The 138689-nt window shown below is 45.1% G+C and overlaps 11 protein-coding genes and 1 long non-coding RNA gene across 23 annotated transcripts; 5 read left to right on the forward strand and 7 right to left on the reverse strand.

Annotated features, from left to right (window-relative positions):
- Window positions 1-7060: 7060 nt before the first annotated feature.
- Window positions 7061-11465, forward strand: rdh12l (retinol dehydrogenase 12, like). Its single transcript, XM_076158046.1, has 7 exons — window positions 7061-7216; window positions 7390-7505; window positions 7909-8064; window positions 8152-8256; window positions 9256-9465; window positions 10218-10410; window positions 10866-11465. Exons 1-7 carry the CDS (start codon window positions 7200-7202, stop codon window positions 10966-10968), a joined length of 900 nt encoding a protein of 299 aa, XP_076014161.1. The 5' UTR covers window positions 7061-7199; the 3' UTR covers window positions 10969-11465.
- Window positions 11466-11561: 96 nt separating this feature from the next.
- Window positions 11562-20527, forward strand: LOC143006767 (phthioceranic/hydroxyphthioceranic acid synthase-like). Its single transcript, XM_076158045.1, has 7 exons — window positions 11562-12450; window positions 12564-12646; window positions 12742-12895; window positions 13013-13173; window positions 13327-13533; window positions 13632-13813; window positions 14442-20527. The coding sequence occupies exons 2-7, from the start codon at window positions 12589-12591 to the stop codon at window positions 19944-19946; spliced, it is 6267 nt and encodes a 2088-aa protein (XP_076014160.1). The 5' UTR covers window positions 11562-12450; window positions 12564-12588; the 3' UTR covers window positions 19947-20527.
- A 566-nt stretch (window positions 20528-21093) lies between these two features.
- pks1 (polyketide synthase 1) lies at window positions 21094-28035 on the reverse strand. Its single transcript, XM_076157905.1, has 6 exons — window positions 27978-28035; window positions 27742-27895; window positions 27499-27659; window positions 27220-27423; window positions 26935-27116; window positions 21094-26749 (listed from the first exon to the last, which is right to left on the reverse strand). The coding sequence occupies exons 1-6, from the start codon at window positions 28033-28035 to the stop codon at window positions 21275-21277; spliced, it is 6234 nt and encodes a 2077-aa protein (XP_076014020.1). The 3' UTR covers window positions 21094-21274.
- LOC143006668 (uncharacterized) lies at window positions 26960-31763 on the forward strand. Its single transcript, XR_012964328.1, has 3 exons — window positions 26960-27046; window positions 28877-28950; window positions 31584-31763. It is a non-coding gene; the product is annotated as an uncharacterized LOC143006668 (long non-coding RNA).
- On the reverse strand, window positions 29257-34376 carry mastl (microtubule associated serine/threonine kinase-like). 2 transcript variants are annotated; one of them, XM_076157906.1, is made up of 13 exons: window positions 34087-34376; window positions 33859-33996; window positions 33627-33766; window positions 33448-33536; window positions 33255-33361; window positions 33004-33163; window positions 32763-32887; window positions 31577-32671; window positions 31323-31464; window positions 31213-31233; window positions 30486-30599; window positions 30260-30361; window positions 29257-30071 (listed from the first exon to the last, which is right to left on the reverse strand). In XM_076157906.1, the coding sequence occupies exons 1-13, from the start codon at window positions 34252-34254 to the stop codon at window positions 29914-29916; spliced, it is 2559 nt and encodes an 852-aa protein (XP_076014021.1). In that variant the 5' UTR covers window positions 34255-34376; the 3' UTR covers window positions 29257-29913. The 2 variants fall into 2 exon arrangements, with proteins under 2 accessions (XP_076014021.1, XP_076014022.1); XM_076157907.1 differs by lacking the exon at window positions 31213-31233 and having other exon boundaries at window positions 34087-34375.
- Window positions 34377-34956: 580 nt separating this feature from the next.
- LOC143006895 (ATP-dependent zinc metalloprotease YME1L1-like) lies at window positions 34957-41996 on the forward strand. Of its 2 annotated transcripts, none has more exons than XM_076158240.1 (18): window positions 34957-35169; window positions 36045-36164; window positions 36293-36461; window positions 36609-36710; window positions 36839-36951; window positions 37068-37218; window positions 37351-37458; window positions 37837-38010; window positions 38103-38255; window positions 38384-38516; window positions 38622-38684; window positions 38802-38914; window positions 39201-39356; window positions 39462-39613; window positions 39710-39836; window positions 39988-40061; window positions 41004-41090; window positions 41183-41996. In XM_076158240.1, the coding sequence occupies exons 1-18, from the start codon at window positions 35134-35136 to the stop codon at window positions 41333-41335; spliced, it is 2184 nt and encodes a 727-aa protein (XP_076014355.1). In that variant the 5' UTR covers window positions 34957-35133; the 3' UTR covers window positions 41336-41996. The 2 variants fall into 2 exon arrangements, with proteins under 2 accessions (XP_076014355.1, XP_076014356.1); XM_076158241.1 differs by having other exon boundaries at window positions 37351-37434.
- Window positions 41997-42533: 537 nt separating this feature from the next.
- acbd5a (acyl-CoA binding domain containing 5a) lies at window positions 42534-49219 on the reverse strand. Its single transcript, XM_076158153.1, has 13 exons — window positions 49111-49219; window positions 48719-48832; window positions 47533-47653; window positions 46721-46793; window positions 46510-46627; window positions 45894-46124; window positions 45618-45806; window positions 45170-45264; window positions 44853-45069; window positions 44565-44767; window positions 44313-44372; window positions 43953-44062; window positions 42534-43853 (listed from the first exon to the last, which is right to left on the reverse strand). Exons 2-13 carry the CDS (start codon window positions 48813-48815, stop codon window positions 43841-43843), a joined length of 1527 nt encoding a protein of 508 aa, XP_076014268.1. The 5' UTR covers window positions 48816-48832; window positions 49111-49219; the 3' UTR covers window positions 42534-43840.
- A 746-nt stretch (window positions 49220-49965) lies between these two features.
- abi1a (abl-interactor 1a) lies at window positions 49966-88120 on the forward strand. Of its 7 annotated transcripts, XM_076158126.1 has the most exons (12): window positions 49966-50164; window positions 59937-60104; window positions 72453-72629; window positions 75592-75606; window positions 76346-76452; window positions 76922-77071; window positions 79742-79842; window positions 80851-80949; window positions 82841-83134; window positions 84317-84403; window positions 85089-85274; window positions 85866-88120. In XM_076158126.1, exons 1-12 carry the CDS (start codon window positions 50048-50050, stop codon window positions 86039-86041), a joined length of 1677 nt encoding a protein of 558 aa, XP_076014241.1. In that variant the 5' UTR covers window positions 49966-50047; the 3' UTR covers window positions 86042-88120. The 7 variants fall into 7 exon arrangements, with proteins under 7 accessions (XP_076014241.1, XP_076014242.1, XP_076014239.1 ...); XM_076158124.1 differs by lacking the exon at window positions 84317-84403 and having other exon boundaries at window positions 49974-50164; XM_076158125.1 differs by lacking the exon at window positions 80851-80949 and having other exon boundaries at window positions 49974-50164.
- A 516-nt stretch (window positions 88121-88636) lies between these two features.
- Window positions 88637-92698, reverse strand: pdss1 (prenyl (decaprenyl) diphosphate synthase, subunit 1). 3 transcript variants are annotated; one of them, XM_076158133.1, is made up of 11 exons: window positions 92504-92698; window positions 91589-91647; window positions 91182-91314; window positions 90952-91082; window positions 90618-90759; window positions 90184-90295; window positions 89987-90096; window positions 89820-89900; window positions 89598-89711; window positions 89423-89503; window positions 88637-89270 (listed from the first exon to the last, which is right to left on the reverse strand). In XM_076158133.1, the coding sequence occupies exons 1-11, from the start codon at window positions 92657-92659 to the stop codon at window positions 89130-89132; spliced, it is 1260 nt and encodes a 419-aa protein (XP_076014248.1). In that variant the 5' UTR covers window positions 92660-92698; the 3' UTR covers window positions 88637-89129. The 3 variants fall into 3 exon arrangements, with proteins under 3 accessions (XP_076014248.1, XP_076014246.1, XP_076014247.1); XM_076158131.1 differs by having other exon boundaries at window positions 91589-91671; XM_076158132.1 differs by having other exon boundaries at window positions 90952-91079; window positions 91589-91671; window positions 92504-92697.
- Window positions 92699-93498: 800 nt separating this feature from the next.
- On the reverse strand, window positions 93499-102244 carry gyg1b (glycogenin 1b). 2 transcript variants are annotated; one of them, XM_076158053.1, is made up of 8 exons: window positions 102095-102244; window positions 100498-100633; window positions 100179-100353; window positions 99924-100086; window positions 96410-96536; window positions 95532-95748; window positions 94626-94676; window positions 93499-94335 (listed from the first exon to the last, which is right to left on the reverse strand). In XM_076158053.1, the coding sequence occupies exons 1-8, from the start codon at window positions 102099-102101 to the stop codon at window positions 94183-94185; spliced, it is 1029 nt and encodes a 342-aa protein (XP_076014168.1). In that variant the 5' UTR covers window positions 102102-102244; the 3' UTR covers window positions 93499-94182. The 2 variants fall into 2 exon arrangements, with proteins under 2 accessions (XP_076014168.1, XP_076014169.1); XM_076158054.1 differs by lacking the exon at window positions 94626-94676.
- A 1232-nt stretch (window positions 102245-103476) lies between these two features.
- Window positions 103477-107251, reverse strand: cpb1 (carboxypeptidase B1 (tissue)). Its single transcript, XM_076158396.1, has 11 exons — window positions 107177-107251; window positions 106797-106872; window positions 106362-106486; window positions 106171-106267; window positions 105989-106090; window positions 105788-105892; window positions 105581-105691; window positions 105390-105480; window positions 105063-105265; window positions 103984-104068; window positions 103477-103832 (listed from the first exon to the last, which is right to left on the reverse strand). Exons 1-11 carry the CDS (start codon window positions 107239-107241, stop codon window positions 103645-103647), a joined length of 1248 nt encoding a protein of 415 aa, XP_076014511.1. The 5' UTR covers window positions 107242-107251; the 3' UTR covers window positions 103477-103644.
- A 265-nt stretch (window positions 107252-107516) lies between these two features.
- Window positions 107517-113947, reverse strand: agtr1b (angiotensin II receptor, type 1b). Its single transcript, XM_076158397.1, has 2 exons — window positions 113604-113947; window positions 107517-109472 (listed from the first exon to the last, which is right to left on the reverse strand). The coding sequence occupies exon 2, from the start codon at window positions 109356-109358 to the stop codon at window positions 108270-108272; it is 1089 nt and encodes a 362-aa protein (XP_076014512.1). The 5' UTR covers window positions 109359-109472; window positions 113604-113947; the 3' UTR covers window positions 107517-108269.
- Window positions 113948-138689: the final 24742 nt, after the last annotated feature.

Below are 138689 nucleotides of genomic sequence, written 5' to 3' on the forward strand. Positions count from 1 at the left end.
GTGAGGGAGTGAAAGCGCAGAGACAACCCGGCAGTGACACACACACAGACACACAGACACACACACATGTTTTTAGGCCGCCAAAATAGTCTGTAGCCGTGCGTAAACATTATTATTACGACAAAAAAAAAATCTGCTGAGGGGAAAGCGAAAGCAGAAAAAGCTCTGGAGGCAGCGGAACTGTCTGACCTTGAAGCCTAGTTAGATATGAAGTGAAATAGTAAAATTCGAGGTAAAGGAGGAGGAGGAGGAGGAGGAGGAGTATCTTTTCACCTTTTATCTCATGTGAGGAGTTCAAGTCTTGAACTGTGCCAAAACAGCACAACAAACAGAAAGCCTAGTAAACAGCCGATGGCCAAAACAAAACCACGAAAACCTATTTGCACCGTTCTGCTTTTACAGCTTACGTGATAACAAGACGCAACTATGTGAAGCAGCCGCCCAGAGCCTCATTAGGACGGACCGGGGAGTGGCAGAAACAATTTAGCACCCTTTTGCTATTTGGCTTGCTAATAACGTCCTTCCCTCTTTTTATCACTTTGAGCTCAAATGATGTTTCGCTGAATATTCAATGCCTCACACCTCCAGTACAGATATTGACATGTACAGCACTGATAGCAGGCAGAAGGGTTTGGAATTGATCCAAACTCTCCATTTATCATTTGCCCCGTGGCACCGTGGGGTTTTAGAACGTCGGGTTGAAGACGAACATATTGATTTTCCACCATCACCACCTGTGATGAACACCGAGGCGCTTATTCTTCATTATTATTATCATATCAAAGGGGTTTCGGGACCACGCTGGCTTCTGTCTGCTGACGGTGAGTGCAGATACAGTCGTTTCCTTGGTGATGAGCACAGGGGCACATTTATGACCTCAATTTCCAACCAGCCAAAGCACTCAAGGACATGAGAGGAATATCAATGCATCATGGCTGGACGGCTCCTCTCACAGCTGGAATCCAATGTTCTTCTCTCTCATTCAGATGCATATGAACCCTGCACATTCCCCCCTCTTTCTCTCTCCCCCTCTCTCTCTCTCTCTCTCTCTCTCTCTCTCTCCCTCCCACTCTCAGCGTTGCCCCCCCGAGTCACGTTTCTTTGAACAGACTCCGTTCTCTTTCTATTCGGCTCTGCAGCTCATTTGGTCTGAATGGCTCCAGTGAAAAGCGTAGAAGAGTTTGCAGAGAGTGACGTGCTCGGCGTGGTAATGCTGAGGGACAAGAGTCTCTTCACACTGCAGCTACTCTTCATCTTTCTGCACACTGGGGGTGGAGAGCTTGTTTTATTATTAGAAAAAGAAGGAAAGCCCGCTCACTTTTTGAAAGGGTTTTTGTGAGCCTCTGATTGATAAGTTCTGAGCCCAAATAGTACAGCTTCATTCATTTGAGCTTGATTATAACTTACAGAAATTCCAAAGAGACATGTGACGATGCAGTAAACATTATGTTAAAGCAAATTATGTCTAATAATGCGCCTCCACCTTCCCCATAGAGCCTGAGAGGTGAGTGGAGTCAATGCAGCGGAACAAAATGGCAAATTTCCAAGGACAAACAAAGCTGCAGTCAGCCAGACTCTCAAGGTTCTCACATGTGTCCATTAAGACAAATTCAACTAAGCTGGGAAGATGCACTTACAGCTCTACTCCCTGAGAATCCTACTAATCCATTTGATTAGCGCTGAAATCTAGTTTATATTCAATTAGCGATGATGCAATTTCTTACATGATCTAATCTAAAGGGAACCACAAATCAAAGCTGTGTCCTAGGCGAGTCCACTGGTATTCGTTGAACTCACGCAGAGGAAAAATCCACTGTGATTTACATCACACACACACACTGTGCAGAGGTGTAAATCTGCCAGCTCTCCTCCGGGTTTCAAACCTGCGCTTTATGCTGTGTTAGAGCTGCAGACGACTCGTTCCTGGATGTCATACTGCAGAAAACCAAACCAATATTTATCCGTCTATACTTAGGATCGCTGCTTGCAACGTTATCCGTCAATCATTCCACATCGGACCCAAATTACAGACAATCTCAGAATCCTGTTGGGCATAGAAAAGGTCAGAACCTCTGCACCAGTATTGTTCACGTGTCCTGCTTTGTTTCGTAACCCATCATCCTCCCTTTTCTCTCCTAAACATCGCCTCTGTTTCCTCATACGTGGCTGCAGAATGAACCTTTTCCCAGGAACACAAGCAACAAATCATGCAGCCTAATCTGAAGCAGGTGGAGTAGGTGGGCAATAACTTAGAGATATGAAAGGAAACATTGTGAAGTAATTATTACTTCAGTCTATCGCTTTATTAGACCGTCTATCTTCTGTCTATTTTTTTCGCACAAACATTAAATGCCATGTAATGTGTGTGAGTGGCCTGGGAACAGTTGAGGGAACAAGCTGCTTGAGAAATTGTAGATTTTTCATATCGCAAACTCCAAACAATATACAATACGTACATATCTGATGCCAAAGTCTGGTTGTCAGGCCTTGGTGGAGGGATCCCAGTCTATTCATCTTTCATATTTCCACTGGGTATTAATATTAAGACACTGATATTCACACACACATAGCCTGAAAAGGTCATCAGTCATGGGGATCAAATGTAGCCAAGCGGGTGTGTGAGCAGACACCAGTTGGCCATCTGCTGAATGATCAGGCATGATGAATCGTTCTCACTCAGCGCTGGATAAAGTCCATGTAGTTGGCGAAGCCGCACCTCATCGCCGCATGAAGAGGAAGCACACACTGGATTCAGATCTGAGTGTGTGTACAGTGTGTTAAACTTTGACACTATGACATCATTCTAGAAGCAATAAAAGTACAAGAATGTAGTGATGCGTAATGAATGACTTGGGTTCTCATGGTGGAACGATATTAGGAAGGGGACGCACCCTTGTACAGCTTCTAGAAAACGGTGGCAGAAAGAGGAACTGTAATGTTGAGAAGGGAGACGTAAAGATAGCACAGATCAGTAATTAACTCATAAATCGCTGCTAACATGAGCCAAAATGTCTGAGTGACTGTGTGAAAGCCATAAAGTAATCACAGGTCTTTGAATGCATCATGTGTTTTTACTGCCACATCAAACCTGTGTGTTTGCGGAAGGTTGGAGATAAACAGACTTGCAGAAAATTGTTTTTTGTTAAGTTGCTGTCATTTGTGGTTTGCAAAAAGAACCAAACTTCGGCATGTTTACTTCTCTTCTCCTCTCTTCTCCCCCACTTCTCCCATTCAAAAGCCAAATTCCAAGGCCAAAGACCTCCAGAAAACAACACGAAACATACAAACAACAAATTCAGCCCCCTGGTTCAGACGTAAAGAACCCCAAGATTGTGAAGTGCTGTGAAATGTCTGGAGGATCACTTTAAGATGACCTTTAGGAGACCTTAGCTGTGTCTGTGCAACGCTCTTATTCACCAATAGAGGTCAGTAAACATCACTGTTGAGTTACTCCCTTCACCTCATCTGGCCCTGCGTCTTTAAAGGCACTTGAAATGCTCTTATTGCCACAATGTTATCATGAATCATCGTTTCTCACGCTGAAATGCGACACTGCTTCTCATGCTACTATAAATGTCATGCAGCAGCCAGGAAAACAGACCGCAGTCGTATACAACACTGACCTACTATGTGGCCTCCTGCAGGCGCCTCTAAAAATAGCCCAGGGAGCCGCACTGCTGCAGGGCCGTAACAACTGTCTGCTCACCTTCAAGCAGCAGCAGAGCCTCACCGTGGCAGAACACATTAATGATTTTACATTAGAAACACACACACACACACACACAGACACACACACACACCATTGTGCTCCTGTGATGCCTTTTATCCCTATCTTCTATCTCTGACAGAGGGCTCTCTGCTGATCAAACGATGGAGATGAAAAGGTGGAAGGAGCTTTTCTTAGGGGGCTGAAAATGGATTACATACTGTCTCTGGTACATTTGAGCATAGTGCCCCCTCTGGTGTGTGTCAGAGGGGCAATTACATCGGAGGTAAAAAAAAAAGCAGAAAGCACTGCGGCCAGTACAGGGAGAACGCTTTCACTGGCTGGATTCTGGTCTGATGAAGGAAAGAATGAACATTCATCAGGAGCTGAGACAGAATTCTTTGATCTATAGTCTCCTTTTGGGACCATGTACATTACAAAGGAGAGATTCATCTTGTTGCAGCTGTGTTCTGCAAAATGAAGACAGACTGTAGAAAGTAGCCAAGTACATTTCAGACCGGCACTGCGCTTAAAAACTGCACTATGTATGTGTGTATGTATGTAAGTATGTATGTATGTATGTATGTATGTATGTATGTATGTATGTATGTATGTATGTATGTATGTATGTATTACTTTTTACATTCAGACTAAACATTCCATATGAGTCTCCTTTGTAGTAATGGAACTTGAGCACTTCATTACCTCTGTCTACGTCATTAAAAACAGAAAGTACATTTAAGGCCACATGGGGGAAGTGTTGTATAACTTGCATGATTAAGGTTCGTCTCTCTGGGACCAAAGTTAGGAACGCCGTCATCCCTCAGTGATTAACTCTGGACTGTGTCAACAACAGGACAAACCATTTCTCATGAAAGTTGTGTTGGTATCTCAGGAGAGGGTGAACCAGAGGTGACCCAGATGTGTGTTACATGAGCGAAATGAACCCCGAAAACCTGTGAGGGGAAAAAAGGCTTGGGCTTCATTATGGAGGGTCGCTGAGTTAAACGCTACAGTGTGTTTGTGTTTGTGCAAACAGGAGGAAGGGTGCTTGTCATCTGGTGTATAACTGGATTTAAACTGGACGTAATTACCACAGTATAGATTGAGATCTCTGGGAAATGGTTGAAAGGGTCCGGGAAAGGCCTGAGATGAGATCAGCAAGGGTCAACAGCATTAGCCAAATGAATGTGAGCATTGATGTGTTATGTAACAGCTATAAGAGGGTGAGAAACTGTACAGAGCCATACAGATGCAAACACAAAGAGCCAGACTAAACAACATGTGAGGGACAGCAGAGCAGCACAGGTGATAGGGAGGAGAGGAGGTTGCTGGGAGATGTTTATCGATGCTGAGATTTTGTAAATGAGAGCTTAGTGCACAAAGCAGACTGAGAGACGCCTGCGTGTGAGGCCAAGGGCAGTGAAGGTGGTGGCCTTGGAAAGCAGTACAAGAAGCTTGAAAGCTTTGATTCTGTCCCTGTGACGATAAAGCCAACAGGATGTATGAGGTTGGACAAGCTCAGTGAGAAGTTTTATCTGTTTATTTGATTTCATATGCTACAAAAGCACGATGTTCCCGTTATGACTAATGGATTCTCATAGTTTATTCAGTGGCCCCGAATGGTGAATCCTCTTTCCTTCTCCAGTGTCTTTAGACTGGGAAGCTGCTAATGTGACACCAGGAGAATCTCATAGTAAAGTGATACGACTGATTGATATTTGTTCTCTATTCTGGACTGCCTGGTATTTATATTATATTATGACGTCACTCCAAGTGTTTTATACACTGCTACTGTCACATAATGTGATTCAATGAGAAGAGCCCACAGTAAATCTAATTGTTATGAGTGAAAAATGAATCCGTGGCCACTTACCACCGCTTGTTGCTTCAATAAACATGGAAGAGGAAGTTGATAGGGGGAGGTGGAAGTGGGGGAAGGGGAGGGGGGCCTCTGGGTGCAACACGATCAAGATAAAGTGCACACAGATATAATCAAGCCTCAATCTGTCTGATTGGTAAACAGTGAAGATCTAATTATGGCCTTAATCCATACAATCAAACACTTCTTTGTGTTATTTATCCCCCTCCCCCCATTCTTTACACACACACACACACACACACACACACACACACACACACACACACACACACACACAGAGAGAGAGACATACACACAGTCATACAATCCCGTGGTGATTGATCGAGCAGTGCAAAGGGAAGGAAATGTTTGCTGACACACAATCAGCTGATGGACGTCACTGTGCTTCCTGTTCTAATGACCTTGTGTCCACTGGATTTAAGAATGAAAGAGTGAAGAGTAATCCTACTGTAGAGCGCCATACAGTTTCTACCATATCACTGATCTATTTATGGTGTTTAAGTAAAATGTGAGGAAAACACGAGCGTGGTTTTACCGCGGAATTATTTGCACAGTAAGATCTCAGCCAAGGACACAGTTTGCCCCATCTCACACATGGCAATCTGTGTACAGACACAACACAGGCTTTAATGTCAAACCAACTAAATGCAATCATGCCGACAGTTCAGGTGGTCTGCTGCTGGCACCTAGCGGACAGAGTTTGAAGTGTAGTGGAGAACATGACATCAGTAGGCAGAAGAGACGCTTTCGGATTTAAAAGATATTACAGTTTATACTACGGATGGGGTTTAATCCTCCAGTCGACAGTAAATCTGCTTGTTTAAAGAAGAAGCAATTCACAATTAAATAAATACCTACATTGACACACAAATGTAACGAATAAAGACATGTATTATAATTATTGTTGTTGTTTTGTTGTCATTGTAGTAAGTAAATAAGTAAGTCACAGTAGTAGTAATGTGCCATTTGAGACCGCATGATAGTAGTCATTCGTAGTATATGTAGTATAAATAATTGCCGTGTAAATAAAATTCCATTTAAAATTCTCCTTTAAAACATCGCATTTGGATGCATCACTTTTAAAACAAGCGCATGTACAGTATGTCATATTATGTCCGGTGCGCCCCGTGTGCATAATCAAACATACACCACATGAGGGCGTTCTCTAGCTAATGCTGCGTTCAATAAACACTGGAAGACACCTAAAGACGGCTGTAAAAAGGAGACACGCCCTGAAGTAATTATGTGTATTTCCGTCTATAAAATAACTTAAGCAGCGTTAAGGTCTTCTGCACCTCCATGTTTGTATATCGTGCGTTGGTTTTTTCTTTGGAGAAACACTCAAACTCACTGAAGTCTTGGTTACTCCTTAGATATATGGTCTGTACCACAATCCGACGAGTACTCGAACGCATCAAGCTTAACCATGACAATCGGCGTTGGGAAACAAGCGGGCATTTGATTGGCTGATTGTCACAGCCTTTCAGACGGCATCTATGTTGCTCATTTGTTGCTTTTTTCAAGGCGTAAACGCGTTCGGTGAGCTCTGTGGGATTGTTCTGTCTATAAACCTCAGCCCTGATATTAACTTCCGGGAGATACTGAGCTGAGATGCAAGCCACATGCAGGTGAGGCGCCAGTGTGAAGACTAATAACAACGATTATAAGTTTTCCTTAGTGGTAAACAAACTAACTATGGCTGGTTTATATCATCGACGGAGAGAGTTTTGCTTCCGTAACACTTTGCCGATCACGCCCATGATCCGATTGCACAAGTTTCACCGATTTCTCAACATTCCAGAACCATCTTCGGGAGGTCCTGGTCCTCTACAGCGAGGCTGGATGGCAAAACCGTGCTGATCACTGGTGCCAACACGGGGATTGGCAAAGAAACAGCCATAGACCTGGCAAAGAGAGGTGCACTGTTCTTACAATTCATCCTTAATTTACAGAACACGAACGTTTCGGACACACATCCACCATCATTGGTTGTAATCTAAACAGTTGACACCTTTGCTTTATTGATGGCTGCCATCTTCTGGATTCAGTTTACATTACACAAGGTTGTAAAAACGTCAATCAATCCATCCAGTCAATCCGTCAATCCATCAAATGTGGAACTTTTCATACAAGATTGCATCATTAAGTACTTCACTCTGAGAGGGAATGTATCAGTTAAAGAGATGAGAACACAGAAACTATCAATTATTTGTACAAATGGCAATAGTTGCATTGGAAGTGAGATCAAATGTTTTATGTATTATATATCTTATTTAAAGTGGTTTGGCCTATTTCTTGCAATGTAATCTGTGTTTGTTAGGGTCGAGGATCATCATGGCGTGCAGAGATATGGAAAAAGCACAGACCGCCTTGAAAGAAGTCATCGAACTCTCCGGCAATGAAAACATTGTGTGCATGAAACTGGACTTGTCGGACACCAAGTCGATTAAAGAGTTCGCCGAAGCCATCAATAAAGGTATGAAGCTGGAATTACATCTGAGAGGAGAATGTGTGTTCTGCTGTAAAATCACATTTTGTTATTTATCATTTTCTCTTTCTGCAGGAGAAGAAAAACTCAACATCCTCATCAACAACGCTGGAGTGATGGCCTGTCCGTACGGGAAAACAGTAGACGGATTCGAGACACAGATTGGGGTCAATCACTTTGGTAACTAAAACCTTTTAAAGTCCAACCAGAGCTGCAATCAAAGAATGAAAATGAAACATATACATACATGTAGGAGTAAATATCAATATTCTGACTTAGAACATTCTACAATGTAGCATTAGCACCATTGTAAAAAAGGAGAGTTTAAGGAAAAAGTTGAAATATTACAAGCAAATAAAGTCAGAATATTCAGTCTTATACACAGAATTTGGGGAGGCAGTGGCTCAGTGGGTAGTGCTTCCGCTTGGGAACTGGAGGGTCGCCGGTTCAAGTCCCTGCCGAGGTGCCCCTGAGCAAGGCACCGAACCCTCAATTGCTCCCCCCTCTGCGTAGGGTGGTAATGTAATGTAAGTCGCTTTGGATAAAAGCGCCTGCCAAATGCTTGTAATGTAATGTAATTCCAACTTTTTTCTCAGGAATTATTACAACATTATTTTGTAAATCTCTTTCGTTTTTTTCCCCCCACGCTGGCCCTCACACTCTGTTGTAGCATTTGCGTTATCTTATCGTGGTACAGTTCACATCCAAGGACTGATTGATCTAGACACTTACTGTAACATTGCTCAGGCACACATGAGGGTTTGTTTTGTTTCTCTGCCAAGCTGGCAGCTGCATCTTCATAGCCGCCAAGAAAATGACATCAGTGCGTCTCTCAGAATAGAATCATTTTAACAAAATGCATGTTTCTATTTAATGAACTCTGCTTGACACTGGGCTTTATTGTCTAGCAGGTCCTGTTTCATTATTACTCCCCGATGTTTGATAAGACTGAGCTCTCGGGAAGATAGCGAGGATAGGGTTCAGTTTATCAGGTGTACATATTATCCCCTGCAGAGGTTTATAGCTAAACCACAAGGACAGTGCCATTCCCTGCAACAAAAATAATCAATATTGTTGCGTGGATCAGCTCTGACATCATTAGTTTGACCATCACAAAGACGACTCACCTTTAAATCAGACATTACAAACTGGAGATGTTTCCCTTCTTCGTTTCTCCAGGTCACTTCCTGTTGGCGCACTTGCTCATCGACCTGATCAAGCGGTCGGCGCCGGCCCGGATCGTCACCGTGTCGTCGATGGCTCACAGCTGGGGTTCCATCAACCTGGAGGACATCAACAGTGAGAAGGGTTACAACACCAGAACAGCCTACGCCCAGAGCAAGCTGGCCAATGTCCTCTTCACTCACTCACTGGCAAAGAGACTGCAAGGTGTGTCATCCCCCCTCCCCTCTGCCACACACAGACACACAGACACAAACACACACGCACACACTTGGAAGTCATTATAGATCACCGTACATCTTAAATTGTCTTTATTCCCTTTTTAAAATGATCAAAGGTGCAGCAATTTTCTTCCATAAAAGAGGAAGAATACCAATCAGAGTTTTTATTTCCTCCTATTTGTCCACAGCGATCACAAGACTACATAACCAATAAGTTGCGTTGCTTTCGTTATGTAAAAGGGACATAAATTCGGTCAAAGTGCGTTATTTGGATTTTTAGAATACTTGTGCTGTGAATCTTTAGAAAATGATCAGCAGAAGAGGAAATTAACTTCATTTTCATGCCTACTTTAGGATCATTTGTCTATTCTCTTTCAAATTCTGGGTTGGTAACTGTTCAAAGCTCCAATCATTCATTTTTATCTCCTCTGTCAAGTTGACACACCTGAAAAGATGGGTCAACCCTTTCCAAAGAAGTCCTCGCTTGCTTAGGAAACAAGTTCTCCACGTCCTCCTCATTATCAATTATTATCTGAGGCTACATGGCTTCCATTTAAATCATTTCCCTGTTTGGGGAGAGATGAAAGTCTAAGTTGGCAAACGCCCTGGATGGCAACCAGTTATCACCCCACACTTACCTGGTTCACCTACGGCTCACAGCCCTGGAGGCGTTGAGGTCAGACCTTATCAGTCCATTAGTTTTTAATCATTCTTCTGTGGTATTTATTTATCACATAGGCACAGGCGTCACCGCGTACAGTCTCCACCCAGGAGTGGTCCAGACTGACTTGTGGCGTCATCTGAACGGCTTCCAGCAGTTTATGATGAAGATGGTCAGCCCCTTCACCAAGAACTCAGCCCAGGGGGCCCAGACCACCATTTACTGTGCGGTGGAACCAACGCTAGAGAAGGAGAGCGGCGGTTACTACAGGTAATGCTGAGTGTTAGAAAAGCTGAAAAAGCAACAAGAAGCAACTTGGAAACATTTGCAGAAGTTGGTTGGGAAACATTTCGTAACGGTGATGTCTTAATGTTTCAGCACAAAACATGGAGGTGGAAAGTGAAACGCTTCAGATTTCATACAGCTGCTTTGACTTTTAAATGAGAGTTAAAAGAGTTTCTGCTCTTTCTGTCCAGTCCCTATTTAACAATGTTAAAAGCTTAGTGATTGCCAAGCCAGGGTTATGCTTAAGTCAACACAGGCATTCCATTTGGCATTAAGTTTGCCACATTTTCGGCTTTGCAGCTTTGTATCCGATTGAGCCAGAGAGGAACAGAGCTGCTTTGTTTGATTCACAGTGCAGCAGTGAATGTTTGAACATGAAAACAAAATGACCCTGACAGTTTGTGAGTGTCTCATGCTGTCCTGCGCGCCTCTGTTTGCAGCGACTGCGCTCCAGCTTCCTGCTCGGCTGCAGGCAAAGACGACAAAGTGGCGGAGAAGCTGTGGGACCTGAGCTGTCAGATGCTTTCTGTAACCTGGGAGTGACTCAAATGAAAAAATCTACCGCGTTTGCAATCCACAGTGGTCCGACACTATTAGTGCGACTCAAATAAATACACATTACAGTAATGGATGTGTTTTCTCACATCTTCAGTATATTTATAAAGCTTTATTTGAGCCTCTAGCTGCTTTTCTACGAAGTACACAAGTGCACTATTTATAACTAAGAAAATATTATTGAGATTTAATATAAAATGCATTAAACATTTTAGAGGTTATTAATATAGGAACAATGTGATGTAATAAGACAGGTGTGCTGTGTGTGCAGCCGTAGAGAACACATGCACATCTTCAGTCTGAATAGACAAAGCATATAATGTTTCTAGTCATTACTCAAATGATCTATAAATATTCCTTGCATATTTTGGACTTCTAATATTAACAAAGGACTATTTGATATAGGTAGAACTGAAATGTTGTTGACAAGTCTTTATGTATTTTTCTCTGTGCTATTTGACATTAAACTCAGTTTTACACCATGACCTTTTTATCCCTCTTTGCATACTGTATGTTCTATATTGTAATCAGTCGGCAACAGGCATTTCTGGATAGTAACAAGTTTCTGGCAAATACATCTCTTCAGTACATTTTGTACTGTACAAGTATAGTTGTGACTGTAATTGAGGCTATTGTTGGAGGACAGCCCAAGTGATGATGATATTCTCAAAATTCATTCTCTTCTTCCTTGAGGGTCCAGGTTCAGCTTGCACCATTTTCTGCAGTAGTAAGCAACCAGGAAAGAAGTTACAAACATTTATCTCCCTGCAGAATGAGGGCATATAAAAGATGCAATAAAACAGAGATAACATCAAAATATTGACGTCTCCAAATGACCAGAATGGCCATCTGAAATGGTATCTTTGAAACTGAAGATGTAAATAGTTCTTAAACTAGCTTAATCGTCTAAATATCTTTATAATACATTATATATTGAATACAACTGTATCACTATCACTGTTTCTCCATTTTCTGCTGCTTTAATCTCTTATCTACTCTCTAATCTGTCTTGACCTACAGAAAATATTCCAAACATAGCTGATTGTATATACTTTACACACTTGCTCTACAAACAGATCATTTATTGACCTTTTGACATTATCGTCCACATTTCTATCTTAAAAAGGAACTAAGTGTGAAAGTGGATGTGTTAACAGAATGACAAACTTTTACAGGCTTAGTTGAGAGTTACCAGGAAAAAAATTCAGATCCAATTTCCTTGTTTGGATGATCGTTACTCACGGGGATAAGTGCCAAACGAAACCTGCCAATGTTGGATAACATTTTGACCCCCTCATTAAACATGGTCTAATCATTCGTGAGGCACCATAAATGTGTGCACTGAACTCCTTCATCTCCATGGCCACGTATACAGTCAATCATTAATGTTTTATAAGGAATAGAAGGTGGCTAAAAGAATAAAGTCGGAGTGATACCATCTCCACATGAAAAGGCTCATGGTATGGTGAGGTGAGGGATGCATGGCACAAACGGATTAATAACAAAGAGGTTTACAGAACTCTTTCACTTCTGGATTTGCGGTTGCCTTGATGCAGGGCAATGATTTTCAATCTTTTCTGCAGTTTTTCCAGGTGATGTCAAGACAGAATGGACGAAGCCGAAGATGGTATTGCCGTCGTGGGCATGGGATGCAATTTTCCAGGCGGTATGCATCCTTAAATTTGGAAAGATTTTTGAACTCTGGCCAAAATATTTATTTAATTTATAAAACTTCACTTTGTGTTTTTTTTTTTCGAACAGGAGAAGGGCTTGAGAATTTCTGGAAGGTTCTTGTTGAAGGGAGGAACTGCGCCGTTCCAATTCCCAAGGACAGATTTGACTTATCCAACTGGTATGACTCAGATGAAAACAAACCGGGTAAATCTCGCACGGCCAAGGCTTCCCTCATTGACGGGTAAGGTCTTTAAACATGTGGATGAATGAATATTGAGTAGAGAATAATGACAGTGAAGAACATGAGGAAATCTTGCAAATGTACTAAATCTGATATTCTGTTTGTGAATGTCCTCAGATTCAATGAATTTGACCACAAGTTCTTTGGTATCAGTGACAGTGAAGTCGAACAAATGGACCCTCAACAGAAGCAGCTTCTTCAGTGTGTGTACAGGGCTTTAGAAAATGCTGGAATGCCCATGGAGAAGGCAAATGGGACCAGGACGGGAGTGTTTTTCGGTCAGATGCTTAAAATGTTTTCAACATTTATTGTAACTTTCATAATAATGTTAAATGCATTTGCTAGTAGAAAATGTTTTTCCTGCAAAGATCCATGCTTAACTCAAACCTTTTCACTAATTGATTCACTCTTTTATGAACTTTTTATCATAGGCCTCATGAACAGAGATTATGAGACAAATGCTGCACATGTGCACCCGAGTGTGATCAACCACTGGACAGGCACAGGGCTCGCTATGAGCATATCAGCCAACCGAGTCTCCTACATCTTCAACTTCACTGGACCCTCACTCTCCATAGACTGTGCCTGCTCCTCATCACTTGTGGCTCTTCATCTTGCCTGTCAAGCCATTAAACAAGGTCTATATGTAACAAGCAGACAACTCTGATAGGATTAGTTGTATAAGTGCTTTTTTAGATTTGTACATGTATAAATACTGTTTTTTTTAAATCATCAGGAGACTGTGAGATGGCAGTATGTGGAGGGGTCAACTGTATCATAGAGCCGAGAGTGTTTGTTGCTCTCAGCAAGGCAAAGATGATCTCACCTGAGGGCACCAGCAAACCTTTCTCCAGCCGAGCAGACGGTTATGGCAGAGGGGAGGGCTGCGGGGTCGTTCTCCTCAAGCCACTGAAAAAGGTCAGAATATGGACAAATAATAACAATAATTGTATTTAATAATAATAAGCAATATTGCCATGATGATCTTTAATGTAATAACATTCACCAATTCTTTAAGTGTTTCCTACAACATGATATTATGCTAATTTGTATTGTTGTTTTCTAAGCAAGGACAATCGTCCTCTTCTAATAACTAAGCTATTTGGACTTTATTCATGCATGTTATAGTAAGCAATAATGATTTACTCCAACGATACTTTGGACCAGAATGATAACTGATATAACAATATGTATTCCCCATATCATCACTGGGAACATTCTGATGAGCGTCGGTAGAAAATAATTAATCTTTGTGGAAAATTGCCAACACTGGTTTAAAATAAGGAGCTTGTTATGTTTTGATTCCTCTCCTCTTTTCAATGGTTTCTGTTTGTGGACACACATTCTGAGCTGCTTCTAACACAAGCTGGCTGCTTTATCTGTTATCTATTTTGAACAGTGTTAGGGAAACAAATATTTTCCATTCAACAGTAAACTAAATCTGTAAAACAATGAATATAAGCTGATCTTCTTTTGAAAATAAACGTAATTCTAATATGCTCTATAACTCACTCAATAATTCTCAACTGCTTTACATGTGAAACAGGCTATACAGGACAATGACCATATATGGGGTGTCATCAAAAAAACAGCAGTCAACCAAGATGGTCACACAGTCGCGCCAATGACCAAGCCTTCCACGTTTCAACAAGAGGATCTACTGCGGAGAATCTACTCGGGGTCTGACCTCCTAAATGTCCAGTATGTGGAGGCCCATGGGACTGGAACGCCTGTCGGAGATCCAACAGAGGCGGGGAGCATCTCAAACGTCATCGCCAAACCCAGACCTCCTGGTTCAAATACCCTCATTATCGGATCTGTGAAGAGCAACATCGGACACACTGAATCTGCAGCAGGAGTTGCAGGACTCATTAAGGTACTCTTAATGATGAAACATGAAACAATTGTGCCCTCTGTTTTCTATTCTGAAGACAATTCAAGTGTTGATGCCAAAGCGCTGAACATAAAAGTTCCTACAAAGACAGAAAGATGGAACACCACAGGCGGAAGAATTGCAGGAGTGAATAACTTTGGCTTCGGGGGAACAAATGCACATGCCATAGTCGAACAACACAAACAGACACACACTGGGCGACAGAATGAAGGGAAACAGATGAAGTACTTTGTGTTGTCAGCAAATTCACAGAAATCTCTGACTCTGACAGTAGACGACATCATCAAACAGCTAGATGCACACAGACACATTGATCTAGATGCTCTGGTGTACACATCAGCCTGCAGGAGGAGCCATCAGAAGCACAGATACAGAAAGGCCATCTTGGTTTCATCTGTAGTTGATCTCAAAGAGAAAATCAAATCTGCAGTAGACAAAAACATTACACCCTCCACTGTAGATCCTAGGTTGATCTTTGTTTTCTGTGGTAATGGTGTCACGTACCATGGCATGTGTAAGCAGCTACTAAAACAGGAGCCTGTTTTCAGAGACAAAATCAAAGAAATTGGACAGATTTTTCAAAGATTTTGTTCCCTTGACATTGTCGCCACACTTGAGAGTGAGTTTGAGAGTAGTGACTTCAAACGAACAGACGTTGTCCAGCCCCTCCTCTTTGCTATTCAGGTTAGCATTGTTGCCCTGCTCAGGCACTGGGGTGTCAAGCCCGATGCAATACTTGGGCATTCAGTTGGCGAGGTTGCAGCTGCTCACTGCGCTGGCCTCTTGTCTCTTGAGGATGCGGTTAAAGTCATTTATTTACGCAGCCTTCTCCAGAGCAAGGCCACAGGGGGGAAGATGCTTGTGATTAGCAACATAGCTGTATCAGAGGTATCTGCCCTTCTCCCTCGTTATTCTGGGAAAATTTGCCTGGCTGCTTACAACAGCCCTCAGTCCTGCACCCTGTCAGGTGATGCAGATGCAATAGAGAAACTCCATGATGAGCTAAGCACCTCAAACAAGAGTAAGAATCTGTTTCTGCGCATCCTAGATGTCCCTGCTGCTTACCATAGCCACATGATGGACCCAATTTTGCCTGAAATAGAGAAGAGCATTGGCTCCTTAAAGGTGAATGATTTGGACACAGAGTTGTTCTCTACAGTGACAGGCAAGGAGGTAGAGCAGGGTGATTTCTGCAATGGTAAATACTGGGCGAGAAACATTCGCAAGCCGGTGTCATTTGAGCAGGCGGTAAAGTCATCAGCTAAAGGGAAGAAGAACGTAATCTATGTTGAGATAGGTCCAAGACGAGCCCTGCAAAGAAACATCATTGAATCGCTGGGAAACAATGCCCCTGTTCTTGTTGCCGTTCAGCCAGAAAAAGATCATGAAACATTGTTGTCTGTTGTATCCAAGCTGTTTGAGCTGGGCGTTCAGGTAGATTGGAACATGTTCTACAGAGGATTTGAGACAGTGCCACTGCCGTTCCCGAGGTACCAGTTTGATAGCTCCAATAGGGATGTTATCATTGGAGCAGCACAGAAAAGTACTGCGAGTAACCACCCCGTGCTGTGCCAGACAGGCAGTGACAGCAATGTTTTCAGCTGTGATCTTGCCTCTGATTCGTCGTTCTACCTGTTAGAGCACAAACACAATGGTATACCCATCATCCCTGGAGCTTTCTATGCCGATTTGGGTTTAGCCGCATACATGGCCGCTGCCAAACCAAAGGTACCCCTGAGTTCACTTCAGCTCAGTGTCAATTTCCACAGTCCATTTGTTTTAAGCCCAAATACACCTGAAATGAAAGTGCAGCTAGAGCAAACAGAGACGGGAACAATTTTCACTGTCTTATCTCCATCTGCAGTATATGCGTCAGGCACAGTGGTTTCCAAAAAAGAGAGGCAGATTGAGGAGCAACAGCTGGCTTTAAACTCCATCTACAAAAGATGCAAATCTGTGGTGAGTGCTGATGAGTTCTATTGGTATCTCTCTCAAGGAGGCTTTCAGTATGGGGATGTTTTTCAGAATAAGGGGGATGTGCACTTTGGAGTTGAACTCAAGGAGGCTTACACAGTCATCACAGTTCCAGAAAGATTACGGCCACAGTTGCATGACTCTTGTATTCATCCTGTCATACTGGACTACATGATGCAACTCCTCCCAGTTAGTGTAGGGCATATATTTGCTGGAAGGCCAGGGTTTCCTGCCAAAATAGGAAGTTTGACAGTGTACGAACCCTTGCAAGATGAGATGATTATCTACCTGAGAGCAGTTGATGTGGGTCTTGATGACTTTCAAGTTTGTGGCTGCTTCGCAGATAAAGAAGGCAGAGTGTTGGTTGAGGTCAAGCAGGCCCAAATCAAATACCTCGGCAGCCGCTCTCACGTTGTTGAGGAATACTTCTACCACAATGAGTACAATGTGATTCAGGAAGACACCACATCTGTTCATCTTCCCAAAGCCTTGGTCTTCTGTGACCGTATTGGGATCTCTAACATCCTGCAACAACACTTGGACTTAAGATCAAAATACGTCACCTTCAAACAAGCAAAAGACATCTTGAGGAACGGTTTTCCATCTCTGCTTGCAAATCTCAATATCACTAATATTGAGAAAAACTTTGATGAGGTCTTGTTTTTGGGGGGGCAAGAAGACCTCTCTTCAATGGAACCTGATGTGGTCCTGCAGAATTTGGCGAGCTCTTGTGAAACTTTACGGCAAATAGTCCTTGAACTCAAGCGAATACGGTTTCCAAACTCTATCAGAACAGTAACCTACTGTTCTTCTGACATCACACTTGACTATTTGAGTCCAGGTTATGCTCTTGTGGGTATGACCAGATCCTTTGCAGCAGAGCTACCCGATCTTTTATTTCAACTCATTGACATAAGCACTGACTCTGAGCAGGATGTTGCAGCTTTGTCTCATGTCCTGAGATCCTGTCCTTGCACCAAGTACCCAGAGCTGGTAGTGAAAGATGGGCTGATTTGGCAGCCCTCCATTGTTCGTACCAAACCCCAAACCACTGCCAGTTCAGAGGAATGCTTTTCCCCTTCATTGTCTGAGCTCTGCACCTTACAAACAGCTGATTCACACAGGATGATTAAACTTACTGCCACGTTTTTGGGTGATGGTGATCAGCCAATCAGTGACAGATCAGTTGAAATTCGGCCAAGGAAGATCGCTGTTCATTCATCTGATTACTTCCCTGTCAGTGCTTCACATCTGGAATATGGCGAGACACTTTACTGGAACAAACATTCATCTCAGAACCACAAGCTTCTTGCTCTTGATTTCTGTGGTACGATTACAGCAGTCGGGAAAAATGTCAGAAAACTTAAAGTGGGAGACCATGTTGCTTCCTGTTACCCGGTTGTGGCAGCAAACAAGGTCAAAGTTCCAGAGGATGTGTGCTACAGCACCAAACGCTTCCCATTCCTGCAAAAGACACCCTGTCTCTCTTACTTTGTTCTTGCATGGGAGATCTTGCATCGAGCCTTGCCCAAAGCCAAACAACATCTCGGAATCATTTCATCTGTTCCAGACTCCGCTCTGGAGAAGGTTTTGTCTCTCACATCTCACAAATCAGGTTGGAACGTGACTGTTGGCACACAATGCAACGGATCCTTTGTGAATGTTAATCAAATGGATGCGTTTGTCCTCCTGCCTCCATTTGACGAATCCCTGATTGCTAACACTTGCAGCTTTTCCGGGGTCCAAAATGTTGTCATTGTCTGTGAATCTCAGATTCAGAGTTTGCAGGTTCAAGATGTGTTCAAGGGTGTGAAGGACAATGTTCACGTGCAGATGATTCATATGCCAGCCATTTTGCAAAAGGGATCCTTGAGTGCACAGAGGCCACACATTTATTCCTGGCTCAAGTCTTTGAACTTGAGCAGGAAATTCACACTTGACAGCTTTAATCTGCAGACTGAAGGCATTGACATCCTTCCTTTGGAGAACCCGGCTTCATACTTCAGCTCAAAAAAACTGCCAGTTGTAGCTCTGGAAAAAGAGATTGGTAGCAAGCTGTCTAACATTCCGCTGCTGCCAAGAAAGAAGCAGCTTTTCCAGAAGAGAGCTGTATACATTGTGGCTGGTGGTCTCTCTGGTCTTGGTTTTGAAACTGTCAAGTTCATCTCACAAAAAGGGGGTGAACAAATCATCATACTCTCCAGGAGCAAGCCCACACCAGATGTACAAAAAGAGATAAACAATGTGGAGAAACAATGTGGGTCTAGCATCACCAGTATGGAGTGTGACATATCCGTCTCTGAGCAGGTGCGCAGGGTTATTTCCGCCATTGACCAGAAATACCCTCCAATCAGAGGAGTGTTTCACAGTGCAGTTGTCTTGCATGATGGTCTCATTGAGACCCTTGATAAATCTCTGTATGAGAAGGTTCTCAAACCCAAAGTCAATGGTGCCCTCAATTTGCACCATGCAACACAGCACTGCAAGTTAGATTACTTTGTGTGTTACTCCTCGATCTCAGCTTTTCTGGGAAATGCATCACAAACAAACTATGCAGCAGCCAATACCTTCCTTGACTTGTTCTGTCAGTACAGACGCTCACTTGGGCTCCCTGGACAGTCTATCAGCTGGGGAGCTCTGAACCTTGGTCTCCTCTTGAACAAAGAGCATTTCCAGCGTTTTTTGGAAGCAAAGGGGATGATGGTGTTAGAAGTAGCTGAGATTCATAAAAGTCTGGAACAGAGCCTTGTGCTAAATAGACCCCAACAGGCTGTGTGCAGGTTTCACTTCAGAAATATCAGGTTCAACATCCTGTCTCAGAATATTGCCTTGACCAATCGTCTGTCTGCTTTGGTAAATGAGGCTTTCCATAAGTCAAATGAGACAGATTCACAAAGTCAGCAAAGAGATTCTGTCTCACCAAAAGAGTATGTGGTATCTTTGATCAGTGAGACCATTGGGATGGACAAGAGTGAGCTGAGTGATGGCGAATTACCTCTTTCATCCTTAGGCATTGACTCAATGCAGGCTATGACTCTGCAGAATCTGATCTTTCAAGAAAGAGGTGTGAATGTGCCTTTGGTTACTTTGCTGGATCCTAATGCCACACTGTCAACTGTGGTTGCTGCACTTGGTGAGGGAGGTGGAGAGGTGGAGATCATTGATGATTCGACCAGACTCTAAAAATCTTGAGTGCAGATTGTTAATCAATGCTAGTTGTCGGGACATCGCCATACTGGACTAATTGAAGATTTTGTCTGTAATAATAAGCTAGCAATTGCCATTTAACATTCCTGTTTTGATTTCATGTGTTTGTATTGAGTTTTGCGTCACCTTTTAAGTTTTGTAAATGTTTTGTCATGCCTATATTATTTTTGGTATGTTTTAACCACACACCATCTGTTTTTACTTAATGAGTATACACTGAGTATTATTACTAATTGCATCATTATTGCTCTGCTGAGGATAATAGATTTTATAATACTGAACAATGTATGTCATTTAGGGGAAATACTTTTGAAATAATTTTAGTCTTTAACTTGTTTTATCTCTAGGTGTCTTCATCTGCCTTTTGTTTTTCATTCATATATATTCATTCACCTCTATCTCATGTTGACGAAGATGATAACAATGATTATGATGGAACATAAACTTCTGTGCTACATTATGGCATCTGTGATAAAAGTTCAATAGTGGACATGTATTTAGGATTACTGAGCCTTTTGCAGTTTGAACACACAAGTAACACACAAGTAAAGATTCAGTATAAAGATTCAGTATAAAATAATCTTTGCAATTTTGACATTCCACCTCGACCCTGAATTAGATTGAAACTGCTTAAATATGAACATGTCAGTCACTGAGTGTCACTTTATGTACATATAAACTACTTACTTGTGTTTTATGTTATTTGCACCCCACCGCATTGTCAAACTTAATTACCAAATAATAAATGAAATACATTCACATGAAAGTTATTTTGCTTTATTTAGTGGGGCTCTACTAACTCATGAATCATTTACAGACACAGTTCACAGAAGTGATTCTTTATAACCACACAGACCTTCAGCCTCATGCTAATAATGTAGTCAAAGAATATGATGCATCACTGTTGTGTAACTGTTTGTCCTACTACTGTTGACTTAATTCTTTTTATTTGACGATTCATAATGCAAACTATAAAATTCACAAATACAAAGACTCTGTCAAAATGTGTCATGTGCTATTTTCTTTACAATATGTCCAATAATACATTCTTAGAAATATGTGTAAAAACAACAACCAAGTCTTACAAGGTTAAAGGTCAAGGACAAAGGCATGAGTACAGAATGGCACATCACTCTATATTCAAAGTTCAGTGGAATAATTCTTAAATATAGATGGACAAAGTAAAACGTAATGTTAATAATCATAGTATTTTAAAAGTGTAAGCTTAGTACAGACGACAGTTGAGAACTCAAGTGAAACAGAAGCATTTCTTACATGTCCTGTATTTCATATATCACATAACACTACCCACCATTCATGACAAAAGTAACCAAGGTTGCCAGAGTACTGTTGGGGTCCAGTATTCTAACCAAAGGTACATTTACACCCGTCTCTTGGAAAATCCTGTTCTGCAGGGTCATGGCCAGCATGGAATCAATGCCCAGTGCACACAGAGCTGAGTCATCATCCAGCTCATCTACACCAACATTGCTTATGTCACTGACAATTGTTCTCAATCTTTCATGTGTGGAGAACAAAGACTGAGCCTTGGTTTCATTACTTATAGGATCTTTTAGTTGCATCTCTACCAAACCTGACAGACGTTCTCTGAGAGAAGCATTTTGCGAAAGAACATGAGTGTTTAGATTTTTGAAGTTAAACTTGCATATGACTTGTTGTGGTCTGTTCACCCACAAACACATTTCAAGAGCCTTGTGAACCTCACAAGCATCCATTGTCATCATCCCTTTTGCCTCCAGGAACTTTTGGACATCCTCTTTGTTCAACAGGAGTCCGAGATTCAAAGGACCCCAGTTGATCGACTGTCCAGCAAGTCCAAGGTTTCTCCGATAATAACAGAAGGTGTCGAGGAAAGAATTGGCTGCTGCATAGTTACACTGTGAAGCATTACCAATGAATGAAGAGATGGAGGAATAACACACAAAGAAATCAAGTTTCTTATGCAGTGTTGCAAAGTGAAGATTCAGAACACCGCTCACTTTGGGCCGCAACACCTTCTGGAAGAGGGAATGATCGAGGTTTTCAATCAATGCATCATGTAACACTGCCGCACTATGAAAGACTCCTTTGATTGTACAAGAAGGAAACCTTCGCTCAATCTTCAAGAGTACCTCCACGACTTGCATCGACACAGAAACGTCACACTGGACATTCATAACAGCCACCCCATATCGTTTCTGGAGTAGTTCCATTTCAAATTGCACCTCTTCAGACACAATACTTCTGGAGAGCGTTACAATACAACCGCCTCCATTATGAGCAATGAACTTTACTGTCTCAAGTCCCAAACCACTGAGTCCTCCAGTTACAATATAAACGCAGCTGTCTTTGAAGAGTTGTCTTTGCCTTAGCACAGTGATATCAGATGCTGGACAATCGGATTGTTCACAGTCAAAAACCACTTGTTGCACTGTGTCTGTTGTGAAGTAAGACTTAGTATCTTCATCATTCTGAGCTTTTGTTGTCTTTGTTAATTGAAAAGTGTCCCCTCTCAGAGGTAGAGATGCCGTCTCAAAGCCTAATGACAATAACCAACAAAGGATGCGTCTTTTCTGTGCTTTCAGATTGTTTTTTCTGAGAACATTAGACACATCGAGTACATGCACACGATCTCTCTTTGATGCAATCGTGCTTACTACGTGTGAAGATGACATGTGATTACTACACACAACAATGGTGTGACTCTCAAGGTCACTCCTATCGTTTATGTCCCACCAAGAGCAATCAAATGGGGGCAGAAAAACAAATGCATGGAAGTGATCAACATTCAGCAGTTCTCCTCTGAACCCAGGATGAGAGCTGACATTCCAGCCACATCTGCTGGCTGTGAGAGCTAGAACTTTCATCAGAGCAGAGGCTGAGTTGGACGAGATAATTGCCAACTTTTTGTGTTGTTGTGTGACCTTCGGCATCATTCTCTGCAGGATCTCCCATGCCAATATGAAGTAAGACATACATGGAATCTCTCTCAAAAATGGTAATCTCTTTGTACTGTAGCACACATCTTCAGGAATTATAATCTTACTAGTTGCAGCTACTGGATAACAACAAACAATATGATCCTTCACTCTCAGATTATGAACATCTTTCCCAACAGCTGTGATAATGCCACTAAAATCCAAAGCCAGAAGTTTGTGGTTCTGAGATGTGTGCTTGTTCCAATACATTGTCTTGTCGTAATTCAAATGTGAAGTGCTGACCGGAAAGTAATCGGATGTATGCACACATACACTGGCGAGCTGAATCTCAACTGATTTCTCTTGGACATTTCCATTTATGTCACATGCGATGGCAGACAAGCTCACCATTCTGTACGGATCCTTTGTTTGTAGGACAAAGTTCCTCCAATACATTGAATGCAGGTCATCCTCACGTAAAGCCTTGTCTTTTATGGCCGTACGCACTATTCTTGTTGCTGATGCTTGCCCATTGCTGATTATGACCTCTTGTTGTTTGCAGGTTTTTATAACATGAACTAGTTTTTCAATGTCTTCACTAGTCACAGAGGCGAGGTCGATCAGCTGGAAAGAAAGACCTTCCATCTCGGCTGCACACGCCCTAATCATACCAGATAACACAAAAGCAGGACTGATGTGGTCCACGGTCTTTTCTGTTGATCTGTAGGTTATGACTCGTACAGTGCAGGAGCATTTGCTCTCTTTCAAGGCTAAAACAATCTGGCAAAATAACTCACAGGAAGTTACCAAGCACTCCAGTGTCTTCTCGGAGGACAGGTGACTGAGGTCCTGTACGCCCCAGATGAAGAGAATCTCCTTTACATCTACTTTAGTTTGAAGTGTGTAAAGCACCAGTTGCCGAAGTTGCTCTGCCGTCCAATCAGCTCCGTTCTTCACAAGAGTTGAATCTGTGTGTATATATTGTCTAAGTGCTTTAGCAATGCCCAATTCATCTTCAAAAACGATGGCGTTTATTTTGTAGTCTAAGTCTGTTTCATCAGGAATTGAGATGAGTTCATTGTGGAAGAACAGTGAGTGAGGAACGTTTGAGCGATGGCCCAGAAATGAGATCCTCACTTCCTTTAGTTCTACCAGCACCTGACCTTCTGCAGTGCAAAAGCAACCACATACTTCAAGGAAGTCAGGAGTCTCCTCAGTTGCTCGTAAATATATAATCATTTCCTCTTGTAGGGGCCCTGCTATGGCCACACTGCCTATAGCTGAGGGGAATCCCCGCTTGGCTGTTCGTTGATCAATAGCCACAACAGCAGTCATCTGCAGGACATAGTCCAGCAACACAGGGTGGATGAAATACTCGTGAAGGTGTTTTACAATTTCCCCTGGGACTTGGATTGCTGTCACTGCTTCCTTGAATTCATCACCAATATGTACACCAGTCAGCTGTCTGAACACAGACCCATATTCAAATCCTGCTTCAGAAAGAATCGAATAAATCTCTTTTTTCTCCATGACCTGTTTGCACCTTTGGGTAACGGTGTCCAAGCAAATGCTTTGTTCTTCAAATAATGGCTGTCTGTTTGTGAGCCTGTATGTGCCAGAGGCATGCATCGCAGCAGGAGACTGTATTTTAAATGTAGCCTTGTTTTCTGTGTGCTTCAGTGTTACTTTTAATAGTTGAGAGTTTGAACTGAGAGTGAACAGATTGTTGAATGTGACACTGAGCTCGATCGAGGAGATTGGCTTTTTTGGCCTTAAACTTGTCATGATTGAAGCAAAAGCTAGCTCAACATAGAATGCTCCTGGTACAATGGGCACGCCGTTGTGTTTGTGTTCCCAAAGATAGGGTGTTGTCTCTTGTGAGAGGATACACTCATACTCTGTATCATTCTGTTTTATTTGGGAGATCAGTGCATGGGGAGCAAAAACAGATGGTTCATTTCCCCTCCTCATAGCTTTAAAATGCAACTCTTTCTTCAGGTTATCAAACTGATAGACTGGAAGAACTGTCGGAAATGTCCTGCTATCACTGTAGAACTGATGCCAGTCAACATGGAAGCCCATGTCAAACAATTTAGCCACGGTAGACACAATTGTCTCACAAGCTTTCTCTGGCTGCACAGCAGAAAGTACTATGGTGTCATTTCCCAAAGTCTCGTGTATGTTCCTTTGGAGAGCCCTACGCGGTCCAATCTCCACAAAGACAAAATTCTTTCTTCTTGAGTGCCGTTCTGTGGTGGCAGCACATAGTGTTTGTTCAAATAAAACAGGCTCTCGCAGGTTCTTTGCCCAGTATCTGCCCGTGCAAAAGTCACCATCTGATTGACTTTCTCCAGTCACCGTTGAAAAAAGCGTACACTCCACGTTATTGACATCCAAAGAGTGAATACATTCCTCGAGGTCATCTAGTATAGGGTCCATCATATGGCTGTGGTATGCTGCTGGAACATTTAAAACATGCGTGAAGAGATTTCTTTCTGCAAACATGATCTTCAGCCTCTGATGGAGGGTGTCTATTGCATCTCCGTCCCCTGACACAGTGCAGGACTGAGGGCTGTTAAAGGCCGCTACACAAATCCTCCCAGCGAAGAAAGGAAGGAGTTTTGATACTTCTTTTACATCCACATTACTGACCACAAGCATTTTCCCTCCTGTGACCTTGTTCTGAAGACGACTACGATGGTGCAACACCTTCACCGCATCCTCAAGAGACAGTCGGCCAGAGCAGTGAGCCGCAGCAACCTCGCCAACGGAGTGTCCGAGAATGATATCGGGTTTGACACCCCAGTGCTTTAGAAGCGTGGCAATGCCGACCTGAATAGCAAACAGAAGAGGCTGGGCAACGTCTGGCTTGGTGAAATCTTCATTATCAGCAAGCATTTGGCTGATGCTGATGTTTTGGTACCTTTGATAGAGATTCTCGATTTCTTTGACTTTCTCCCTGAAAACGGGCGCCTCTCTCAGAAGCTGCTCACACATGTGTCTGTACGCAACCCCATTGCCACAAAACACAAAAACCAACTGGGAGTCTGACTTTATCGGTTCAACCTTTGCTTTTTGTGCTGAATTTAGTTGATGTTCTAAATTTGAGAGGGAAGATATTGCAAAGGCCTTCCTGTATTTGTGTTTGGAGTGGCTCCTCCCACATGCTGACGTATATGATACTGCCTGAATGTCAACTGTCTGATCTCTGCAAAGTCTTTGGCGAGTGTTGCTTATTGTCATTATGAGTGATTTCTCAGACGCTGCAGATATGACAAAGACCTCTGGATATTTGTTTGGGATCACTGTGCGATTGGTTGTCTGTTTGTGCTCTCTTACGATTGCATGCGCATTTGTGCCTCCGAACCCAAAGCTGTTGACCCCGGCTACCCTCTCTAATGACCCATTTGTCTTCCATCTCTCCGGTTTAGTCGGAATTTGGATCTTCAGAGCTTTTACGTCGACACTTGCGCTGTCCTCAGAGTAGAAAAGCGAAGGCACAATTGTTTCATATTTCATCATTAAGAGTACCTTGATGAGCCCAGCCACTCCTGCTGCAGATTCAGTGTGTCCGATGTTTCCCTTGACCGAGCCGATCCAAAGTGTATCCAAACCAGCAGGTCTGGCTTTAGCAATGACGTTTGAAATGCTTCCTGCCTCTGTTGGGTCTCCAACAGGGGTTCCAGTCCCATGAGCCTCAACGTACTGGACATTAAGGAGGTCCAACTCTGAGTAGATTCTCCGCAGTAGATCCTCTTGTTGAACCATGGAAGGCTTGGTCATCGGGGTGACTGTGTGGCCATCTTGGTTCACTGCTGTTTTGCTGATGATTCCCCAAATCTTGTTGTAGTCTCTTCTAGCCTTTGTATGGAAAGTCATAGCATTAGTACATTGGCTGGTCATCAGAATACGACCCTGGATAGCTACCTAAGAGAAACCTGTTTTTTTAATCTCAGTGATCATATGGATTTCAAGCTGTTGTCAGGTGAATGTAAAGTAATAACACAACATAAGCTTGACAACCTCTACACCATAATTGTACGTACTTTTTTCAGGGGCTTCAGGAGAACAACCCCGCAGCCCTCTCCTCTGCCATAACCATCTGCTCTGCTGGAGAAAGGTCTGCTGATCCCCTCTGGTGAGATCATCGTGGCTTTGGTGAGTGCAACAAACACTCTTGGCTCTATGATACAGCTGACCCCTCCACACAGAGCCATCTCACACTCTCCTGATTTAGAAGGAGGTTATGAAATTAAACATGTGTAGAGATCGTGCCACAATTCATCCGTTTTGTTACATTATTACCTTAGGGAAAAAGGCTGATTAAGTACCTTGCTTTATAGCCTGACAAGCTAAATGTAGAGCCACCAAAGATGAAGAGCAAGCACTGTCAATAGCAAGAGAAGGGCCAGTGAGATTAAAGATGAAAGAAATTCTGTTGGCAGCAACACTCATAGCTGTGCCCGTGCCGTTGTAGTGGGTTATCATGGTTGGACTGTCATTGCAGAGCATCTCGTAGTCCTTGTTCATGAGACCTGCAACATCATAATTGCTGCAATTACAATATTGCTCTAGAAACCTTGAATGCAGTAAACAGTAGCAGCGGTTACCTATATAGACTCCAGTTCTGCTTCCACTGATGCTCTCCATAGCAATTCCAGCATCTTCTAAAGCCCTGTATGTGCTCTGCAGAAGGAGCTTATGTTGAGGGTCCATGAAGTCGGCCTCAGCTTCAGCGATGCCAAAAAACTTGTGATCAAACTCATTAAACCTGGAAGAATTAGGAATCTTTTATCACCTGTGCCACAACCCAGAATACCTCAAATCAAATACAGCAATGGTTAGATCCTCACCCTTCGATGAGAGCAGCTTTGGCCGTGTGCGTCTTTCCAGGTTTGCTGCCATCAGGATCATACCAAACAGTGCTGTCGAACCGTTCGGCTGGAATATCTACAACACAGTTCTTTCCTTCCACCAGAACGCTCCAGAAATTCTCCAAACCCTCACCTAAATACAAATGTCCTTTGTTAGTTTTAATGTTTTCGGACAAATTAAATAATCCTGCTGTGGCAAGATATTTCAGTCTTACCTCCTGGGAAATTACATCCAATCCCAATTACAGCTATGTCATCTTCAGGGTCTTCCATTATTCCTTTGAGGCCAGGCTCTTAGATTCTACATGAGCAAATCCCCAAATTAATATTATCCATTACAAGCCGGATTGACCCTTAAAGCTTAGTCCTGGGTTGTGTCTTTGCTCAGAACGTGTGCTGCTCTACCTCTACGACCCTTTATAAACACTGTGCAGTGCCTCACCGCACAGGATCCAGGGGCCAAAACAAGAGGCCGACTTGTTACATCTACTGCTGACCTGGCTTCACCTGTAATTACATACGATAATAGGAGGTTAAGGTAATCAGTTGACAGCAGTAAATAGGCTTTTGTTCTGTTGAGGTGAGATGAGGACACACAGTGGACACATTGACAACTGCCAGTTTACTGAAAGAAACGTTAATAATTTACAAGGGCTTCAAGAAGTCAAATGTCTCAAATTGAAGACGAAACACAAATACTTACTTTTACAGTATATGACCTGCCAGTGTATTCCTGTCCTTATTGTCTTTTACCTGTGCAGATATTCTGTCATGTGATGCTCTGCTGCAGCTCACAGCTATTTACTGTGTGTACTCACCCATGAGGATTCTTGTCCATTGCAAAATCCAGCTGTGAACCTTTATTGTCACAGTCTCTTTCCTGTTCAACAGATCAATAGCATCTTTTATATCAGGAAAACAAGTAGTTCCTTATGTGCAGCATCCATTAGCACCAATCTCATACATTCAGAAACTTAATTATATCCAGTTTAGGGAGCCTGAGTTGATTTTAGTTTAGATTTGAGTTTTTGATTTGACACTCAAATCTGATTCTGGCTTCACCTTAAACTGCTTCAGTTTCATTCCTCTTATGTCACTTTTCCCCCAAACTTAGATCCCAGTGCAGAAGAGTCTGATCCCAGCTATCTGGCCAGTGACTAGTCTACGAGGATGGAGAGGACTAGTTCAGTAAGTCGCAAACAAAAACCTTTGAAATTATAAATGTCACATGATGCACAATCGCTCGGCAGCAAGGGGGCGTATATGTGCATTAAATGCATTTAAAGCGTTGCAAAGGTTTCAAAATACTCTACTTTGATACTGTACATTATTTTATATATTTAACAAATAGACATCAAATGTGTCACTAAAGGTAAATATAAGGTCATAGTAAGGTTTACCAGAAATCAAGCATGCACATGCATGATGTAGACAACTATACAGACCGCAACTCTGAGTTACTGGTTTATTTCACAAACAGGAATGGGAAGTTCATCATGTTAAAGATTTTATTTCTACTTTTTTGAGCATGAACAACATAAAATCTCAAGCAGCAGTAGGAGCCTAGTCAACAAATCTAAAAAAATAAGTAGTGTGGATAATGGACAAGAAATTAAAAGCAACTTAACAGTTGTTAGAATACATTCTTGTCTTTAAAACAATCATAACACTATCATAATTTGCACATAAAACACATCAAAAACAAATATATTAGCACATTTTTCTATAACAGGACTTAACTCCCAGTCCACTAACAGCTGGTGAACACTGCAAGTGCCATGTTTACTTCAACATAAATACACACTTATTTATTGTCTGATCAATATAACACCAACACAACACAACACCAGATCAATAATACAATAAAGACACAGCAAGAATAATTTGCATTTGGTAGAACCTAACCAGAGCCATAACCATATAATAAGGTAACATTAGACTGCAATATGAAAGGAAAATACTCTCAAGCATTTCAGCTTTTTTGCCTTTTTTTGGCTATAATTGCACATAGGTAAAATGTTTCAAATAAAATACAACCCTTAATGTTAGCGAAACATCTAGTCTGCATCACGGTAATGTTTGCATGAGTTATTGCCTGTTGCTCCAATAAAACACAGCCCCCGTCCCGTCTGTGCTCTCTACGTTGGAAGACTACAGACTGAAGCCTGACACGGCGATGTGCTGAGCGTTGTTTCTTGCATCAAAGTATGACGTGTCTGTCTCGTCCTCTGGCTGAGGTATGAAGGGCATGGTCTGGTTCTGCAGGTTGTCCCAGTCTAACCCTTCAAAAAGAGGGTGGTGTCTCAGTTCTGGTGAAGACAAAAACAATCAGAAGTTTAGATTAGTTTCGCCTGAGCATTTGGCCATTCTTATCCCTTTTAATCTCTAGTCTTGAATGTAACTGACAATCTCAATTAGTTCAGTTTTCCTGTATGTAGTTCCCTAATTTCCAAGCTTCTCAATTTAATAATAACTGTCATTGAGAAGTGATCCTCACCTTTGAGGCCAGCCCGCTTTCTCATGTCCATAGTCAGAAGGATCTCAATTGCATTCCTTGAATTGGGAGAAAGTTCCTCCCCTTCGTCAGGCCAGGGGATATCTGAGAAGAAAAGAATTTCATCAATGCTCTCATTCAGTGTGAAACTGGAAAACACACATAGCTTTAAACACGTTTAGCATAACAGTGAGGTTTGGTTGTTGGCGTAACGCGAAACCCAACCCACCTCTGTTGAGGATATTCTGGAAGACCAGCTGAGGCGTCTCGTCGTTGAAAGGCGGGACACCTGTGAGGAACTCGAAAAGACACACTCCTAGCGCCCACCAATCCACCATGCAGTCTGGATGGGGGGGCAAACAAAAGTCACTTTTTGTCCAACTGCTGGATTCACACGTCAGCAGAATTCTGTTAGACATTTCATTAATGGTGCTGCGTTAGCTTGATTTACAAGGTGAAGGATTACATTTCTGGGTATGAATGAAACAATGAACACTGGAGGGGAAATCCTCTGAATCGTTAATACTTCTGTTTGATGCTATATTTATACTCTAGATTTAGCAGTTTTAAAAAAATACACCAATATCCTGAATTATTCTGAATATTCCTGGTCAATCTCAATTCCTTGTTCTCATCCCTTATCCAGATAAGAAGCAGATGAACACAAAGTGCCAATCCACTTATTTAAAAGCAGAAAATCCCAATTTGAAGTTTAAAGCATGTCAGTCTCAGTAAATCAGTTGCCCCAGCTGTAGAACAATGGAGTTAGTGTAATTCAATAAGACCCCATCTTCCATCTTTGCAATCACATGCTTGAGCCACAGCCCCTTTCCCCCCACTTTTGTTCACCAATCCAAAGGGGAAGAAGCAATGGGGGAGAGAGAGAAATCAGCTGATTTCCTCTGGTGTATAAGCAGGCTGGACCAACATGCAAGCAAATACAGTTACAAACTCACCGCACTGACCACTTCCTGAAACTTAAAGAGAAGGCCTGTCACAAGGGCTACAAATGTGATTGAAAAGCACCAAAGTGGCGTCGTCGTCCATTAAGGGTTTCCTCTCTTACCGTGTGGTTTTCCTAAGAGAAGCTCTGGAGCCAAATAGTCAGGTGTTCCTAAAATGGGTGCACCCTCAGCAGGCAGCACACCCCTTCGAACACTTTTCGGGGTTCTGAATGGGGTATGGGAGGTCGTCGTGGGCTGAGGAGTCTGAAGTAAAGATATGGAGACAAATACAACATAAGAACAAAGCCTTATTCCTTAACATGTGACTCTACATAAAGAGAAGAATTCTGTTTCAAACCTCTCATTTGTTGCTTACCTGGCAGAGGGAGCTGTGTCTTTTCTGCACTGGCGTGGCCGTGCAAGATGCAGAGAAGTGAGAACCTGCTGTAGACACATCCATGCTCTCCACCGAGCCGACGCTGAAGCGAGACGCCCCGGACATGTTGGAACGGTTGATGGAGCTGCAGTAGCTGCGGAAAGCTACAACATTTCGTGGCCTGAGGAAGGAGGGGGACTGAGCCATGCTGCTGGCCGGATCCGAGAGCCGGTGGAGAAAGGAAAACCGAGATTCATCCCTCCGGCTAAATTGACCCAATTTTGGTGTATCAGTGGCAACAGCAGCAGGAGTCAAACATGATTCTCTGTTTTTCTCTTGCTCCTCAGATGATGGTGTATTGCGGTTCCTGTGACATTTGCGTGGCTTGGTGGACACCTGGCTGTCAGAAGTGATGGATGTTTCATGCATGGACCCATCGGAGTCTAAGCTCAAGCTCCTGCAAACCTCACGGTCAGACGCACTTAAGGGCGATGTAAAACTTGAAGGGGGTGAGTTCTTTGTGCCGTCTTCAAATACGTCCTCTACTCCGTCCTCCAGTTCACAAAAGAGGCTTTTGGCAACGTTGATAGGACTGGAGCGATTTGGGATTCGTCCTTGAGCGAACCGGTTCCCTTCAGCTGACAAGAAGTCAGCAATATGGATGCCAGAAAACGTTCCGGTCAGGCCTGTGTGATACCTTGTGCTCTCTTCTGGGATCTCATAGCATCTCTTATAGTCGGCATTATGCTTCTTGGTTTGGATCGCACACAACTCTGGACTTCTTTCTACATCAGAAAATGTCCTCTTGACGGATTTGGGTGCTGCAGTTTGATTGCAGTCTTTCATCGATTGGAGCGTGGAGTTCAGTGTGTCGGTGTGAGGCAACTGTCCTGCAAGATGGTCTGGGTTTGACTGCATGGACAGTTTGTCAGGAGAGTCATTGTCCTTTGTAATGAGACCAACATCACCCGGTGCTGTAGGTGTAGATTCACATTCCGATTCTGACATTTGGGACTCGGAGTCTGTTTGACCTCCCTTTGTTTCACAAGACAACTGGCATCGCTCTTTATCTTCAGCAATGTATCTATTTTCTTTCTGGGGAAGCAAAAGATACAAACAAAATGAAGACATCCCTAATTACCACAGTATTTACCTGAACAGGTTGAAGATACTGTAGATTACTGACCTCCTCACACTCCCACAGTGGACTGACTCCACCTTCCGTGTCAGTGGTGCTGCCTCCGCTCATTGTCTCAAACCTCCTTCTGGTATTCAGCAGTGTGGCAGTCAGATTTTTGGCCAAGTTTGGTTCTATGGAAAGAATGCAGTAAAAGTCGAAACATTTTAATCATTTAACATTAGGCACTCATTTCTCAAGGTTTAAAGTTATATACGTCAATGATTCTGTGAGCTCGAACATGACGTACTCTTTTTCCAAGCAAAACCAAGTGGGGAGGAGAGGCTGTCGTTCTTCTTCGTCAAGAGTGAGTCAAGAGAGTTCTCCTTGAATTTGATTTTGCCACAGGACATGGGGCTGTGTACGGCAGAAGCGCTGCAGTGACGCTTGTTCTCAGCTGCAGGCATGTTCTATTTGAAATAAATGGGAGTCTCATCACTCAAAACAACATATGAAAAAGATTGGATATTTATCAGTGCCAAATAGGATTCATTTACTCACAAATCCGAGGGAGGTGATTAAGGAGAGGACTTGGCCGGGGGTACGGAAGTAATCTTGTTTTGGTTTTGCCAAAGAAGGGGTTGTGAGGATATCTGAAAGGCTCAATTCTGAAAAAGGGAACATAAAGAAAATAATGAAAAGTCACCCTCAAATCATATATCAAGTCATATATCAAACTGATAAGATGTCGTACCTCTATCAAGCTTGACTTTGGAAAGGCCAAAGTCTGTGAGTTTGATGTGGCCTTCATTGGATATAAGCATGTTGTCTGGCTTCAAGTCCCTAAAAAAGTTATAAATCAGACATTAAACCATACACACATAAGACAAAATGAGTCATTGTTACACTCGTTTAATAACACTTCCAAATTACCTGTGAATGATACCATGACGGTGAAGGTAATCTAGAGCCAGCGTGACCTCTGAAATGTATTTGACAGCCATATCCAGATCAAAATATCCATAGATGTGAAGGAGAGATTTCACATCTCCGCCAATGAGGTATTCCATCACCTTTGGGCAAGAGGTCATAATAAATAACTACTAACAATTGAGCAGGTGATTCATTTATGCTTCCTGGAGATGTAATGTCTTCCAATCGTTACCAGATAGATCTTGGTGACGGTCTGAAGGGAGTAAAACAGGTGAACCACGAACGGGCTTTTGCTCAGAGCCAGCGCGTCTCTCTCTGCCTTCATCTGCCCCGTCATGTTTTTATCAACCATATCAGCTTTCTTCATCACCTGGCGAAAAGCAAATTGCGTTGTTGTAGTTGTGCATTTTATTAATTCTCACCTTTTACGTGCTGCCAAAGTAAATAACTTAAGACTTACCTTGATGGCATACAGCCGCGAATTACACTTCTTTCGTGCTAGGTAAACTTTGCCAAAAGCACCGCGGCTAATAGGCTTTAAAATGATAAAATCCTCGATTGGAGGCGGCTTCAGAACATCCGCTGGTTTACCATTTGAACGGGGGCCGTGCGTTTCGTCCGCGTCCATTTTAATACTGCTTTTAAACTGTATCTAAAACTACTAGTTACCCCTACGTAAACATTAGCATGCTAGCACGTCAACCCCCTGGTTTGTTTTGAAATTTTGAATTGCGCTGCTCTGTGGTGGGGTCCTGCGACGTCACTTTTGGTTCGCAACTAGATGCCTGGTTGAAAAGCTTTAATTACATGACGTTATCGCGGTGTTTCTTTGGATTATGGTAGATTACGTGGGATTCACCTTTATTGTCAATGTACATATGCAGAGCGAATGAAACGCAGTTAGTGATAAACACCAAATCTTAATATATAAATATATACTGTATGTAAAGAATATCAATAAGATGGAAATAATTGCGTTAGTTATTGTTTATGAATATGAATATTTGTTACAATAATTCAAACGAAACTGAGCTAGCTGAATTATATTTTATTTCATATGGTTCGATTTTAATCAGGCAACAAACAGCAGTCACCTTTGTGTACGTGCACTTGTCCCTGTCAACCTTTGTGCTGATGAAATTGTTTGAAATTGTTTGACATGTGAAATACATTTATGGTTTTGGAACATTATTATTTTTAATAAAATACATACATAAATAAAATGCATTTTATACATTCTGTAGCAAGGGTATTTAGGAGAGAAAAAAAATTAATTACGTAAATTGTACCCGGTAGTATTTAGTATCGACGTAATTTTGTAGTTCTCTTGACCTCACATTCCGAAGAATCCGACCGGCGCTAACCTAGCTAGGCCTTGCTACTAAAAGTTGTGTAACAAGGAAAACAAAAGGACATTCCTGCTAGCTGACCGTTGTATCGCCGTTGACTATAGGCTTCGTCCTCATACACACACACTTTAAAGCTGTATTTTGGCCACTCAATAATTATGTTTTCACTGTCGACGTCTTTTCAACCACAGCAGGTAAGTCGGCTGGAAACCATATTCTTGCTAGGCTATGTGCGATATTGAGTATTTATCTTTGACAGTGAACGCGTCAAAGCTCTCCGGCTTTTTTGTCATTTATAATAAAAGACACGTCTTTCCATCACGGTGAAAGGTTTATTGCTGTCCCTTGTCTCACGCGTGTTATGTTATATGTTATGGCAACATTATTCGGCTAATGTTAGCACGGGAGCTAAAGTTGGATTGGTTTATAATCATCATTCTGTGGAACGTCACGGCATATTAACACGTTAGTCCCTTTAAACACGCTGTACCCGATTTGAATCGCTGTTTTATCTTTTTTAAACATGTGTTGTCAATGTATCTGTGTTTGAAGTACATGGCTGACTCAATCGACTTTGTATGTTAAGGTGACAAGGTTGTTGCATAACCCACATTCAGCTGACGTATGTAAACCATGGCTGGCTGTTTAAGTCAAGTCTAAGTCAGCCTTGGTAATGGTGACATCACTCCTAGGACAATATCTTGCAAACGTAGAAAAGAAAGACAATTTTATGCAATTTTACTTAAATCAGAGCTTGGGAACCGGAGGAGGGTCGCCGGTTCGAGTCCCCGTATGGACCCAGAAAGCGGACTGGCAGCTGGAGAGTTGCCAGTTTGCCTCCAGGGCACTGCCGAGCTGCCCTTGAGCAAGGCACCAAACCCCCAAACTTCTCCAGGGGGTGCCTTATCATGGCTGCCCTGCGCCGACCCCTATTGTACCTTCCATTTCAGATGATGTGACACATGTGATTTGACCCAATAAAGTTTCTTCTTTTTCTTCTTAAAAACACTTATTTAGAATGTGTGTGGACGTTGGTATGGTATACAAACTCTTCCTCCTCCTCTGACAGATGATAGTGCCCCTCAGCCAGCTCATCAATGCCCTCCACTCTCTGAAAACCTCGGCCTCAGCCTCCGTACAGAGCCTGCACAAGGACTTCACGCCAGAGCCCAATTACCTTCTCAAAGAGGTAAGACAGGACTGTATGGATACATTTAAATTAATTGGAAGAAGTCAGCTGTTCACTTAGTAAAGTCGCAAATTTCCTATTACCATAACAATAGCATCTAATCACCCGCTTCCCTCGTGTCGTCGCAGCCCAGCGTGAGCCTGAGGGACCTGGGCCTGTCTGAGGTCAGGGTTAGTCAGCTGGATGAACTCGTCAGCAGGCTTCTGCCTAAGCTTGGACCAGACGAGCCTCCTGTTGCTCCTTCTATATGGAGGACGAGTCATGTTTCTGCAGACAGCTTCTATCACAACAAGCATGGTGAGGAGTTTGTGGAGTATGTTTGTTTTGTTAGCAATCTGATCCAGTTTTTGCACACAAAAAAATGTTGTGTCGAGCTGTACACTGCTGCAGATATGGAAACAGACCTTTTGCATTTTATATTTGAATATGCTGGTTATTCCGCAGGTTTTTCACACACAAGGCGGCCGGTTTGGGGCTCGAAAATATTCCACAGACAATATCACAGTCCTCTAAGACAAGTTTGCTCAGATCTACAATTCCTACCAGGTAAGAAACAAACACTTTGTTCGTGTGTGTGTGTGTGTGTGTGTGTGTGTGTGTGTGTGTCTAAAGGAAGTGAAATTACGAGCAGTGTTCCATATTTTTCTCTCCTTTGCATATTTGCCCCTTTTTAGTATGCATTCAGTACCGGGGTTTCAAGACACTGAGGACAAAGGCAAGGAGGATGGCGGCTGGTTATGATGGTCAAGCAGCGGAGTCTGAGACTTATACTCCGACCTTCATGAAGGTCAGTATGATTATTATTAGCCCAGGTTCAGACATTATTTGCTGGGTATATTTTATATTCCAAAAGTCAATTGGAGTGATAAAAGTCATTTAACCAGTGCCTTGTTTCTCTGGCAGGGATTGCTGCTGAGGGACAAGGGACCAGAGGTGCAGTCACTCGATGAACTGACAAAACAAAGGAATCTTCCAGAGAACCAGCAGGATTCTTTCAAGACCGGTTTCACTGAGGGCTTCATGCGATCCCAGGCCCTCACTCAGCGAACACATGGCACGTGGCATTTATCATACTCCATCCTGAGGCACTGTCACCTAGAGGGAAAGCACTAAATCCTAAATGGTGCCTCGCAGACACAATCGCAGCAATTTAACAGCCTCTCGTCTCTGTCCTGTGTTTGTCCAGATTCGTTGAGGAGAACCCGGCTGGTGCTGTTGACGCTGCTCCTCATCGGCCTCTACGGCCTGTCGAGAACCCCGTTTCTCTCGGGTAAAGGCTCCTTTTCTGATGCTGGTTTGTTTCCGTTTTCCTCTATTTTCTCTGCTTGAAAATTTGCTCCTTACCCCACATGCACGCTCCAAATTGAACAATGCTCGACTGAAAGTGTCTGATGTTAAAAAATGCAACAGCTGTCACTTTTACACAATCAAGCCTAAGGATTTGGGGTTAATAAAATGTGATAGTTTCATGTGGTGTGCATGTCGGGTATCACTGCTGTTTAAATACACTCACTTATACCAATATTTCCATGCATGTGTGCTGTGACTGTGAAGGATTATTAATCTGTAAAGAAGTGAGAATCATAGCAAAGTAGTGCAGACTAAGGTGTATGTAATTGGAGAGGTCCATGCTTATTGTTATGCTGATCTGTTTTGTTTTTGGATTTGGCAGTGAGGTTCCGCACCACATCTGGTCTTGACTCGGCAGTAGACCCCGTCCAGATGAAGAATGTGACATTTGATCACGTCAAAGGAGTCGAGGAGGCCAAGAACGAATTACAAGACGTTGTTGAGTTTCTGAAGAAGCCGCAGAAGTTCACTGTTCTGGGAGGAAAGCTGCCTAAAGGTAGTATTATCACATTTTCTCCACTGCTTACGTAGTTGTTTTTAACTGTCCACGAAAATGGCAACCTGACGCGTTCTCTCTGTCATCCTCAGGGGTCCTCCTTGTCGGTCCACCGGGCACAGGAAAGACTCTCTTGGCTCGAGCTGTTGCCGGGGAGGCTGACGTGCCTTTCTACTACGCCTCCGGATCCGAGTTTGACGAGATGTTTGTGGGTATCGGCGCAAGTCGCATCAGGAACCTCTTCAGTAAGCTTTCTGCATTTTGAAAGATGTGCACCGGGCTTAAGATCGGCACTTTTGTACCTCTTCTACCCAATGGAATCCTGTCAAAAATGCACCTGCTCAACTCGACGCTCTGTTTTTGTGGTTTGCAGAAGAAGCAAAAGCCAATGCTCCCTGCGTTATCTTCATCGACGAGTTGGACAGCGTGGGTGGAAAGAGAATCGAGTCTCCCATGCATCCTTACTCCAGGCAGACAATCAACCAGCTCTTGGCTGAGATGGACGGGTCAGTTTTCTGTCACTCTTACTTGCGTGGAGAAGATTTCATTTGTCACCTGCACAGCTGCTGTATGATCTGTGCTTCATTCTCTCTGTCTGGTTTTTTTTACAGGTTCAAAACAAATGAAGGTGTTATTGTCATCGGCGCAACCAACTTTGCTGAGGCACTGGATAAGTAAGTTAACATTTCAGATGTATGCATTTACTACACGTCTTAGTCCCGCTGTAGTTTGATCCTGAACACTGAGTGCCCTTCCCCCGTAGCAGTGAACATTTCTGCATTTCGTTTCAGCGCTCTGGTGAGGCCGGGGAGGTTCGACATGCAGGTCACGGTCCCTCGGCCAGACGTGAAAGGACGGACTGAAATTCTCAACTGGTACCTGTCCAAGATCAAAATGGACCCTGGTAGGTCTCAGTGTAAAGAAAATAAGTGTTTGGGATTTCAACTGAAGTTGTCACATAAATGTGGATAAAAGGAACGTTGTAGCAAGCTGACCAAGCCTGAATGAGACTGCTTTAAATGGAGTACACACTCGTCCTTCTCAAGCGGAACCATTTAAAGCGCGTGAAACAGCAATGCTGAAAGAATACCTTTGTTTTGATGTAGGATGAAGAATGCCATTGTTTCTTTATCACTGATCGCCTTCATCGAGCCATCGCTTCCCCCCCCCCCTCTCTCTGTGCTTTACAGCTGTGGAAGCAGAGATCATCGCCAGGGGCACAGTGGGCTTCTCTGGAGCAGAGCTGGAGAACCTGGTCAACCAGGCAGCCCTGAAGGCAGCAGTGGATGAGAAAGAGATGGTGACAATGAAGGAGCTGGAGTTTGCAAAGGACAAGATCCTCATGGGTGAGTGCACACAGTGAGCACACAGTGAGTTGGATTCCCGCGCACTGCTTCAAAGTTGGCAGCAGACTTGATTCACCTTTTAATCCCCTTAATTTGTCATTCCAGGCCCTGAGAGGAAGAGTGTTGTAATAGACAAGAAGAATAAGACCATCACAGCCTATCATGAGTCGGGTCACGCCATTGTTGCCTACTACACCAAAGATGCTATGCCCATCAACAAGGCTACTATCATGCCCAGAGGACCAACTCTTGGCCATGTGAGCACTCACTGTACACTTCTGATGTAACAAGCCCTCTGTATCAAAAGCGTTTTGTAACCTCGTCCTCAAACACTCCTCGTCTCTGTCCTCTAGGTGTCCATGCTCCCAGAGAATGACCGCTGGAGCGAGACACGAGCTCAGCTGCTGGCTCAGATGGACGTCAGTATGGGAGGGCGGGTAGCAGAGCAGCTCATCTTTGGAGACGACGACGTCACCACTGGTAATGCTAAACATTTAGTTCATGTCAATTGAAATATCGCAGTATGTTTACCTTAATGTTTGTGTGGTTAATTGATGGTATGCACTGTAAATGTGTACTGTTGTTACTTGTCATGCTTATTACTCTTACTTCTGTTGCCCCTGCATTTTAGGAGCTTCCAGTGACTTTGATGGAGCAACCAAAATTGCCAAATTGATGGTGACCCGATTTGGAATGAGTGACAAGGTAATTTGGATTCTTCTGGCTAATGACATAACAGACTTGACTCCATTGAGTTTTCCCACTGTCTAATATAGGGGTGGGGTGACGCACCAACATAAGCCGCAAACTGACCTTTGTCTCCCCCTCCAACCCCGTCAGACCAACTGATAGCAGGGCAAACTGACCTGCGTCTCCATGTATTTTTGTTGTTGAATGCAGATTGCGCTCGATCACTTTTACTTGACTTGAATAAGCAATATGTTGGATTGTAAAACGGAGATTATCAGTCAAAAGGTGGCTAGTTGTGGAAAAATGCATTGCAAATCTTTGTAATATTTGTTTGTTTTCAAGAGAAGATGATTGAAGAAAATATTGAAATATTAATGAGATAAGTTTGATTTTTATTTTGGGGGAAATCATTGTTATATTGCGTAATAAATATAATCTGTAGATTAATCGAAAAAAATAATCTAGATTAATCGTTAGGTGCAGCCCTAGTATAATACTTATACCTACTCTGCAATTACCCACATTCCTCTGCTTCTGTTTGACTCACAGCTGAATTTGGCATTATTTACAGCAGTGTTCAACCAAACAAAGTACACTGACACATGAGGTCAAACCTGAACATGCACCGCATTCTTATCAGTGTACTTTGCTTCTGCTGCAGTCCCCTGCTTTTTCGTTCTGAGCCATGAAACTGTTCAAGGTCTTGCAGGATTTGATTAAAAGTGAACAGCAGCAATTGATTTGGTCTCCAAAATGTGTTTAGTAACAAAGAAAACCTGCAGTTTGTGGTTTGTCAACCCACAAGATTGGTTTATTATACCCTAGACAATGAGGAGCTCTGTCTAACATTGGCCTCCAGGTCCTCAGAGCTGTGTAATGCTAAGTAAATACCAGTGACTAATGCATAAATAGGTGTGTTGTTCCTTTAATAAGATATGACTCTGTGTTTCACTGCAGCTTGGCGTCATGACGTACGGTGACGTATCAAAGCAGAGCCCCGAGACACAAGCCGCCATCGAGCAGGAAGTCAGAGTTCTGCTGAAGGTGAGTGTCCTCACGGCACTCCAATTCAACCCTGGCGGTGTTTGATAAATAATGCACAACAATTCATCTCTCCATCTTTCTCCATCGCGCAGGATTCGTACGAACGAGCCAAAACCATCCTGAAGAGGTACAGCAATGAGCACAAGAAGCTGGCCGACGCCCTGCTGCAATACGAAACCCTGGATGCCAAAGAGATCCAGATGGTGCTGGAAGGCAAATCATTGGACCAATTGATACCTCAGTAGTTATTTTAGACTCTTTTCTTTCATGTGAATACGAAGCTGTGCAACAGAGCACAGGCCTTATTTAGGCCATGTAGTATGTTTGGTTTTTTTGTAGCCCCATATTATCAGTGTAAAGACGTCACAAACATGATACTTCACCCCTCTGGGATTTTATTGTATAGGTTTTGAATTGGCTATATATCTCTTGCAGAGACGAAACGTTTCAAATGCAATTTTAAAAGCATTTCAGCAAGAGCAAAGTGGGAGAGAAAGATGGGAAAGTCTCTTAACTGGACAGGCAAGATTTCACTTTTGGACATTGGATTATTCTCACCCATATTTTTTATTCCTACACACAGTTTGAACACCATTGGACCTTAAGGTACCTCTGTATGGAATGTTCTGTATCTGGCTTCAGTTGATGCAGGGATTTGTTTTTGTCCTTGAATTACATTGACATAAATAATTTACAGTAAATACATGTATCAATTCTTTTTAATTTATTTAAGTGCCCAAAGTGTGCTTGTTTCTGGGTTAGTGCTAGGCTCTTATGTGCTATCATGCATTTGATGGATTGCAAGCAAGGTGTACATAGTGTAAAAGTGCAAAAGGCTTGTGTCTACTTCTCAGATTTGGACATCTCGAAGCTCCAATAAAATGGCTAAAAACATGTTTCACTGTCTGTGTTGTCAACCTGAAAATCATTTTACTGCTGACGTTGCATCATCTGAACCTACAATTAGCCCTCGTAATGACAGACAGCTCAGCGGCAGATACAACAGACAGGACTGTTGATTGTCCTCTGGTTCTTTTGTATTGAAGTGTTTTAGAGACAGTGGCAACAGCGGCGGTTAAAAAAAAAACAATCGGGGCTTAACAGACCTTTCAGAGCATCAAGTTCCCCTGGTTGACCTCAATGTTGACGCAGGAGGAGTAATTGAAGATGCGGAAGACGTTACTTGGATTAGATGCGATTTCCATGAGGTAAGAGTGAAAGATGATGCAGCGGTCCCATTTCATTTGTTTGTTTTTCCAGTTTGTATTGAAACATGTTTGGTGCGTTTGTTTTCAGGTGACGGGTGGAGCAGTTTCTGGAGGTTAAGAATATTCCAGCAGGTTGGTCTGATAGCAATGTGTGGTGGGTAAGTATCTTAACTACAAGGTTCACAAGTTCATAGCAGGCTGCATTATGCATGTCAATGATCCACACCAATCAAAATGCTTTCTGAAAACTTTTATTTCAGGCTTAGATTATCAATCACATGCGAACCAGCTCTACCTACAGGCAGAGAGGTGAAAAAGCCTTAGCACGGTTCAATACAAAGTCAAACTATTATTTAATAAAACATGATGGCTCTGGAAAGATTAGTTGATCAGGTTTCAGATGCAAACCTCAGTAAATACGCTGTAGTATTCTATATTAATACATATGTGAACGCAATTAAAATATTGCATTTTAATCATTTGTACTGTACAGCTATGTTATACAATTTGTATAGATTTCACTGCTTCACATTAAAGAGTTCATAAACCATACGTCACTATTATCACCCAGACAAAATCATGTTTAAGGTCCACAGTGTCCTTAAGCACAAACATGTCGCTAAGTCACATCAAAATTATATAACATAGAAAACATGACAGAGTAAACAACACATACAGAGACGAGTCGTTATGCAATCATAATCAGATGGCAGAGAAGAAAATTGAGGCTCACTTTCAATTCGTGGCTCACTGATGCGTTTGATGATTGTGTCAGTTTGGTCCGATATTTGAACTGGGTGTGCTACGGTAAGTGAAAGTGAATTAAAACGATAATGCTGCTTGTGATACTGAGGCACTTTTCCCTTTTGGAAAGTGATCAGACCGCCACTATTAAAACAGACATGATACGTGATGAGGATGAATCGCGTCACAACATTTAGCACTCGGGTTTTAAAACTTAAACCTTGCTTACAACGCTCACATCTGGCCTGTGCTAAAAGCAATAAATATCAACTTATTTTCAAGAATCAAAGCAAATCTCTTGCCACACCGTAATATCGCTACCGACCCGTCATTCTAAGCTACAGTTATCACAACAGTTTTAGCAGCATTGCCTGGGCAACTAAATAAGTGAATCTTGTTGAACTGTAACCACAGCAAGCGCTATACGTAAAAATATTAGGCCCATTTTATGTGCGACGAGGCTTTTGGAAAGTAAGGAGGAGCCACTGCAGTTGATCTACAAACCGATTTTGAACCTTATCCTTCTGAGCACAAACGGAGAGTCGAGTGTAATTATAGGCAGTGAGCCCGTACATTCATCGTTTCCTTTTATTCCGCAGTACCAAAGACTTGTGCGCCATCTTCCTCTCTCGTTCATTAGTCTTGATGCCATCTTCATAGTGCAAAAGCAAATTACTGGGTCTTGGAGGGGTCTAAGCAGAGAGGAAGGGGGGGGAGGAGGAAGATCCGGCCATGAGAAACCCAAGCCAAAGAGACTTGGAGGACTCCACGGTGGGTAGCGCCAGGTTTGTTGCTGCTTCAGTTGATTCGTCTGATTTAAGAAAAAAAAAAGCAAAATGCACAGATAAGGTTTCAGCGTGTGTTTGGTGTAACAATGTCGAATTATGTTTTTGCTTTTGACGCGCGATACCTTCTCCTCCGCTGGGCGAATAGGTGGACAAGCCACTGCACCACAAAGGGCCAGGACAGAGCGAACGCCAACGTGCCAGGAGAGATGTCAAAAGGCCACCAGGTTGGATTCTGGAAAATTAAATACAAATCAAACTGAGGGTTGTAATTAGTTAGCGAAACAAATGCTTTCACCTCAGACTAATGTGTGTATGATTAAAGTAATGTGCGACTAATGACCCACCAGTGATTAAAGTATCTAAAATCCCTACCTCTGACATAGATTTCATTCATATCTGGTAAACATAAACATGGCGGACAGCTTCAACAGATAATTTAACATTGAAGACGACACATCAGCGTCATCTCTTAATGTGTTTACCTTACTGCTCTTTTTCACTTGAGAGGATGGATAAGTTGGAGACAGAGCCATTGATCTTGCCTGGAGGAAATGGAACAGAAAAGGCTTGTTAATAGTGAGAATACACTTATCACCATGACGAGGTAAAAACTTTCAGATTTAACAGCGCTACATTAATTCACTTAGCAGATCCGGTGTTAAACAGAAGTATTTGTTATTCAGTTTATCTTAAGAACATTTGAGCCCACGATCAACTTCATGTTCCCCTCTGACCTGGCTGGCAGTGAGAGCCTCTAATGTGTGCAGGCGCTCCAGAACACTCTGCATGTCCTCCTGCAGTCTGGCCAAAGCTAACACAATCTGCTCGTTCAGGCTCCCTCCGGACGATCCCGGTCCTTCCCAGCGCTCCCCGTTGCCGTCTCCGCCAGGCTGCGTCGGCCCCAGACCACCGGCACCAAGGCCTGAAGACCTTGAGCCTGAAAAACGTGCAAGCGCTAACCTTCAAAAGAAGCCAAACCCAAAATGTGTGTTCAGAAGATCGAGGAAAGAGTAAATGCGCACCTCTTCCTCTTCTGACCGTGAAGCCGTCTGGCATGCCTGCATTGAGTCTCGGTCTCTGAGTCATCCCGCCGCCCCTTTCGCCGTCCTCTCCTCCGCACTTGATGCCCTGCGGTGGCGCCTGTGCGTCGTCGTGCGTTACCTGTGGGTCCTCCACAGTCGGGGGGACATGGTGCTCCTCTTCATCCAGGTCATCCATAGTGCGGTTATGTTCTGAGCTCTGGAGGGGATGCAAACCCAAATACATCAATCGCAAACTAGATGCTATTCCTGCTCTTGCTCAACAGAATTCTTATTTCAAAAAGAATTGTGGCTTGTACCTCCTCTTGGCCAAACTGGTCCACAGAGTCACAGTAGACTTCACTGTCCGAGTCGCTGGCCAGGTTATTGGGAGCGGACACATCTGCATTTGGATCTATCATGGAGAAAAAAGGCACACGAAAAGAGAGAATTCATGAATCGTCACGCTTTCAGATCGTTACTGCAGCTGTTACACTGAACAAGTTATGTTTGATCTGAGCTGTGAATTGACACTGAAAGTGTGAAAGTGTTGCATTTCTGGAACTCTGTGAGATCGACAAAGCTTAGCAGATTATCTTGATCACATGGCCGCAGATATGCAGGCGGTCGGCGGGGGCGAGGCGAGCACAGAGTCCTCGGTGACCATTTTGAAACATTTCAGGGCCACGGAGGGAGTGAGGTGAAACTGAATATCAGCCAATCATTCCTGCAATATTTAAGAGGAACGGCCCCGGCTGTGTTACTTGCCTGCGTGGTGACCGTTGAGCAGAGGCTCGCCGGCTGAACCCTCCTGGGAATCGTCTCCGTTCATAGTGGTCTTGGAATGGTTCCCGTTGGTCAGGTGGCCGACCCCGTTGGGCACTTTCCCGTTGGTCAGCGGCACCTTGGGTTTCCTCCCTGAGCTTTTCCTCTTTGGCTGTGAAACTTTGGATTTCTCTGCAAAACAAATCGCACAACGTTAAATCAAGATACAAGCAGTGCAACCCTTCCTGATTCCTACAGAGAACGTTTTGACTTTATTACCTCGCTGCACCTCCCTCATCACTTCTTCATTCTCATCCTCTTCTTCCTCCTCCTCCTCCTCCTCATCGACTTCTTCATCATCTTCCTCCTCTTCTTCTTCCTCACTCTCGCTCGGGGGCTTTTCCTGTGGTTTGTGCCTGGCGGGCTCCAGAGTGCCGTTCATCTCCATGGTCCTCACGATGCTCTTGGCGATGCTCTTTGATGGCACCGAGTTGAGCATCGTCCCTATCCCTGCCAAACAAAATGTAATATGTTTCAAGATCAGACATTTTAAGACGAGTTATCATCACAAAGTGAGGAAAAAGTCCTGTTATAATTACAAAAACCTGCACCGGAGACTCTATCACTAGTTCAACATGCGCTACTGGTGTGCTAATGAGCAATAAAAGCATCAGAACTACAACATCAGACAAGTGTGCTAAACTACATCACCAGACAAGAGATCAACTCAAAAGGTTCACACTTTTGAATACTTGCCTTCAAGTTGCCTAGCAAACTGTGTCAAACGGGCTGAGCGCATAACAAGAGGTACACAATCAAGGTTAAACTTAAGACGCCACATAACTCGCATCACAAACGAAATGGTGAATGGGTTCCGGCCGGCGAACCAACATACCTGTGCTCAGGTCTGATATCTGACTGATCTTCTTCTTCTCGTCCACCAGCTCGTAGAATGGACCGAGAACCAGCAAGAGCTCCTCCACCTGCTCCGTCATGGGCATGCCCTCCAGGATCTGCAAGGGAGCATTGGGGAGGATTACAAAAAAGGTTTGACTTTGTTTCATTCATGTGAAAATGTTTCTTTCGGGAAGATAAAAAACAAATACCAGCTTCATTTCATCAACGTAAGCTGCCATCGCTTGCAGTTTGGACATGTCGCCCAGAGAATTCCATGCATCCCTGAGGAAAACAAGTGAAAAGGAAACTTTGCATTATTTTCTTTCCTCTGGGCATGAATGTTACATTTTCTTATCAGCGTCACACATCATGAAATAAATAAACATTGAGGACATGAGCGAGCAAACAAACAGTGAGTTATCTAGTGTAACATTTTATGGGATCAGGAGTGTTTGTCGCAGTCTATCAATGTTTAGCGAAAGAAACTAACCAAAAGGCTCATATCCAAAACTCCCACATACTCAGCCATTTGATAGGAGGAGAGACTTTTGCCTCGGTTTTTTTCATTTTGTCAAAACAGTGATTCGGTTCATTTGAGGTCGGGAGGATTTGTTGGCAGCACGTCCATAACTCAAACCTCCACAGATCAAAGTGGGAGGAGCAGACAGAAATGTGACAAGAGCCATTTCATTTAACAAATAGGGCTTTTTTGCTCTCAACCTTTCTGTTCTTGCCATTCCTAGTGAAAATGTGCATTAGATCAAGTAGTAGTAGTAGTAGGAGACATGAGACAAGTTGTTGTAGGTAAGAGGTCACATTCCGAGTCTTGTTTCGTAACACACCGAGTCCACAGGTCACCTCACAGAACCTGAGCCCTACCGAGTGTAACGGACAGATAAACAAACAGGCCAGACGGTCACTGTCTGTCCACTCAGTCAACATAATGATGATGTGGGCTAAAAGTAGACAAAGCTACGTCATTTCAATAGTACAAAGACCTGAAATAAAATGAATATATTACCATTTAGCTTTGCCCACTGCGTCCCAGAAGCCAGGCCGAGGTATATTACAGGAACCCACTGTGGCTTGTTTATAGTAACTGTAGAATTTGAGCATCATGTCATTGGACGGCTGAAAAGGACCTGAGGAAAAGAAATTTCATTCATTAAAAACATCAGATTTGACTTCTCGGTTACTCACTTCCCAAACATACAATTTCCACTCAATAGAACTTTGTACTGGTGTTTCTTTTCTCCTTATGGACTGTGGACTGAGAGAACAATAGGATTCAGCGTGCAACTGCTGCCTATGGTCAAACAGAGAAAAGCAGCACTTCCCAACCAGCTAATGTGTTTACCTGACATTTTTATATTATAAAACTTGTTGATTCATTTTCTACCTATTAAGTAATCGATGAGAGGAATAATTGTTTCTGCCCTCTCAAAGATACTGCAACAAGGAAGGCTGGTCTGCAGTGCAGCTGCTTGTAAAGTGGATTAAGCCTTTAAAATCGCACATGATCCAAGGCTGACTGAGCTGTTCCTCTGCACCCTTCTGCACCATTCTGTTAATTAACCCTCTCAATGCCCTCCTGTTGACTCCTTACATTTTACAATTAACCATCATAATGAGTAATGATAAGCACACAAACTATCTCAAGTGCAGATTCTATTTCTTCAAAGAAATGAAAGATTCTCCCCATGTTCTCCCTATACATGTCTTGCACACAAAGTTGTTTAAATGAAAATGTATTTTGACAGTTGCTTGACAGCCATGTAAACCTAACAAAAACACAAGATGGAAAGTGTCCTTTCTCATCTATGGGAGTTTTAGATGTGAATTTTGCAACAAATTGTTAAAGAACACTTCACAAGTCATCAAGTAATGTTGTCATTTGGTCCTGAAAGTCTCCCAACACATTACATAATGTTGAGAAATAATTCAAAACAAATCAAATTGTTGCAATAAGTTTCTGTAAAATAGTGTCAGGATGCAGAAACAAGGGAAATTTCCTCTATTCTTCCCTATTCGCTGAGTACAGATGTACAAGGAATTCCTCATGGTGTAGGTGTCATGAGATCAGATACTGCAGATAGCAACACAAGATATCAAGACAGCAACACTAGAGTCTAGTTAGGTCCAGATTTTATTGTCACCCTGACGTCAAATACACAACTGCTGCTGCTGCTGGTGGTGCCTTCACTTACCATCGGCAGGTAAGCTCTTAATCACTTTGACCGCTGCATCGAACCTCAACTCGGTCAAGCGCTGTTCATCCTCCCCGTTGACACGTTCCACCTCCATGGTGTCAAACACGGAAGCTACAGACAGCAGTGAACAGAAAACTATAACATTTTTCGAAATATGTCAACACACGACTTATACTGTCAATCGGTGACCGTAATCTTGCAAAGAATCAGACTCTTGTAACAAAATACACTTGTGAGACAGCTACCAGTAGGAGGAGGTTGTGACGTTTGTGTATGTAGGGCATCACAGCCTTTAAGAATGCGACACGGGGTCAACTATACATGTACAATATAAATACACTCTACATTGTAAGAAAATATAAACAAACGCGTAAAACGTTTACTCTTACCGTAGAATACACCGGCCTATCTGTTTGTCAGAAGGCGACGCGTCCTCAGCCCACTTCCAGACGCCATCAAGTATAAACCGAGGCTGGGTTTCTGGGAGTTGTAGTTTTTTGGATTTACTACAAGCCCCATAATGCCCCCACAAAACGCTTCAGTGGAAATGTAGTTTCTAGTATATGAAGTGGTTATATATAAGTGCTGTGCTCTCCTGTCGCATATTCTTAACTAAAAAGCCTAGGAAATACGAGAGAGTCAACGGGACCAAATAAACTGTGCGGTGTTTAAGCGAAATGATGATTTCTGTGCACTGGCAAGAATTTCGGTTCAGGTTGTACTACATATCCCGGCATGCCCCTCGTTCACAGCGTAACTACGGTGAAGAGACAAAACAAGAAAAAGTAGAGGTCTTACTTTGAGCATAGTTCCGGGGACTACGGTTAATGTAAAGTTGCAAAATGTAGTCTTATTTAGCAGAACATGTTAAGTTGTAATGTTTTGTCAGACATTGTTGTACAGCAGTCTTTGTCTGTGTGTTTCTATATTTAAGGCACACTTTATAAATCACACTGAAAACAATTATAATTACGGGAGCATGCGAGACGTTGACAGAATATTTTTCAAATCACAATAGTACTAATACTCAATCGAATTAATTGTGTATTCGGGTTTTAATAAAAATTGGAAGAAGTAAACAATTTGATTTACGTATTTGATAATTGTTTGATGTTTTCAGAAAAGTAGGACAGCAACAGTGAGTCCCTCTGTCAAACACAGACGATCTTTGATGTGAGGTTACGCCATTGGGAGGGGTCAGGAATCCCTCCAAGGCTCCGAGGAGGGGTTTCTCTTCTATCCGGGCGGAGCTGCGTGGTTGCGGCTTGTTTCAGTCAGAGTGTCGGCACAGGGAAAGAAGGGAGGCTCTGTGGACAGACATGTAAGATGGCAGAGCTACAAATGCTGTTAGAGGAAGAAATTCCGGCCGGTAAACGAGCGCTTGTGGAGAGTTACCAGAACCTGACCCGGGTTGCGGACTACTGCGAGAACAATTATGTCCAGGTAAGAGAGCTTGTAAAGGCGGCTACCAGCGCGTCCTTTGTCGCGGAGTGGGTGGTAGGGACAGGAAATGTGGATAAAGAAAGTGCCCACCGAAACGATCCTCTCCGCCCATAGCCGAACGCTGGGAACAAGAGAATGACGGAGCTTTTTTGGCTCACTGGTCACATTTATTTGCTTTACACTGAGGGTGTGTCTACTTTTATTGTCCAACTCTTGCTTGTTTCACACACATACTGCTCATTACGAGGCCTGTGTGTTTTTCTAAACACGTCCAAGCTCCTAAAACGGTTTGATTTCAGTGATGGGACAGAAGGAAACTTATTGTTGCCTTTGTTTATTCGCTTTGCCTCACATATTTAATCGCCGAGCAGCTGTATCAACGCTGTAGTAATATAACAGATCATTAAATTCCTTAAGGTCATTAAACTCACCATGGGATACTACAGAAACATTCCAAGTCTCCATATGGATCTTATGGGAATATTGCAGTGGAGTTTGTATGGACTTTTAAACGTTCAAATGGTTTAATGTGAGGATTTTATTCCTCTTGTAGCTTTTATTATAACACAGTTTAAGGCAGGAACTAACGAGTATCATCATAATCGATTAACCGGTCCTTAATGCCTGCGAATTCCTGTTTTTGTCTTCATTTCAGTTAAGAATTCATTGTGATTTTTCAGTAAATCCTCACTATTGGGAGACGAGTCACAATTATTCAGCACTTTTAGTTGAGATGGGCTAAAATTGAGAGTTTTGTGGATTGTTGTTTTTAAATTCTTATATACAGTAAATCGGGACTGCCAGTCATAGTTATTATGGTTATTGATGTATCGTTTATTAAATAACAAAACTAGGTGACCGTGATCATCACAAGTTCCCAGAGTCCAAAGTGATGCCTCAGATTGCAGTTTATTATGTCTTTAAATCTTTATGAAGTATTGGCAGTGTATGAATAGGTTGTTTGCCTTATCCAAGTTTAGACTTCACGGTGAGACAGGCTTATACCTTATGATTGGGTTTGGCTTTTGCAGGCTTGCAGGAAGGAGACAGGAATGTAAAACCATTGTTCTTTGGTCAATAAGAGCCTGGAAGTATTGATTTCGTACCCCGACAAAGTCATTTGCATCCTATCAGCATCCAGTCTTCCGCTTGCGTTTCTGGAGAAAACAGTATTTTGTTGAAACGGATCATAATGAGTCATTTGGAGTTGTAATGGAGTTAGGAAAGACTTGTTCATTTTTGTTCCCGTGACTGAAAATAAAAGTGGATCATGGTGCAAATCTGAATTCTCACACATTACCTACAATTAGAGATCCTTAACAGATGCTAGAAATATCATTGTTTCTCTCATTTCTGTAAGCGTTCTGCTCCAAAAGTCACGCACACAGTGACAAAATCAGTGGTGAGAAGCAGGACGACAGGCGGCCCTCCATATCAGCTGCAGAGGGTGTGTCCATTCCAGCTGTCCTCCCCCAGGACTCCCTGTAATTTAGTTTTTCTTCCTTGTCCTTGGATGATTTGTTTTTTTGCGAGGCGACGTCCTGAAGCTCAGTGCCAGTTGTGGCCCACGCAGAAAAACTGAACAGAATGGGCCAGAATCTCTTGCCTGTGTCCCGCGTTAAGATTCACTGGAGTGGATGGAATGGTTCTTTCCCCCACAAGGTCCACATGTGGCTCCCCGGCAGTCCAGCTGTTTATTATGGGAGTTCATATGATGCAGATGTGAATGTGGAGTTTGTTTACCACAAGCGGCCATCACATCAGACCCCATTATAAACTGCCTCAACATTAACAAAGCTTGTTCTGTATATGTAACAATTCATAAACCCTCTTTGTCACCAAATTAATATGAAGAACCAGCGTTTGAATCCCCTCATATTTCTTAAACTAACTCTAAACTCAAATCATTTTTCTGGTGTATGCCAAAGTTGCAAAACCTGATGCACCCAGTTGACAGCTTCGTTTTGATTGGTTGCTTCCCTAGCGCGGTGATGTCGTCAGGTGTTGGTGAGGCATGCATTCATTCATTTCAGACTTCCACAGAAAAAAGGGTAAAGCATGGATTTGAGTTAGCGGCTATACGGCGTATCAGACTTGGTTATTGATCCACCCAAGTTCTGTTTGCCGTGTGGATTATAGTACGAGTCAGAACTGTCAGACTAACTGTGCATTTTTTCACAGGCCTTCTCTGTCTACCTCTACACACACTCACACACTCACGCACACACATACTCAAACCGTCCTCATAATAACATGCCTGAGCTTGAATCAGCTTGTCTTTCCAGCTCTCCTCCTTCACATTTCCATCCTCCTTTCTTTCGTTCTTTCTGTCTCTTTCTCTCGCTCTGTTGCTGTCACAGGGGCTTTGGTTGTTGTGAGTGTATCGACTGTTTTGCAGCAGGCAGAAGCATGAAAGCGCAGATCACTGCTCCACTTTCTTAACTGGATAGCAGGGAGCTCTGTTTCGACCCTGGGAGTGCCTGCCTGCCTGCCTGTGTGTGTGTGTGCGCGCGGTTATAGTTTATGACACACTCTGACAGGTCCGACTAAATTTTCCCATCGCTTCACTAACTCAAATGATCTGCTTCCTCGAAATCCCTTGTGTGTGTGTGTGTGTGTCAGAAAAGAACAAAGACAGATTCGTAGTTATTAATCAGATTTTCATATGTTGCAACATGTTTATCAAAGTTGTTTGAAGGTGCTGCAGAATTAGAATAGTTTCTCCCAGCGCCTGGTTTGTTTGTGTTTGCTTAACGGCTGTGAAGGTGAAGGCTCCTCTGCTCCAGGGCACAAACAGTGAGCACATGTGGGCTGCTAACGGCTTTGATCACGATACTAAAAATTCAGGTTTTATTAGTCATGTGTACAGTTTGTGTTTGAGTTTGATACAAATCTATTAACCAAACCTTTACTATTAAATATCTAACTGTAGAAAGTAACTATAGCTCTAGTCAAATATTCGTCCAGGGTTGATTGATAAGTTCTGAGCTCAGCATAGATCTTATTCAAAGTAGCTGCAGTCACTTCATTGTCAACCTGATCTCCTCCCAGTTGGACACGCAGCGCTGTAAGGCCTTTGATCTATTCCAGCTACAACTGAAGTCTCTTTCTCTGCTGGCCAAGACATGATGTCATTATCTGAGAGCAGAAAAGGTTCCAGCCAAAGTCTTGTTTTTTTTCACGCTAGGGACGAGGTGAAAGTCTGTAAGTCAGGTGAGAATGGTGGGTGCTGAAATGCCCACCAAGTCTGGAATGTGCACTGGGGTCAAATGAAGGTAGCCAAACACCAAAGGAATGCGGCTTAAGTGTCTCTTTATGTACCGGGATCAGGATTTATCACCGCTTGTATGTTCTTGCACATTATTCCCCGAAAAATCCACTATCTCTAGATACTGTAAACACGAGCTGGCAGCTGTTGTGTTTTATTTTTCAGTATTTTTCTGTTATGTAGACAAGCACGCTGTATTTGGGGATGAGGAAACGGGAGCGAGGTATCATGAGCTTGATAAAAAGCCGCGATGTCGCAAGCTCATGACTGTGGTGCAGCGTCTGCAGATCCAGCACGACGCCTGTGTTTGCATTACTGCTCCCCTGTAAGCGTCACACATCAGAGGAGATCCTTGTGTCCTCTCTGCGTCCAGGTGTGTGTAACCTTGATGCTCTCGTCCTGTGCCGTTCCCCAGGAGAGGTGCTGTGATTCTTTTTTTTCTTTCCCTCCCCATGCTGGAATGAAGCCAGATTTGCCTGAAGGTGACAAACATGGCGTTTACACACACACACACACACACCGTTCCGTCCCTCTAGACTTCCCAGCTCTCTTTTCTTCCGCTCTCTCTCCGAGGAGTGGCCTGGTTTTCTCCCAGCATGCAGGAGCCCGGTGGCTCTCAGGCTCCCGGCCAAGTCCTGTCACACCACCGCCCCACCCCCTCAGCTCACTTTGGTTTGGTTTGGTTTAGTCTGTCTCATCTGATCTGTCAGTGTTACAATCTGCAACTATACAGCATAAGTGGATTTATAGGAAAACGAATCAACAGCAATTTTAGTGATTGATTATCATTTTCCAAGTCAGGGGTTTGATCCCAGGTCACTGTATTGAATCCAATTTTACTTTTTTGTGTTGTCTAAACAAAATAAGCAATTGGCAGATGTTCTCTTGGGCTCTGGCAAAAGTACTGTTGCTCACTGTTTAGTTCTTTACATTTTGTATACTAAATGATTAATTACAACATTGACTGACTGATTAAAGTGGGGCTTTAGGATTCTGCCGCTCTCAGAGTTTGCATGAGAACCTGACTGAATCATTTACGCAGCCTAATAAATTGAATTACGATGGTGAAGATGCAAGTTTGAAATCTAAAGTGAGCGCTAGAAGTTCTTGGAGTTTAATACAATGATTATTGGCTTTGTTTTTGTGCTTTAGTGTTGCAGTTTTCAGCATCATTAGGATGTAACCCTTGTGACGCGCTGAGGTGACTGCACAGCGCCGCATCCTTAGTACGTTTGTTGTCTTCTGCTTCTGCCTCCTCATTATGGCGACAAGGAAAATTGGTGGACTGGCCCTTTTTGTTGACGGTCGGAATGGATAATTGCGGGTGCATAGATGACGGAAAACTACATTTGATGCTTGCATTTAAGAAGATAATTGTCTCCTTTTACATGAACCCCCAAGTAATCCTGGAAAAATGGCCCCCAGTCTGGCTTTGTAGTGGAACTCATGCTGATTATATTCAGTTTTCTTACAGCGACAGCCTTATTATCTTCTCTGGCAAAGTGAGGAATCCATCCCCAGCGTAGCCGTGACCCTCGTTGGTGTTTTTGTTACTCGGCGCTCAGGTGTGTTTACCACAGAAAAGTGACTTCCTCACTGCGCGAACCAATTATAGAGCGACTGAGAAAAGGCGAACGGCTTTGTGTCACGGGCTCAGCTCCCCTTTGCCTCTCTTCCTGCCACGCTGACAGAATTTTTAATTGCTCGTTGGCAGATCTTCAAGGTCGGCGAGACCTTATGGCCTCTCAGTCAGCCTCCATCTGCGCCGGCCGAGGAGGAAGGGATTAGGAATTCACTTAGCGTGCCGCCGAGTATCAAAGGGTCAAAACTCGGCTCAAAGTTCGACTTCATCTCGCCTCCAGCTTCTGTTTTTCACAGGCGCTGTTGTCACTTCTGTCCCTCGGGTGGCTCGTGTTAGTGTTGAGAATCTCATCGGTGCGTGTTGCAACTTGTGGGGCCTTCGTCATTCAAACGAGATGAGACATTTGGTGGCTATCCAGTAGAAACTCACTATGTCACTTAATCAACTCACCTTTATCTCTGCAACACAAACCCTCAGTTGCTATGAGACGTGTCTTGGGATCGCCCAATCTTGCACGATTACTGCTTTTGCTGACGTTTGCTTGACTGTAGTAGAGAAGCAGCACGGAGTCGTCTTCGTCATCGTCGTCATTATTATCACAATTAGTTTAGTGTGCTGAAAGATGAAGAAGAGAAGGTGACTTTACTTATTTCACCTGGGAAAAGTTTGGGATTGCCTTGGCTCGTCAGAATGCTGAGATAAACGGAATTCTGTCTTGTAATCTCACATTCTCCGTCTCTCCCCTCCCCAATTAGTTGTTCTCAGACAGTCGCATCAATAGAACAACCCGCCGAGCGCTCGCTAGCCTGCTCCCGTCTCACTTATCTCACCCGCTCCACTCTGCTGTGATCAGCGATCGATACATCACGCAGACCAAAGAGCCCGTCTAGAAGAACCGTCTAGTCTATCTGTCCTTCCGTCTCTTGAAGCGTGCTGGACTTAACTGTAGTCGGCGTTTCCCCCCCCTGCCTGAAGTTCCACCAGTATCTCCTGATCTGCCACGTGTAAGGAAAACGCCGTAGAATCACAAATCTCCCGCTGGTGCTGTTTGTTGAGTGTGTTTGTTTTCGTTGCTCATCCTTTTCTCACTTGCGGTCAGAGGTGGCTGATCTGCAGCAACACTCTCAACTTTAAGGATGTGTGTGTGACGTGTTGCGGAATTCCAAACATTCCTGCAAGCTTTTTTTTCTTCTCTTTCTGTTCTTGAGTGCATTTCCCCCTCCAGGCAAGTAGGAGCACATGAACGCAAGCGCGCTCAGCAGCTGTGGAAACCCGGCAACAGTAGAAACGGTGTGTGTGCCGTGTTGTTTCTTTTACCGTAAGGTGTTCATACTTGTCCAAACCTTCAGCGCAGTAAAGACGGCAGCAGGGTTAAAGAGGGGACGTAGAGTACAGATTCTTGCGCTTGTTTTCTTGTCCGGTTCTGTTCTGAAACCTTTGCAGTTCCTTAGAGCAACTTTGTTTTTAAAGAATTTGCTGAAATCCTCATTACCTCATAGGAATCCACAAATTGAATATTCTGTGTCTCTTTAGGACCTCCTACTGATGGAAAGAGGAACAATCTGGCAATACTCCAACATATAATAATACAATAAGGCTACATGAGACGTTCCGTTTTCTACATTTATTGATCTAGTTTGGCGTTGATGAGAAGCACACAGGTCGAAAATTAGGGATCGAATCGAGCAGAAGTACTGGGAGGTACAATCGGGGCTTTTATCTCATTGCTTGCTTGGAGGCAGGAGGAAGGAAGGGTCCACACTTCCTCCCTCAGGACAGAAACCGGTCAGGGGTTAGAGGAGGTGTAGCCGCCTCCTTCATCTCCAGCGAGAGGAAATAGGAAACGGCCGAAATGAGCTTTTGCTCCGGACTGCGACGCGACGGAAGATCTAAGCAACCGGGACAAATGACTCGATCAGAAGAGTCGGGGGGGGGTTCAGTTTGGCACAGCACATTAACTGTATAATGGTGTCCTGGGAGACGGTACAAAAATGGTCTGTTGTCACTCAGTATGCACAGGAAATGGACCCTTGAATTTAAATGTAACTTACAAGAAAAAGATTTGGTAAGAAAGTGTTGCTACTGCTGTGGAAGTGATACTGAGTCATATTTGTATTTATCCACATCACTGCCTCACTTTCTCATCCAAATCCTCGCAGGAAACCGAGTCATTCCTCAGAGTGCCACTCCCTCCTCTGTCCCAGATTTGTGGGCCGACTGCACACAAGCCGCTAGACTTTTTACATTTGCAATCAATCGCTCCAAAAAGTTGTTTAACCTTTGGGGCGTTTATTTACTTTGGCTTGTTTTAAACATTGGCCCTCCGCTCGTCTCAGCTCCCAGCTCAGAGCGCGTTCCTCTGCGCTGACTGTTTGAATCGGGCCGAGGTGCTGACAGCCTCTCAGGTTCGCTGTCGTCTCTTTGTACGCCGTCCATTACTCAGCTCAGAAATATGAGATAAAGTGCCCCAGGAGCTCCAAAAGCTCTCTGGGAGCTCACCTCACTCTCTGTCGCACAGAGGGACCCGGCCTTGTACGGAGTGAGAGCACACCACTCCACACTGATTCACATTCAGAAAGCGTCGCCGAGGAGCCAGGAACGGGTAGCCAAATAATAAATCTGTTTGGTTGAAGTCCCTGGACTTTACGACTGAGTAAAGGGACGAGGGGTCGGTTACTAACATTTTGGCGGTGTCGATGCAATCAAGCATCACATCTGTCCTCCTAAAGCCCGCGGCTGACCTCACATACCGCAGCTCGGGCGCCGCTCAGATGAGTTTATCCAGCACAAAAACTCATTTCCTGAACATAATCTGCACAAAAGCCGAATCCGCCACTCGGCACTTTTAGGGACAATCTGTGTCACCTGCGAGTGGATTCATCACTTCCTGTGTTTATGTGAGAGGAGAATGTTGCCACGTCGCCAACGCAGACGGATTTACTGTTGTATGATTAAGTTGAGGCTCAATCTTAAGCCCCGTCGAGGGAAAGGAAGGAAGGAAAGGCTCGGATCAGACGAGGTAATCTGGCGAACAAATGGAGAAGTTGTGGATAAGGGGATGACTGGTGATAAGGTTTGATACCCTCAGTTGTAAGGCCTGGTTTAACCTCCTGCGACCTGGACAAGGGCTTTGGCGAACGATAGCTCCGATCGGCTTTTATCTCAGATGTTTTCCCACACCGTCGACGGCGTCTCTGACAGGTTTTCGTCATTTCGTCAAAGCCGCGAGACAAAATGTTTGTTCATTGTGGTCTCGCCGCTGGACGTGGGAACAGAGCTGCTTTCATTCAGGCTCGGATGAAGCCACGCCGCTCCGAGGTCAAAGTGAAGGAAAGTTGACATTTCAAACGCATCCGTCTAAAGACACGAATGACAAACTCTCAGTATGTTTTTAGAATATCAAAAGGAGACACATTTGACGTATGACTGAGCAGGTTTGTGTGTGTAGTTGTATCGTTAACGTCTCATTTTGCGCAACACACTTTCTCTCTCTGCCCGCCATAGCTGTCAGATAGTGACAGACCCAATTAACTTTGCCTTTTTTTATAGATATGCTTTATGTTTGAGTTGTCCAAACAAACCCCAAGCATTTAACACATTAATAAGTTAAATTCAGATGTTTTATTAAGTGACATTATTTTTTGTTGTTAATTTTGAAAGGAAGTGGATTAGTTTGTTCTTTTAAACATTAAAGCGCTGCAAACGTGTAATGTTCCTCTATGTAATGACAGCAGGTTCCAGCCATGTCATGTGACTCCTCCGCCTACGTATGCGTCCCTGATTGTGCCTTTAAAGGCGTCTTTGTTTGTTGTTGTTGTTGTTGTTGTTTCATATTTTTGTGTTTCCGCTACGCCGTCGACTACTTCACACACTGCAGTGTGGCTAGTGGGCGTGTGTGTTTGCACATGACTGAAGGTGTGCTGTCAGCAGATGGCTTTCTGCTCCGGGCCCTCCAGAGGAACCTCTCCTCCTTCCTGAGGCTGTTATCACGCCACACATCTGCTTCTCTGATTCCCGCTAACAGAAACATAGCGAACGCCGGCGCCTCCACGCCAGCAGCTCGCCAGGTTCAGAGGCCTTTTGTCGTAGCGTTCGCTCCCGGGTGAGATGCGTCGATCGTATCTAGCCGTCTCTGTCTGTCTCCTCCGCTCTCCGTGTTGGCAACAGACGCCCGCTTGCTCGACCACCAGTAATCATCTCCCCTGTCATTGCCGCCACCGACCCCTCTGCCACAGCAGCCTGTTATCAAAGCCCAGCCTCTCCCCCTCCAGGCAGAGCTCTCCGGACTTTATGAGTGAGCCGCTCGCAGAGATCAAACGCGGCGTCTCTGCTCTGCCTCAGCTCCTTTGATGTGAGGCTGCACGCCAACGTGTCATTACGGCACCGTGGCTTGTTTAGTGGATGGTATCGGTCCCTTAATTTGTGTACAAATAGCGAGTTGCTAATAAAGAGGTGTGCAGAACTGAAACATTCTGTGGGATGGTTTTTTTCATTTCCAACTCAAAGCAGCGGAGGCCCAGAGTATGTAGGCAGTAAAACCAGCCCACCATCGCAACATCGTGGGTTCGCTTCCCAGTATGAACAGTACATCCCTCAGGCTCATCGGCCATATCTGTCTGCAATGAACCTCCTGACCCACTCTGCTGTGTCGGCCCGCTTTCCACCACAATCCCGGCCTGGTTCTCTGGCTTGACGTTATTCTAACATAGTTCCTAACCCACTCTCTCTCTCTCTCTCTCTCTCTCTCTCTCTCTCTCTCTCTCTCTCTCTCTCTCTCTCTCTCTCTCTCTCTCTCTCTCTCTCTCTCTCTCTCTCTCTCTCTCTCTCTCTCTCTCTCTCTCTCTCTCTCTCTCTCTCTCTCTCTCTCTCTCTCTCTCTCTCTCTCTCTCTCTCTCTCTCTCTCTCTCCCTTTGCGCACACAGGCCCAGGACAAGAGGAAAGCTCTGGACGAGACCAAAGCCTACACCACCCAGTCCCTGGCCAGCGTGGCCTACCAGATCAATGCCTTAGCCAACAACGTGCTGCAGCTGCTGGACATCCAGGCCTCGCAGCTGCGGCGCATGGAGTCCTCCATCAACCACATCTCTCAGGTCAGAAAATACACGCGCACACACACACACACACACACACACACACACACACACACACACACTCATTTGTGACCACAGATTTCCCAGCTGTGAAGAATGGTGGCCCACATGTCCCACTTCTTCTCTCACTTTCACACAGACTCTGTTATTTTCAGCCGCAGTGCGAGTCCCTCTGTAGCATCTATGGTTCCTTTATTGCCCTTGCTCAGTCTTGTGTAAGTGCCGGTACTGGCTGTGTGTGTGGCTGAAAGACTGTTTGTCACAGTCAGACACACACACACACACACACACAAGCGTTGTTACATGATCCTGCCTAACAACTAATAATGTATCTTAATTGTTTGCTAACTTGACTCTTGTTTTAAGTGAGACGTCTTGTTGAATCCTCGATCACATGTGACGCTAAATCCTCAACGCCTGCAATGATCAGCAAAGGACATTTAGTGGTAATGGAGAGAGTAGAAGTGGAGCAGAGTGAAGTGCTTCCTCCAGCTTGTCGTCTTTGCCGTGTCTGCTGTCTGAGCAAAGAGGGCCAGAGATTCTTTTAGAGAGGGATGCAGCGAAGGTCAGCCTGTCGGTCTAATGGAGAGAAAGAGGGCTTGAGGGTACAAGAGAGAGGGAGAGGGAGAGAGAGAGGGAGAGGGAGGTAATCAGAGGAAATGGAAGATGTAAGTTGACCAGCCAAAGAGAGAGAGAGGGACAGACAAAAAAGGCGTATTTGCTCTCCTTCGGTTTTTCAGTCAATATCCTGACAAATGGCATTCAGACGATACTGAGGTCGCCACGACGCCGCCGGCTGCCTCAGTCTCCATGACAACCCTCGGGGCCACCTCTGAAAAGAAGCGCGCACGAAGAACCGTTCCAGCGAAGGAATCCGCCATCCGCCGCAGTGCCTGATTCCCGTCTGTAGTTAGAACTCGATTTAAAGTTTCCTTAAGATTCCTCGCTTCCCGTGCTATCTTAGCCCGCTTTTGTGTACACGTGGTTGCCACGGTGACACTTCTCCGGTGTCACGTCAGGACATCAGTCAGAACTGTTTTCCGTCCGTGCTGTGTTCACCCCTTTTAGAAGAGAAAATGGCTAAAACGGCTGCGAGGAAGGAGCAGAAACCCCCCCAGTGGCTGACGATCATCTTGAGTAACGTGTTGTTCCTCAGCTCCTTCCTCTTATTTGCATAACCCCCCCCCCCCCAAACACACGCATCTGGCAAACCCTTAAACGATTTCGCAGCTGTCATTGGCAACGTCGCCTCGACAACTTGGGAACCAGAAAGCGCCGAACGTCTCCTTCCTTCAGAACATCTTCATCTCTGTCTCGTTGCTTTTATAGACGCGTGAGCGGAGAGGTGCTAATGTCCTCGCCCCGTAATGAAGCGCGTCTATCTGTGTTCATAATAAAGAGGCAGGACCGTGGGCGGGTGTTATTGCTCTCCGCAGTCCTGTTCAGAGGTGGATCATTATCTAGTTGCCCCCAGATCGCCCCCAGCACTCATGGATATGAGATTAGCGGTGGCCCATGAGGCCTGTGCTGCATTCTGCTGGGTAATGGAGAGGAGAGGAGAGGGGAGGAGAGGAGAGGAGAGGAGGCAAAGAGCTGTAAGATATGAATCTCTCTTAACCACATTAGAGAATCCACTACTTTCTCTTTTCTTTATCTCCTCTGGTTCTGTTTCTGTCCTGAGCTAGTTTAGGATATGTCTCTGTTTGACTGTGTGTGTGTGTGTGTGTGTGTGTGTGTGTGTGTGTGTGTGTGTGTGTGTGTGTGTGTGTGTGTGTGTGTGGCGGCCTGGCGTCAGTGCCACTTCCTTCCCTTCACTCTGCTCAGGGCGTGTGGGCTCAGTGGGCTCAGTGGTGGCTTTGCTGATTGGAAGTTGATTGGTCAGGGAGACGGGCATCCAGTAAGTCAAACCCACAGGCTCTGCTCTGCCCTCTTGGTTTGTGATTGGTCCTTCGGCTCTGCAGCATATTGTGGCCTCAGTGGGCACAGTAGTGCTGCAGCAAAGTTCAGGAGAAGCTGTGTTTGTCCCCATGAGCATTTGCAATCTTATGTTATTATTATTATTATTAAATAATAAATAAGAAATAGAGTTTTAACGTCATGATGATAAAGTAAGCATTGTTTATCAAGTCAAACATTTATTGGTTCCCATCTCTCTAAAGTTAAGATTTACTGCTTCTTTGTTCTCTTTTTATAACTGTTACTTCACAAATTGATCAATTTGAACATGTCTTTGTCTCTGATCAATAAATTCATCAATAAATTATCACTAATCTAAATAATGACACACAGCATCACAGCCTCTTTTGACTGTGTGGTATTTTTAGCAGAGTTGCTCATTGTTGTCGTTCAGTAGATGTCATCCCGCCCCATTTTAAGTGCCGAGGGAAGAGCTAGCGTGTGTGTGTGTGTGCATGTGTTAGTGTGTGTGTGAGTGTGTGAGTGCGTGCCACAGGTATTTGCGTGTCCCCTTCTCCCCTGCTGCCGTCGCCCTTCAGCGAGTGTGTCCTCGGTGCACAGTGGGCCGGCTCGCTGGGGCTTCCACCTTGTGCAGTGTGTGAAGTGGCTGCTAAGAGGCTGTGAACAGGGAGCGCTTTGTCTGTCTGTGCAGGAGAAGAAAGCGCCTCACATTGAGAACCTCTCTGTGATACCCCGAGCACAGACAAGAGAGGATGGGTGTGTGTGTTGTGTGTGTGTGTGATTATGGGTTTCTCCCGGCACGGAGGCTCATTTTTCAATCTCTAACTTGAAACCAGAAGCAGATTGGAGGAAATTAGAAAGCTAAGGCACGCAGCGACATACAACGCATACAAACGCTCCCTTTGGAACGTGTCGCCGTTGCTATGGCGATAAGTAAACCCCCCATCATTCATCTTCGTCACAACTTGGCCGTCTGTGGCAGCTTTTGTTGAATGAGTGCCGTGACGAGGCGCAGCAATGGAAAGAGCAAAAACGCTTTGAGTTTGGCAGGAAGCGAGACACCTTGGATCAGTAACAGCTCTGCTCTGAAGATGCAGCAGAAAGTGTTGCTGTAACGGAAGCAAACGAGATTTTGCTGTTCCGCGTATTTCTGTGCATTTTGTGATGTCACGGATACACACATACACACATGCTGAGCAACATTTAAAGGTGAAACTTTGTGTGTGTTGTCATTTTCCCTCATTTTTCCAGTGTAGTACAGGAGGGAGCTTTAGCTGAATGTTGTCGATGCAAATATGCAATGCAAAACTTGTGGTTGTCTCCCATTGAAATGCATCCAGTAAGCTCATGCACAAACACTCAGTGTGCACAGTGATTCTGCAACAGGGAAGCGGTGTTTGTGGGGGGGGCGGGGTGGTTTGTTCACAGTAAAGGTTTCAAAGTAGCCCCTTAATTCAAAATCAGATGGAAGAGTGTATTTTCCACCCTCCTACGCAGCCTTTGGTACTTCCTCCCTCATCTGAAGGAAACGGCATCAACATGAGCTGAGAGGAGAAGTGACCATTTGCTCTTCATCCGTCTCATGACAGTGTGTCACCCAGGGAGGAAACGCTACCTCACTTTTTGGCAACAATTGAGGGAAACCGCTCAGCAAAACCTGCAGGCTTTGCATTTACATACACGCCTTTTTCAAATGAAACAATAACTATTTTCAAGCTTTGAGGAGGTTTTCAGTGTCGTGTTATCTATGTACAGATCAAGCAAATGAAAAACAGAACTGAATGCCGTCCTGCTTATATTGAACAAATGACTTTGTTATGGTGAATGAAGGCACTGAAATGCTGTAATGCATCAACACAATGCCCCAAAGTGCGATTTGTCCTTTTGTTTACCTCCGCTCCGCCGTGTCGTGATGGTAATATCAATCCCCTGAGATTTGCATGGGGAGCTGGCCAGCAGACACAACGAACCCAGTGACCGGCACACAGATGAACAGATGAAGCACGACAACGGGCCGGCCAGGACGCAGAGAAGCGGCAGAGAGAGTGTTGCGCAATATTCTTATCTGGTACTGCGAGTCAGCTACCGTTTGTTTTCCAAAGTCAGAGTCGGTTTATCGCCAAGATTTAACTTCATGGAACACATTTTGATTTGATTCTGTTTGTAATTCCTTAGATTTTCATGCCGTTACCTCCGGTGGTTGTGGTGTGTGTGTGGGTGTGTGTGTGCTTCTGTGCAGTGCCGATGATGGGAACACACTCCGTCTTGAAGTTGTGCATGTGTGTGTGTGTGTGTGCTGCAGTGCTGGCTTTTTGACCCCCTGTAGAGGAGGAATGGCACTCATCCAAACAGGAAATGAAGCCTTATAGGTTTGTGTGTGTGTGTGTGTGGAAGCTCCCTGTGCTTCCTGCTGATCCCGCTGTGTCTTGCTTGTGTGTGTTTTGCATTTGTGTCTTCCTCCTGCCTCTAAGCACGGTGGTCTCTTCCCCTTTGCCCCTCGGCTGTGTTTATTTCCACACAAGAGTTTCACCTGCATTTAAGTTTTGTCGTCAAATGTTGGATATTAACCCTCCTGGTCCTGGTTTAGCCTCTTCAGTGGTTTGGTAGGAGCGGCTCAGTCTGTGTGGTCCGTCGCCTCCGGTCTGTGCCTGGCTCACGGTGAAGAGAAAGTTGCAGGTTTTCATTCTCAGGGTGCCAAAGTTTGTGTGAAAGTGTGAAAGAACGATCCTTTATTGAAGCATCATGAAACTGAGACTGTGGGTCCCGTTTCTTCAAATTAGCCTTAATTGTTCCAAAATATACCAATAAAAGCCACATGATGATGATGCACCAAGGGGCTACATGTACCTGCAGACCACCTTCCCCCCCATGAAGCCCTTGAAAAAGGCCCCTGATGGACCCCAGGCTCCATATTGAGAATGAAGGTCAGAAGTAAAACATGGAGCGGATCTGTCTGTGTAGTGTAGTGGACCAAATGCTTGAACTATGACGACAGAAACGACCTTGGCTTAGGTTTACGGTGACATCATGTTTTAAGTAACTACTGTCTCTGTAACAGATGTTGCCGATTTTTCCTTATTAACACGCTACAACATTAAACTCTATTGTGTCTCACTCGAGGGGGAAGACTTTTGTATCGATGGTTGAGATCAACGTGTTGCATAGCAAAAGTAAACACTCCGCAGTTTGCGCCGTCACATCATCGTGCAAAAAGGCCGGTGGATGGAAACGCATCTGGAGAGATGAAAAGTGTTGCGCTTGGAGCGGAGAGGGGGGTTTTCTGCTCCAACACCACATGTGGGCCACGGGGCGACTTTTTGTGAAGCGGAATACTCACAGGCGCGCTGAGGTAATCGCTGAGTCACTGCTTTTGATGAACAACCCTGTCATCCCCCCCCCCCCCCACCTTCTCCCACGTTGATACTGTGAGCAAAACAGTGTGAGGACCCCCTGCTGTGGTCGCTTCTGATTGTGTGTGTGTGTGTGTGTGTGTGTGCGTGTGCGTGTGTGTGGGGGAAGTTGAGACGTCCATCCTGTGACTGATGTGAGGTAGGTGACTCGCTCCTGGTGAATCATCATCTGCTCTGTGGTTGCTTCCTCTCCTGCCGCTCCCCCTTCACCCCCGCTCTCTAGAACATCATCATCATTACTACTGCATTCTTTCCCACTTAACAACCTTCCACAATTACATGTAATCGTTGCACCGCTGCTCTACAGCTCTTCACTTTGCTGTTTAATAGGCCGTTATAAACAAGGCCCATTGTAAAATAGTTTTGAGCTCGGGCTTAGGCAGTTTATCTCTCTTCGCTGAGTCTGGCCTGCTGATCAGTGGACAGCCTGATGATGTGTTGAGCAGACTGGCTGATGAATATTCTCCCTCCTGGCCTTCATGTAAACTGTAGAGCGAGTCTTTGTGAAGTAGAAAGCCGCTCTGGCCGCCGTCCAAGAGTCGGAATCGGCAAAAGTCAACCGAGGTGTTTCCATATGTGCTAGGCGCGCAAACAAAGCCGAGACCTTGGCGAGTCGTCCTGGCTGGGGTTTATTTGACGGCGTTTCCCTCAGCCGGGAGAGCGGGAAAGTTGATCTCTGCGAGTCTTCACACCCGTCCAGGCCTCACATCCGCCTTCTCTGGCTCGGCGCGTTGGAAGCTTTACCAGTGGAATCCAGTTTATGAGGGATGTTCTACAAGAAGCTGCCAAATTGCGAAGTCCCCACTGGGCGTTTGACCTCTGCTTTTGGCTCGCGGTGCAGATGGAAGCTCTGACACGCTCTGTGTTGCACTAACAGCCTCACAAAAGGGCTCTGGGACAACTGTTTGACTTCACAGATGACAGGCTTCAGATGTGTCAGCTGTAAGCGCGCAGAGAGACCAAGACAAAGAGAGCATTCGCTCTAACGCTACTCGCTCTTCCATTTTTACTCGCTGCAGAGTTGGGAAGTGTCTGCTCGCACCGATGAGGCTGAGACAGAAAAGTGGGAATGGACAGCAGCCTAGAGGTTTGAGAGGAAGTTCATCAGTTCAGGTCACATGATGGCCTACTGTATGACTCCATGCTAGTCTGGTAATGCTGCCGAAGAAGCTGTTGTTTGTGTCCACTGGGGACTTTGTGTTGTTTTGTGTGTGTTTCCTTCTCCTTTTCAGGTCATCACTTACTGATCCCATTAGTTTCAACACCACTAAAACACTTCTATCACTGGAGAAGTCTAACTAGATGTTAATGTGTGCAGGCTAACAGACCTCTGATGATTGTGCAATTGCCCTCCCCACCTAAAACCGGTTATGCAACAAGTGTTTAGGTTTAAATGACAGAATCCATTCATCTCTTCCATATAAACCGTCTGTCTCACTGGCATTTATCTGTTATCAGTGTGCACATAAACACGATTGAGTGTTCAAACACGAGCTCCAGACTTCAACAACCTACAGTACACGAACCGCAGTTGAGTCACAACTCTTTCCCAACTATACATCTATATGCCAATACTGCCACATTTGACTGAACTCGCCCGTGTTTACGGTGTGTGTTAAGAGACCATAAAGTCGTTTTATGTAATGTGAGAATATTACAAAGCGAAGTAGCGGCAGCAGACCTGGAAGGTTGAGGGAAAGTGGGCGTAATAAAAAAGCTCACTTCAGCAGTTACAGCACTTCATCATGAAATAAGTGCAGGGATGCTCCGAGCATCACAAAATAGCAAAGTGTTCAGATTTGCTATCAGGGGCCTGACAGGTAATAAGGCATTGCAGGGAAAAGAACATATACGCCCAGTTAACTCTCTCGGATACGTTAGCAGTTGAAAGAGTCGCGCTGTCTTTCGCCCGGAGCCGCTGTGACATCAGGATAAATCCTCGCAGTCGTTTCGCACTCTTAAGCCGGCGGGCCTGAAATCGAGGTTTAAATGCGTTTAACAGACACGGGCCTCTTGTGATTATCTCCTCATAAGCGCCGCGGAGCCAGGACGTCCAGATCTACCTCAGCGCTCAGCCAAAAACCCTCCGCTACGTCTTATTTGACACTGTCGTCGGGTTTGTTTCCCCGGCGATTCCAGCAGCGACGCATGCCAGTAAATGAAACCTCCCATGTTCTTGGACAGCAGGTCATGAAAACGTGATGAGTACATTTTAAGCGCTGCGTGTGTGTGTGTGGATGTGTGGTATCTCTCAAAGAAGCATAGGAAGAAAATGCCAGCTTGCTGAAACATCTGGACACGGCTGTTTTCCATTTGACTCTTTTCGCCGTCCAAATATAATCACCTGTGGTTTCACTCTGTCATTAACTATTGGCACAGTCGTCTCGCAGCCACACACACACACACACACACACACACACTGGGATGAAGGGTGTGTTTGTCTAGTAGTAGGATATTCCTCGTGTTGTGTGTAAGCTCCCGTTACGCCTACAGTTCACGCTGTGCAGCCGTGGCTTTTGTTTGTCCGTGCGTTTGTGCAGCGCCGGCGTTTTGTCGACGACATCATCCCGAGGCCGGCCTGCCAAAGTGCTGAAGAAGCTGTTTTATTTTCTGCCCAACATGAGCTGAAGTGAAACCGGCTGTCTCAGTGCCATCAAAGTCTAGGGGCATCGTTCCTTAGTGTGTGTGTGTGTGCGTGTGTCTCATTCTCATTCTTCAAGACTTGTTTGTGTTTGTCTGCCGGGAGCTGTCGAGTTATGTGTGTGTGTGAGCGAGCCTTCTGATTGGCCGTCCTGCTTGCCCGTGAGATTTACGCCCCGTTGCTAATGTTGCACGGGCGCTTACTGTCAGTGTTTGACTTGTCTCCAAAAGTATTGGTGGCTTCGCCGTCTCTCCCCTTCTTTTGCTGACGAGTGTAAAGCAAGCAGTGTGGGGGGGAGGGGGGCGGCGCTGGGTGAGGGAGGGTCACAGTGGAAAGATGCTCAGAGGCTGACAGATGAAATGTTCCACGTTCTGTCTCTGCATGAATGCTCTTGCTGATTTTTATTTCCTCTTTACCCCCTGATGACATGCAGGCAGGCCTGGCTAATTAAAGTGTGAAGCTGTGTCCTGAGTGCTGCGCCATAAAGCCCAGCACAAAGTCACCTCAAAGTGTTCGTTCTTGTATGATGGCCAGTTAACACAGGGCAAAGGAAGAACCTGCTATGTTTACTGGACTATACATGTACTTTCTCCATCCAGTGATAAAGGCAAATGTCCAAGCAGGATGTAGACATGGGCGGGTTCAGTAGGATTCCTATTCCTTTGTGAGGAACATATGTGTAGGTGGCTTTCAATCAGAAAATAGCCTTAATGGAGTATAATTTAAGTTTTAATGTTCCGAGAAATAGACTCTATACCATTACTGTATAATCAGTTCCTGGGACCTTCGGTGTCTTTTCATCTAATCGTCTAATTCACTGATCAGAGTGGCAGAGATCACTGCCCTGTGACTAATTAGCAGACATTATGTCATCACTTTTCACAGTGCTGGAGTTCAGGCATTGTAAGTAGTTACCCTTTCTGTCTGCCAGCAAGTCAAAGTTGCCCTAGTGTGGCTTTAACTAGGTTACAGCAACATTCTGGGATAAAACAAATCCCAAATGTTTTGACATTGGTTGCTACTAACAACACACCAAGAATCTCTCCTCATGACAACTACTGCACTGAGTCATTTGAATGATACAGAAGTCTTCCAGGCCAGAATGATCTTGGCTCGATGCTATTTTCCTGTCTGGCCAGAAGTTGCCGATGACGAGGCAGACATTGGCAGAAGTTCCGGTTTGCGAGTTGGATTCTGGAGCAGACGCATAGACCGGGCTGCTCATCTCTCAAAGGGATGGACGGAATTGGAATGAGCCACAGGCCGAAGGAGCTGAAGCTGATTCAGGGGAAAGACCCTCAGGCTTCAGGCTTGTGGACAACTGTGGTTAAGAGCACATGACAATCATCGCTGAGTTGGTATCCAGAGTTCATGCCCATGGAGTTTCCACCCAACATATGCTTGGAACTTGTATCTGATCTACTTCTGATACCTGTTGCTCAACTGTGACGCAACCTTTGAGATATTTGGGTCATTTTCAGCCAGGATGAGGAATCAGAAGCAGAAAGGACAGAAAACATTTCCTGTGGACCATCTGGTGCGCAATGTTTTAGAACGTGTCCGCGTGTTCTTTCATCGTGTTGTCTTGTATCTTTTGCAGTAAAGTGGGGCCTCAAGTGCTCGCCGCATACCAGTGTACTAAAGTCATGCCTTTGCATTTACATAGCTGTCCACACTTGTGTAACAGCGGCCCTTCACTATTTCAGGCCTGTTTTCTCGGTATACAGGAAGGAGATGAACTCATACAATGTCGCCTTCTCACTTCCCCCCGTTTGCCAGCTGCAATGCTGTTTGTCCACACGCTGTTCTCTGATAAGGGACACATGTTCCGCCCAAGCCAGATGCTTTCCCAGTTTAGACGCAAGAGTTCTGCTAGCAGTTTTTTTTTCTGTCTTTCCTCTTTTTGAGTTTTGGCTGATTACGCCCTCATATCTTACGCTTACAAAGCCACTTCTTTCGGTGCCTGTGGAACTCGATTTAGATTATAGTGGGGGGGTCGTAGGGGGGTTGTTGTGGGGTGAACTGGGGTTAAAACTCTGTGTTGGAAGTAAAACCTGGCACAGGACATTGGAGCAGACCCACAGGCCTGATTTTCCTCTTTCCTCAGTGGTACCTCTGTCTGGGTGCGTCGTTGGCTACTCGCTGAACCCCATTTCTCCCCCGGAAATGGAAGCCAAAGGCCTGATTAGATTTTGGCAGAGTTTTTTGCAGACGATCACGACTTCTGACAGTGTCTGCGCTATCTCTGATCTGTGGAGTCTAGCTGTTAGCTTCAATCCTTGCGAGAGGAGCTCTTGCACACTGGATTTCGGAGTGGAGCTGTGACTGAAATGGAATATTTATGGCGGCGGGAAGAGTTTGTCACTGCAGTCGTTTTTTTGAATTAAGAAGTCTCTCATGTTCTGGCAGCCCGCTCAGGTTAAAAACGACCGCTGCAGTCAATGACCCGTCATCCCTCTTAATTCAAACTGACGCCGCAGAGCTTTGGAGCAGAGTGGAGGTGCTCTGTTTGTATGGGGGGATCTCTATGGGAGCATTTATGTATGAGCAGCATTGCCTGTTATGAAATATTGATTCCTCTGTTTTTTCTGTCATCTTGGAACAATCCACTATCTAATATCCATGTACGGCCGTGAGAATTTGGTCTGATTTGCGTCATTTTTATAGATTCCTGTGAGTTCATTGTCGGCTCTCACATCCATCTTGTCCAGGGACTTTGTGTTTGACGTTTGCTTGGCTGCACTGGACTGGATTAAAAGTCCCCCCCCTCACCCCCACCCCACCCCACAGGGCTGTTGATGCCTTCAAGTTTGGGATACTCTCAAAAGGCTGAATCTAGCATGGAGTGGAACAGCACAGAATAGAGAGACGGAGCTCCGGTCCAGCTCCAGATCCCCGTGGAATGAAAGGAATCCTCTGTTGGCTCTGGCCCCCGTGAGAGACGATCCTTTTTTTTTTTTTTTTACAGCTCTGCCCTCTGAGGACATTGACGCCTTTCATGTCTCAGAGGAAGACCAGCTGCTCCTGGGCAGGGGATTGGAAAAGCAGAGATGTTGGAAGATTTCACAGCGGTGTTTAAATCTCGATGTTTGATATAACACGTTGATGGAAGTGTTGTGTTGATATTATAGTGATATCAGTGGTGACTAAGAGGATCTGCTGGACGGTATTTCCTCTTTTACTGTTTGTGTATGGCACGTACGCAAACACCAGGCTTGACCTTTTCAAGGATTTGGTTATTAACTGTTGACAACAGACTTTGAATAGTCTGCTGCACATATTATTAGATTCCTGCCTGCTGTTTCCACTAAATCCAGCCCAGGAGGTTACAGCAAGCGCTTCACACCCAGAGGACCAATCTACTCTGTTTACATCTCTTTGTCCCAGTACAATGATGGAATGTTGTCAGGCTAAAGCGAAGAAGTGAAGAATGAATACGTTCTCCTACTCGTCCTTTTCCACCCTCCACTAATTAATGGTTGTACTCATAAGTGGATGCAGTTTACCTCCACCAAGTGCAACATGGTTTCCAGGTAGACATCTTGAAAAGGTCGCCCCTGTCATTAGGAACCTGCAGTGTACAAAGGTCCCTCATGCAGCTTCAATTTAATTAGGTGTGATGAAGACGACAGGGTCATTAATCAAACCAGGACACAGATTCAGTACGAAAAGCCGTGTTGCTCACCGGAAGCAAAAATAATACAGCACTTAAGACACGAGACAACTTTCTGAGCTCGGTCAGACTTCAGATTCACATACAATTGTTTTGATCGCATAGGTTCAAGCAACATTTGCATAAATAATCAAAGTAAACCAGCATGTTGTGGAATTAAGTGCAAGCCTGTTACACTGTGATGACAATTATTACAGAAGTAAACAAGCATTTAACTGCATCAGGAGACATTAATGACTTCAAATGACAAACAAATTTGGAGTAATAGCTGTTTGAGATCCTACAGATTGTCCCTTAACTGTGCAACAGATGTACTTACTTCTTAAAATTCCATTTTCAATTTGTGGTAGTATTTTTCTGTGTGTTCTTGATACTTTTTAAATTGGCTTCCTAGATCTCATTTGGGGGGCAGTAAACTCATTGGGGGCCATTAATTTGCGCAGCCAGACTTGTTCACGTACACATGCGGGGGTCATTATGCTGCCCCGCATCTGGTTCGTGCCACGATCGATTTTATTTGTTGCTCGCTGGCTGCGTAAAAAAGATTAAGACCTTGCTGATGAAAAGCACAGCCTTGTGATTTCATTAAAGTGTCTTAAGCAGCTGTGTGACGAGCTGCTTCGCTCCCCAGGGGGTGGGGAGGCTCACTGGGAATCCTCTGTGGCATCGATCTTGACCCCTGTCTGTTTTCACCGTGTCATTCACAGACGGTGGACATCCATAAAGAGAAGGTGGCGAGGAGAGAGATCGGGATCCTGACCACCAACAAGAACACGGCGAGGACTCATAAGATCATCGCGCCGGCGAATGTAGAAAGGCCGGTCAGGTACATCAGGAAGCCCATTGACTACACTGTACTGGACGATGTTGGACACGGCGTGAAGGTGAGCAGATGTTTCTTCTTTCTTCTTCATCTGACGCATTGCAACCTGTTTCCTGCTTTTCCTCTTCTTTCTCTCTCTATTCCTCTGATCTGATTTCTATCTTCCTCCCCTTCCCCCACCACATGCTTCCTCTTTCATCTTCAGTACGCACCTCTCTGACCCTACAGGAATATGTTCAGTGTGGGTTGGTGGGAATGGGTAGGGGTGGCGATGAGCTCGAAAGAGATTACATCATAGAGCTTTCAGAGAACGTTTCTATTCTTAGAGCGACGCGAACATGGCAAGCAGAGTCATGTGAATTTGGGGGGCATTTTTAAAGGCACTTAGTGCCAGAACGCCCTCATAATCGCGCTCTCCGGTTTCTCTGAACGCTAGAAGAGGAGCGAGTTTGTTACAATTAGATCTTCATGTTAGTGTGGACTGATGGGAAGAATTGGATGTAATAAAACCTCCTGAGCAGCATCTCCTCCCTTAAAGTACTGTAGAGCTTCAAACAGTTACATATTCACTCACTCCCTCCGCCGCCATCATGGCTCAGTTTAGAGGTCAGAAGGTCGTCAGGACAGCATCAGCGGTGACATCACATCCTGATGTCTGGGGGCATTTTTGCGATCTCCATCTGCCCCCCCTCCCTCCCTCCCTCCCTCCCCTGTCCCGCATTTTCTGCCCCATCAATCAGCCAATCAATTGTAGCTGTCGGGCAGATTTGATTAGCGGCCCGGCCTCATCCTGTAGAATGACGGCCATTGATAAGGGAGGATAAAAGCCATTGTGCCGCTGTCCATTACCAATGGCAGATTCCTGTGTCGGGGTGGAAGAGCCAGCTGATTAATGAGATGTGAAATGTGTTATTGGGGTTAATTTCCCACCGCAGACACGCGGGTTTCACACATTATCGAGACCATACTGCACGGGAAAGTGACATCCAGGATATGAGGGCTTTGTGTTTCAGTGACAGGATCAAAAGAACGATGACAAGTCAGTTAATCATCTCGGGAAGTGAGAATTTGACTGATTGATGAAAAAATTACTAAAGATTTGCAACATGCACACGCGGTGAAAGTAAATACACGTGAATCATCCCTGAACGCTGACACTCCTGTGCAGGAAATCAGAAATGCTGAGAATTAGGAGACGACTGAGAACGCAGCACAAACGGCGGCACAATAGTGTCAGATTAGTGAAATCATCACGGGCTTTCAGAGAATGTTTTGATGGCTCTATTTTAAGCAAATTACATATTATTTTGAGCCTAATCTCCTTTTGAATGTATTTGAGCTTGTGAATTTAATGAGCTGCACACACACACACACACACACACACACACACACACACACACACACACACACACACACACACACACACACACACACACACACACACACACTCTCAGCTCCTCTCATCGCGCATGTCACAGCCCAAAGAGGTAATCAATACTTGGCATCAATACTCCATATTAATTCATACAACCCACAGCGATGGCTGCTGTCAGACGGCAGCCGTGTATAGAATCTCTATAGCCACGCTTTGGTTACAGACCAGAATCAATGCTTTAAATCTCCTCTGTTTCCGCCAGCTAACTGGAAAACTCGCAGCTTCTGCCTCCGTGTTTGATTCGGCCCAAATTTTGAATCGGCGCGACGGAGAAAAAACAGGCGAGATTAAAAGAGACGTCCTCCTTTGATCTTCTGTCTCCTGCGTCACACACATCAGACAGGCAGACGCAGAGTTTTTGAACGCGAAAGGGGAGATTCATTCTTCCAGTCAGCTGATGTTTAATCTGGTCAGCGAGTGTTTCAGGAATCCGAGGTCGATGACGTCAGGTTGTTATTTCTGTTCTTACAACTGCAACCCTGCGATTCCATCCGATGTGTCATTCGGCCGGCTTAAAGGGACGTTTCAGTTTGAAAGGATTTGTCCCTGTTTACGTCAGAGTCACGTGACCTTTGCTTATCCTTCTGGTCAGTGCCTGGACGCGTACGAGGTCAGTGGCAGCTCACCAACAGTCAATGATCGACAGCGTTTCTTACAGGAGACAGAAACAGACGCACTGGTGTTTGGGTTTCCATTTAGGCGTCCATTTTGAAACCTTTCCATGACATTGTTAAACTGTGGTTGCGCAAGCGTGTGCTTCTTCACAATCTGGTTTGTGCAGCAGAAATACAAGGTAGTTAAGAGCGACCGTGACCGCGGCTGCAAATAGATTCGGGTTTGACTTGTGAGAACCCAGATAGTGGAATCTGAACATGAACGCTTCATACCCACCGGCGCGGCAAGTTTTATTCTTTTTTTTTTGGCTCTCCCTTGTGTAAGTCTTGTGACGCTACATTGCTCTCTGCAAAGGTCACTGGGGGAGTCTGCATTATTGATGAGCCACTTGACTCTGGAGTCGTCAAACTGCAGATCAGCCTCGCTGCATCGTCGGCTCCGTCTCTTAGACGTCGGCTCTCGGCCCACACCGGCGCAAAAGAGGATTTTACACTGCCCGGCAAGGTGACCTGTCACGGGAACAGGATGTAATGCGAACAATAAATTCACCCCAAAAACAACAGACTTAACATCTGACGTGCCACAGAATGATTTAACCTTTTGTCTGCTGAAATCCGTGCACCATTCAGTGTCAGAAACCATGACGCCCAGTTAAGACAGAACTGGTTTTACCGATGCAGGCGCTCAGTTGTGAGATTTCTTGCCAGCCTGCCTGCCTGCCTGCTGGGTGTGGTACAGTAGAGAGAGGAACAATCAGGAGCAGCAGGATTTTTCCTTTGGTTGGCTGACTCGTAAACCGCCGACCTGCCCAGGTCTTGCTAAATGTTTACTCAGTGTAAACACGGTGAGGAGCCATTTGTCTGTCGCCCGCCTGTACTTTGAGTTCTGTGTTCTGTTTGGACTCGGCCGATTTGACAAGTCCTCTCTCTCTCTCTCTCTCTCTCTGTTTTTTCTTCCCTTCGCCCACACTAAGTGGCTAAAAGCCAAGGTAAGTCTGGTTCGTCACATGACCCATTTTGCTGTAATGTATTATTGATAGAATCTTCCACCTCCCCATACATGTGGTAATTGTCCCTTCCAATTTTATTTCCCATTAACCAACGTAGCCAATGTATGCCTCCTGCAGACTGGGTGATAACCTTCATCCTGTGAGTTCACGTGATGATGGCACACACACACACACACGGGTGTCATAAAGCCTGTGTGTGCTCTGTGTCAGGCTGTGTTCTGTATATGAACACGTCTCAGACCAGCAGCTTAGAGCACCCTTTTGGTCCTTTAGACCTCAGATTTCATCACGATTCTCATCAACCACATTGCGCAGTCTGCAGGAGCCTTTAATGAGCTCAACCCACAATCCAAACCCCTGTAACACCCCCTCCCCTCCCCTCCCTGTCGATTTACCAACTGTGTATGTGTCGTCATTTAATTTACAGATTGAGTCGTAGTCCTTAAATGTCCTGTAGAATATTATTTCCTTTTATAGGCTTCCCAGACAAATCATACGTCCCTTGAGGTTACTTAAAAAGTAACCTGCAAGCAATGGGCACTAAACACTCGTGTGAGTTAGTTAAAGCTGCCACATAAGCCTTTAAACCCGCCGTCTGGGCAGCCTGTCGCTTTGATTGTTGTCACCCAACACGTGGTGCTCGGCCACAGCGTTGTAAAGTCATTTCGTTCTTTAAACCGGCACCTTTTCGCCTTTTTCCTCTTCTCTGTTGCCGCAGCAACATGGAAACAACCAGTCGATCAGAGGAGGAGGAACGCTATCGAGGACCAACCCGCCCACGCAGAAGCCGCCCAGCCCGCCCATGTCGGGGCGTGGCACGCTCGGGTGAGATTTCCATTTCAGTCACGGCGGGGAAGTCCAAGTCTTGTCCTCTAACTGTCACAGGCAACGCCAAACACACGCTCACAACCCACAGAGTATTTTTAACATAAATTTTTATTTTTGAGGGGTATTTTTAGCTCGGCTGGATGGATCCCAGTGAAAACATACTGTACAGGAAACACAACAAAGGTCCCAAGCTGTAGTCAAAGTCGGAGCGCTGTGGTTGTACGGTTTGTGTATGGAGACCACAAAGCCACCAGGGAGAACCCTCAGATTTATTCTTAAACTCAGCTATGGTTTCCATTGTCGCCTCTTCAGAACTGAACTGATTCACTGCAATCTGTTAGTTAAACCACATGAAAAAAAACGTCTAGAGAGTCTATAACTTCCTGATGCCTGTTGCAGTGCTTTTGGTCTGACTTCTCTCTGATTTCCCCTCGTTGTTTTGCTCTCATTCCTCACCCGGGTTCAGACGCAACACGTCCTACAAGACCCTGGAGCCAGTCAAGCCGCCCACGGTGCCCAACGACTACATGACCAGCCCCGCCCGACTGGGCAATCAGCACGGCCAGCACAGCCCCGGGCGCACGGCCTCCCTCAACCAGAGGCCTCGCACACACAGGTAAAAAACACTGACTCAACACCCACTCAATGTTCCCAGCCGCAGCTCCAGAGTCGCTGTATACTCGCTGCTGGCTGGCAGTGTGAGAATCGCGGCTCTCCAGAAACTACAGATGGTTCTAAATCTCTCGGTCGACTTCGGCGGCTTAGAGCACTTGCTCGTCGCTGCGTCTTTGCGTTCTCACTAAATCCTGCATTTGTCTGACAAGGCTTAGAGGCTCGCTTACCACTGCCTGAATCACTCTGATATTAATACGTCTAAAAGCTCCTGATATAAAAGGTCTGCGGCACAGAAACACCTCTCACCAATTTCTACCCAGAAATCTTTGCACCGCATGAGGGAGACGCTTTCATCATATTTGAGTTACGAGTGACTGAAGTGACCTCATTAGCTAAAAAGCCTGTTATATGCTGACTGTGATGCTCATAAATATTATATAACTTTCATCTCCTTCTCTCTTTCTCTCCATGTATGTTTACACAAACACACACACACACACACGTTAATTCCTCTGTGCCGATATAACCGATTTGCTTCCTGATTTAGTCAGAACCACACTCCAGGCTGGTAATTAGTGGCAACTGTTGCTCAAAAGGTTCGGGAGCTACAATGAGATCAATCAGGTAGTGTTGCTGCCTGATTGTGGAGTTTTAAAAAATGGACTTCGGGTTGTGATTTTTCATTTAATTATCTGAAGTTGCAGCTTTTCAAAAAACACTTTTTTGATATAGAAACACATCAAATATTAAAGTTTTTTTTTTTTTTTTCAAAACTTTGGAGAACATCCGACTTTCATTGTTTCCTTTGTCAAATGTTTACTTTATATAAAGATTAAATATATGAAATATTCTAGATTCCACAAGATGTTGGATTATACAAAATAAACCACATTTGGGAATTGGAATCTCTAACCAATATATACGCATATATAACTTTAAATAAAACTCAATCTCTCAAATATAAATAATAGAAAAAAGATATCCTTCCTGCCTTGTTTGAAGTCCTTCAGTCGCCATTTATAAAACAACAAAGAGCCTTTTGGGCGTCAAACTAAAGCAAACGCTAGCGAGAGAAATTGGAAAATTGACTCCCAAGTTCACCAAGGCGCTGCTGTGCTGGGATGGGAGTGAACCCGGCCACCCTGCACAGCCTCATATTGCTGTGGCATCACTATTTGATTACACAGGCCTCAGAGTCAGCTGTGCTTATCCAGCTCATCAGTCTCTGCCTTCATCACATAACACAGGCATCTGTGTGCAGCACCACCACAACAGCGCCTGTGTGTCCCGCTGCCGTCGCGTCGTTCTTTACGGGAGAGATTCTACTTTGGTACACAGGATTCAAAAGGAGAAATTCCCCGAATCACTTCATTTGTTTTCACCCCGGCAGCAGCAGCAGCAGCATTTGAGGTTTGATCCCAGATTGTGCCGTGTCACTCTTAAGTGCTTCAGATAACGTGGCTGTGAGGAAGAGGCAAGCACCCAAACACATGCATAATTTAAAATGAAAGCAAATATCCAGAATAACTCAGGTCCCCCTGTCATGTCGGCGTGATGGACCTGCCTGTCACATTGTTCACTCGAGCGGCTCGGCTGCACGGCGTCACAGTTTTACTCGACAGCATATCCACTTTGATTTACTCACATTCTGCACCCGAGCTAAACTGAGTTATGCAACATTCACCCTAATTTTAAACCATGCTGAATATCACTTATCATCATCTTCAACTGAGCACAGATGTTTGACAGGTTTAGAGGGCGAATGAGTGAGGCAGGAAGAATGAAAAGGAATGTTTGGAGTTGAACATGTTAGGAAAGGAACTGGGTAAGCTTCCAGAAGTGTTGAGATGGATAAATCCTAAACATGCGGATGAGGGTGAAGTGCACTGTTCCACTTCAAAAGCGGGACGGTGGTTTAGCCTTTGTCCCCTCAGACACTTAGCTCCCTCTGCCTCCAACATCCTCCAGAGGAGTAACTCCTGCTGCTCGGCCCCGGAGAGCCTCAGGGCCCGACTGACACAGATCAGAGAGGAGGAGAGGGGGGATGATGGGAACAGGGATAAAGAGACGTGTGGGGAAGCAGAAGGGGGCAGGGGAGGGAGTCTGCAAGTTCACCGGAATGGAAGGAATGAGAGGAGACCAGGGGGCGATGGACGGCGGGAATCGCTTTACATAGATGAGAGGAGGACACTGGGATAAGAGTGAGAGATGGGGAGGATCACTCTGGAAAACTAAGGATGAAAGAGGCGGAGAGGACAGGTGGAGCGAGTGGCCGGGGCGTGGAGGAGGATCAAGGCCCCCGAGGGGGAGGTGGAGAGTCAGTGGGCCGGGTCATTGATCTACCAGCCTCAGGGTCAAAAGAGGGAGAGGCAGAGCTGACGAGCACGTGGGATTCCTGCATTATCTCCTGAAGCTCCCGGTGGGAAATATGGATCAAATCAAGCCTTTGACCCCTTATTCTTCGGCGGAACGACTCTTCATCTTCTTCTTCCTGAGTAATGCTTTTAAGAACCGCCTAACACGTGCGTTTAGATGTAGATCACACTCGCACAGATGCTTTTAGAGTTGATGTCTCTGCGGTCTAACCTGCTGTGTCGCTCGGCGGGTTGCTGCTGAATAAACCACGTCCTCTTTCCTTCTGCCTGACTGACTCCGTCTCTCTCTCCTCCAGCGGGAGCAGCGGGGGCAGCAGCAGCAGGGAGAACAGCGGCAGCAGCGGTATCGGCATTCCCATCGCCGTGCCGACCCCCTCCATCCCCAACTCTGGACCAGGTGAGCTCAGCCTTTAGCACACATGTTTGTTTTCTGTATCTGGGTGTTTATACTGTGAACGTTACTCTAACGTTTGTTCCCGGGGAGATCCAGGAAGTGGTAGGACCTGAACTGGGAACCGTGACAACATCAGGAGTGTTTGATTCTACAGTTTCCTAATATAAAGCAGCTTGTGTGAGCGATTATTCTCCCCTGTAACACTTTAACACCTGCAGCAGGTTTAAATGTTATTGCTGCCACTTCCTTATTTAAAGGGCACAAATCTAGGTTATAGGGGCAATTTTCCCCGACACTTTACTTTCTCAAATAAAGGGTAATAGTAACCAATAGCTGATGAGGTGCAGCTGTAAAGTGCATTGAGGCGGCGCTACGTAAAGCCAGTGTTTACCACAGAGGGATTATGGAAGACCATTGTGTTCCAAGCACAGCTCATTCTCTATCCTGCTCGCTAAATAGGCCACGCTGCTGCTTTACTGGGTAACAGTAAGGCCCACATAGCACCACACACAGGCTACACACACACAGGCTACACACACACACAGGCTACACACACACACAGATGCACAGCATGACGACATGCATGTGCCTAGTGTAAAGCTGCGGTAAATTTTTAGCAAAGCCATTTAAAGGGAGCGAGAGAGCTCGCACGCACACACACACACACAATTTATGCAGGATGTGTTTCACCTCAGCCGAAGCCACAATCAGGCCAGCAGCTCAGGGCAAACCACAAACCCCCCCCCCCCCACACACACACACACACACGCGCGTACCCACCCCTGTAAGCGCGTTTCCATGGCAACACTCAGTTCCAACCCGACCCTCAAACAAGAAGTGTGTCAAAGCGTGGGTGTGTGTGTGTGGGGGGGGGGTGTGTGGGTGTGTGTGTGTGTGTAGCGGTGGAAACGCTCCTGCAAGCCCCCTGGAAAGGCTTCCTGTGGAGTAAAGCGATGTGATGTTATGTAACAGCATGGAGGGCTCCTCCACTAACACACCCACTCCTTACAGTCACATCCATGTATGCACCCTTGGGGGCTCCTCCTCCTCCTCCTCCTCCTCCTCCTCCTCCACCCATGCCAGGGTTCGGCCCCCCTGCACCACCCATAGGTGAGACTCCTCCTTGACCTCCGAGGCCGCTCTTCATCGCCTCGCCCGTCTGCCTGGGGGACAATCTGCAAAGATCTGCTCTGGTGGACATGGTGTTTGTGTGTGGGTGTGTGTGTGTGTGTGTTGTATCCATTTGTTCACACTGCAAGCAGCTGTATCCAGGTCTGAGCCAAGTATCAATATTGGGTATCGATTGAAAACCAAAATGTGCAGCCTCATTTCATAACTGTGCAAGCATTTCATAATTGCTCAAAGAGACAATTAAGGGCTTGAATCTGATTGGCTGATAAAGGCAAACTTTTTCCCAGCCAATGAGCTTTTTGATCTATATTTCCTGTTGGCTCGTCCTGTAGTAGTGCACTTGTCGATTGTGTTGCAGTGTGAGCAGATGGTGAGACTGTGTGTGTGTGTGTGTGTGTGTGTGTGTGTGTGTGTGTGTGTGTGTGTGTGTGTGTGTGTGTGTGTGTGTGTGTGTGTGTGTGTGTGTGTGTGTGTGTGTGTGTGTGTGTGGAGACACAACAACCTCCACACTCGGGTGCTTATTTCTATTTAAAATGAAGGTTTGGGTTTCCTAATCACTCTTAATGATCTCTGCGAGGGCTTTGTGGTGCTGGTGTCGGAGCTGGTGGTGTTCTGCTTCTGGAGTTCTTCACCCATCTGTTATCGGCCTGAAGCGAAGTCTCAACTGCTCAACTTACACGTGTCAGAAATGAGAACTAAGGGTTTCATGAAAATCCTGGAAAGTTCAGTTTCAAAGCCCAGTTTAAGACACAGAACCTGCTGGGTGTTTGTCAGTTCTAAAGGTTGATTTACTGTTGGAAAAGTCACGGAGAAGCCTTGGAAATAAATGTATCCAAGCGTATTATATATAATTATATTACAGGTCAAATCAAGTAAGCATGTGTGTTGAGTGTGAGACTTCATTTGCAGTTATGTCACAGAGTTCCTTTGCTTTTTTTCCCAGGAAATGTTGTGATTTACAGCGATAAGATCCTCAAATGTTGCCTAATGTTGACTTTCACCACAAGTGGAAACTCCTGTTGCTACTTTTTTGGCTCTCGGCTCAATCCGGGCCGATCCAAGTCTGGCTGCAGTTATGGACGGGAGACAAATAATTTTTTAATCTTTAATTAACGTGGAGCGTTCAGTGTGTGAGTCACCGACATTAACTTTGATTTACTGCCGCAGCTCCGTACGGCTGTGAACTCCAACTGTTTGTGTGTGTGTTGTGGCTGCTTGTGTGTGTGATTGATGGCGACGATCCTTGAAACACTTGAACGAGACGATCGCTTGGAATATGCACAATCCGTCCGCAGGGCATCACAGATCTCTTTCAGCTGTAATTGCTTCTGTCAGGGACAATATGGAGTCGATTGTGTTCCTCCTTGAGTCCTCCGCTTCCCCTGGTTCCGCCCATCTTTATCCGAGAGCGCCGCCTCTCCTGAGAGACTCTTATCCCACATCACAAACAGGAAATACTGGAGTAGAACAAAAGAAATCCGTCTCTAAACCCTCCCTGGGTCACTTTTACCCACTTTTGTACTTAATCTTTCATTCCGTACACGTTCCTCAGGTAGGTTTGAAACGGCAGAGCCTTCTACCTGTCAGTCCACCATGGAGCAGTCTGAGATGTGTAGGATCTGCTCAAACCCTGTCTTTATTCTCTATACATTTCTAAAGAACGCTCACCTGTTTTCTCCCGGTTGTTAATGATGGTGTCCTTTCAGAATCTGTGGGTTTCTTATCAGTAATCTAACTGATATCACAATGTCCTCAATGGTCTTAATGATTCATGTTCTGGGTGTTTTTTCTCTCCTCTTCCTGTTTTTTTTCCTCTGTCCTCCTCCTCCTCTTTCCTCTCTCCCTTCCTCTTTCCTCCGGGCGTTTCTAGCCGTGGCCCCCGGCCCCGGTCTGGGCCCAGCTCCAGTGTCCCAGTTCGGAACCATCTCGCGGCAGATCTCGCGGCACAACCCTTCCAACTCCTCCGTCTCTATGGTCTCGGCCACAGGCACCTACCGCCGGGCACCGTCGGTCACCTCCCAGTTCTCCTTGCAGCAGCAGCAGCAGCAACTACAGCAGCAGCAGCAGCAGCAACTACAGCAACAGCAGCAGCAGCAACAGCAGCAGCAACAGCAGCAGCAGCCTCACATTAATGGAGGCACCCCCGGCTACAGTCAGAACTCAAGTAAGACCTTTCTGTCTCCGGTGTGTCACATTTTGCCAGGGAGTCACCGCTTTCTGAAGGTCAAGGTCGCTTTCTGGGCCGACTTATCGATGCTGCTTCACTCTTAAAAGTGCACAGGAAGCCTTTTTATCTTGAGGCAGGATGTCTGTAGTATTGACGTAAGAAAATCTCGTCCATGGATTTTTTAGCTCGAAACAAAGCAGCGGCCAGTCGATGTCTGCTAACGGCGCAGAGTGGCAAGTTTGAGGCTTTCGTAACGGACGCGATCTGAATGCGTCGCGCTCTCGTTTCACCGTCGTCATCGTTAGTGTGTTAACCAAATGTCCCTATGTGAGGTCAGCTATATAAAATTTGATGATTAGAATATGTCATTCTATATTCTAAAAGCTTTTTGGAAACCATCATTTATAGATTATCATTATTATTATTATAGATTTGTTAAATAAATGTGCAAGTGTGCTTTTCTCTTTTTGGCCCCCAGGCTGGAAATCTGACAGAAAAATGCAAATATTTTCTTATTTCACTAATCATTTATTAATATCAAAGCTTTTTTCCAGAGGGAGAATATTGTGATTTTTAAAGTATGAAATTCTGCAAATACTGGCGTTTTGTAAAACTATTTGCAAAGAGTTGAGTTTGAACCTGAGGAGGAATTATAATCACATTTTAATTGGAGAATAAAAGTAGAAAACCTGAAATGAACTCACATCAGTGTTTTTTTGTGGATGTTTCGGTACAATTCTAGCAGGGATGAGTCGAGTTCAGTCAGTGTCCTCACAGTGGCTCGGGTTCCTGTGCGTTGAACATCCTCAGCAGGCAGGAGCGCCTCCTCCTGGCCATATGCGGCAATTACATCCTTTTTTTGAGTTTTCACGAGTGGGGATTGTGCGAGTGACAGAAATCAATCCTAATCCCCGCTTGATCCTCTGTGATCCCCCAGATACGGAGGGAAACCTCATCACACTCACAGGCCTCCGTTCAATCCAAGCACTTTCTACGTGTCGGTTATATTGGTTATCAATTTTGATTATGCGACGCCGATCCGTCAGTGTTCGACTCTGTTGTGTCTTTGCGTTTGGTGCGACTCTTTCTTTTGTGTCTGGGTGACTGATCATGTTTGATTTTATTTATTTTTGCTCTCTCCCTTTCTTCTTCTTCCTCTCTTCCTCTGCCGGCTTTCAGTGTCTATCGCTCCTCCTCCTCCCCCCATGCCCCAGCTGACTCCACAGATACCTCTCACTGGCTTTGTGGCCAGGATGCAGGAGAGCAGTAAGTGCAAAAGGCTAATACTCATCTGTGTCGACCCACGCCGTCCCACCTCCACAATACCCAGCATGCTTTGTGCTTGATCACCCTATTTTCTCGTTTGTTTGTCATGTCTAACATCCCCTTTTAATGACTTATTTCCATGTATGTATGAACACAATATTGACGTGTAGGCACCCATACTAACATGGCAGATGAGAGATCACTATTGCTGCCACCTGCTGTACATTAGGAGGTATTGCCCAGTTGCATGGGTTTAGTGTTGATTGAAATTTGATTTGTTAATTGAATACAGAATGAGTTTACTAATACTGCAGAGCTAGAATGGAAGCAGGGAACTTTCTCGTCCCTGCTGGTATAGAAGTTGCAGTACGTTCCTGTACTTGATGCAAAGTCACATGGAGCTCTGTCTGTCTGCATGTGCATGAATACAGCTTCAGAGCAGCACAAGCCACAGGAGCGGCTTTAGCGTGTGTCACTCTGGGATGCAGAGGAACCTGATGACAATGAATTCAGCATTCAAACACACATTTTGCATGCTCTTTGATTTATGCATGTCCGAGCCGTCTCCGTCTCTCCAGCTGGGCTCCGTGCCGTCCAGCCCACACCGTGACCTGCTCTGCTTGACCTTTTGAAAGCAGAGCAGGAAAATCCTCCACTAAGCTCACGTTTCACCGTTGCTCTACAGTTGCAGATACTCCCACTCCACCGCCGCCTCCGCCTCCGGATGACCTGCCCTTATTCGACGACTCGCCTCCCCCACCGCCGCCGCCTCCGGTGGATTACGAGGAGGAGGACGCTGCTGTGGTGCACTACAATGACCCCTATGCTGATGGGGACCCACAGTGGGCACCCAAGAACTACATTGAAAAAGGTACGTATCAGGAAATCTGTGAGGAAAGGGACAGAAGATTAAAAATGTAGGAGGTACAAATAAATCAAAGCTACAAGCAGCAACACAGTGACCACCAGACCAGTTCGGTTAGTCATGAGGACAAAAAAGATGATTGTGAGAGTGAGGGTGAGAGAGAGAGGGGGGGGGGGTAGGTAGAGAGGAAGAGCGTTAGGTAGAGAGAGAGAGAATTGGGTAAAAACAGGTTTTAGGTAGAGGGAGAGAGTGTTAGGTAGAGAGAGAGGTTTAGGTAGAGAGAGAGTTTGTTAGAGGGAGAGAGAGTTGAGAAGAGAGAGAGAGGTTTAGGTAGAGAGAGAGTTGGGTAAAGACAGGTTTAGGTAGAGAGTTGAGTAGAGAGAGAGGTTTAGGTAGAGAGAGAGTTGAGAAGAGAGAGAGAGGTTTAGGTAGAGAGAGTTGGGTAGAGGGAGAGAGAGTTGAGAAGAGAGAGAGAGTTTTAGGTAGAGAGAGAGAGGTTCAGGTAGAGAGAGAGTTGGGTAGACGGAGAGAGAGTTAGGTATAGGGTAGACAAGAGTAGACAGGACTTTAACTCATCTCCTACTTCTGTCCAATCAGTGGTCGCCATCTACGATTACGCCCAGGACAAGGCCGACGAGCTGTCGTTCATGGAGGGCGCCATCATTTACGTCATCAAGAAGAACGACGACGGCTGGTACGAAGGCGTCAGCGGCGGCGTTACCGGCCTTTTCCCCGGCAACTACGTGGAGAGCATCATGCACTACGCCGACTGAAGCCCACAAGTACAGCGTATTTATTCAGTCACGTCACGCAGACACTGAGCGACAACAGCGCCCCCCTGCTTAGACGCACGGGCACAACTTTACCATCTTTCGTTAGGACCGAATGTTCTTTCCCCTTACTGATTGCGAATAACATGAAACATTAAGGACTATTTAGTTTATTCTGGAGTGATAAGGTCGGGTCGGGGACGTTTATGGAATATGTTAAGTTTCTTAAAGAGTTGGACCGCACCGTTGGGGGACGTACCACGTCAACTCGCCCCGGACGAAGACGCGAGATCCAGCGGTCAAAAAGAAAACATTGCCATTACTGATGTGTGAATAAGAGTATTAAGTCTGATGGAACAGTTAAACTTAAATGTTACGTATGCACCTTCAGTTGAAGTGATGTACTGCCAATGTATATAGTGTGAGCAGCAGCCGCTCGGGGTTTCTGTCGTGTAAAAATTCAGTGAATGTCGGTTTAGGTTTTTTGTTTTATCAGCAGTCTGCCTGCCACAGAGATGCGACGTCCTCGGTTTGATTCTTCAGTTTCCTGTAAGGGCCCGAACATACTTGCTTTACAACTACACGAGCGCGCACGTGACGTAAACAAGGGATGCGTTGGTGAGGTGCGATACCTGTTTGAACCACAAGGGGGCAGAGCGAAGATGGGACAGGCGGCAATAGTCGCCGTATTGAGCGCTGCAGTTAGTTTCCGCCGCGTGAAATTTGGAAACGTCTGCCCCCTAGTGGATCGTCTACTTCAGGTACACGCTAAAATCGCAGACCCAAGTATTTGGACGGTGACGCTCGTGACCCGCGTGCGTTGCGTGAATGTTGCACGAGTACGCCGAGGCCCTGTGGGTTTCTATCTAAGAGACGTACGCATTCGTTCAGACATTTATAATAATTTAAGCGTTTTGTTAAAGCAAGATATTCCTAAATATTCAGTCTTGGCGGCGTTGAAGCATGCGAAATTCTAAAAACCAATATTGTAATCTTAATTTTATTGCCATTATGCTTCCATTATGTTGTAATGTATACACCTTTTTTTTTTATTATGATGATGTAGAAATCACTGTAATATTTAGATTCAAAGTCATTTTTACACTTACCCATGATGCCACTTTCTAAATGCTGATTTGAACTTTTTAAAGCCATTACTTTGAAATCTATACGTTGCCATTACATCAAGCATTTTTTGTCTTTTAAGATTGTCATGTCAATTTACGTTGAACTAATCTTACACCGCATCCGAAAGAGCCACTGGCACTAAATCGAGTGCGATTCTGAGAGGATTGTCGGCTGTGTGTCACGTTTAACGCTGCCAATTCGACAATTCAGACACAATGGAGAGCAGTGTGACAACTCTTATACCTCCTCTCGGTCCTCAACCAAACAAACGGCCCGCTCTGAGCCGCAAGGACCATCGGGAAAAAACACGTTACTGAATGCTTCAACATCTGAACTCTCCGGGCTGCACAGGTGATTCTTATTAGGTTTTTACAACTCAGGTTTAGAATCATCATGACGCGATTGTATTTCTGTTGTGCTCCTGCAATTTTTAAAATAACTTGACTAAACTTTAACTCTTTACATGCAAGCCTACTCCCCCCTCTCCAAGTATAACAGTCAGGATGTTTACATTCATGTGAAAACCTCGATTTTACTGCGATAAAGGCTGTTTTCGTCCTGACATTTAGATTGAAAGCGGCATAAATTGAAGTACGCTTACTCGGTGACAAACGTCGATTATGCGATGGCGAATCGACTTCTCCAGGCATGTGAACGTCGATGCATGCATTTCATACCAATTACGTATTTGGACGTCTTTACTCGCATTGTTTGCCTTAATTGCAGTATAGATAAGTAAGCGGGAGTATTGAGTGCAGGTAAACGTGCTGACTGAGGAATGCAGATGATGTTAAGTCTCTAAATGCTCCATACCACTGTTCCACTGTTTAACCATTTCAGCTAACGACTTCTCTGCCCGTTTTCTCTCACATATTCAACTACAAGCGTTCAGCTCAATTCCATGGGTAGAAATATCAGATTGTATCTCTCTGCCCCTCATTTGTATATATAATATGTTGATTGAAAAATTAATGTACAGTCTTTTATAATAAACAATTCTATGTACAACAAAGAAATCGGGAGGCTTTTCTTTTATAAAAACACTTTGTTTAATGCAAGTACAGTGTGGATGATAAGGCCGTGGCAGGTCACATTGTGTGACAAGTATCCTGTTAACGTTTCCCTGTTCAATCAGCACAGCCACACACACTTACACACACACACACATAGCCGATAGTTAGGCCTCCTGAGGTGTGGACGGATCCTCGCAGGTCAGCAACACAGATCCAGACGTACACACAGATGCACTTGTATTCACATTTGGAATTATGTAGCTTTGCAGCAGCTCGACCCTCGTTTGAGAAGAAGGGGAGCAGCTGTGCTTACAGTACCATGTCGAGTACAATGTAGTTTACATTTTTGTTTTCAGTGCTGTCAAACGTTCATGATCTTAGGGTTGAGCGGTGTCGACATGTTTACATCACGATTCTTTTTGTCGCAAAAAAACTGCGACTAACATAATCTTCTCTAAAGGACTTAAAAAATAAATATGTTGTGAAAACCCAAGATGATTTTCAGCAAAATTCAATATTAGTTAAATAAGATTCAAGTGTATTGTTGTGTTTTACATGTGGAAGTGGAGTGGACGGTGATTTAAACCAGCTGCATTTATCTTAAGATCCAGCAGAGGGCAGTCACAACTCCACAGCTGTAATTAAAACGTGGCTCAACCTGACATTAAGCTCTTTTCCAAACCGTGCCTGTGATAGCATTTAGCTTACTTACATCAAAATGATTTGCATTGAATACCAAGTGTACGTATATTTCACATCAGCCATTATTGTTCCAGTCCATGTACATTTAGAAGAGAGTCACAGTCTCGGCTCCGACCGCCACGACTCTCTGTTCCTTTGTCCCGCCCTGACCATGATGGAGGTGGGCGGGCGGTTGGGCGGGCGGTTGCGTTACCTTTCCACCGGTTGGGTAGCTGCCTGGAGTGACGGACGCCTGACGCTGAGAGGGTTCACTTGTCCCTGGTGAGCATCATCTCGGTGAGCCTGATGAGGGCGTCGCGCTCCGGCGAGGGCCTGAGCGCGCTGATCTGCCTGATGGCTTCTTCACAGTAGCGCTGGGCCAGGAAGTGCGTCTGCTCCACGCCGTTGCTCTGCGTGGAGGAAGGCAAGAGTCATATTTAGACCTAGTCTTACTTTTAACTTCTGGATGTCTGAATCATTTTGGATATAAACTTTGACGTAAATCCTAAGAAAGCACCACAATCTTTCATTTTGCTCATCATGTGATTGTAATCTCTCTTACCTGAAGAACAAACTGCCAGGCTCGGTCTACATCGCCTGTCGAGCTGAAACGTCTCATGATCATCGCATGGAGCTCGGGAAACTAAAACAAACCAAACAAAGCCGAGACGGTCATTTAGTGAAAGGCCTTTGTTAGCTCCATCTCATCCTGCCGTGTTAAAGCCCTGATGTCTGACCTCTTGACAGGCGAACAGCACCGGGCCAGTGGCCAAGCCCAGTCTGAGGTCCGCGGCCGAGGGCTTCCCCAGCTGTTTGGCGCACGAGGTGAAATCCAGCACGTCGTCCACCAGCTGGACCACACAGAAGCACTCAGGTTAAGTATTTGCACACCAATGGCGTCCTGCATTATTTAGACACTAAATGTGAAGGTACACATTTCAGCCAGGAACTCAAAAGACCTGAAACGCGATGCCGACGTTCCTCCCGTACTGGTAGGCGATTTCATGGACTTCTGGATCGGAGCTCACCAGGATGGAAACCTTGTAAGAGAGAAGACAGACGGGCGGTCAACAGAAAAGCTTCTCTCCTGGGCGCTGATATTTATGTGGAGATAGAACGTACATACTGCTTTACAACTGTTGGCGAGGAGGCTTGCCGTCTTCTTGAAGGTTTTCTCCAGGTAGTGTTTGAAGCGTTCGTTCTCGTTCTCCTTTGAACCCAGCTGCATGAATTCACCTACAAGCACATTTGTCGTAGTTTAGGGTCGAAAATCTAATCTGAGCTTACAGGGCACAGAGGTATCAAAAGGTAAGAGTGTTGTACCTCGAACCAGGTCCTCTATCACCTGGCACAGCACCGACACCACGGTGGTGTTGCCGATGCGAGCCAACGCTGTGGAGGCGGCAGAGAGGATGAAATCTCCCGCCAGGATGGCCTGGAAGAAAGGCAAAGACACCAGAGCAGGATTTAGACTGTTAAACTGTTAAACGGGGGGAGGCAGTGGCTCAGTGGGTAGTGCGGGTAGTGCGTCCGCCTGGGAACCGGAGGGTCGCCGGTTCGAGCCCCTGCCGAGGTGCCCCTGAGCAAGGCACCAAACCCTCAATTGCTCCCCCCTCTACCAAGGGTGGTAAATGTAATGTAAGTCGCTTTGGATAAAAGTGTCTGCCAAATTATAATGTAATGTAATGTAATGTTAATAAAGAGTACCGATAAGAATTAGGGACAAAAGAACAAGATTGGTTGGTAATTGCCCAAACCTTTTTCTCTCCCCACATTTCGTTGACGGTCGACTTTCCCCTCCGTTTGTTCGAGCCGTCGATGACGTCATCGTGCACCAGGCTGGCAGTGTGGATCATTTCAGAGATCATGGCTATGGACTTCTGCGCCGGGAGAAGATCTCTATAGATAAGAGGTTACAGGAAATGAGATGAAATAAAACACTGAGTCATGTTTCATGCAGTCATTAACACCCAATACGACAGAGAAGTGTGTGTTCACTTTTACCACTGGATCACAAGGTCACTTCTGGTAAGACGGACACACTCTAAATTCCTTTACCGACAGCTGACGACAACAAGTTTTACAATTTACCCGTTTCTGTCGCTGTGGATGTTGAGCGCCCGAGCCATCAGCACCACCACCATGGGTCTGAAGGCTTTGCCCTGCCCGTCAAAGTAGTAGTCGCACAGAGACTTCAGCTCTGCTTTGGATACAAACAGCTGCTGTGAAGAAAACAGCAATAAAACACACATTTTAATTCAACACCAGGAAGAATATGGCACCATAACCCCCGACTTACAGTTGACAGAAAATGTGCTCACCTTTTTGATATCGTCGTATAAGTTTGTCAGGTCTTTCTGTGCTAATGTGAAGGGGTCCTTCAGCTTGGCATCGCTGTGTATCCTCCTGCAACAGTGAGGCTGCGGCGAGGGAAACAGCGGCCTGCATTTATGCCTGGACAGGGAAACACAAACAGTGAGCATCACTGAGAAACACACACACATTTTCCAGCACTCTTTATGTTCACACATGGTGGTAAACTCTTGATACTTTCATTTTTTTCCAGCATTCTGTTTGTATGTTTATTCTCAATGCATTTATTACAGCTGCAGTTCAAGCTTCTACCACTAGGGTGTGCACAAACCTTCAATGTAAGTGTCGTTAGAAAACCTTTGCTTGTAAACACTACAAAGCTTATATGGCTTAGGCCGATTCCATCAGCACTCACCTGGTATAGGACGAAGTAAAGATTGGGTTTAAGTGTGCAGGCCGAGCAGTCAGATGTCCCTGAAAGGTCAAAGGGGGCGACACCTAAGAATAAGGTCACAGTGGGAGGTAAGAACATTATCACCAAGTAATTTCATCCACGATATCTGCTCCTGTTAACAGAAGGATAGTAGTTATATTATTAGCGAATGTCTGTGTGACTGAATTACTATGTGGACTTCATTCCACAGGTTGTGTTATAAAACGATGACTGCACAATATACAAGAGATTCATTTACTTAAGAAAATGTGTTGCCATTGCTTCCTGCTGTTGTCACTTTATATTGAGCTTAAAGTCCACTGACAGTGGCTGTAAACACCAGCGATGAGGGCAGAAACATTGTAAAGCCTTCGCAATTTATGTGACGAATAAATAATATTAAATCAAATAAGGCAAAAGTGTGCGTTTGTGTGTTTCTGCCTTTAAGATAAGAGCTCTTCTTCACTTCACGGATCAAACACACCGAACTCAATGCCCTCTGATTCCATTCTTACACAAACAGGTGAGTGGACCTTCATCTCCTCATCCATCCCAAAACAAATATGCAGGAGTGTAGGGTCGTTTCCTAAGTGACGTAACGCAGAGTAGAGCCAGTGTGAGGTGTCTCTCAGTGCAACATTCCAACTCTCTCAAACGCTACTTTGACCTTTAAACACATCCACTAAGCTCAGACACAACTTCAACAGGTCTGCACTTTACATTCATTTACACGCCCACATTCTAACAAAAGAAACAAACTAGCACACGGACACACATTTAATTTAGTGTCAGGTATCAGACGCGGACACTGACGGTACGGAACACCGGTGGCTGACAGATTCGCAGCGTGACCTTCCGAGCTGACTGAGCCCCTCCCCGGTTCTTCGCCACACTCACCTCGGTCCCGGTCCCGCCGCAGGTCGAAGTTCGCCTCTGAGCAGCCGCGGAGAAAGGAACCGGCGTGCGGCTAAAATGACACACTGACTCGTAGAAACCGGTAGCGATACAGTTTGTTCTCCTGCTCCAGCAGTGCCGCCACCACGGGACCGCCATGTTTGACGGCAGCACGCGAGCATTGCGCGTGAACGACACCAAATAACCCAGGAACCGGAAACGTGTCGGGGGGGTCACGTTTGAAAACAAGGAAGTACGGATTCGATCCGGACACAAGAAAAGGCACAACCGTTTGCATCATTTAGACCAGAGGTGTCAAACTCAAATACACAATTAAAATAATAAATAAATGTTTTCCCTTCTCTCCAGATATATAATGATACACTTTTCATATGGAAACATACTTTAGGTATGGAAATAAAACAAATGTTTTCCCCCAAACTTGCTCCAATTGATCCTGGTGCCTTCTAGATGCTGTGTTTGGAATTCTGGTGCTCTAGCTCTTTCCTCTTCATCACAATGTCACATTTCCTGTAACAACACATTCCCTGCCATTATTGTGGGGAATGTGAGGTTATTATAGAGCTTTGGAGAAAAGCCGTATATAGTACAGTCCATTTGGTACTACATTTCACTCTCCCTGTGTATTATTTTACCTTTGCCCACAAAGGTAATTGCCCACAGGAGAGAAGTATTGATGATGATTTAGCTGCTGTAGGTGCTCAGGCCTCATGGTGGCAGTGACATACAAGTTTTAAGAAACGAACGCTACATTTTCATTGTGAGCTGGCAGCCAGATTTCTAGACAATGTTACATCTATCTGAAGTCTGCAATGATACAATTTCTGCCTGTAGTATCCAATAGAATTACTTTTGAAGAAATGCCCCAAACAATCCAGTTTGTTAAATCATATTTTTATTGTTACCAGGTGAATTCTGAGTCACAGCCAACATCACGGTCAAACAAAACACGGGTGATTATAAACCTAATTGTGCGGACAAAGCAGACAGGGTGACGTGGGATCGAGACACTTAAGGCACTGAGGTTCTAGTTTAAATGGCTACACGAAGACTTTATTCCTGATTAACAATCAGTATGTTTAGTAGCCTTCAGACTTGACAGAAATGCTGTAAACATTATTTTTAAATCTAGGATAAACAGGATGTTAGCTTCAATTCAAAAGCAGAAGAACTTCTGAGACTAAGAAAAGGTTATTGTTGTCTGCATAGTAAAAAACAAAAACAAAACAAATGTACATATAAGTGCTGTGCAAAGCTCCATGACAAAAACACAGGAACTCTGGGTCGTATTTCCATTTCCATTTCTCTTTTTTATTTCATTTTTTACAAAAACAGCACTGATATGCAGAACATAGCCCCAACTTCTCGCAGTGATTCTTTTAAGCATATAAAAAAAAAGTTGATTTGTATTGATGCTAAACCAAGTCAGACTTGCACAGACAAACTGCTGCTGTTAATTATTTTCCTGCATTTACCATCTGAAACGGCACCGTGTTTGGAGTTTGTCAGGGGCTGGGAAGTGCTGATGAAGGATTGGCTCAACCAAACTCTAGATGAGAAATGGGTGGAAAGGAAAGATGCGACCTTCTTTACAGCAGTTTGGATGACAAATCTGTGGTGTCGGCTTGTTAGCCTGCAAGTGCTCATTTTACTTCATTAATCTATTTAAGAAAAGAATCAAGTTTTCTCTGAATATTCGCAAATGAGTCCGTTCCCATGTAGTCGGCCTGGCCTTGCTCCCACATCTCCTTCCTTTCCGCCGAGGACACGTTGGGGGGTGGGAGTGCTTGTGCGGGTGACGGCTCAGGCTCCTCCTAAGCAAAAATACAAATATACTAAGTTAATACAAACACAGCACAGGAAAGGGGAAATAAATCAGTGGGGAGAGCTGCAGCCTGCAGGGAAAACATGTGGATCGTTGCCTGCGGTCAGCATACTTGTTTAGAGAATCATCATTGTGTCGATGCCATTTTGGGATTATTGCTAAAGCCAACACAGCGTCATGGCCAAAGCTCTGACGAGGAGCCATAGCAGTTACAGAGCGCCGACACATGGTTATTTTATTATCAACTACTAAGCCATGAAAACATCGTTTTATCCATACCTGTTCTTGGATAAAACGACTCTCAAAAGTGACCACGTCACTGAAGAACAACTTTATCAGATGGATGGGAAGAATAAGAGCAAGTTAAAAAAACACAAAACCATAACTGGAACATGTGTGTGCGTTTCCCCCCCACATTTACAATGCAAGCACCACAATCAACTAATCCTTCATTTCCTGTTGAGCAAGACAACCAGTATCCTGTGGCCAGTTTGTTAAAAGAAGGGCTGCATAAACCCCCCAGAGTTTAACACGTGTTGTCCGAAATTCTGACATGACTCGCTTTGAGAGCCACATAGAAGTGGATCTTTGCAATTCTTCTTCCGATGCCTTCTATCCATGGCTCCATTTTTCTGTTGTCGGCCATCTCATCATGGGGAATACCTCCAGGGATTATCTGCCATCACCGGGCAATCATCACATCTTCTAACTAAATGTAGTGGCACTTCCTGCTGCCTGTTTGGTGTAGATGTGTGTCTTGGGTCAGACTGGCAAACAGCGTTTGTCCCGTGCGCGACGAGACTAGGAAACTTTCTTTTATGTTGATTAACCAGAAAACATGAAATTACAAAAGTCAAATGAATGGTCATTAAACTGGTCAGACGCTACATTGATGTCATCAAATTATTATTTTCACAATGTCATATTTACACATTACTGAATTGTGAACCCATGAAACACCGGTCACCCTCTCTGGCTCGTATAGTATCTGTATGTTTTAACACATGACACTAAAGAATAGTAGTTGTGGAAGTGACGCTACCGAAGGGAGTTCAAATCAATTCAATTTGACTTTCCGATTTTTGTCAGGAGCTTCTCGCTCTGTCTTTTCATTCACGACAGACCGATACAAGTCGCTTGCGGTGTAAACACGGGGGTGTAACAAAAAAACTGTTGCCGATATACCTCCACGCATCCAGAGTGGAACGTCTGGTCTCCATACTGCTGGTGGAGCATCGGCACCACAGCGTTTGAGTACAGGGTCCACCAGTCCACGAGGAAGGTGGAGTGCATGGCTGCGTCCTGCATGTTCCCCGATATCTTCTTGGTTTTGGGGTCAAACGTGTAACTCCACGGCTTGGTCTTGCCTAAGAAATGGACCACCTTTGCGTTGCCACCATATCTGAAACGAGCAGTTAGTAGTTAGCACAGAAAAATTACTTCAACAGTTTGCTTGCTGGACATCTAACCTACATATATGCTAAATGGCTCATCCAGTATAATAAAAGCTATATCTGAATGTGGCACTGTGATATGGAGCCAGAACTGTAAGCTCTACCAGCGCTGACATTTACCAACAAGTAATTACATGTACATCGTCCCTTTCATCTAGAGCCGTGCGGTTGCCAGGAAATGCCACAAGCACATTGTAATCCTGGAGACCGAAGAGCTGCTGAGATGTCGTTCCTGTCAGAGCAACAAGGGCGGGACGAGGCGAGGAGCGCACAATGACTCGTCTAGCGGTAAGCATAAAAGCTCTTTAAATAAACCGCTCTATTTTCGGATTCTGTATCAGCTGTTCGGACATCCGACCCTGCAGACCCTGGCATCTCAGCTCTGCTCTCACTCGTAACCTGATGTCATGTCACATGGCAGCCATATTTTCATGTGACCGCGTTATCCGTTTGCACCTTTGGCTCTCTGTCCCAAACCCCAAAGATTTTCAGTCACAGTTTAGCTGGAGTAAAAACCTGGGGAGCAGAGTGTAACCCTTCTTACCACCTGTGTACTGGGCGGAGGAGGGAGGGCGGGGATAAAGGGACTCAGTGTAGAAGCACACTTACTGCTTGAATGCTGGGAGGTACGTGTAGATGGCTATGCTGCTGAGGTTGTAGATGAAGGGGAGGTGTTTTGATATGTCAGCTGTTGACCAGTTGCTAAAGTAGCCGTTCAAAACACCCTGGTCTCCTCCTGCAACAGAAACACACACACACACACACACACGCTTTGTAAACATTATGACGTACATGACAGCCGAAAGTCAATGTTTCCGTTGCATGACCTATTGGCAATGGGTTGTCACGACACAGTGGCGACACAGAAGGTTAAGGAGACACGATCTTCAGAACACATCTGGTCCATGCATTTCTCCACAAACACTCCTTAAGTTCCACTGGTGGCAAATATCAGAGAGGAGGGTGGGGTATACTTATGTGCTGTGTATAGGAAGGGTGGGCTAATCCACCACAGGACAGATTTGGGACAGTGATGGTTGTCAAAGAGTGCCTAAGGTTTGCTCAGTGACCTTTAGCCCTCTGACCGTTTGGTGACACCATGGTGCTTTCAGAAGGTGGTAAGTTAATGGATAGAATCGTTAGGGGTCCTTCTATGGACATGAATGTCACTTGCTGAATTTCTATGCGACATTTGAAAAACATTCAAGTCAACATAAACAAGTACGAAACTGAGCCATAAAACAAAAACGGCGCCTCCCTCATATAACTTTAACCGGACATTTTCTACGTAGTTCAGTTCGAGGTTAGCCGCCTTTCCTTCTTCCTCTTCTGTTGCAACCACACTCCAACACTTCAATACACACACACACTTCAATACACACAGATGTTTGTTTCTGATTTCCTCTTGGATAGTAAACAGCCTGAAGCCAACCAGCATTTCAGGTTGGTTAAGTTGTTATTCTGCTCTCTCACATGGAGTGATCAATAACGTGCCGTTTATCCACTGGAGTACCTCAAGGATCAGTAGTTGGGCCCTTTCTTTTCTCAGTGTAGAACAACCTCACTGGCTACAATCAATCATCCCCTCTCGTGGCCTCTTGTGTCATTGCTATGCTGAGGATGTCCAGCTTTGCCTCACTTCCCGGAACAAGACTCCACAATCTCACACACACGCGCAATACTCAACATCTGCGCTCACTTGGATTGAAGACGGAGATGTGATCACACCGTGTGCAACAGGACTCTCTTCGTGTTGTGTAATCACAGTATGACCCAGTCGGACCATGCCTCAATTTACAATTGCTTAATACAGGGCTGGCTTCTTCCAACCTAGTGGATACATCTCTGAATGACTGAATGGTTATTGCCTTAATCGCAGTATAATAATGTGAATGTACTGGCCACCTTCAGCTTGACCTCTGACAGACTTCAACCTGTGCATCAAGAGCAGCAGCAAGCTAACCTTTACTGCTCACAATGAGGGCCCCACTCCTCGCACAGGCACTGGCTGGCTGATAATACTGCATTATCAGCCAGCATGTACAGTCAAAACTCTAGAAATCAAGATGTGATCTGGCCTCTACGAGCACGTCCACATCTTCCTCTTACAGACTGTACTGTTTGTCAAACCATAGACCACGGCTGCTTTAAATAACACGCATAGCTGCTCTTTGTCTGAACCCGGAAATCCCCCTGGGGGTGTTCAGAACCTAATATGGGACCCAGTATCTTCATTTTGAGGGGATGAGCATAACTCTGCAAGAATGTGCATCCAACTCTGCCAATTTGCCTTGGCAACGCCGAATCAACAGACGGAATCCTCCGGTCCTCCAGTCAGATTTCTCTCTTGCTTTTTCTCTTGGCCTTTCATTATCGAAAAATCGATCGTCCTTGATCTGCAGAAAGTAGGAGACGCCACGTAAGTCCACACTGGAGAGTGGAACATGAACGCTAAAGGTCAAAGGAACGTCATCTTATGCCCCAGTGCACATGAAAAGATCAGCCCCTGCTATTAATAAGACGGCTTTATCCACAGGCATACCTACAGTACAGTACACACTCTGGTGTCACGTGAACATATTTGGATGCAAAATGTGACAGAAAAATGTACAAAAAAGTTTCAGTCTGGTATAAAATTAAACAATGCTGTGGTCTGTGTACTCGCCATTGTGATGACAGACACACAAAATCCTCACCAGCAGCCAAATTCAGCTTCAAAGGGTCGGTCACTACTAAACAGACTAATTGGTTTTTCCACAATAGAACCTCTTTCACTGTCAGGCTCCATTGTGGTTTAATGTTGAAGATTCAAAACATAAATAAACCCTCCACCCTCGCTCCATTGAGATTGCCAAGTTGCAATTTGAATTTATTCCACAATTGTTCCATAAACTATAATAACTATTGTAGCAGGCAGTGGCTCAGTGGGTAGAGCTTCCACTTGGGAACCGGAGGGTTGCCGGTTCAAGCCCCTGCCGAGGCGCCCCTGAGCAAGGCACCGAACCCTCAATTGCTCCCCCCTCTGCGAAGGGTGGTAATGTAATGTAAGTCGCTTTGGATAAAAAGCGTCTGCCAAATGATCGTAATGTAATGTAATGTAATGTAATGTAGCACATGACTTTTTTATTTGTATCCATCTACAGTTACAATGTACTCTCAAAATACAGATCAGCCTCAGATTCTGGCTCTTTTTACATTTGTTTATAGATAAAGGCCCCAGCTGAGTCAGACTTCAATGAATCATTGTAAGCAGCTTTATGCGAAGCTTCTTAAGCAGGGCCAAGTGTTTAAAAGGGTATGAGCCAGAGTTTAGATTCCATAATGGATTTTCACTGCAAAATGTTTACTGGAAACCTTTAAAACACATTTAAAAATAGACGATGGTTGATTCAAAGCTCAGGATTTGACACGGTTTGTCTGAATTACAGAACGAACGATTTTCTCAGCAGTCAACACTAGATGATAAGTAAAGCAGACGTGGAGCCGAGACGAAGGCCGCATTCATTTCCAGTACAGTACGTCTCACCGGTGCCGAGTGTTTGAATGTCACACCGCTGCCCAGTGCAAAACCGGGCCGCTCAAATTTAGCCTACACCCCAAAGAGCCCCTGAGAATAACTCTCCCTGTGACAGGAGAGCCCAGTGTGTGAGCACCCAGCTGGATAAAGGCCTCGCTTAGAGCGAAGGTCTGAGGTCACAATTTGAAGCTTGGGGTCAAAACTGCAAATGTTTGCTTAAAGGCCAAACAGGGACAGCTAGGATCCAAAGTCAACCAAATGTCAAAACCAGACGTGTCCTTCCTCTTATTAATACAACTTGATCCAATAGAAAGTACTCTTACTGGACATTAAACACTTATATACACAATTACGCTAAATGTTACTCAACACTAAGATAATAGTACATTTTGAGATGTGGATTTGCTGGAAGTTAAAATTTTAAATGATCAAAATGTAACCCAACAAACTGTAAACTTAAAACTTAAAATGTAATTACTTATTTTGGCTATTTAGCACAAAGCTGCAGCCAGTTCAACATGTGATCTAAAGTTATCTGTTTTCAGGATGTCTCAATATTTGCCAAACGTCTGCCTTTACATCACTGTGTGTTCTTTGTGGATTTACCGTCAAAGCTGCCGTGTTCTGTACAATACTGCAACAGTTTGCCGTAGGTCTCCAATGAAGGGCGATAAACAAACACTCCGGAGTTGAAGCAGTCGGGCCAGCCGGGGTCGGGCGCAGCAGATAACTCCTCTCTATCGAACAGCTCGTCTATATTCGAGACCACCTAGAATGCAGACGCAAGTAAACGCGTCAGACGGGGATCAATACGACAGAAATGTAGGATAGGTAGACGGTTAACTTGTGTAAACTCCTCACCAGTGTGTCTGCGTCCATGAAGACGCATTTGGAGTAGTGCGTGAGGGTCCAGCCGTGCAGCTTGGTGAGGGTGACCCCTAGGTCAGGCCTATTCATCATGGCCAGGTGAGCCTTGTCGCCACTGTCCAGCACGTTCACCACCTTCACCTCATCGTAGATCCTCTTCAGCACCGCCCTGATAATTCACAACACTTGGGGAATGAATAATGAAAATGAAAAGCCAAACACAGGAAGACAACACAATCAAGCGCTCCGGCGTGATGAATCAGTCAGTTGGAGTCACGGTGACATGTTGTGACAGAGGGGGAAGGGTTCTTACTGGCAGGGCTCGGTTACGTGCGGGCCGATAAGCACCACAAGTTTCCTGGAAGTGTTATGGTTGCGCAGGGACTTGCCCAACACCATGGCTCCCCTCGCATAGTTGTCATTGGTAGCCAACGTCACAAAAGCCTGGTCTGGAGAGGAAACACGCAGGGTCAATATCAGCGATGACTTCATCCATGGACCCTCCTCAATTTGCAACAATGTCAAATGGAAACACTGACATTTCTGAGATATCACAAAAAAACAGAGATCAGGAGAAACAGTAGTCACGGCTATACTGGACAGGGGGTGAAAGAAGCTTGACAAACAGATTTTGAGAACGTAATGATTATCAAAAGAGCGACAAGATTGTGAGCCTGTTGACATCTAATGGACAAAACACTTTTGTTTGTTTTCGCTGCAGGTTCACGTTTGTACTTGCAAAACCGGAATATGATCACAAGTTATGATGTCGCATCGTTGAGAAACTACAATACAGAATGGAATACTTCACACCCATGTTCAGGGTAAATTTCTTTAGCACCCTGTGCCAGGATAAATATCTCATTGAAGGTGAATTTTATGGGCGGCGTGGCGTCAACCCTGTACCAACACCTCATAATGACGGGGAGGAAAATCTGTCATCGACTTGCAAAGAACCAACCTGAGAAACAAGTCTCATGTGAGCAAGCGAATAAACCCAGATGATGAAATCTCCATGGCAGCTGGTAGAGGACACTGAGCGATCACAGTCTGCGGGCCAGTAAGGAACCCCCCTCTGGATTGTGTAACTCCCACTTCATACAGACCAACCCGGTTCACTCACCAGTACCTAGACCAGGGCAGGGAAAACTGGGCACGACTGGGCACGAGGTGATTAATCTCTACAGGACTGCGACGTCGCCTGGCAGTTTCAGTGCGAATCACCACAGAAAGTCATTGTGAAGCTGCAGTGATTTTAAGCACACTCGTTCCCTCTCACACCCCCCTTTTTGCTATTGGTGGGTGAAGTGCATGTAGTCCAACATGAGGCCCTTCAATCCTGAACTGAGTCAGAGACAGAATACACAGTCCATTTAATTACATAACCAGGCTGCACAAACACACACAAACACACACACACAGACATCCACTTCAGCTAAGGGGATAGTGACCTTTTTTGAGATTAAAGCCCCATTACCACAAATCCAAGAGGGACTCCGCCGTCACGTCCCAAGAGTTCCCAAAAATGGTGCAGGTCCCGGGGTGCACAGAGGCTCCTCACCCCCCCTGCTGTGATCGACCACATCACCGACATAGACACACAGCCACACTGACCCGCTACACGCAGATAAGACGGGGATGTTATCAGCTGTTGGCCCAAGGAGTCCCTCTGTGACCGTTTGCTTTCCATCCCCAGCAGATAAAACAGCACAGAGCTCCAGTAAAGTCACACGATGTCCAAAGCTGTCTACACGCATATGTTACGCACTATCGCACAAAAAACCTTACGTACACCGTCGACATCCTAAATCACAGACACCAGTAATCATCACCGCTGTATTCCCCGCAGCTTTCCGCAAAATTTTAGCACCGCCCGCGTCAAACCGAAAGGGTGGGAATGTTATACATACCAGCCATGACTGAAGGAGAGTTCGAAGCTACGGCGTAGCCCGGACTTGAACGCAGCAGCTCGGCGTTGGGGAGGAAGGGGGCAAATCGAGAGGAGCGAGCTAATATACAGAGGAGGATTTATAGCGTTGACAGCGGCCGGACGCTGCGTCATGTGACGGCCGCTACACACCCACCTGCTACCACCGCGACACACACCCCCTGCGGCAGTTCAGGGAGTTCACAGACTCATGAATTTATATTTTAAACAAAAATATCGATCATGCGATTACCGATTATCGATTATCGTGAGAGAGTTTACATTCTTATTCGCTCAGCATCGTTGAAGTCAGATATGTTTCTACATCCTCTGCACCTTTGACCTTTCAAACAACTACCGCATTGTTCCCTGGTGTCAGATTTACAGAAAAAAAGTAGTTATGATGGTGATGGTGATGCTGGTGATGATGATAATGATGATGATGGTGCTACCGCAACGACGTGCCTGAGTACAGGAACAGCGTGTTCCTTGCTTGTTCGACATTTGGTAGTTTGTCGCCATCTAGTGGCTAGTATGCCGTATTACATTTACAGTTGATGGTTTTGGGTTCAGAGAGAGGTCTGTCTGTCTGTAATGTATGTAAGCACTGTACCTGTATATGTTTACGTTACATTAAAAGGACATCCCGTCATTTTCACATACATGAGAGATTATCCAGGAAAAATTAAAAGGAAAATAAACTGTGGAAGAAGAACGATGGACTCCCCCTTTAGGGAGAACATTCCAGAGTACATTAAGCATAGATAGATTGTGTGGGTTGAACCATCATGGCCTTCAGTTTGTCATAACATTAACACCAATCGCTGGCATTTACCTTTTCCACCATCTGCTTTACGCATCCATGCCAGTGCATCCACCCCCACCCCCACCCCGCTGATCTTTGGCCCCTTTATTCTCTCCAGTCAGGCAGATGCTTGGCAAAGTCGAGGTGCCGCCAAGGACTCAGCGCTGTATGACCACCGCACGCTGTGCCGCGGGGCTTAAGTCCTCAAGGAACGATAGAAGGGAGCCTCACCCTCCTGACCACCACTGCTGGAACAGTGCCAGCAGAATAAGAGAGGTTACCAGGGTACAAAGGAGGCAATGGTGTGTTCCTGGTGCTCTTATTTGTAATTGTGAAGCATCGTCTAAATTAAGTCTAAGATCCATGAAGATATTAGGAAATTATAGTTTAATGCCAAGTTCAATTATATAGCAATAAACCAAACTATTCTTGGCCATTTAGAGATTTGTCAGCTTGATTTAAGTCAACACATGTGATTGTTTTCATGTGTATGTTTGTGCACCAGGCAGTATATTATGGTATACACATAAAATAGTGATTCAGCATGTGGGGATGGATCATTGATTTTATTGTTTGCTCTCATCTTGACATTCTGTCAAGCACAGTGAGAAAAGATGGCGGGTGGTGCCCGTATCCATGGATACGGGCTGGAGATGGCTGAGAGGTTAGAGGGGCTGGGGGTTGGTACAGAGGAGCCGAGTTGGCAGGGGTCCTGGCAGTTCCGCTCTTTAATAGAGGTTCTTCTGCACGTAGCCGGCAATGTACTTGACGGCCAGCATGGTCTCCTCGCATGTGGGCTTGATCTGAGACTCGGGCAGCAGGAAGCCGTAACGGCCGGTGTCACGCAACTCAAAGGTGAAGGAATACTTCACTCCCAGGTCATAGGCCCAGTCGTCAGAGCCTCCAGCAGCGGGGTCTGAGGGCAGATATGGAGAGATGATTAAGAAGAGAGAGAGAGAGAAGGAAAGAGAAAACTCACTCACACATGCCATCATATGTCTGAGTAGAGTGTGTGTGCGTTGTTGATCAATAATGGAGATAAAGCTTCACATGTTTCATGTACTTACAGATGGTTGCAGCTCCGGGTCCACTGGTGTAGCGGGTACCATAGAGAGTACGCAGAGCAGCGGAGGCTCCTTCAGCGATCTTCATCTACAGCACACAGCGGGAAGAAAGAAAAACAGGTTAAGCTCCAATCAGTTATTTTCTACAATGTAAACATCTCATAGCTGAAGATTCTGACCCACAAATCAAATTCAGATTCTAGAAGTTCTCAGGCCTGCAGCATTCAGGATATTACATGAAACAAAACAGTTTGAGGTAAATGATGAAACAGGAAATGAAAGCCTGAGAGCAACACACACACAGGAAATGATAATGGCGGACAGACAGATGCGTTATAGCAGATACCTGCAGTTCTTTTGTTCTCTAAAGTGTCAGAACAGGGTTAAAATTACACGTGAGCAATCGACAGGCACACACGTGTGATGTGCTGTAGTTAGTGCGAGAGCCGGAGCAGGGGTGTGAGTCTCACACACAGTCGGCGGACACCCCGGTGAGAGGTTTGAACAGCTACCAGAGTACACACACACACACACACATGAGCCGGACTCGGGGAGTAAATGATTTGCAGCAGCCTTGGATTGCGAAATGACGCAATAGTTTCGATTTCAAGCTTCGTGAAACAACTTTAGAAGTGTAATAAAGATTCCAAGAGCTTTTCTTTCTGATAAATTGGACTCTTAGAATTGGAGACCTTCACCTCGCTTGAAATGAGCACCATGGGTGAAGCGTAGCATCAAACAAACACCTGCAAAGACCTAAGATACGCTTCATTCTTCATCAGATGTTTCTAATCGATTTACATGTTGACACTTCTTTCACCTCTGGCGCTCCTCTTGTGAGTTGGATCTGAAATTCAGCACGTCTCCCTAGCGATTCCTATATTGTTTACGGTGCATATACGTCTCCATCATGGCTGTGTATAGTCTCCACACCATGCCGATGCTTGTGACACTGCCATGATGCACAATTATCTCAACACTGTGACTAAGCAGAGCGCTCTATTACAAAAAGGGACGCTGGACTGGACTGACGCAACTGTATGGACACTTAATCACTGATGATGATGATGATGATGACTGACCAGCTCGCCGTGGTGAGCAGCCAGCTCGTAGGAGTAGGAGTAGGGGAAGAGCAGCAGCTGGGAGTAGGAGTGCATGGTGATGTAGGACTTGATGACGGACTTGTTCCTGCGGATGAAGTCGGCCACGTTCTTGACCTCGATCTCGGACTCGGCGCTGTGACCGCAGAAGGTGTCGCTGCAGGGGTTGCTGGAGGCGCCCAGAGCTGTCGGAGAGGGAGAGGGAGAGGGAGAGAGAGAGAGAGAGAGAGAGAGAGATGAAGCGCTCACATGTATTGTATGTTTCATTTGACTTTGCCTCCAACCACGGCCTCCTCCAGTTCCACTTACTGCACCAGCCGGCGTTGAAGTTTCTGTTGGGGTCGGCGCCGATGCAGCCGGATCCAGATCTCCTGGAGCGAGTCTTCCTCCACATTCTGTTCTAAAAGTCCCAAAGTGGGCAAGAAAAACACAATATCAAGCACACAACCGTACAACACGACACATTAGGTTCGTGTATACGAGGTGAAACTGTCACTCACGCTCTTGTGGGTGTAGTCGTAGCCGTCAATGTTGAAGACGGGCAGGACGAAGATGTCCATCTCGTTGAGCATGCTGGTCATCTGAGAGTCGCTGCCGTAGGTGGACAGAGCCTAAGGAAGATCGGAGAGGAGTTTAGGGGTCATCAGGGGTCATCGGGGTCTCTTTCTAATTCAATTTGTACTTGTTTATCTTGTTGTCCTGCTTACCTCCCTCACAAACCACTGGCAGAAAGCAGGAGAGATCCACTCGCGGGCATGGATGCCACAATCCATGAAGATGGCGGGTTTGGTGGAGCTGGATTTCTTACCGAGCTGTGGAATTACACAAGCTTTAGTGACGGAATGTTCCGTAGATGAGAATTATGCAACGAGCATCAGGGGCAATTTTTGAGATGAACTGTGCGATACCTTGAGGAGGGTCATGGGACGTCCCTCGTAGGTGTTTCCGATCACCTGCTTGCTGATCAGACTGGGGTAGGAGGAAGAGATGGAGGTGATCCAGGACTGGACCTGCAAGCCGAGCGCACACACGTAAGAAGGAGAGATCAAAGGGGGAGAGATGGCGACCAGACGAGGGTTCTCTCACTTACCTTGTCCCAGCTGTTGTACCTGGTGTAGCTGTGAGCTCTGGGCTCCCTGCCGCCGGCCTCGGCCTCGACCGCAGCCTGCAGATCCTCATACAGAACCCTGAAGATGAGAGACTGTCAGTGTGCGATTCTTGGATTTGAGGAAAACAGAAACACACACATATAAGCGTATCTTGTGTGTGTGTGTGGCGTACTCGTGCTCCATGTTGTTCTGCTGCAGGAGGGTGTAAAACAAATCCAGGTAGGCGGCAGGCACGCGGATGTCAACGTCGATGTCGATGGTTACCATCCGGGGACTCTCGGGGCTCCAGAAGTCAACCTGCAGATGGCGCCGCAGACAAACACAACAGTGATTCAGTGCCACATTTGGGCAAACGAGAGCGGAGTTCAAGACGTTCGTCATTGCGGAGCGGGGGATGAGATTAATTTAAACATTCCAGAAAAGTAAAACGTGTGGTTTGATCTGCGTGAACAGTAAGTGAATGATCAGAGCCAGAGGAGGAGAAACGGCTCCAATTTAGCCGCCGTTAGCAAACCAATTTAACCCCTGCGGAGAGTGAGAATGGCACACTTAAGGTGGGGAGTGTGAGTGTGTGCGTGTGTGTGTGTGTGTGAAGGTGGAAGGCTACCTCGACGCTGTCAGCCAGCTCCTTAATAAGGGTCACATGCTCGTCAAGCACAGGCTTCAGACGGAAGACTTTCTCTCTGATCAAAGAGAAGAAGCAGATCACACATGGAACTGAGCTGCAGGTTCATCAGGGCGCCGTGACGATTTATTTCTGTTACTTTCAGCCATGTTTGGACTTTAAATTGTTTCTTTGAGTGAAGCAGTCAGAAAACACACATTCAGATTAAAGCATACACACATAGCAGTAATACACTTAAACGTATCAGCAGTACGAATTCTAAAGTTCCCGATTCGGAGCCTTTAAACCGCTTTACACACACTTCACACAGGTCACAGACTATGGAATCAAATGTGTATGTGTGTGTGTGTGTGTGAATTTACCCCTCAAAGCGAGTGATGTCAGCCAGGGCGAACGCCACCAATCCAAAGAGCAGAAGCACCTTCATGTTTGCCAGTGAAGCCAAACTCACCTCTGCAGAGCGCTTATAAGCCCCAAGCGTCCGCCGCCGTCCACCAATCCACCGCCGGTGACATCATATGTTCCCCGCCAGAAGTTCCTGCGCCGCACACCTGTTATTTTTAGATGCTTACGTGGAGATACAGAGGAGCCACAAGATACATAGGTTTGTCAATGTTTAAACCAAAGCTCAGGCTGGAAACACTGCAGGGGAAAACCTTGAGTCAAGGTCGAACGACAGGACGAATCAGGACAAGTCGTGGATTATTCTTTCTTCCATTTTATTCATAGTTTCGTATATTCACAATCTGTACACTTAAAGTTTATAGAAAAAAGAAAATCTCCACGTTTAAATACAACAAATACAACCACCACAGATATGAACAGTAATCACCCAACCTGGAGTGTGTGTGTGTGTGTGTGTGTGCACAGCGTGTTACTCTCACGTGTCTTAAGCAAACACGAACACATTATCACAGAGGCCACATCATTTGACGGTATAACATATAACATACAGGCACTATATCATTACTCTGTTTACTATATGGAACATAGAAGCACACAGAATAGATTCCACCTCACGTGTACTTCATAGAACACCACTGTTTTATAAGTACAATGTCACATCATCCTTCTATACTTGCACATTCATATAAACAACAGGCTTTGATGATTATGTGTAGCTTTTTTGGTTGATACTCCAGTGTGTCGCAGCAGGTATATGGAGTTTAATTCCTGTATTTTCACGTCACAGACGAAGAGAGGAGCCAGAACGTCACGCCGAATGGTTTGCAAATACTTTCTCTGCCTTTCAGCATCGTGCAAAGTAGTGAAGGACTCAATGGGCTGGATCACAGAGGGATATGAACACAAAATGAAGCATCACAGTCAGGTCTGCGTGCTTCAGTGCTTGGTAATACATTTGGGGTTCTACAAGCGAGGAGCGTCTCCGTCCGCGGCCCCTGAACCGCAGACGGGTGGAGCCGGGGAGAGCGGACTCGTACCCCGCCCGCCTCGTCACTTCACATCAGAGGATGCCTTGTTTTTGGCCGTGAGGCTCAGCGCCTCAGAGGCCCGGTAGGAGAGGGCGCTCATTTTGGAGCTGATGCTGGGGTGAGGCCCGGTGGCTCCGCCCGGCGAGCAGCGCAGCAGGCGCAGTAAGTTTTTACGGAAGTTGCGCCCAACGAAGCTGTACAGGATGGGGTTGACGCAGCTATTGAAGAAGCCGATGCAGTTGGTGAAAGGCATGGCGGTGTCAATGACGTCCAGGATGGTGCAGTTCTTCAGCACCTCCAGCTGGGTTAGCACCTGCATGAAGTGGAACACCTGGTGCGGCGCCCAGCACAGGAAGAAGGCCAGGACGGCGGCGGCCAGCATGCGCAGCACCTCGTCGTCCCGGGAACGTGAGCTCTTCTGGATGTGTCTGGCAACCAGCAGAGCCCGTCCAATGAGGCAGTAACAGGTGATGATGATGAGGAAGGGCACCAGGAAGCCCAGCAGACTCTTCTTCAGGCTGATGACCAGCAGGATGTCTTTCAGCATCATGGTGTAGTTGGTGGGGTGTAGAATGCCACAGACGGTGGTGTTGGAGTTGGAGATGTTGTGGATGTCCCTGGTGAGCGCTGTGGGCACGCTGAGCAGGGAGGCAAACAGCCAGATCAGCACGCAGGTGATGTGAGCGTACTGCACGGTGCGAAACCTGCGTGACCGCACCGGGTGCACGATGGCCAGGTAACGGTCGATGCTGAGCGCCGTGAGGAAGAAGATGCTGGTGTAGAGGTTGAAGATCACCAGCCCGGCACTGGCCTTACACAGGAACGCACCGAAGGGCCAGTGGTAGCCCGTGGCGGTGAAGGTGGCCCACATGGGCAAGGTGATGAGGAAGGTGAGGTCAGAAACAGCCAGATTGAGCACAAAAATGTTTGCCACCGTCTTGAGCTTCATGTAGCGGTAGATGACGGCCACCACCATGCTGTTGCCGACGACGCCGATGACAAAGTTACAGCCATAGACGATGGGCACCAGGGTGAAGATGAACTTGTGGCTCCCGGAAAAGCCGCACGTCAGGTTGATCCGTCCGCTCGTTTCCGCTGTTATATTATGCATTTTTCCCTCCAAATCCTGGGACTCTTACAGGGGAGGGGGGAGAGGCGAGGGAGGGGGGGTCCCTGCCGGCGGGGTGCGACTGATGCAGGCCTTGGGCGAAGGCCTCAGTGAAACCTATAAAAGAAACAACAAAAATGTCACAGACAGTCTGAGGGAGAAGGCGTCATTACCACGGGCACGGGCCATAAACGCTAATCCACACGAGCGGCCATGAAAGTGCTCTCACCCTGTACCAGCTCATTAAAGACCTGCACATTAAAACCATCCTGACGCTTTATGTTATTTCTGTAAAAATAAGACGCCATCAAAAACAGATGTTGTACGTTATCAATATTCCAAAAATGCCCTTTGAAACGCTGTTGCTCAGACATTCCGCGCGCCGCCGTCTCCTTTTAAAATGTTCCGCTGCTAATGAATGGCAACAGTAAAAAAGGGTACAGTGTTTATCAAATGGTCCGTCCATCTGGGTGGACTGCCTGCACCCGGAAGGAGAGCATTTAGCTGCGTGTTACGACCTGTGCTAATGAAGACGGCATGGGAGTGTGTGTGTGTGTGTGTGTGTGTGTGTGTGTGTGTGCTTGGATAACAACGCCATTAAAACGTAGAGGTATAGCGGGGAAGCTGGAGAGGAGAGGATGGGAGGGGAGGGGGAGAGAGTGAGTGAGTGAGAGGGAGGGAGGGAGAAAGAGAGCGAGAGAGAGAGAGAGACAGACAGACAGACAGAGGGAGAGAGAGAGAAAAAGGGTGAGAGAGGGAGAGAGAGTGATGGAGAAAGAGAGATAGAGGGAGAAAGAGAGATAGAGAGAGAAAGAGAGAGGGGGGGTCAGAGAGTGAGAGAGACAAGGAGCGAGAGAGAGGGGGGAGTGAGAGGGAAAGAGAGAAAGACACAGAGAGAGAATGAGAGAGAGAGTAGGAGAGAGTGAGAGAGGGAGAGAGAGAGAGAGAGAAAGAGAGTGAGAGTGAGAGTGATGGAGAAAGAGAGAGAGAGGGAGAAAGAGAGAGGGGGGTCAGAGAGTGAGAGGGACAGGGAGTGAGAGAGAGAGAGACAGAGAGAGATAGAGAGAGTGAGAGAGAGAGAGAGAGAAAGAGAGCATTCCAGGTTCCAGTCACTGTAAGAGACGTGTCTCGTTCCCCAGCATGAGAACTTGTAATCAGCACACACCTAAACAAACAGGACAGCAGGGATTCGCCTGGGTGGAAACTTTTGCTCTGTGAGAAAATCAGACCTGCGTGCTGAGGAAGATTGGCCTCAGGCTGCAGTTTGCTCCGTTTGGTGCGAGCAGAATGTGAAAACTCTCCCCCGTTAGTGGAGGGGCCTTTATGCTCCATGGAACGGCTCGCTGTGTGTCATTAGCAGACGCTGATGTAATAATATTAGCATAAGCCTCGCATGGGCCCATTGAGAAGACGCATGAAGCGATATTGTGGCAACATTAAAGGCAAACAATCAAAAAGATGCCATGCGGAGAAGAAAGGCGCAGATTTTCAGGATAGAAATCATATTAATGCCGACATACGTAGTAAAACAGCGTTTCACGAGGATAAAAAACACTTTTGTGGATTGCAGAGGCGCCAAACTGCCTTCATTTAATTTAGAGCAGCTGAGGCAGGGATGGAAACTACGACTGTTCACCACAAGATGGCACTGGAGAGCTAAAACGTTTAACTCTCTCTCCACATCACACACACACACACACACACACACACACACACACACACACACACACACACACACACACACAGTGAACTTAAAGTCATTTTTCATGCAATCCACACACGGGTTTTGAAATCTCCCTCCGTCCACTCGTGCATTACGCTCCGTTTGGCGGCGGAGACTCAAACCCCCTCGGCGCTCCCGGGTATCGACCATCATGGTTGCAGATGTCGGATTGTTGGGAGTGCAAGACGTGTGGGTGCCAAGGGCAACACAACCATGAAATATCTCTGGCTCTGGAGTTTCCTGCTGTCGTGGACTAAAGCACCAACACAGATGTCATTCCATAGATTTAACCTACACATGTTTTCATTTGTTAATGGCTATAACAGTGGGTGGCTGTAAATTTGGGGATTTTAAGCAGAAAATCTCTCAATTCTTGCAAGATCTCCACCCTCCACACTTGACCGTTACTACGTTCTACCTCTGAGTATTTTTCCATGAGGTGAGCGAAGGAAACGTGGAGGGGGCGCACATAAACAGAGCTGGAAGTGATTGCTGGTTATATAGTGGATATTTAGAGTGAGCCGTGTCATAAAGGTGAGGTGGCAGAAGCAGGAGGTGACTCAGTGAGGCAAGTGGGCCATAGCCGCGCATTACTGAATGACAGCCATAAAACCCGGGTGATGACGGACAGGAAGGTTAACAGCTACTTCACGGGGGAGTCCATCAACGGCGAGGCAAAGGTGTAAAAGGTGCTACTGGTCACAGTCGCCGGATAGAGGGGAATCGGGAATTGGAGGGATTTCAAGTGTAGATTCCTGTTCCGGGTTTTGTTTATTGCAGCCGATGCTCGGGTTCATGGGAATCTCTTAACGCACTAAAGCAGAGTTAATGCAACATGCAGGCCCCAGCTTCCCGTCAACAGAACTATGGGAGAACTGCCTCCCGACATGAGCACCACCATCTGGCTGCCCGGAGAGAGAGAGAGAGAGAGAGAGGGAGAGAGACTAAAAATGGCTGGTTGATGGAGTTAATGATTTATATCAACCCATTATGAAGCGAGCAATAACGGGCTCTCACCTCCTCATCATCCTCACATTTAGGTTTTCCACGCCGGTCTCTCAGGAGAAGACAGCTTTGATGCATGACGCTCTTCGTCTTCTACACACACACCTGTAAAGCTCGGGCTCATAGACGTGAGTTTGGCCCACTAAGACTTACTCGTCCGGCCACTTCCTCACTTCCTCCTCTGTCTCAACTTACACACATAGAGGAAGAGGAAAGCCGGAGACGAAACCCTTAGAATGTGAAGTATGCAGAGGAGAAAGGGACAACACACGCACAATCTCTACGTGCAGAGAAAGGGACGGATGTGAGAGTGTGTTCCCGGGATATGACTAAGTTTTCGCGCGCGTGTGTGAGCGTGTGTGTGTGTGTGTGTGCGTGTGTGTGCGTGTGTGAAAGAGAGAGAGCTAATGGATATATTGTCTAGAGAAACCATGTCTTATACTTTTTGTTTACAAAACTGCTTTGACATCTAAACAGGACAAACGTCCTGTCCATGGCTTCCTGTCCCCTGTGACCTCTCGTCCAAAAGACACCGCAGCCGCCGTCGCTCCGTCTGTCATGTTTAACCTGTTTTTACGCTTAAACCTGGCATGGATCGATAAATATTAGATTGTGCAATAACACTGTTTTGTCTCCCAGCTCATACCTCTGCAAAGGCGGAAAAAGAGTGTATCATCATTTTCCGTCATTTTCTGAATCTCACGTCTTCCTTGTCAATCAGACGCAGTTACAACAAGCATCAACATGGGAAAACTTGGAATGAGACATTTTCGTATCTACGCCTGGATTTCTCATCAGTCCCGAAATTGAAACAGGTTAATCTCTTCCTCACGCCACGCAAGGCCCCGCCCCTTTTACTGAGTTCTGTCGAAATCAGTTCAGAACTTCCTGAGCGCTCTTGCACGCCATCGAACAAAAAACCATGTAAACACACGGCGGTAACACTCCTCGCATTCCTTGCTTCTTCAGCTCTCTCTCTCTCCTTTGTGCTCTGCATCCTCCTTTCCTTTCCTCACACCTTCCTCTCTTTTCCTTCCCCTCCGCATCCCACAGTAACCTTGTTTTCTTTCCACCATCTCTCCCCCCTTTTCCTGTCTCTCTGGAGATTGAATCCCTCATAACTGAGGATTACACGGGAGTGCCAAGTCAATGTTTATGTGGAAGTGAATCCATATTTCTGGCGGAGGATATGCGATCTTTTGTGCTCCAATCCCTCCCTCGCACTGACGGGTCTCCACTCTCCACTTGGACGCTCAGATGCAGCTCTCTAAAGCCACTTTTCTGCCCAAGCATGACTTTCACGTGAACAACTCGAGCAAACAGAACCAACAGGTGGCAGAGAACAGACGGGTGAGAGAAGCATCTCCCTCGCTTTGGTTCTTTGGCGTTCATTAGCTACATGCGGAGGTTCCCAAGGTAACAATCTCAACAAGCCATGACCATCCATCAAAACTTGGCTATTTTCCTGATTAAAACTGTTAAAAACATCTTCCTGAGAATGAGGGAAGGTGAGCTCTTACCTGTGGTGCTGAACCGGGAGGTCGTCGGTTCTTCCAGGGAAGCAGAGAGAGGAAGAGAGAGAGAGAGAGGGAGAGAGAGAGAGAGAGAGGTGGAGACCACCGCTGTGTGCCAGTGACTGCCTCTGATTGAACTTAACTGGAGGAGCGAGACGAGCAGGAATACCGTCTGACACACAAACACACTCTCTCTCTCGCACACACACACGCACTCTCTCTCTTTCTCACACACACACAAGGCGCTGAATGAATTATACTCCAGCCACTCTGCAACGTATTGTCCTCGCCCATCTCTCTTTGGCATGAGCACAGTATTACACACACAAACACACACACACACACGCAAACAAACACGCACACACACACAAACACACACACAATCTTACACAATAGCACCTCTCCTCCTCCTCCTCTTCTCTCTCCTCCTCCTCTCTCCGGTTCCCCTGTGCTCCCCTCTCTCTCTCTCTCTCTCTCTCTCTCTCTACGTCTGCTTTTAATCAATCACTTTCTCCTTTCCATAAACTTCAGCCCGTCGTCCCTTTAACGAGCAGAAACGAGGCCTGTTGCACACACGTCCAGCAGGTTCAGTGTAACAGTATAATCAATCAGGCAGACCTTTACTTCCTCTCTCTCTCCCTCTCTCGCCAAAACAGGAATTGAAGAAAGTCACACGTACCTGCTGGTGATCTGCGTGAGGTGTTCAGGCTCTTTGTCCCACACACAGCTGACCAGCAACAAGTCTGAAACATGGATATTAGGATAGATTGTACATGAGAGAGAAGAGAAAAAGAGAGAGAGAAAGAGAGAGAGAGAGAGAGAGAGAGAGATGGCTTGGGTTATTTTAAGAGATTCTTGAGTCTTTCCATCTGTTTTGCGAAGTGAAATGTTTCCTGGTTTTTCAACACGATTTGTGGAAAAATGGGCCTGAGATTCCCGTTGTGTGTTTTGTGTCAGTTAATCCCGAGTCATGTTTTTGTGGTCAACTCCACCGGTTAGCAGTTGCACTTCAGTAAGCTAATTTCAAATATCGCTTTTCAATCTTTGAGGGTCCTGTCCTGTATCATCACCTCCCTGTCTCTCGTCTTCCCTGCGGCATGATCGTGATTGAACCTGTCACCACCCTGTATTAATAGCTGCCACGAGCTCGCCCTTGGCTTGGATGGGTGGTGGGTTGGGTGTGTGTGTGTGTGTGAGGGGGTGATAGGCGGGGTGGAGCCGGAGAGTCGAGTTACCGCTCTTCGTTTTGAGTTCCTTTGCGTTTCGCTTCTTTTCCAGCCATCACTCAGTTGTCAAGCCCCTTTGTAAAAGAGTGTGGTGGATGTGTGTGTGAAAGTGCGTGTGTGTCACGGTGACTGGGCGGACAACTCCCCACAGTTGAGCTGGAAGAAACTCAAACCGCAGATTAAGTGCGAGTCGAGTCGCTTAAGTAAACGTGTCCACGTGGGATGAATCCTCGGGAGATATTCCGCCAAAAAAGACTCAAGCGGGAAGAATGCGAACGCTGCCCGGTTCAGATTGAGTAATCTGCCTGTAACACAGCAGGATTTCTATTTTTACAGAGTGCAAACACACATAGAGATTTGTCCCTTGCTCTTCTTTTCTTCCTGGAGGCCCTGACAGGTGCGGGGTAGAAGAAGAAGAAGAAGAAGTGGGTCACATCCCTGCTGGCTGGACCAGCGTTCTCTATGGCGGCTGTCGCGTGAGAGATGGATAATGACGGATGAGGCCGCGCGGTTGTCACCCGCTAAATCCCCTCGGTTTCAGTGAAGAAACCCGCCCGTCCCTAACGCGCTTCGACACCCAAAGACAAACGCGGAAAGAAAGGAAAAACAAACACTCACGAAGCGGCGGTCCTGTTTGGTGGCTTTTGCTCGCTCAGGTGTGACCGGGGTCATTGAGAATAATCACATTCGAGGTCACGCGGGGTCACGAGGCGACAGGTACAAAGCTGTGCAGTGTACCTGTCGCTCCACATGCGTGACGTCGAGTCCCGAAACGCGGCAACAGAGTCATTTATACACCGCTAGGGGATTACGATCAGGCTCCATTATGTTGTCAATTACTGCCCACGATAAGGATCCATCCATTAGGGGCGAATATTATCTTTTAGAGAGCGGCGTATCCTGTCACGCCGCCGAGCATCTGTGTGGCATCGAATCGTCTCCCCGCCGCGAGAATTATCAACAATCTGCGGCGCATCTAACCCGCCAGACCCTTCAGGAAGCGGAGGAGAGTGACAGAGAGAGAGTGTGTGTGTGTGTGTGTGCGTTTGACTGTATTTCCCACCAAACAAATAATTCTCAGTAGGGACAGGATGTTGTTGCAACACCCGGCACTTCGAGCGTTGATTTACACTCGCAGAGAACAAGCAGAAACAGATGGTGATGATTTAAAATGGAGATTTGGAGAGAAAACGTTGGCTGGGGAAGAAAAAAAGTACCTTTGAGATGTAACACAAATGGTTTTGCAGGGCTTATTTCAGGTTCTTCTGTCACAAAGTGAAGTTTACACCCAGGGGCACAAAGTTTGGAAATCCTGCTTTGGAGGCTAAAAAACAATCAAATCAATCAAATGAAGTGCGGAATTCGTCTTGTGCAACATTTATGGAATTGGATGCAGAAGCAAGTCGGAGACGGCGAAGGGATGAGATCATTTTTCAACGGCGTTGCATGAGCGAAGAAAAGAGGCCCGGGGTTCATCTGAAAAATGCTCGCAACCCCGGAGGAGCGATCGCGTCCAATGCTGGCGCTAATCAAATCGCTCTAAGCTGATTATCTGTTCGCACTTAAGCTGCAATCGAATGAATTGGCGACTGAGGTAATTACTGGAAGCGGAGGGCGCTGCAGGGAGAGTTAGAGACAGAGAGAGAGAGAGAGAGAGGGACCTTTATGTCCCGAACAACACCAAGGGAGACGGAAAATGCCAAAAGGTCACGCGATGTCCTTTTGAAGAAAGACGATACTCTGTGAGGACTCTGCGCTTGCAAACCGCCGACCGCAACGCAGCAGGTGAAAACATATGTCGCGTGCTGCCATTGATAGCCGTTCCAGAGTTTGTTGCGGACTCAAAAAACGCGGGAAAGCCCCTAGCTGCCGCGGCGTTTGCCGTTTGTTCTGTTTGTGGACAGATTCTTGAAAACGCAGTAACTCAAGAGCGATTTGACAGCGTTCCAATAAAGCAGACGGGTGGTTCTCCAGGGTGCTGTCAGCGCCCAGGAGCAGTAACATTTTTATTATATATTTTTATGTTACATCTTTGCATGTCAGAGAGGAATGTGTGTGTGTGCGTGAACAGGTTTGTGTGTTAGTCCTGTGCCTCTTCCCCCAAATGAACGCTGGGAGAGATGATGGAGCCATTGATGCTAAAATGGGAAAAATAAGCGTTATTGATTTTTGACACAAGTAACAACACCATACATTGTCGGAATCTTATATTTATATTTGTTGTTATTGTACCTCGAGGCTTCTCCAGGTCGACGCAGTGATGTTGTGTTAAGTTGTAGCTATGACATCAGTGATTATTAAGCTCACGGACGTCATTGAAACGTCTTCTCAGCTCAAATAGGACCATTTGTCACCGCAAGCAAGGCGTAAAACCCAAACAATTCACTCTCCCAAACTCTAATTAAGAACAAATTAAGCTAGCTTTGCGACTGACAGGACATTTGTGCGTGCGAAATAGATTTGCAGTTCAAAACGTCAATATGAACACTATGAGTATGTAAGGGTGCTCAAAAACCTCTTAACAAACTTCATATTTAAAGTACAAATAATAGTTTTGCATTATAAATGATCATTATGAAGTTCTGACTCATCCCGTTGATGCGTCCTTGTTATGTGAGAGAGAAATGTTAATACAGAAATGTGTTAATTGAGGCATTTCGCAGCTTGATTGACTACGCTATTAACAATAATGGCTATGTTGAAAATATGACCGTAATTATGTGGCGCTTCTTGGTTAAGACTGATGCTCATCACTTGTCGACTCTCCAAAACCAACCTCTAATGACGATTGTTTTCAGCCATTTTAAAACACGCCCCTCGCTCCCACACTTTGTATAGAAATAACAAGCATCCATCTATACAGAACTAATTCCTATGGTTCCTGACAGTCCTAAACGCCCAGCGCCTCATAGATCAGCCCAGTGACGGCCCACCAGGGACCGTCCGACGGGACTCTAACAAGCTTTTTGTTTTCTCTGCGTGGCGGCGTAGGTGTCAAGGACAGCGCCGGCACCATCCCTCTGGTGCAGTCAAGGCTCTGAAAATATTTACTGCACGGCTCACAGTGGATGGAGCCCTGCCTCGTTAACCGCAGAGATGGCTGTTTGTGAGGAAGGAAGGAAGAGGGACAGCAGAAACGAGCAGAAACTCAACAACAACAACCGGATTGGCTCATTACAGAAGGTTACTAATGCCTCTGTGGAACAATGGAATAGTCCATTGCTACATTCTACCTGTAAATATAGTAATAAATATACTCAAAATGAATATAAACTGATAATTTCTAAGTAAACATCCGTCTAAACATGCTAAGGCATCAATAACGGAATCATCAGCTCGTACGATCAAACTCAAATTTCTGAAAGTTTGGAATGAAATAATGAGAATTCTGGAATGTAAATCCTGAAAATTGGCCAAATCATTTGTCCATCTTTAAAAACAAAATTAGAGGGTTTAAGGGCCTGAACGTGCTGCTTTTTAAATATGTAAGGTGTATCCATGCGTGATGTCATCGGTATCTGGTGCAATCCCAACCCCAACAGCTGGGGGAAGTAGAAGTACAGAGAAGAGAAGACATGACAACAACAAGAACAATGGCAGAACGTTTTGAAGATAAGCGAACAGTCCCATCTAGGCTCTGTTCACCATGATCTCAGCATCGACATTCAAGCCATAGATGGATGTCGATTTGTTTACTTGGTGCGACATCGCAAGTTCTCAAGTAATATTTTCTAGTGTCTGTTAGTCCAGGGATGATAAGATAAGATAAGATAAGTTTATTATCCCGAGGGAAATTAGTGTGCAACAGTTACAGAACAGTGCAGAATGAAACTAGAACGAGAAATCACCAAACCGAGTGCAATAAAGAAGAACATTAGGCTCTGATTGGAAAAAATCCTTCAATATTGTCAATATTTCCTGAATTGCTTCAGAAAGTGTCAGCTAGCCAACAAATAAATTCCAAATGTTTGTACAGCACTTGAGTAAACACACTTGAGGTTATCTTCCATCTGTGCTGCAGGGATTCAGAAATGTTGTGTTCAACCTGCAAGCCTGCTGGTTTTGCGTTGACCTTTAACCCCCTGAAGTCCAATTCCTGCTTTCACGTCACGGAAAAATGGCGACCCCCGAGGTTGACCCTGGAGATGTAAAATTATATTCCACCACACACTCCTCTTGATCGGGGGTAAAAGAACAGATACGTCAAAGACAACAAATCTATTACACAAACAGGAAGCGCTCGGGAGATTGCAGGGGGTTGCCGAGCGGCGGGAAGTGCATGTAACGGCCACGCCGAGTCACATTGTTTAGGCTCGGGCTCCCCAAGGTTGCTGTTTCCATCCACACACAGGGAGGGATGGGAAAATAGTGAAAGAGGGGGATGCCGAGGGAGGTTTGCTGTTCCTCCTGGAGGGACTAACCTCTCATGGGAATATTTAAGGAATTCTATTAGATCTGAGGGAAAAATAAGACATCTGTACTTCCTGGTCACACAGGCCTGCGAAAGGTTATATCTCCCCGAATTAAATCTGAATTCAATATAGCGGTTGGCTGTCACATAGACGTTTCCGGCTGGCTTCCTTAAGGTTGTGTTTGTTCAGCGCAGGGAGCATTACAGACTGTAGATAATGGAGGAAGAGGTAATGTTGCCTCCAAGCAAGGAAGTGAATATTCCCCTCTGAAAGGTTTGATTCTCTTTATTAAAGCGGTTTGTCATTTGATGCAGACCTCTCAGACACTGATTGCACAATGGGTAAACAAATAAATTTGGCTGTGTGACCATGAATGCGTGTGTTTATTGCAGTAGGGCCTCGTGTGTGTAAAGTTTTATCTAACAGTGAGCGACTCACTCACTACTACAGCTGAGTTAAATCCTCACTGTCATTCTCACTCGGCTCTAAAAACCAGAACATTTCAAAGCTAAATACATCTAACATATGTTACATGTTGTAACATATGTATAAGGTTGAACTTGAAGCCGATTGGCTCTCACTCCAAAGTCAGCTGCTGGAAATTTCAACTTCAAAAACGTCTTCAACTCCTAATAACTGACACATGATTTGAAACTTCACAAACAATTCATACATAGACACGTAGGAATCTGTGTCCCCTTTCAGAATATGTACTTTGTTAAACTGTAACGTGTGTAGTTTCTGTCTTCAAGCGACAACTGATCCTTAATTTTCCTCATATGGCCCAATGTTACATTTTTAGCGGAGAAAATAAATGTAGGTCTGTTTTCAACTTGACGGTTCTTTTTTACCTTCTGGCCTTTTTGGACCAGAACACATCATCATGTTGAGGACGTTCTCCTGCTTCTCACTGTTCAATCTGTTTTCAGATAGGACTAAGGCTTCGGACTGACTCAGCAGTTTCTCTGCTTAATTGGCTGCACATGTTGTCTATAAACAAACAGCAGCTTCACTTGATTTGAGCTTTAGCTGTCAGGCAAAATTTCACAAATACATTTGTTTCTAATACAAGTCAATAAATGTTTGAGTCATTTACTAAAAAACAACAACTGCACCCTTAGAAATGCTGTTATTCATTGATTACAGTGCCATTTGGACAGAATGGGAAGATTTCATAACCTCATTTTAAGAGCTAAAATGTCTAATTTCCAGCTGTATTAAGTCAAACCTTCTCAGGCTCCTTTGTTTACATGAAGCTAAACAGACATACATTAAATTCTGTACAGCTACAATTTGTTTTTTCAGGAATATTTTCCTTACTTGTAGTAAATACTTGTGACGGAAGTGAATTTCAAGCTTTTCTGTGTGTGTGCGAGTAATGTGTGTGTGTGTGTGTGGACATAGTCTGGCTACCCCTGTATGTGCCTGTTTGTGCCTGCGTGGGTGTGTGTATGCGTAAGGCCGAACATTTCCACACGCCGCTGCACTGAGGGTCTGGAACCTGTTCTTATCCCCGTGCAGACTTTCCTTATGTAAACAGCATGTGAACAGCGCCAAGGTTTCTTTCTCACCCACGACCCCTCTTGCTTTTACCGGCCGGAATGGGAATTCCACAGCCCACGAACCGGCAGGGGACAAATTCACAGTGGAGCCGCAGACTCGAGGGAACTCAAATTAAGTAAAGAATATAAAAAGTAGTGGTAATCAACATATTTGCAACAGCTTCTAGGCCTCATTTTCCATGCGTCTATCCGAGAGGGGACCTGCACTGTCCCAGCTCGCACCCACTTCCCCATAAACCCCTGTGAGCAACCGCTTCCTCATAGGGTCCTGATGGGGACCTTAGCCTGAGCTGAGTCAACAGCTGTAGGGGCCTCAGGACCGTGTAAACACGCCCGTCCTCCGGGAAGAGGGTGACTCGCGCCATGCTGGCGATGTTTTGTCATGTCCTCATCTCTGTAGTAACAAACAGATTAGTCCTTGACAGATGTGTGTGAAGGGAATGTTTGTACTCTTAAAGGGGCCTTTCATATCACCAATAAACAGCCATTTTGTTTGTTTTGCCAGGATTTGTAACTGGACCCACATATTGGTGCGTTTGAAAACAAACGGTAAATTTGAACGCCTGCAGATTACGACTTTTATGAAGTGGTATGAAAAGATGAATTTAGTTTCATTTGCGGCAATCGGAATTTCAAAAGGAAATGTTTTGTTTCTCCAATCGGAAGAAAGACTTAAATGTGATGTTAAATGTGATAAGCAGAGTCATCGATAGGCTTAATTACCTTTAGTCTCAACGGAACGTCTGTACTGTGAGTAATTTCCCTTTTGCATCACATTACCCCTGTAAGTCATAAATCCACTGGCTGCTCCATCTTCCTACATCACTGCTTCAGATCTTCGTCTCCTCTGTGTTATTAGGGTCATGACTCAGTAAACGGAGACAACCGACTCAGACATGCCACGCAAAGCCGTAACATAACTCTAAACCTTCATCCCTGCTGACGCCGAGCGCAAAAACATTTTATAACCCAAACATTTGAGACTCCAGGAGGTTGTAACGTGATTGCGTCATCCTCTCCATCCCCAGGTTCAGGCAAACCAGCTCACTGTATGTTTAGTTCCAAATTTGGGAGAAAACGGGATTTGCTAAATACACATCAGCTCAAATAAATAACATTTGAAAGTAAGGTCTTAATTAATGTTGATAAACCTTTAACAAAGCTCCATTGATTGGAAATAAGAGCAACATTTGTTCCATGTTCTACAGACCTGATGGTTTGAACTCCTAGGCCACACCCCCAGGTCAGGCGGGATGAACACGCCCTCCTGTGTATTCTGGGTCGGCCCTGTGGTCTCGTCCTTTTTTCCTGGAATAAGAAACATCCCAAACAAACTCTACTCTAACCTCCCTCCTGATGTCTGAGCCGCTCTCGCCGTCCTCAAGAATCTACAAGCATTAAATCATTATCTGGTAACAATTAGTATTCATTAGTTGCGAGTCGTAAACCCGTTAATGTGATATTTTTACACTCATGTTCTTACAAACTGGACTCAGAGGATGTTCAATTAGCAGAGACACATTTTACTTCACTGTTTTTCCCCCACTCTGATAATCACAGAGGCATTCAGCCGCCCCATTGGGTGCTCCAACTGTGTGTTTCAGAGGTCAGTTCACCCCTGTAGAGAGAGAGAGAGCGAGAGAGAGAGAGAGAGAGAGAGAGAGAGAGAGAGAGATGGAGTGGAGAGAGGAGGAGGAGGAGGTGGAGTGGAGCTTGAGCAAATAACACAGCAGCAGGAGATCTTGCGCCAATCAACATACAGCAAAGAGAGGAATATTAACAGGAAATCTCAAAGGGTTTGCCAGGAGTGTGTCAGTTTGTCAAGGAGCGAGCAAGTTATTGTCTCAAAGGGGTCAAATTTGAGATGTTATGGTGGTTTGATTCTCGTCTCACTTCATTAGAATCTAACATGGTTCCTCAGCGCGTGGCTCGGACATTCCGGGTCAGATTTCAGAGCCCTCCCACACTCGTGTCTGCATGAGGATTCAGAGAGAGAGAGAGAGAGAGAGGGAGAGAGAGAGGCTCATCACAGGGAGACTCCTCTAATGAAATGTCTTCCCGGGAGCTTTGTAAATATTTTCCTCCTCTCCCTCGGCCCGCTGATGGACCGACTCCATTACACTCTGCTAATTAATCACCGAGCGAGGAGTGAGGAGAGGTGAGGACGGGAGGAGCCACAGAAGTGGACACACCACTTGTTGTTGGAAACTCTCCACATCAACACTTCCCGTGCACACACACATCAAACACATGTGCCCAAGCGGGTATAAATAGCCCTGTAAACCGGATGTAAATAAATATCTCCTGCAGATACAATCAAAATAGTTTGCGATATTTCCTCAGTGCAGTTTAGGAACAACCTAATTTGAAACGAACCCGGAGTGTGTGTTCACCCGGATTAAAATGAACGCTGATAAAAGCTGGACAAATATGCAGCTGGACAAATATGCACCCGGGCAGTTTTGCAATTTCTCTAATCTAGACTCTCTAGACTAATTTAAATGCATTTTCAACATTTTGTTTGATTCTGTGCCGCTTTTGACAGAATTTGGTGGAAAGGGCGTGGCCCCGGGAGGAACCCAGTACATCTCAGTGCAGATCTGGATACAGGATTATTTGAAAATGAATTTGTTGACATTGCATTTCGATATTCTATGTTAAATTCTTCAAAAGTTAAAAGTGAATGCAGCAAAGTTAGCCATGTTTATCTATTGGAAAACCAATCAAGGGGTGCGATTTATGTCTCGGCTTGTTCTAATGAGTTGTTAACGGCGAATTAAAGAGGTTTTGACAATCTTCCTTTTCTACATATTACTTCTACCAAAACAAAGATATCCCATTATTTCAAACAAACTGATCCATCTTAATAACTCACTGAAAGTTTCATGTTTCTCTATAACGACACCGGGCTGTTTGCTTTAATAAAGACGAGTTGATAGTGGAGAAATGGGCACGCTGATATAAACCAGAATGATGTTAGTGTTTCAGAAATTATTATTATTTCCACTCGTGCATACACACACACACACACGCACACAGGCGTCTCTGACAGATGAGGCGCTGCAGTCGTGTTGAATCTGTCTTTCATCCGCTCCTCTCACTCCTGCAGCCGCTTTGGCTTATTTGAAAAGTTTGTGCCTTGCTGATGGAAGCGAAACTGATTGATGAAGATGAGTTTCCACATGAGCTCACCGCTGACTTGCATCTACAAGCACCACAGATGTGAACCATGTGGCAACGTCGCATCCGATCTAAGAAACGGCGTTTGGTGGCCGTAGCATAAACGGACGCGACGGCTAACTGACGTGTTTTTGGAGAATTGCCCATCATGTTTATTTAATGTCTCCTGATGGGCTTCGGCTGGCGCTGGGGAGATATTGGTCTCGGAGCTAGCATAGGGCAAATCAGGTTAGCCCTTACACTGAATGTGGAGGAGGCCTGCAAACCGGGGTCCTGCTGCATCTCCCCTGGCTGCATTAGCCACTGCTAACAAAGTTACGGCACACTTCTCATTTTTCATTGGATTAAAAAGGGGCCATATAGATTTGAACACGAGACACCGTGTAACATCAATCCCCAAGTGCATCTGTCCCCCCCCCCCCCCTCCGGCACACACACACATACACAGGCACACCTCTGTCCCTCTCACTTTTTCCATGTCTGCGTTCGGTTGTTAGCCGAGCCGCGCCGCTCGTTAGCCTTTTGTCTCTGTCCTCTTAATTGTATTAGTGGAAGGACAACGATGATCCCATAAAATGACTCAGAGCCGTTAAAAGCTGCAACAACTCAAACTAAGGGAAAGCAGAGCCACCCAATATAAATTCGTTTGGGTTCCGTCTACCACATTGTTAATTACAACATTTGGCCTCTCAGATCCAAATTCTTCCTGTTAAAAATGATGGTGGGAACCCAATAACCTTTATTTTTGGCACTTATTTCTGTTTCTCTTGACGGGGTCCAAAGAGACGAACATCATTTTTAGCTGTCTAGAGGCAAGCTGCTATTCAATGGGAAATGTTAGGCTTTTTGGTATGTGCCCTAATTTTACATCATAGCAGGGATTATCTGTTGAATATTGTCCAAGATGTTAAAGTCCAAGTTTACATTTCCCACCAGTCAAACCCAGAGGTCCTGATCTGCCCCAATGGTTTGTTTGTGATTATTCCTTTACTTCTGGAACTTGCTAGCGTTAACGTGTAACACATTTGAATTCACGGCCCACGCACCTGCTAACACACACAGCGTGGTGTCAGAGCCGACCAATTAAAGAGAGCACGACAAAAATCACTCGAATATAATGTCTGTTTTTACTCAGTGGGCACAGTGGAGTTGCAGCAAAGGAGGGTAGAGATGGGATGAATGTGTTTTTTTTTAACAATAAAAAGATTATCAAAGCTTCGCAAAGGTTTAAGATACTGAAATGCATCAATTAAGTTCAGTTAAATTTAAAAAGTGAGCTTTAAAATGTTGATTTGACCTCGGTTATTTAATTAAGCATGTTTTGTTGTGACAGGCTGACCCGCTGGATGGAGACAAGAGGCCTCAAGCTGAATTAAAATGAAAACTATGAGGAAGAAATAATATTATGCATCACATTCATTCATTTGAGGAAAACTGTTGAAGTTTAGGTTCAATAAAAAAAGTGATTCTTCCTCTCATGGGTCATTTCCTTCTCACCCAACATTACAATATGTGGGATGGGTTATTCTCCCCAGGGCAGGAATCCCTTTATAGCTGTATTTGTGTGACATTTGCGGGACATGTTCCCATATTCCTCTAGAACGTGACGTGCAGGTTTTAGCCAAGGACACATGTTAACAATCCAGCTCTCTCAGCACAGTAATGCTTGGCCACGAGTTTGCAATATCCAATGTGTGTGAATAAGCCACTTTCCCATGTTTGTTTCCCATGTGCCATTGTGCAATACAATGTGCAAGGGTGTATGAAGGAAACGTGGAGTTTGGCGATAAATTTCTCGTGCTCCCTGTAGATTACTGTATTTTTAGAGGGTTACAGGCCGTACTGTACTGTACAGTCCATTTCAAACATCTGTGTTCAGGATCGTCACAGCAACAGCCATGGAAAAGTTTCAAGATGAGTGAATAAAGTCACAATTACATGTTGGATTGTGTGTTTGTACAGGATTTTCTGCTGAAAATAAAATCAAAAAACTGAATATGATTTAAAAGTAAATACAGCAATATTAATAATAATAATATCTATGAAGAATTTTTAGAAAACTGAAATAAATAATAAAAACAAATCATATATCAGGTAAAATAAAAGAGCATTAAAAATCAAACATGATGAAATACATTATAAGTCAGTAAAATAAACCCGAATAATAAATAAAGTGAAAATTATAATATCTGGATTAGATTATGCCGTCAAAACAGTCGTCGACAAACGTTGTTGTGCAGACCACCTTCATTTGTTGCCATGTTATATACCATACTGTAGCACCAGGACGGCCATCTGCTCAGACCACACACTCAATAATAAAATGACACTGCTGACGTCACCTGCAGGCCCTTAATGTTGGCCATGAGAAAGGATCGTAGTGTACCGAAACGCTGAGGCTTTACACGTCTTAACCCCCTCATCTGGACACCACAAACAATGGAACAAAGGCTTGGCCAGGCGGGGCTGCGTGTTATCCTCCTCTGATGACACACACACTGCAGCGAAAACACAAGACGCGGGTCGTGTTGTGTTCAATGCCCTGGCTGTGGGGCAGTGGGCCACTCCAGCACTCCCAGTCCCAGCTGGCACACGGTATTGTTGCTTCCGCTGATAAGACCTTGTAACTTTCCACCATCTCATAATGTATCTCTAGTATGTATCCATCTATCTATAGGTTTAGATGTAAGTGTGTTACTTGACTGAAGAATTAACTTGCATGGTCAACTACTTACATCACATCAGAAAAACACATATAAGAGAACATATATTGTTGTTTCAGTGTTTCTTATTTCATCCCCCTGAGGTTTATAGAGGCAGTGCTCCTGCTTTCCTCTCTGCCGTGTCTCAACTCTGCCCCTTGGTGGACACATGAACAAACTGATTGAGAGAGAATCCACTTCAAGGTGTGATTACCTGACTTGTTTCCATTATTTAACATTAAAAACAGGACTCATCAATTTCTCACTGACAATTTGTTGTTTTGCTCAGAAAGTGCAAAATGAATGAATGCAGAATGTCTTAAAATGTTTCTTTGGGTTGAGGTTTGTTTTCTTAAACCATTTAGAAGCTTGAAAATGAACAGCAGAGCAAAATAAACCTATGAGAATAACAGAATATGTAGATGCAACAGTAGCTATGAGCATTCAGTGCACGAAAGCCTTTGATCTATTGAATTAAACTTTTCCTCCAATCTGAAATTAACATATAAATTAGAGAGCATTTCAATTAACCTCATACTGTACCTCCATCAAAAGTTAACACACGAGAGCAGCAGACTCACTTAACATTCAGCAGAGGACAGGCTGGATTTCACATTTGCACTGGGTGGCTGCCATCTTGTGGACATAAATTTCATTACACACAGAAAAGGCTCATTAATGTAAAGATCATTTAAATGCAGATCGCAAAGGAACAGGAAGTAGGTTCAATGCACGGAGACTGATGTGTAATGCAACATTTGTGTTAACTTACTAAACATTGTACTTATATTTGATGATGAAACATGTATGAACCAAGTTTTGCCGGTACAGGCAGCTTGTTTTATGTACTCGTGATTTAAGGCCTATTATGTGCTTATATAAAGAATAATCTGACACGGAACAACAGGCCTCCTCGCCTCATTGTTTTTCTACCTCACAGAAGTGATTTTTCCTCATCCAAACCTCTCCTCCTTTCAGTGTGAAGTGTTCTGCAACAGAATAGCATCTAGGAGTGTGTGTGTGCGGCGTTAACGATTAAGTTTGACCACACCACTGGTGTTCAATTGATGCGCTGTAGCATGCAGTTAGCGGCTGAACGTTTGGAAGTCCCACGGTGCAAAGTTAGGGATTCTAACTCCGCGCCTGCACGCCAAGCACATCAACCAGCAGCCTTGGGCAAAGGAAGCAAACATGCTGGAGCATTTGAGTCAGTTTGCATCTCTAATGTCAGAACAAAACGGTAGCCCCGGCGGTAACGCTCAACGCTTTACTTGTTTATTTATTTCCGTATTTTTGCCCCCTTCTAATCTCCCGTTCCCGAATTAATTACTCAATTAGCATAGTAAATTAGTGAAACAATTATGATGCATGGAAAACTTCCAGCACACACCATCGCAGCCAGCCTGGATAAATTTAGTGGAGAGAGGGGTGGGGGGGGGGGAGAAAAAATAAAAGAGGAACAGAAGCAGGCAGGGTGGCTTGGAAACTCAAGCCAGAGAATTAAAGAGTTTGTAGTGAAATAAAACATTTTAACAAACAGCCGTGCCAAATAAAATGTGATACCCTTTCCACAGTGTGAGACGCAATAAAAACGGCAGTGCAAATTTATTAGCAATGTGTAATTGTGGCGATGAATTAATTCCTCATGCTTCTTATAAGGTTGCATGCAGTGCACAAAGAATTAAATGATTTCCTCCTACGACCCCGCACACACGTACACACACACACACACACAAAGGGAGGTGTGTGTGTGTGGGGGTCATAAGGTGTACTGCAGCTTACAATTAAAGTTGAGAAAGTAAACCTTCATCTGTAACGTTTACATGCAAGAGACTGAACCTATAGTGGGATCATAGATAAAGATTCATATCTGATCGGGGTTCTGAAACAATCAAAACAAAGTAAGATTTGAGCAAGTAGTAAACTGCTTCATTGGTCAAACGTGTGTGGATTTACTCATACATCCTGATAATAAAGATAATAGCTGAGGTCAGTGTCAGTGTGTGTGTATGCAGTGTAACAACAATGGGGTTTAATTTAGTTTCTCCATTTTGTGTGTAATAGGTTAGGATGTTACACTTTGATGTGTAAAAATGTCAAATTTTCTGAGCTTGTGTATTTAGCCAACAATACAACAGCAATAACAAAGCAAACGCTGCATGGAAATCGGAAGTCTCTCAGCTCATTAAAGCAGAAACATTAGTGGAGAAATGGACAGTGTTTGTGTGCTCCTACAACGTTCAGCATTCCAAATAAGATGGCTGCAGGCCAAGGATAAATATCATCTTTGTCCTCTGACGCTATCCGACTCTGCCCCTCCTGCCCAAACCTCATCATCGCAGTCAATCTGCTCCGGGCTCGCCACGCCTGCCTGGGCGCTGACCACACTGCTGCTGGCGTGCAGGACCCATTGGCTCGCCTGGACTGCGGGGTCCTGTCATCTCTCTGCCGTCAGCAACACTGAAGAGGGGGCCGAGATGGGGACTGGCACAGATCTCCACCCAACGCCTGCCCCTCTATTCCTGCGACGGCCCCCGCTGCCACACAAGCTGTCTCATGAGGCAGATGACGACATGGTGCTGGATGAAGAGGGAGAGGCGCTGTCTCTCCTCCATTGGAGAAATGTCCACCTCAGATGCCATCTGTATGCTTGTGTGAGACCCTCTGCCCCGGCCTAACCTTCTGCTGCTGGGGGTGTGCAGGTCAGGGTTTTTTTGGGGGGAGGACCGCTCTCCCTGGCTTCACGTTCATACTGTATAAATGCAATTTAGAACCCTGATGAGGCCAGAACCCTTAGACACAAAGGACCCTGCCTCAGTCTTCGCCACCCGAGTTTCTTCATCTTGGCATCCTGGGCGAGGACGGCGGTCCAGCCACCCACTTTGTCCTCGCTTCTGCTGGCTGCTTGTCTACAGCAGAGGGACCAGGAGATGGCTGAATGTGTAAACACGATATTCCTGCTGGCAGCTCAGACCACAACGGCTGGTAACAACATGTCCCCCGTTCAGTATGTTTTCCCTGCTGGCCGTGATACATGCAAGATCCACAACACGGGGAAAACGAACACAAGCGGCTCGTCCTGACTGGCGAGGCATGAGCTGTGCGGGCACATTTTCAGCGGATTAAAGCCTGAGTGCATGTTTGCACAGAACTCGAATTGTATCCGGTTCTACATCCTTCTGGGGGGTCTCGCTCCGGCACCCACTCCGTAGAAAGACGCGGCTGGTGATAGCATGTGACACACTGGCTGTCCACACACTCCACAGGCCCACGCTGGAGCCGGAATGAGCCCACACCAACACGTGTACACAGCATTTAAGATAGTATCGATCACAATAAACAACCTGGCGGTAAACGGTGGACATAATAGTTTTCCGCTAATCAGATTCGATCAGTAGGAGGCGCTGCAGAGCCGTGATGTTTTTCACAGAGAATTCAATGTATTTGCATTATTCATACTGAAAGTCAGCAGCTATCAAATATGTAGCTTCTTCTTAACATTACAGGAACTGAAACATGTATTTGAATGCAACACTAGCGTCCGTATGTTTGAATCTTCGTTGAGCACTTGTGACGTCTTCATGCTCTTAAATGGAGCATGATGATGTCACGTATGAGGTAAATGAGGTTCTGTAACACAAAACGTATATTTCCACGACAAAACTAAGAACGCGAATGACACTCAGTCACTTCGCCGACGAGTTGCTTGGTTTCGCCGTAAACAAACACACAGTATTTCAAGACACGGAACTTATTTCATACACAGAATCCTTCAGTGCACCCCCCCCCACCCGCCCACACCACCCCCACACACAACTTCCATCCCCGCGTGTGCGTGCTTCAGACAGGTGTGGACGAGCGGCATCACAAATTTCCATCCACTCTCTCCCCCCAGTGGCACCAGTTCCTGGTTGAATATCGCAAACCTCATTACGTTCCACTCAGTTTAGGTTCGGTGTGTAATTAGTTTAATGAGTGTTGTCCACCGAGAGCGCTGTGGAGGGACCCATCTCCAAAGCTAATGTATTTGCATGACAATATGAGAGGGGAGCAGATTGCACATCATAGCGTAACAGTAGGCTACTCTCCTACGTGTCATAAAGGATCAAAAAGTCACCGACGGTTGAAGCCGGCGGACCACCGTCACACACTCGACTCTCTTCTCCTCTTTTAATTGCGTTTGATTCTTTGGCGAATCTCTGTTTCAATTTGCTCGGGTCCAAGTTTTTTCTGCTCTCCCCCCTCGCTTTTTTCTCTCTCTCTCTTTTCCAAGGCCGACGCAATCTGTTCAGTCTTGTCATGTAAATAACAGCTGCAACTTGAATGGAGGAAATTAAATCCAAAGCATCCCACTGACTGCCTGGCAGCCAAATCAAATGGCTGATACGAGTACCTCTGCTGTACTTCCATTGTTCTCGCGTGTTGTTGGAGAGCGCCGAGCCACTCCAGGGGTAAACGACAGTTCAGTGGAAGTCGCCGGGCTTTTGGTGAGAGAGATAAAGCAAATAATGTTAATGAAGCCAGTTGATGAAGTGCGCCGTGTTCTGCAGAGCTTGGTGGGGTTTGTTTTTGCATGTTTTTGAGTGTGTTAAATGCTTTCCATCGCCCTTTCTGGTCTTTTTTAAAAGAGTACATTGAAAATATGGAAGTATATTTATAAGTTATGTGTATGTTTACAAGCTCGGATCCAACTGATTAACTGATTGATGTTGACAATGAACCAAAACCACATGAAAAGTCGTATATATTTAAGAAGTAAATGTGAAAACTTAATTAAAAAATGACTAGAAACCATCTTCTTTCTGGCTGTTACACTTTAATTCAAACCCCATCTATCTCGCTAAACTGTGCTTTACGCTCCAGACTGCAATTTCAGTGGTCTGCTCTTTTCCCTTTTTTTCCCCCCTCCTCTCCAGCAGGAAAGTCAGGAGTCGGAACGTCACCAGTCTTCGCCTGTCAAGGCTGTCACAGCTGGACTCCGCTTGTGAGTTGATTAAAATAGGAGAGTCCATAGCTAATTAAAAAGCTCTTCCCTTTTAATGTGAGAGTGTTAAATAAAGGAGCGAGAGAGGGGATATAAACAGCCTCCTGACAGATCGTTCATTTGCAGAAACTCCAGGCTCCCTGTCGGCTCGGGCGGGGGAGAGTGTTGATTTTGGAAGCGGAAATGCAAAGTCAAAGGTCACCTCTACGCCGCCTTTAATCGCGTCGCGAGTGTCTCTTCGCTGTGTAAACTTTTATTTTTGCCTTTTCATTTCCAAGGCTCTGACGCCGTAATAGTTGTTTTTATGTTATTATTCCTCCTACCCATGGAGAAGATGGGAAAAGAGGTAAAAAAGTAAAAGCAGGCTTCCTGTCTGCGCTTCCTCTCCCGGCTCAAAGGGCAGGTAAAGTCTTTAAGCTGGAGTTTTGTGTTTATTTTACGAGCGCTCCCCCACCGCCGCTGGGTAGAGCTCCCCCTGGAGGTTAAAATGATGAGGTGGAGAGGAGGGGCCGAGCCGGGAGTGTTTTCCATAGTTTAGAGTTACAGTATTCTTGGACTCGAGGGGTCTTGGTTTTCTTCTGCAGTTTCTTCCCCCCAGTGCTTAGTCGGGAGGAATCGGCCATAGCTCCTCTTTCCCTAGAACGAGCGAATGCGATACGTGTCTGAACTCTGTCATTTTCAACGCCTGCATGCCCTCAGTCACTCAGGCGCGAGACGGACGGTTGCCGGCGACACGCTGGAGTCGAGATCATATGTTGACATGTCTGTGGCTCTCAGTTTGACCTCACATTCATCACAGATTTTACTTTAATTTACTGATATTATTCTCAATTGTGTTTAATTTTTTGGACCATTTTTATTTTTGTTTTTTATTCCTCCATCATTTAACTTTTATTTTGTTCTACTGTATTTCAAGCTTTTAAAATGAATGAAAGAAGGTTAGATATCCCACAGGACAACAATTTTACTGAAACTGATGAAAACGTAAATAAAAAACAAAAATTGTAATCCTAAAAGAAAAAGATTGACACAATGCTTTTTTTTTTACTTTCAGTTTTCATAAATGATAATAAGCTTTATCGTGATGTTGGCTCCTCCTAGTGGTCAAAAACTGGTCAAAATCAAAGTTGCTTTTTCCGGCTTCTTCCAATCGACACGCCACGTAGTGTGCGTCTGGATTCCTACCAGCCATCCTAAAAAGTAAACAACCATAACACCGAAAAAACAAGGCGCGGTTTTACGCGATGACTACACCAACAGTTAAAGTTGTAAATCTGGTGGAGTCATGGCAGCTACAAAGCCACGTAAGAAAAGGAAATATTGTTTTGAACGGGAAAGAAAAGGGGGACGACTTGACTTCGGGCTGCAGTTGCGTCAATAAAACTTTGCCTCACAAAGCTGCGGTCCTTGAGAGCTTTGTGTGGCCGTCGCATTTTATGATCCTAATTCTTTGGCGCATATTGCCAACATAAATACGGCACTTCACCGTGGGACACTCCACCGAGGGTCGTTAAGACCAATGCTCAGCAGCAACAGGTTTGCATACACAACTTTTACTGCAGTTCCAGTGAATTTCTCCCATCAATGACTTCGCGGCATGTTTCGGCCGCGAGAGCCCAGGCTGCATACTGTGCGTCCTTAAAGAATTTGGAATTTGCGTTGCGGCAGAGGGATGATTTAACGCTCGTACACGGGGAGAAAACCTCCTCAGCCTGCGTGACTGGGATGCACAGATGTCTAAATGTACACACGCATTTTTTTTACCAGTGCTGTTTTCAATCTATGGAGATGTCTGCAGTTAATGTTTTACAATACTGTGTAATTCACGCCATTTCAACAAATATGTCCAACACGTGTCACAGAGACATCTCTCAAGCCGTAGAAACGTGCTTACATTTCTCTCGACAACCCTCAGATCTTCTGAAAGAATATCCTATAATGCATCTGATAGAGAGTTTTGATTATTGAATCCAACTCCAACTTGTTTTGAGCAAATAGGGGGAACATAAATACAAATATTTGTCACAATCACATTGAGCTAGCTACAAAGTTGTATCACTGCCACAAACAAGCATTGCCTTCTTGCTGTTACCCGACAAGAAGTTGTGTCTGGTTTTCAAACTGAAAAGCAACACATCAACACCAACGTTCCAGAACACGCTGCATCCCCATTCACTTTGTTGCCTTTCACAATTAATGCAAATGTTATCTTTAACTCTAAGTACACTGCTACTAGATAGCTAGCTAGCTAGTTCAATTCTGCTGCCATATTCCAGCATTTGCTAAATTAGCACGAGCAACGACAATAAACCTATTTTTGTATGCAGACGCTTGTAACCAGAGACAAATCCATTTAAGATTTAAATCCTAAGTGAAATGATGTATTTCTTTGGTAAGTAGCCGTTTAATAAGCTAGTTGATGCATCGTCAGTGGGTGAGAAGTTAGATTCGAAAAAGTAATAAAAACATGTTTATCTATTAACGGTCCAGTCTCAGTGCTAAAGTGTGAGCATGAAACTGTGTACTGGAAAACAAAGGCAGACACATTACTGTTCAACACATTATGTATTTAAAAAAAAAAGCTCAATGAACGCTATAAACAAGACATATTGTACATCAAACACTGGGAAATAATCAGCTTTACACAAAATGTTCCACATCTCAAGCTCTTGGAAAGTCGACGATGAGAACCTCAAAGGCAATGATGCACAACAGGAAAAGAGCAGTTGACTATATCATCATAACCCTTTGGCAACAACACTGTGGTGGGTGATTCAGAAACATGTGCTGCCATTTTATCATGCCGAGGGCCAAGTTTTGGAGCCTTAAACACCCCGCCAAGGCTTGATAAATCTGGCTTGAAAAATCTCATTTGCAGAGAGTTAGGCATCTGCAACAATATTTATCTTCTTCCCTGTCCAAGGGTAATGGGTTAGGCAGGATGGATGAGGGCACAGTCCTCTTGCCTTCAGGTGCAGCCATCTCGCAAAGGACCCGTAGACAAGCTGCTTATGACGAAGCAAAAGGAAACACATCGACTCCCTCGGTAAACATATCACCATGGCTGAACAATCGGCTATTAGCATAATTAGCCGGGCTGATATAAGAGTTTTTATGTATGAGAGTGTGTACGTGTGTGTGTGTGTGTGTGTGTGTGTGTATGTGTATGTGTCAGTGTGTGTGTCTGTGTTTGGAGGGGATGGCGTTTTTTGCTGTTGTTCCACAGCAATTAAGCCCATCTAATTTCAGGAAGAACAAACACTCTTTGGCGGCTGGGGGAAAGCTGGGGGCGCCGCAGAAAACTTCGGGAAAAATAAAAGTCCTCAGTGGCGCCGCGTCTCGTCTGATGATGTTTGCTAATTATGCAGCCGAGCACTTCCTGAGAAAAAAAAAAGAAAAAAAACACCAAAAAAAAGTAATAGGCGAGGGTCTGCGCCTGGAGCTTATCAGGAAACAAGCAGGCGGCGAGATCTGGATGTGGCCTTTTGTCTCTGGAACACAGCAAAGAGTGCGAAAGGAACAACAGCAAGAGGAAACAGAAATTCTAAAGGTCAATTTCCAGTGAAGGACTTTGTCTCAGATTTAATTAACCTTTTGATTTAGGACACTCGCTCTCATAAATAAGCTGGCAATTAGTTTATTTGGCTATCATGTGATGGTAATGACTCTCATTAGCATGATGTGACCTCCTCTAATCTGCTGCCTCCCAGACACGTTCCTGCGTTCCTTGTGTGGCCCCGCAAACCTCTGATGACTGCAGATGTGATGCAGAGGAGGAAGGGTGGGGGCTTGTCTTCTTCATCTTCCCTCTATCTTCCTCTTTTTCAGCTATGTCTCTTATCTGCAGAGGATTGAGGTCAAAACTCTGCCTTTCTAGTAAATACTTGACAGCCAACAAACGCATGCATGATCAAATAATTCGCATTTGGAGATACGGGCTCTCTCGCTCGCTTGTTCTCTGCGAAATCTTAACTGTGAAGACGCGAACTTTACTACATTTCTGTTCTGGGCGAGGACGCACGGTTCAGACATCAGCTGGTTTCTCCATAAAGTCCTTTGAAAAAGTCCACGGAGGGGAGGGGAGGAGACGGGAGAGAGAAAGTTGGACGGTCAACAGTCGAGTACCACGGAGCGAAAATGTCTCCTTCGCCCAGTCGTGTCAGAGTAAGATTTAACGAGGCAGAGCGCGCAGGAGAATGTGGAGAAGGCTGATGCTTAAGAGCCGACGCCAGGACATTGCGGGGCAGTAAGATGTGCAAAATGCTCTTCGACGTGCAGCTTCACTCTGCGAGGGTCACAGATGTGAAAATAGGGCCTGTTGTTACAGCACAATGGCTTTATTGGGCGATTTTGACCTAAATGGCCGCGGCAATCGGCTCACTTGGAACAGAAGAAGAGTTTTATCTGACTTCTTCACCTCGCCGCCATTAGCGCACGTTCATATATTTAAGCTTCTGACGTGTATTACGACAAAGGGTGTGTAGTCGGAAACCTACACATCAACAAAACCACTCGCAGCACGAACGTAATACATCAGCCAATGCTTTAGGGTGACAAGCTGCAATTAACCGTGGAGCCAAGAGACATTTATCAGCTTTCATATCTCATTAAATACATTTATTTATCTTACGGGGAAAGCATGTTTTGGCTCTCAAAGATGATTATTTTTTAAAAACAGACAAATGACGCAATGAGGAGAAATACATTCTGAAATGACTAAATGTACATAATCTGTTTATAATTATAATGTATATTGTTACAGTTTACAGCTTTTACGATGAACATGTATATATATTAACTCAGCTGCCACGTTTGTATTTGCTTTGTATTTTACTGTGCTTCTTATTCCTTATCTTATCTATATATGATATCAGTGTGTGTGTATGTATGTGGAGGTACAGTATATTTATCTTACTCACATGGTGAATCAGTAAAGTTCCTCACCAGCTTTACAATAAATCCCCTGTGTACACGACGAGACACTGTTGTTTCTATCGGTTTGAGACTTTTTGCTCTTTAAACATCTGTGCAAAATAAGTAAAAGCAGCAGTAAAGGCGCGGGCAGATGTGGATTAGGATAGAGGGTCAGAATGAACACGGCGCGCCAGTAAACCTGACGCATAAGAGGATAAAGGTCCTGTTCCCTGCCGCGCCCTCACCCTCCTAAACGTAGAATTGTAACAACAATGATCATAAAAGCCGAACAGGTTTCTCCTGCTGGCGTCTGTTGGAAGAGTTAGATGGCTGAATCAAAGCTGCAGCCCAGAGGAAAAACCTATTGACAAGGTCGTTTTCGCAATTCGGGAATATGGACTCGGACGTTCCTTATGGGCAATGAACAGTTAATAAATACCTGCGTGTGTTCTGGGAATCAGAGGGAGGTTACGTCTGTCTATCTGCAAGGAGCGTTCACTTTAGCCTCAACGCATAAATACTCAGTGGGAAAGATCAGAATATTCCACTTTATGATCTAATATGAGAGCTAATAAAGCGCAGATGGAGACCTTTGATCCCATAGATGAAGAAGGTGTTTCTGTGTTTTCTCTCCTGCTCTGGTGTTTGCTTAGACTCCATGCTCAGTGTCCGAATCGTCCCCCGACATCAAAGCCGTCTCGCTCCGGCCGAGATGTGTTTATCCGGCTCCCAAGTCCCTGAGTCGCCGGGCCAAGAGGAACAATGGTGTTTTCACGCCGCTTCACTGTCCCGTGCACGTCTACTGTACTCATCCCGCTTGCATGCTCCATATCCCAGAGTTCATAGCTCGTGCAGCCATTAAACAGCGCTGCCTCTGAGAACGCTATGTCTACTATGTCGCAGGAAAAAACTTAAAAGCCTCTCTTCCATAACCGCTCTGAGCGAAGAGAAAAGAAAACTTCCTCGTGTTTGACTCCAACTACGTTTCCAGATGTGCCCGGGGTCAGGGGTCAAAGATAAAAGTACCAGGATGTGGCGTACCCCGACTCCGAGCCAGTTTGCAGTGTGTGCATTCCTCGCTGGAGGGGGGCGATGAGCAGAGTGTTTCTTCTTTCCACCACTCCCAGCGAGCGGCCTCATTTTGCGGCGGTGAATTATGACACCGCGACTCTCCGGCTCGCTACTTTGGCAGTGTTTACCAACGCCGCCGAGGTAAAATGTCAACCGCGTTAAACATAGCGGCTGGAAAAACAAGTCGGCGAAGTTGTTTTCGCTCTCGGCCTGGAGTAAAAGACCCCGGCGTTGCCTCTGACCCTCTCCACAGGGAGCTACCATGAATCTCCAAACTCATCCGTATCATCCCACACCGAGAGGCGTCGCTCTTCGTTTAGCGATGCGTCCTTAATTACAAATTAAAAAGGATGAACCTGGATGGCGGCTTTGATTGACTGATGGCCTTTCCACCCCCCGCCTGGTGCTGAGCAGCGATAGAGACGTCACAAGTTATGTGCGAGAGTACATTATGTCGATCGGAGAATGTCTGGCGGAAATTGGGCTAATTTCACCACACACACACAAAAAAACGCTAATACGATTATTTCAAGTGTGTCAGAGGCTTAATAAGTGTGGAAATTGGCCTGTCATAGAAGAGCTGAGATGGTGGTAAATTGCATGATTACGCCTGCAAAGCCTCGGCCTCCCTTATTGTTTCTTTACATATCGTAATCTGCTAAATGAAAACGGACCGGACAACTTCATTAGAATTCCCAAGAAGAAAAAAAAAAGTGGGTAACATTAATATGACAGAGACAACTTTATTGTGGTATTATGGTAATATTAAGCTTTAGATTACACGTCCCTTGAGATAGCTTCTTTTATTATTGGCCTCTCAGTGTTGGCTCCAAAAATTGTTTTATTACCCCCAGCCACTGGCAGCCAGAAGCCGAACGCGCCTACAGAAGCACGACCACACTCACCACATCTACGGCCCCCAAACAAAACCCCCTCTAACTAAACACACACTTCACAAATATATTGAGATAGATTGCAAGAAATACAGGCGTTCTCTGAGATTAAAGATAAACTGCTATTGTGTAGGAGCTTGAGTTGTTT

The sequence above is a fragment of the Genypterus blacodes genome, unplaced genomic scaffold, assembly GCF_046128005.1.
Source record: "Genypterus blacodes isolate CSIRO-AG114 ecotype Tasmania unplaced genomic scaffold, CSIRO-AGI_Gbla_v1 ptg000076l_1, whole genome shotgun sequence".
In the NCBI taxonomy this organism is placed as follows: domain Eukaryota; kingdom Metazoa; phylum Chordata; class Actinopteri; order Ophidiiformes; family Ophidiidae; genus Genypterus; species Genypterus blacodes.

Bases quoted from the DNA above. Each gene is read 5' to 3' on its own strand.
- rdh12l (XM_076158046.1), top strand. The intron at 7,506-7,908 runs GTGCACTGTTCT...TGTGTTTGTTAG, and splicing joins CATAGACCTGGCAAAGAGAG to GGTCGAGGATCATCATGGCG. The intron at 10,411-10,865 runs GTAATGCTGAGT...CTCTGTTTGCAG, and splicing joins GAGAGCGGCGGTTACTACAG to CGACTGCGCTCCAGCTTCCT.
- LOC143006767 (XM_076158045.1), top strand. From the start codon at position 12,589: ATGGACGAAGCCGAAGATGGTATTGCCGTCGTGGGCATGGGATGCAAT. The intron at 12,647-12,741 runs GTATGCATCCTT...TTTTTCGAACAG, and splicing joins GGGATGCAATTTTCCAGGCG to GAGAAGGGCTTGAGAATTTC. The intron at 12,896-13,012 runs GTAAGGTCTTTA...GAATGTCCTCAG, and splicing joins AAGGCTTCCCTCATTGACGG to ATTCAATGAATTTGACCACA.
- pks1 (XM_076157905.1), bottom strand. From the start codon at position 28,035: ATGGAAGACCCTGAAGATGACATAGCTGTAATTGGGATTGGATGTAAT. The intron at 27,896-27,977 runs GTAAGACTGAAA...ATTTGTATTTAG, and splicing joins TGGATGTAATTTCCCAGGAG to GTGAGGGTTTGGAGAATTTC. The intron at 26,750-26,934 runs GTACGTACAATT...TTCCATACAAAG, and splicing joins TCCTGAAGCCCCTGAAAAAA to GCTAGAAGAGACTACAACAA.
- mastl (XM_076157906.1), bottom strand. From the start codon at position 34,254: ATGGACGCGGACGAAACGCACGGCCCCCGTTCAAATGGTAAACCAGCG. The intron at 31,465-31,576 runs GTAAGCAACAAA...TCTTTACTTCAG, and splicing joins GACACAGCTCCCTCTGCCAG to ACTCCTCAGCCCACGACGAC. The intron at 30,600-31,212 runs GTGAGTTTGTAA...CCCCCCATCCAG, and splicing joins TTCAGGAAGTGGTCAGTGCG to ACTGCATGGTGGATTGGTGG.
- LOC143006895 (XM_076158240.1), top strand. From the start codon at position 35,134: ATGTTTTCACTGTCGACGTCTTTTCAACCACAGCAG. The intron at 36,165-36,292 runs GTAAGACAGGAC...GTGTCGTCGCAG, and splicing joins CCAATTACCTTCTCAAAGAG to CCCAGCGTGAGCCTGAGGGA. The intron at 38,517-38,621 runs GTCAGTTTTCTG...TTTTTTTTACAG, and splicing joins CTCTTGGCTGAGATGGACGG to GTTCAAAACAAATGAAGGTG.
- acbd5a (XM_076158153.1), bottom strand. From the start codon at position 48,815: ATGGAGGTGGAACGTGTCAACGGGGAGGATGAACAGCGCTTGACCGAG. The intron at 46,125-46,509 runs GTATGTTGGTTC...TTTGTTTGGCAG, and splicing joins GATATCAGACCTGAGCACAG to GGATAGGGACGATGCTCAAC. The intron at 45,070-45,169 runs GTACAAGCCACA...CATCCCCTCCAG, and splicing joins ACCAGTTTGGCCAAGAGGAG to AGCTCAGAACATAACCGCAC.
- abi1a (XM_076158126.1), top strand. From the start codon at position 50,048: ATGGCAGAGCTACAAATGCTGTTAGAGGAAGAAATTCCGGCCGGTAAA. The intron at 76,453-76,921 runs GTGAGATTTCCA...ACCCGGGTTCAG, and splicing joins TCGGGGCGTGGCACGCTCGG to ACGCAACACGTCCTACAAGA. The intron at 79,843-80,850 runs GTGAGCTCAGCC...CACTCCTTACAG, and splicing joins CATCCCCAACTCTGGACCAG to TCACATCCATGTATGCACCC.
- pdss1 (XM_076158131.1), bottom strand. From the start codon at position 92,659: ATGGCGGTCCCGTGGTGGCGGCACTGCTGGAGCAGGAGAACAAACTGT. The intron at 89,901-89,986 runs GTATGTACGTTC...CTCTCTTACAAG, and splicing joins TCGCCAACAGTTGTAAAGCA to GTTTCCATCCTGGTGAGCTC. The intron at 89,504-89,597 runs GTCAGACATCAG...GGTTTGTTTTAG, and splicing joins TGCTGTTCGCCTGTCAAGAG to TTTCCCGAGCTCCATGCGAT.
- gyg1b (XM_076158053.1), bottom strand. The intron at 100,354-100,497 runs GTAAGAACCCTT...GTGAATTATCAG, and splicing joins CACGTAACCGAGCCCTGCCA to GGCGGTGCTGAAGAGGATCT. The intron at 96,537-99,923 runs GTAAATCCACAA...TTTCTGTTGCAG, and splicing joins AGAACACGGCAGCTTTGACG to GAGGAGACCAGGGTGTTTTG.
- cpb1 (XM_076158396.1), bottom strand. From the start codon at position 107,241: ATGAAGGTGCTTCTGCTCTTTGGATTGGTGGCGTTCGCCCTGGCTGAC. The intron at 106,487-106,796 runs GTAGCCTTCCAC...CGCCATCTGCAG, and splicing joins AGCTGGCTGACAGCGTCGAG to GTTGACTTCTGGAGCCCCGA. The intron at 103,833-103,983 runs GTAAGTACATGA...ATCTGCCCTCAG, and splicing joins ACCCGGAGCTGCAACCATCT to ACCCCGCTGCTGGAGGCTCT.
- agtr1b (XM_076158397.1), bottom strand. From the start codon at position 109,358: ATGCATAATATAACAGCGGAAACGAGCGGACGGATCAACCTGACGTGC.